At 47.5% G+C, this 144,179-nt stretch overlaps 2 protein-coding genes across 6 annotated transcripts; one reads left to right on the top strand and one right to left on the bottom strand.

Moving 5' to 3' along the window:
- The first annotated feature begins 30,825 nt into the window (after positions 1-30,825).
- On the top strand, positions 30,826-78,991 carry STKLD1 (serine/threonine kinase like domain containing 1). 2 transcript variants are annotated; one of them, XM_088461417.1, is made up of 20 exons: positions 30,826-30,900; positions 37,107-37,205; positions 39,900-39,944; positions 43,170-43,244; positions 51,677-51,781; positions 53,105-53,175; positions 54,405-54,520; positions 55,985-56,097; positions 56,183-56,343; positions 58,395-58,525; positions 62,843-62,920; positions 63,712-63,828; positions 65,852-65,992; positions 67,174-67,302; positions 68,015-68,137; positions 68,909-69,037; positions 69,267-69,407; positions 69,957-70,036; positions 72,314-72,362; positions 77,399-78,991. In XM_088461417.1, exons 1-20 carry the CDS (start codon positions 30,886-30,888, stop codon positions 77,482-77,484), a joined length of 2,004 nt encoding a protein of 667 aa, XP_088317543.1. In that variant the 5' UTR covers positions 30,826-30,885; the 3' UTR covers positions 77,485-78,991. The 2 variants fall into 2 exon arrangements, with proteins under 2 accessions (XP_088317543.1, XP_088317544.1); XM_088461418.1 differs by lacking the exon at positions 43,170-43,244.
- On the bottom strand, positions 77,602-120,354 carry REXO4 (RNA exonuclease 4). Of its 4 annotated transcripts, none has more exons than XM_088461421.1 (9): positions 120,264-120,354; positions 119,093-119,344; positions 115,165-115,535; positions 113,557-113,709; positions 113,220-113,413; positions 88,779-88,867; positions 85,316-85,390; positions 78,629-78,703; positions 77,602-78,305 (listed from the first exon to the last, which is right to left on the bottom strand). In XM_088461421.1, exons 2-9 carry the CDS (start codon positions 119,303-119,305, stop codon positions 78,165-78,167), a joined length of 1,311 nt encoding a protein of 436 aa, XP_088317547.1. In that variant the 5' UTR covers positions 119,306-119,344; positions 120,264-120,354; the 3' UTR covers positions 77,602-78,164. The 4 variants fall into 4 exon arrangements, with proteins under 4 accessions (XP_088317547.1, XP_088317545.1, XP_088317549.1 ...); XM_088461419.1 differs by lacking the exon at positions 120,264-120,354 and adding an exon at positions 120,180-120,261; XM_088461423.1 differs by lacking the exon at positions 120,264-120,354 and adding an exon at positions 120,192-120,223.
- Between the last annotated feature and the right edge of the window lie 23,825 nt (positions 120,355-144,179).

The following is a 144,179-nucleotide window of genomic DNA, read 5'->3' as shown; positions in this document are numbered from 1 at the left end:
ACTTCATCTCTCCAGCACGGGGCCCATATTATACATGTCTGAGCATTATACTGGTAATATATCTGATGGAGGTAACATACCAGTCCTGTCAGTGTAGGAAATAGACGTCTACTGAGCGTCGTTCTAGGGAAGAAATAAAATCCCCAGAAAATATTATTCCCCTTCCAGTTCTAGATAAACCATTTTCACCTGTCTCGACTTTATTAATGTGAGAGAAGAGAACCTGGGTTGCCAGTAAATTTCGGTTACGTACAGACAAGAATCTACTTTACAGCTGACGAGACAGATATTCACTTAGCTATGCAGATGAGACTACTGGTAATCTAGCACTCACTTCTCGGAGCCATTACAGAACTAGAAGTCTCAGCATTTTCCCAGCATCACAGAGACATAAGTATGGCCCCACTGACACCCTCTCCTATTATACTGTATATTAGCTCCTGAAACTAGTAAACTATTAGCAGCACACACAGAGGTGGTGACTGTAATACAGGGGGAAGAAACACATTTCCCGGAGGTCACCAGGACATGGCGGCCACTGTTACACTTCCTAGTATTGTAGCCGGCATAACAGCTCTATAGAATATATCACTGTGTATCTGTCAGGGGGTAGATGGGACAGAGCAATGTTCTGCAGGTCTCTAGAGAGGTCAGTAATGTAATAATCTGCAGAATATATCACTGTGTATCTGTCAGGGGGTAGATGGGACAGAGCAATGTTCTGCAGATCACTAGAGAGGTCAGTAATGTAATAATCTGCAGAATATATCACTGTGTACCTGTCAGGGGGTAGGTGGGACAGAGCAATGTTCTGCAGATCACTAGAGAGGTTATATCACTATGCATTGGTCAGGGGGAGATGAGACAGAGCAATGTTCTGCAGATCACTAAAGAGGTCAGTAGTGTAATAATCTGCAGAATATATCACTGTGTATCTGTCAGGGGGTAGATGAAACAGAGCAGTGTTCTGCATATCACTAGAGAGGTCAGTAATGTAATAATCTGCAGAATATATCACTGTGTACCTGTCAGGGGGCAGATGGGACAGAGCAATGTTCTGCAGATCACTAGAGAGGTTATATCACTATGTACCTGTTGGGGGGGAGATGAGACAGAGCAATGTTCTGCAGATCACTAAAGAGGTCAGTAGTGTAATAATCTGCAGAATATATCACTGTGTACCTGTCAGGGGCATATGAGACAGAGCAATGTTCTGCAGATCACTAAAGAGGTCAGTAGTGTAATAATCTGCAGAATATATTACTGTGTATCTGTCAGGGGGTAGATGGAACAGAGCAATGTTCTGCAGATCACTAGAGAGGTCAGAAATGTAATAATCTGCAGAATATATCACTGTGGACCTGTCAGGGGCAGATTGGACAGAGCAATGTTCTGCAGGTCTCTAGAGAGGTTATATCACTATGCATTGGTCAGGGGGTAGATGGAACAGAGCAAAGTGCTGCAGATCACTAGAGAGGTCAGTAATGTAATAATCTGCAGAATATATTACTGTGGACCTGTCAGGGGGCAGATGGGACAGAGCAATGTTCTGCAGAGAGTTCTAAAGTACTTTACACAAGGTAAACTGAGGGAATGAAATATGTGGATAAACGGACTCTGGTCTCTTCCTGAGGAGATTGTGTAACTATATGAGAGGTTCTACGTGTCTGAATTATTGATAGTCAGGAATGATTTCATAGTTAATCGTCAGACTATTATTTACACCGTGGAAGAACCGCACAATTACCACTTGTCTCGCCAGCTCCATAATTTAGCGATGTACCGTATGTTATCAGAATGTCAGAAAGGCGACAGTAACACGACCATCCCGCAATAAGTAAAGAGAGAAATGTCATTAGTTTTGCAGATATGAAATGTTTGGACTGATCGCGGTTCTGTCGGAAATGTAAGGGATTCGCTCGCACAGCGCCAGCGTAGCCATCCCACCTACTGGAGGCATCACATTCTGCACCTCAGGCTTATAATAAGAGATGGGACAGATACAGGTGTAGGGGTGGGCAATAAGCTGCCCCCAGCTGTTGTTGAACTACACATTCCAGCATGCCTTGCAAGTTTTAGCATGATCAACTAGCAAAACTGTGGCAGGGCATTCTGGGATGTGTAGTACTACAAGAACTGGGGGGCCACTTATTGCCCACCCCTAGATTAGCACCTCCCGTTGTGGCCCCGATGGTGGTAATTATGGTGGTGGGGCAATTGGGTTATGGTTGGGGTAAGGTGACTGCCCGGACCAATTACTTTCTAGGCCCCTCTCTGTGCACCCAGAACTAGCTCTTACTAAGGCAGCGTCATCAGCCAAGGGACCACCAATAATCGCGCACACACACATATTATATATATATATATATATATATATACACACACTCATACAGTCAGGTGCATAAATATTGGGACATTGACAGAATTTTCAGATTTTGGCCTCTAGTCAACACCACAATGGTTTTGAAATGAAACAAACAAGATGTGCTTTACCTGCAGACTTTCTGATTTTATTTGAGGGTAATTACATCCAAATTAGGTGAACGGTGTAGGAATTACAACGGCTTCTATATGTGCCTCCCACTTTTTAAGGGGCCAAAAGTAATCAACTCAAAAGCTATTTCATGGACAGGTGTGGGCTATTCCCTCGTTATTTCATTATCAATTAAGCAGGTAAAAGGTCTGGAGTTGATTCTAGGTGTGACATTTGCATTTGGAATCAGTTGATGTCGACTCTCAATATGAGATCCAAAGAGCTGTCACTATCAGTGAAGCAAGCCATCATTAGGTTGAAAAATCAAAACAACCCATCAGAGAGATAACAACAACATTAGGTGTGGCCAAATCATCTGTTTGGAACATTCTTAAAAAGAAAGAACGCACCGGAGAGCTCAGCAACACCAAAAGACCCGGAAGACCACGGAAAACAACTGTGGTGGATGACAGAAGAATTATTTCCCTGGTGAAGAAAACCCCTTCACAACAGTTGACCAAATCAAGAACACTCTCCAGGAGGTAGGTGTATATGTGTCAAAGTCAACTATCAAGAGAAGACTTCACAAGAGTGAATATAGAGGGTTCACCACAAGATGTAAACCATTGGTGAGCCACAAAAACAGGAAGACCAGATTAGAGTTTGCCAAACAACATCTAAAAAAGCCATTACAGTTCTGGAACAACATTCTATGGACAGATGAGACAAAGATCAACTTGTACCAGAGTGATGGGAAGAGAAGAGTATGGAGGACAGGAACTGCTCATGATCCAAAACATACCACCTCATCAGTGAAGCATGGTGGTGGTAGTGTCATGGTGTGGGCATGTATGGCTGCCAATGGAACTGGTTACCTTGTATTTATTGATGATGTGACTGCTGACAAAAGCAGCAGAATGAATTCTGAAGTGTTTCGGGCAATATTATATGCTCATATTCAGTCAAATGCTTCAGAACTCATTGGACGGCGCTTCACAGTGCAGATGGACAATGACCCCAGCGCTACTGCAAAAGCAACCAAATACTTTTTTAAGGCTAAAAAGTGGAATGTTATGCAATGGCCAAGTCAATCCCCTGACCTGAATCCGATTGAGCATGCATTTCACTTGATGAAGACAACACTGAAGGGAAAATGCCCCAAGAACAAGCAGGAACTGAAGACATTAGCAGTAGAGGCCTGGCAGAGCATCACCAGGGATGAAACCCAGCGTCTGGTGATGTCTATGCGTTCCAGACTTCAGCCTGTAATTACCTGCAAAGAATTTGCAACAGAGTTTTAAAAAGTGAAAGTTAGATTTAGGATTGTTTAGTTTGTCCCATTACTTTTGGCCCCTTAAAAAGTGGGAGGCACATATAGAAACCGTTGTAATTCCTACACCGTTCACCTGATTTGGATGTAATTACCCTCAAATTAAATCTGAAAGTCTGCAGTTAAATCACATCTTGTTTGTTTCATTTCAAAGCTATTGTGGTGGTGAATAGAGGCCACAAAATGAAAATTCTGTCAATGTCCCAATATTTATGCACCTGACTGTGTGTGTGTATGTATATATATATATATACACATATATACACACACATGCACTCACACTCATATATATATATATATATATATATATGTATATATGTACACACACGCGCACACACACACATATATATACACACACAGCAGAGTCTCATCATAAATTACATTTTTCCCAATTTACTAATGATCTCACACTAGCGCTTTAGGTATCATTAGGTGACTTACAGGAATCACAGTGTGACCTTGCGGTGCTGGGTGCCCTCCTGCTGGGGCACAATGCCATAGAGGAGTTAGGGGGGGTGTCTCATAGCAATGAAACAGCTATTGGCTATAATTTGTCTATAAAATGAGAACTAGGAGCTGATTGGTTGCTGTAGGTGACTTTTCTACCCTTCTTTATAAGTTTGGATACATCATCCCTCTTACGCTGCATACAACGTTATCAGCGTTTTAGATTATATATAATATTTATTATAGACATCCCACAGTCAGAGGAGTCCATAGTGGTTACTCCCTAGCCCATTACTTTCACTGCTACCACATGAACAATCTTCTTTGGATAGATGGGCCCCAGAAGAGAGAATGGTCACAGTGCCCCCTGGTGGTCGCTGTGTGAGCAGCCCATTTGGCAATGAAGGGGTGGAGCACTCATCATTCCTCCTGCTTATATATCTCTGCGCTATATTATACTGTACGGCTACATAAATACATACGCGCATTGGAGAGCTAGAAATAGTATCGCTGTACAATAGAAGCAATGTGACCATTTGGCATTCTGCTATAGACCAATTCATTTCACAAGCTAAATTAAAATCCTATTGTGCTGTGTTGTTAATATTTTATGCCCTTGTTTTCCAACAGTTATTGCATGGCACGGTGCCCAATCTTCACAGCCATCTGCGGAGGTCCAGAAATAGCACAACCGGCTTCACTTCCCCTTCAGCTCACCTTCTGGCCCGTACCGGCAGGAGGAGGTGGGAGCTGGGGTAATCGTTTAACCTGACTGTACATGTACAGCTTCTCCCCTGACCTCACATTACAGAGCCCGACGTGTACAGGACGGGCGCCTGCGGGCATAGGCCCTGGCTCAGGGATGGTTGCAGCCGCTCTCACAATAGCGGTTACGGGAATATGCAAATGCTAATCTCAGCCTTCCTATTGTGCTGGACACTGCGACAGGGTGTTCGATCGCTGAGACGCCCACTTTCAGGCGCCATGGTCTGTGCATTTGCAGTGGAGTTTGTAGATACTACAATATCGATGCAACATCAATTGCACCATAGACATTTGTGGTAGCCTAGGGTCTATTCTAGCTACCCATCGCAAACCCACCTAACCAGGCTTCAGCCTAGGGTCTATTCTAGCTACCCACCGCAAACCCACCTAACCAGGCCTCAGCCTAGGGTCTACTCTAGCTACCCACTGCAAACCCACCTAGCCAGGCTTCAGCCTAGGGTCTATTCTAGCTACCCACCGCAAACCCACCTAAACAGGCCTTAGCCTAGGGTCTACTCTAGCTACCCACCGCAAACCCACCTAACCAGGCTTCAGCCTAGGGTCTATTCTAGCTACCCACCGAGCCTAGGGTCTACTCTAGCTACCCACCGCAAACCCACCTAACCAGGCTTCAGCCTAGGGTCTATTCTAGCTACCCACCGCAAACCCACCTAACCAGGCCTCAGCCTAGGATCTATTCTAGCTACCCACCGCAAACCCACCTAACCAGGCTTCAGCCTAGGGTCTATTCTAGCTACCCACCGCAAACCCACCTAACCAGGCCTCAGCCTAGGGTCTATTCTAGCTACCCACCGCAAACCCACCTAACCAGGCCTCAGCCTAGGGTCTATTCTAGCACCCACCGCAAACCCACCTAACCAGGCCTCAGCCTAGGGTCTATTCTAGCACCCACCGCAAACCCACCTAACCAGGCCTCAGCCTAGGGTCTATTCTAGCTACCCACCGCAAACCCACCTAACCAGGCCTCAGCCTAGGGTCTATTCTTGCTACCCACCGCAAACCCACCTAACCAGGCCTCAGCCTAGGGTCTATTCTACCTACCCACCACAAACCCACCTAACCAGGCCTCAGCCTAGGGTCTATTCTAGCTACCCATTGCAAACCCACCTAACCAGGCCTCAGCCTAGGGTCTATTCTAGCTACCCACCGCAAACCCACCTAACCAGGCCTCAGCCTAGGGTCTATTCTAGCTACCTACCGCAAACCCACCTAACCAGGCCTCAGCCTAGGGTCTATTCTAGCTACCCACCGCAAACCCACCTAACCAGGCCTCAGCCTAGGGTCTATTCTAGCTACCCATCGCAAACCCACCTAACCAGGCCTCAGCCTAGGGTCTATTCTAGCTACCTACCGCAAACCCACCTAACCAGGCCTCTGCAGCATTGGAATTGCAATTGGGATGCAGCAACACTCCCAGACACGCCCATGACTCCACCCAGATGCTCCCGTGACACACCCATAACTCCACACAGACACTCCCGTGACACACCCATAACTCTACATAGACACGCACGTATGTGATAAAATATGTGTAAGAAATGAAAGTCTAGAACCCCAGCTTCCGCCTGTCACTGCTACCAGGGTCTGGTCTAGTTTAGGGGAGACATAACGATGATGAGACATGGAGGATATAATACAGTCATTATAGCAGCTATCATCCTGCACGTGCTAATCTTACCTTCTGCGACAAAGCCGCCATCACTGGTTTCATGCAGGACATCCCTCAGCGCCTGGGAAGGAAATGCGTCAGACGGGAGATTGCTGGGACGCCATAATGACGCAGATAGGAGCATGAAATGTAACGTTATCTCTGACAAAGTAATTAAACGTTGACATGTCTCCGATATCCAAAATAGCAAAAAAAGTGACAGAACACAGCTACACACCCCAGTCACACAGAGCACAGCTACACACCCCAGTCATACAGAGCACAGCTACACACCCCAGTCACACAGAGCACAGCTACACACCCCAGTCATACAGAACACAGCCACACACCCCAGTCATACAGAGCACAGCTACACACCCCAGTCACACAGAGCACAGCCACACACCCCAGTCACACAGAACACAGCCACACACCCCAGTCACACAGAGCACAGCTATACACCCCAGTCACACAGAACACAGCCACACACCCCAGTCACACAGAGCACAGCCACACACCCCAGTCACACAGAGCACAGCCACACACCCCAGTCACACAGAACACAGCCACACACCCCAGTCACACAGAACACAGCCACACACCCCAGTCACACAGAACACAGCCACACACCCCAGTCACACAGAGAACAGCCACACACCCCAGTCAAACAGAGCACAGCCACACACCCCAGTCACACAGAACACAGCTACACACCCCAGTCATACAGAGCACAGCTACACACCCCAGTCACACAGAGCACCGCTACACACCCCAATACAGAGCACAGCCACACACCCCAGTCACACAGAGCACAGCCACACACCCCAGGCATACAGAGCACAGCCACACACCCCACATACAGAGCACAGCTACATACCCCAGTCATACAGAGCACAGCTACATACCCCAGTCATACAGAACACAGCTACACACCCCAGTCATACAGAACACAGCTACACACCCCAGTCGCACAGAGCACAGCTACACACCCCACATACAGAGCACAGTTACATACCCCAGTCATACAGAACACAGCCACACACCCCAGTCACACAGAGCACAGCTAAACACCCCAGTCATACATAACACAGCTACACACCCCAGTCACACAGAGCACTGCTACACACCCCACATACAGAGCACAGCTACACACCCCAGTCACACAGAGCACAGCTACACACCCCAGTCACACAGAGCACAGCTACACACCCCAGTCACACAGAGCACAGCCACACACCCCAGTCATACAGAGCACAGCTACATAGCCCCCATACAGAGCACAGCTACACACCCCAGTCATACAGAACACAGCCACACACCCTAGAAACAGCCACACACCCCAGTCACACAGAGCACAGCCACACACCCCAGTCATACAGGGCACAGTCACACACCCCAGTCACACAGAGCACAGCCACACACCCCAGTCACACAGAGCACAGCCACACACCCCAGTCAAACAGAGCACAGCCACACACCCCAGTCACACAGAACACAGCCACACACCCCAGTCACACAGAACACAGCCACACACCCCAGTCACACAGAGCACAGCCACACACCCCAGTCACACAGAACACAGCCACACACCCCAGTCACACAGAGCACAGCCACACACCCCAGTCACACAGAGCACAGCCACACACCAGTCACACAGAGCACAGCCACACACCCCAGTCACACAGAGCACAGCCACACACCCCGGTCACACAGAGCACAGCCACACACCCCAGTCACACAGAACACAGCCACACACCCCAGTCACACAGAGCACAGCCACACACCCCGGTCACACAGAGCACAGCCACACACCCCGGTCACACAGAACACAGCCACGCACCCCAGTCACACAGAACACAGCCACGCACCCGTCATACAGAATACAGGTACACACCCCAGTCATACAGGGCACAGTCACACACCCCAATACAGAACACAGCCACACACCCCAGTCACACAGAACACAGCCACACACCCCAGTCACACAGAGCACAGCCACACACCCCAGTCATACAGAGCACAGCCACACACCAGTCACACAGAGCACAGCCACACACCCCAGTCACACAGAGCACAGCTACACACTCCCATACAGAACACAGCCACACACCCCAGTCATACACAACACAGCTACACACCCCAGTCACACAGAACACAGCCACACACCCCAGTCACACAGAGCACAGCTACACACCCCAGTCATACAGAGCACAGCCACACACCAGTCACACAGAGCACAGCCACACACCCCAGTCACACAGAGCACAGCCACACACCCCAATACAGAACACAGCCACACACCCCAGTCACACAGAACACAGCCACACACCCCAGTCACACAGAACACAGCCACACACCCCAGTCATACAGAGCACAGCCACACACCCCAGTCATACAGAGCACAGCCACACACCCCAGTCATACAGAACACAGCTACACACCCCAGTCATACAGAGCACAGCTACACACCCTGGTCATAGAGAACACAGCCACACACTCCCGGTCATACAGAGCACAGCTACACACTCCAATACAGAACACAGCCACACACCCCAGTCATACAGAACACAGCTACACACCCCAGTCATACAGTACACAGCTACACACCCCAATACAGAACACAGCCACACACCCCAGTCACACAGAACACAGCCACACACCCCAGTCACACAGAGCACAGCCACACACCCCGGTCACACAGAGCAGAGCCACACACCCCGGTCACACAGAACACAGCTACGCACCCCAGTCACACAGAACACAGCCACGCACCCCAGTCATACAGAATACAGCTACACACCCCAGTCATACAGGGCACAGTCACACACCCCAATACAGAACACAGCCACACACCCCTGTCACACAGAGCACAGCCACACACCCCAGTCATACAGGGCACAGTCACACACCCCAATACAGAACACAGCCACACACCCCAGTAATACAGAGCACAGCTACACACTCCCATACAGAACACAGCCACACACCCCAGTCATACACAACACAGCTACACACCCCAGTCACACAGAACACAGCCACACACCCGTCACACAGAGCACAGCTACACACCCCAGTCATACAGAGCACAGCCACACACCAGTCACACAGAGCACAGCCACACACCCCAGTCACACAGAGCACAGCCACACACCCCAGTCACACAGAGCACAGCCACACACCCCAATACAGAACACAGCCACACACCCCAGTCACACAGAACACAGCCACACACCCCAGTCACACAGAACACAGCCACACACCCCAGTCATACAGAGCACAGCCACACACCCCAGTCATACAGAGCACAGCCACACACCCCAGTCATACAGAACACAGCTACACACCCCAGTCATACAGAGCACAGCTACACACCCTGGTCATACAGAACACAGCCACACACTCCCGGTCATACAGAGCACAGCTACACACTCCAATACAGAACACAGCCACACACCCCAGTCATACAGAACACAGCTACACACCCCAGTCATACAGTACACAGCTACACACCCCAGTCACACAGAGCACAGCCACACACCCCAGTCACACAGAGCACAGCCACACACCCCAGTCACACAGAGCACAGCCACACACCCCAGTCACACAGAGCACAGCCACACACCCCAGTCATACAGAGCACAGCCACACACCCCAGTCATACAGAGCACAGCTACACACCCCAGTCACACAGAACACAGCCACACACCCCAGTCACACAGAACACAGCCACACACCCCAGTCATACAGAGCACAGCCACACACCCCAGTCATACAGGGCACAGTCACATACCCCAATACAGAACACAGCCACACACCCCAGTCACACAGAGCACAGCCACACACCCCAGTCATACAGGGCACAGTCACACACCCCAATACAGAACACAGCCACACACCCCAGTCACACAGAGCACAGCCACACACCCCAGTCATACAGAGCACAGCCACACACCCCAGTCACACAGAACACAGCCACACACCCCAGTCACACAGAGCACAGCCACACACCCCAGTCACACAGAGCACAGCCACACACCCCAGTCACACAGAGCACAGCCACACACCCCAGTCATACAGGGCACAGTCACACACCCCAATACAGAACACAGCCACACACGCCTGTCACACAGAGCACAGCTACACACCCCAGTCATACAGGGCACAGTCACACACCCCAATACAGAACACAGCCACACACCCCAGTCACACAGAACACAGCCACACACCCCAGTCACACAGAGCACAGCCACACACCCCAGTCACACAGAGCACAGCCACACACCCCAGTCACACAGAGCACAGCCACACACCCCAGTCATACAGAACACAGCCACACACCCCAGTCATATAGAGCACAGCCACACACCCCAGTCACACAGAACACAGCCACACACCCGTCATATAGAGCACAGCCACACACCCGTCATACAGAGCACAGCCACACACCCCAGTCACACAGAACACAGCCACACACCTCAGTCACACAGAGCACAGCCACACACCTCAGTCACACAGAGCACAGCCACACACCCCAGTCACACAGAGCACAGCCACACACCCCAGTCACACAGAGCACAGCCACACACCCCAGTCACACAGAACACAGCCACACACCCCAGTCATACAGGGTACAGTCACACACCCCAGTACAGAACACAACCACACACCCCAGTCACACAGAGCACAGCCACACACCCCGGTCACACAGAGCACAGCCAGGGGCAGAACTATGGGAGACAATGGAGGCGCCTGCCGCCGGGCTCCGTACCTGAAGGGGCACCTCCTCCATTGTTCAAAACATATTCACCCCACTTAGGCCTGTAACTATGTTCCCAGAGAGTACCATCACGGCCACCCAATACATGGCACCCCTACCCGGCACCTGAGAAGCCACCATGCACTAGTGGAGAGCTCCGTGTCAGACCATCAGATGCTGCCTTTGTCTGTCTATAGCCTGTCTGCATGCAGATTGTTACATTACACATTACAGTGTCAGCGACTGCGACGGGGTGGGGGAGGCACCAAATTATAAGTTGCCTCCAGGCGTCTGGGATGAATTTACGCCACTGAGCACAGCCACACACCCCAGTCATACAGGGCACAGTCACACACCCCAGTCTTACAGAACACAGCCACACACCCCAGTCACACAGAGCACAGCCACACACCCCAGTCACACAGAGCACAGCTACACACCCCAGTCACACAGAGCACAGCCACACACCCCAGTCACACAGAGCACAGTCACACACCCCAGTCACACAGAGCACAGTCACACACCCCAGTCACACAGAACACAGCCACACACCCCAGTCACACAGAGCCCAGCCACACACCCCAGTCACACAGAGCCCAGCCACACACCCGTCACACAGAGCACAGCCACACACCCCAGTCACACAGAGCACAGCCACACACCCCAGTCACACAGAGCACAGCCACACACCCCAGTCACACAGGGCACAGCCACACACCCCAGTCACACAGAACACAGCCACACACCCCAGTCACACAGAGCACAGCCACACACCCTGGTCACACAGAGCACAGCCACACACCCCGGTCACACAGACCACAGCCACACACCCCGGTCACAAAGGGCAGAGCCACACACCCCGGTCACACAGGGCAGAGCCACACACCCCGGTCACACAGGGCAGAGCCACACACCCCGGTCACACAGAACACAGCCACACACCCCGGTCACACAGAACACAGCCACACACCCCGGTCACACAGAGCACAGCCACACACCCCGGTCACACAGAGCACAGCCACACACCCCGGTCACACAGAACACAGCCACACACCCCGGTCACACAGAGCACAGCCACACACCCCGGTCACACAGAGCACAGCCACACACCCCAGTCACACAGAGCACAGCCACACACCAGTCACACAGAGCACAGCCACACACCCCAGTCACACAGAGCACAGCCACACACCCCAGTCACACAGAGCACAGCTACACACCCCAGTCACACAGAGCACAGCTACACACCCCAGTCACACAGAGCACAGCTACTCACCCCAGTCACACAGAACACAGCCACACACCCGTCATACAGAGCACAGCTACACACCCCAGTCACAAAGAGCACAGCTACACACCCCAGTCATACAGAGCACAGCCACACACCCCAGTCACACACAGCCCAGCCACACACCCCAGTCACACAGAGCACAGCTACACACCCCAGTCACACAGAGCACAGCCACACACCCCAGGCATACAGAGCACCGCTACACACCCCAGTCACACAGAGCACCGCTACACACCCCAATACAGAGCACAGCCACACACCCCAGTCACACAGAACACAGCCACACACCCCAGTCATACAGAGCACAGCTACACACCCCAGTCACACAGAGCACAGCCACACACCCCAGGCATACAGAGCACAGCTACACACCCCAGTCACACAGAGCACCGCTACACACCCCAATACAGAGCACAGCCACACACCCCAGTCACACAGAACACAGCCACACACCCCAGTCATACAGAACACAGCTACACACCCCAGTCACACAGAGCACAGCTACACACCCCAGTCATACAGAGCACAGCTACACACCCCAGTCATACAGAGCACGATGTACAGTATCAAACACATTATAACTTACTAGGAGGATTTTATTATGTTTGTAGGATAAAGAGACAAAGGAACTGCTTTGCCCATACAGGTTTATTTCAGTACTGTTTTATGTATTCAAAGGTCACAGGTAAGAAATAAGAAGCCAAAAAGTATATAAAGGATCTGCGCTATACCAATCATAATATGTATACACACAAATGCAATGTAAAAATATGTCATTTATTAAAACATATTATTTATAATAACATTAATGCATGGGTCCCAGCATCGTATTAAACCTAATAAAAAATAATAAGTATGTCAAACATTAATATATAAGCAAGACCCTTCCTATATAGGAAAAACAGTAATACTAAATGTCCCAATGACACAGATTAAATGATCCAAAAATCCAATAGTATAGATTATAGTGTCACAAAGTTCCAAACTTGTTGCAAAGAAGGAAGATAATGTAACATCCGCTTTGTTGAAGTATTAAGAAACAACTTTCATTCAATTAGCAACAATCTCTCCACTAGTCTTTGGCTGTAGTGATCACATCAGTTCCATTAGAGCAGGGGTTCCAGTGGCGCAACTATAAATTTTGCTCCCCCATGCCAAAAAAGTTTCAGGCGCCCCCCTCCCGCCCAACTCCCCCCCCCCCCGCCCACAGATCAAACACACCCAAAGACGACGTTTAAGGTGTGTGGTTACATGATATAGCAACGTGCCTTACACATTATGACACACTAAGTAATGCCACTTACAACACATTATGCCACACAGCAATGCCCCTTACACATGCCACCCTGTAATAGTGCCCCTTATGCAATGCCCCCTGTAGTAGTGCCCATTATGCAGGGCCTCCTGTAATTCTGCCCATATGCAGTGCCCCTTGTAGTTGTGCCCCTTCAAGTAGTGCCCCCTGTAGTTGTGCCCCTTCTAGTAGTGCCCCCTGTAGTTGTGCCCCTTCTAGTAGTGCCCCCTGTAGTTGTGCCCAGTAGTTGCCCCCTGTAGTGAGCCCCCTGTAGTTGCCCCAGTAGTTGCCCCCAGTAGTGAGCCCCCTGTAGTTGCAACCAGTAGTCAGCCCACTGTAGTTGCACCTAGTTGATCCCAATAGTGAGCCCCCTGTAGTTGCCCCTAGTGAGCCCCCTGGAGTTGTCCCCAGTAGTGAGCCCCCTGTATTTGCCCCCAGTAGTGAGCCCCCTGTAGTTGCCCCCAGTAATTACTCTCCCCCCCCGCACACACACAAACACACAAAAAAAACAAAACAAAAAAAAACACTTACCTTTATCCCCGCTCCAGTGCTGCTGCCGCCCATACCCCGGCGTCCATTCCTCGGCACTATGGGAGTGATGTCATGACGTCACTCCCATAGTGCTCTCTGGGACCCGGAAGACGGAGGGAGCTCCGTCCTCCGGCTGCCGCTGGGGGTTTCAATAGGAGCCGGGCGCCCGCTGGTAACACACTCAGCGGGCGCCCGGCAGATGGAGGGAGTCACGGGAGTTCCTCCACTGAGTGGCGTAACTACTGCCCCCGTCGCCCCCAAGCTATCCAGCGCCTCCAACCACCGCGGGGGCTGCGGGGGCAGTAGTTACGCCACTGAGGGATTCCCAAACTTTTTAGAATCACGGTGCCCTAGAGCATCAGCATTGTTTTCACGGCACCCCTGGGCCAAAAGTTTCTCATTGGGAAATTTAGCAAAAACTTTAATCAAGTAAATTGGGAAATATTCAATTAGAGCCGAAAAGCCATATTCGCCCGTTTTTTTTTTAAATTTAGCCTAAAAGTCGGACAGGCGAAAATGTCTCGACTTTTGGTATCTTTTGGTATGTAATTTATACCTCTCATCGTGCTTATATTTTACCCTTAGGGTCAGTTATGTGATGGGTGACAGGGCTATGCTTATTTTTGTCCACTTATTGTTTGATTGACAGCTATTAGCACTGGTTTTGCCTATCACACTGACTAAAAATAATTTGATTTGGTACTGGACCACCAACCTGAGGAACCCCAGCGTACCACGGCACACAGTCTGGGAACCACTGCATTAGAGTCATTGCCAAAGCCGGCTACATAGTATAAAGCTGCTTACCAATGCAGCGTGTGTGTGTGTGTATATGTGCGTGTATATATATATATATATATGAGACACACAGCACACATGCATACACACACCATACATACACACATAACATACCCACATGGAATACTTACAAACCCCCCCACAGCATACATACACACACACGGCATACACACATACACACATACACACACACAGCATACATAGACAGCATAGACACACGGAATACTTACAACCCCCCCCACAGCATACATACACACACACGGCATACACACATACACACACGACATACATACATAGACAGCATAGACACACGGAATACTTACAACCCCCCCCACAGCATACACACACCATACATACACACACCATACATACACACATAACATACCCACATGGAATACTTACAAACCCCCCCCACAGCATACATACACACACACGGCATACACACATACACACACACAGCATACATACATACACAGCATAGACACACGGAATACTTACAACCCCCCCACAACATACATACACACACAGCATACATACATACACAGCATACATACATACATACACAGCATACATACACACATACACACACACAGCATACTTGCATACATACACAGCATAGACACACAGAATACTTACAACCCCCCCCCCCCACAGCATACATACACACACAGCATACATACATACTTACATACACAGCATAGACACACGGAATACTTACAACCCCCCCACAGCATACATACACACACGGCATACACACATACACACACACACAGCATACATACACACACATACAGCATACATACACAGCATAGACACACGGAATACTTACAACCCCCCCCCACAGCATACATACACACACAGCATACATACATACATACACAGCATAGACACACGGAATACTTACAACCCCCCCACAGCATACATACACACACACGGCATACACACATACACACACACAGCATACATACATACATACACAGCATAGACACACGGAATACTTACAACCCCCCCACACAGCATACATACACACACGACATACATACATAGACAGCATAGACACACGGAATACTTACAACCCCCCCCACAGCATACACACACCATACATACACACACCATACATACACACATAACATACCCACATGGAATACTTACAAACCCCCCCACAGCATACATACACACACACGGCATACACACATACACACACACAGCATACATACATACATACACAGCATAGACACACGGAATACTTACAACCCCCCCACAGCATATATACACACATACAGACACACAGCATACATACATACATACACAGCATAGACACACGGAATACTTACAACCCCCCCGACAACATACATACACACACAGCATACATACATGCACAGCATACATACATACATACACAGCATACATACACACATACACACACACAGCATACTTGCATACATACACAGCATAGACACACGGAATACTTACAACCCCCCCCACAGCATACATACACACACAGCATACATACATACATACACAGCATAGACACACGGAATACTTACAACCCCCCCCACAGCATACATACACACATACACACACAGCATACATACATACATACACAGCATAGACACACAGAATACTTACAACCCCCCCCCACAGCATATATACACACATACAGACACACAGCATACATACATACATACACAGCATAGACACACGGAATACTTACAACCCCCCCCCACAGCATACATACACACACGGCATACACACATACACACACACACAGCATACATACACACACATACAGCATACATACATACACAGCATAGACACACTGAATACTTACAACCCCCCCCCCACAGCATACATACACACACAGCATACTTACATACATACACAGCATAGACACACGGAATACTTACAACCCCCCCACAGCATACATACACACACAGCATACATACATACACAGCATAGACACACGGAATACTTACAACCCCCCCACAGCATACATACACACACAGCATACATACATACATACACAGCATAGACACACAGAATACTTACAACCCCCCCCACAGCATACATACATACATACACACATACACACACACAGCATACATACATACATACACAGCATAGACACACGGAATACTTACAACCCCCCCCACAACATACATACACACACAGCATACATACATACACAGCATACATACATACATACACAGCATACATACACACATACACACACACAGCATACTTGCATACATACACAGCATAGATACACGGAATACTTACAACCCCTCCCCACAGCATACATACACACACAGCATACATACATACATACACAGCATAGACACACGGAATACTTACAACCCCCCCACAGCATACATACACACATACACACACAGCATACATACATACATACACAGCATAGACACACGGAATACTTACAACCCCCCCACAGCATACATACACACATACACACACACAGCATACATACATACATACACAGCATAGACACACGGAATACTTACAACCCCCCCCCACAGCATACATACACACACGGCATACACACATACACACACACAGCATAGACACACACAGCATACTTACATACATACACAGCATAGACACACGGAATACTTACAACCCCCCCCCACAGCATACATACACACATACACACACACAGCATACATACATACATACACAGCATAGACACACGGAATACTTACAACCCCCCCACAGCATACATACACACACACAGCATAGACACACACAGCATACTTACATACATACACAGCATAGACACACGGAATACTTTAAAAAAAAAACCCACAGCATACATACACACACAGCATACATACATACATACATACACAGCATAGACACACGGAATACTTACAACCCCCCCCCACAGCATACATACACACACAGCATACATACATACATACACAGCATAGACACACAGAATACTTACAACCCCCCCCACAGCATACATACACACATACACACACACAGCATACATACATACATACACAGCATAGACACACGGAATACTTACAACCCCGCCCCCCACAGCATACATACACACACGGCATACATACATACATACACACACGGCATACATACACACACAGCATAGACACATGGAATACTTACAACCCCGCCCCCCACAGCATACATACACCCACGGCGGAGCAGGAGTCCGGTAACCGGGGGAGACCCTGGATAACGCCACCTCCAGGTGACGTTATTATCACAGGGCTTTCCCCGATATTTTTTCACAATTTATTTTTAGTAACTTTGGTCAGATCACATTTCCTATTACAGTTATGGGAAATACGATCTGATTACTAAAAATAAGTGATAATTAGTGGTTGGAGTAGAATTTTACGATTCTACTCCAAATGCCCTATAGTAACTACAGGTGATACTAATATAATGTGACAAGGGTGTGAACACAAAACAGACTTTATCACTTTATATTAGTAAAAATAATGTTAATAAATAGAGCCCATAGTGTTCGCCTTCTGCACCAGACAATTTTACCCAGAGAGCAGCTGTGTGTCAGCTGCGCTATAAAAAGCTGACATTCGGAATGTTGACACCACTTTCGGAATGCTGGCATGTCGACAATGCATTTTTTTATTGATTTGACCTTTGCATCATACCCCAGGGCAAGAACTGGGAAATATTTCTGGGGACCAATAAGCACTAATGGGGGTGCTATTAAATCACAACAGTTTGTCCAACAGTAGACAGAGCTTTTGTATTTATTACTAGTTATGTATATAGCGCACACATATTCCACAGCTCTGTACAGAGAGTATTTGGCCATTCATCATTCCCTGTCCCAGTGGAGCTTACACTCTATCTTCCCGTACACACACATACACTTGGGGTCATTTTTGTCAGGAGCCCATTTATAGATGCTCAGATAATTTATTAACAGGACCGGTCGCACCATCACCGTCATTACGCATACAGGCTCTGATGTATAGAGAAGAGCGCTAGATCTGTGCCGAAGGGTAATGGAAGATTGGGGTGTGCTAAGTCCTTGCCTCAGGCATAGCCCCAGTCCTGATATTAGCAGGACAGCCCAGGTTTACAAAGGGGCAGAGGTTTGGGTGGGGCTCATTCTGTCAGGAGTTTCGGAGGTACGCCTTTGGGTGGGGCTCATTCTGTCAGGAGGCTGGGAGGTACGCCTTTGGGTGGGGCTCATTCTGTCAGGAGGTTGGGAAGTACGCCTTTGGGTGGGGCTCATTCTGTCAGGAGGTTGGGAGGTACGCCTTTGGGTGGGGCTCATTCTGTCAGGAGGTTGGGAAGTACGCCTTTGGGTGGGGCTCATTCTGTCAGGAGGCTGGGAGGTACGCCTTTGGATGGGGCTCATTCTGTCAGGTTGGGAGGTACGCCTTTGGGTGGGGCTCATTCTGTCAGGAGGTTGGGAGGTACGCTTTTGGGTGGGGCTCATTCTGTCAGGAGGTTGGGAGGTATGCCTTTGGGTGGGGCTCATTCTGTCAGGAGGCTGGGAGGTACGCCTTTGGATGGGGCTCATTCTGTCAGGAGGCTGGGAGGCATGCCTTTGGGTGGGGCTCATTCTGTCAGGAGGTTGAAAGGTACGCCTTTGGGTGGGGCTCATTCTGTCAGGAGGTTGGGAGGTACGCCTTTGGGTGGGGCTCATTCTGTCAGGAGGTTGGGAGGTATGCCTTTGGGTGGGGCTCATTCTGTCAGAAGGTTGAGAGGTACGCCTTTAGGTGGGGCTCATTCTGTCAGGAGGTTGGGAGGTACGCCTTTGGGTGGGGCTCATTCTGTCAGGAGGTTGAAAGGTACGCCTTTGGGTGGGGCTCATTCTGTCAGGAGGCTGGGAGGTACGCCTTTGGGTGGGGCTCATTCTGTCAGGAGGTTGAAAGGTACACCTTTGGGTGGGGCTCATTCTGTCAGGAGGTTGGGAGGTACGCCTTTGGGTGAGGCTCATTCTGTCAGGAGGTTTATGAGGTACGTCTTTGGGTGGGGCTCATTCTGTCAGAAGGTTGAGAGGTACGCCTTTGGGTGGGGCTCATTCTGTCAGGAGGTTGGGAGGTACGCCTTTGGGTGGGGCTAATTCTGTCAGGAGGTTGGGAGGTACATCTTTGGGGGGGGTCATTCTGTCAGGAGGTTGGGAGGTACATCTTTGGGGGGGGGTCATTCTGTCAGGAGGTTGGGAGGTACATCTTTGGGGGGGGGGTCATTCTGTCAGGAGGTTGGGAGGTACATCTTTGGGGGGGGGTCATTCTGTCAGGAGGTTGGGAGGTACATCTTTGGGGGGGGTCATTCTGTCAGGAGGTACATCTTTGGGGGGGGGTCATTCTGTCAGGAGGTTGGGAGGTACACCTTTGGGGGGGGCTCATTCTGTCAAGAGGTTGGGAGGTACGCCTTTGGGGGGTTCAGTCTATGAAAGTGGAGAATTTGGAAATGTGTAACGCGTATTCTATAAAAGTGTATTATCATGCTTGTGACATGTCAGAGGACATATATGTAACACACAACCGCCCGTCAATCACCCATATTTATTGCGTCAGGACCACGAGGTCACCTACATGTTGAGCAATTGGGGGAGGGGGAACCTGTAATGGGGAAAATGGAGACAGCTGACTCAGGCAAATCATTTATTACAGGGTATAAAAACGCGCTGCTGCAAATTGCCTACATTGCAGATAAAACGAATGTATCCCCGGCAGGCTGAGATCTGGATACAAGTTCAGCACTGAATATACAAAGTACATATTGCCCCAATTTCCCATGATGCAATAGAACATAAAACTATATATCTATCTATTACTGGACCTAAAGCTTGCACTCTAGAAATAACCCTCGGCACATACTGTGTCTGTAAGCTGTGTATACAGTACAGGGACAGACCGCGCAGGAACCGGGCGCTGTGCTCGCTGTGTGCCTCAGTTTATAGTTTGTTGATGCAGAAATGCGCTGAGCACGTTGGAAGCCGCCGCCTGGAGCAGCCTTGGGGGACACTTTTTAAATATGTAACATGCATAAAATTTTTACAATATGCACTTTTACAGAATTTAAATAGCTAATAATTGTAGGAACAATATGCCCAAACTGAAGGCGATACACATCCCATGGCTTCTCATTTCCATACAGAACGGCAGGCGAGGAGCCGCGCGTCTCTGGCATAAAACGCTTTCCATTCAGCCTGGTAGAAAATGAGATTATTTTGGGATGTATAAACCCCTTAATCAAGACAAAAATAAAAACAAAAACTAACCTTATTTACAGGTATACAAATAAATGTGACGTTTACAAGGTGAGATGTGTTTGTACGCGCAGCATCAATCACATGGAAAATAAAAGTCGCATTCAGCAATAAACCTGTGTATGTAAATGGAGAATAAAGATCCCGTCCTTCCACGCTGCTACAGGCCATAAACGTACTCAGGACTAGACCCGAAGCCTGGAAATAACTATTCCTATTCCATTTGGAATACCCAGGGGCGCGCCTGGAGACCGGGGTGCAGCTGAACAAATGCATTTTTACAGACACAAATCTGATTTATAACTAAATGAATACAGTTACGTCACATTAACAAATCAGGCCCAAAGTGTGGTATAAACACCGGCGGTTATTTGACATATTACGTTGTGTGATCTGGTAAATGGTCGCTGTCACCTTATGCGCCGGAGCTTGTTATAGACAATATGGGGGAAACGATTTCTGAGCGCCAGGCAAGCGCAGTACAGATACTTTTCTTTACATTTTGTATCATAGTCGCAACGCAGAGAAAAGTCACTCACAGTGCGCCAGAGAGGTTCCGCTGAGAGCGTAAGCGCACAGGATTTTGTTGTACACACGTACAAAGGCGCAGATGAAGCACAAGGTAACATGGCGTGAGGAACAGCGGCGGGCGCTGCATCAGAGCCCTTCTTACATATAGTCAGACTCAGTCGCACACAGATGCACACGTCGCGCAATGGTCAGTGTACGCCCGCAAAGCAAGTTTTGTCGCTTCTATGTGTTTTAATTATACAAACAGGATACACATTTGGAGCGGTAAAGAAGTTTAGCGCGGCTGAGGCGCATTGATAGCGGCTATTTGGTGTGGCTGAAGCAACAGTAAGAAATGACACATCTGTATGTTATATGTAGAGCTTAAATTATTATTTAAAATGAAGAATGAGCGACTTAAATCCCAGACGTTACGGATTGCGGTCACACTCACACTGCGGATCTCTGCGTTCAGGAATTATTTCTCGCTCTGCTTTTACTAATTGGTCCCAATTTCCTTTTTTTACCTAAATTCTTTGTCAGTGGCAACTGCAAAATGTTGGAGCTGACAGACAGCAACCGGCTGCCAGAGAAGACGTGATCGGGTTCTAAGTCTGCCAGGCTTAGGCTGGGTACACACTTACCGATGTGTGTACCCAGCAGTGCAACGGCCGACGGGCCAGCATATCGGGTGGCCGCTACAGATTACACGATCCAGAGCCTAACCGCCCAATATGTCAGGCACGGACTCCATTCACCTGTCTGGCGATGGCAGCTGGGTCGTTCCGTCGGCCCTACATGCAGGCTGATGGAATGACGCTGATGGAGAATCTGCGGGAGCGCGCATGGTTGTCCATAGTGGGTACACGTTTGCCGATGTAGACGATATGTTGGTCCGATCCGCCAGATCAGGTGACACAGAGTATTGTCTAATGTGTACCCACCTTTAGTCTTCCACCCATTATAAGCAATCTGCACAAATACAGGTATCACACTGTACAATTGTCATTTCGTGACACGTTCACTTCAGCACCACGGACAGAGGAGCTGCTTAGAGATGGTAAACTCGTATCTAAAGCCGTGTACACACTAGAAGCTTTATTACATGATTTATCACTTCCATGTTATATCTCCCTCTACCCTGATATATCTCCCTCTACCATGATATATATCCCTCTACCGTTATATCTCCCTCTACCCTGATATATCTCCCTCTACCCTGATATATCTCCCTCTACCCTGATATATCTCCCTCTACCCTGTTATATCTCCCTCTACCCTGTTATATCTCCCTCTACCCTGTTATATCTCCCTCTTCCCTGATATATCTCCCTCTACCCTGTTATATCTCCCTCTACCCTGTTATATCTCCCTCTACCCTGTTATATGTCCCTCTTATATCTCCCTCTTCCCTGTTATATGTCCCTCTTATATCTCCCTCTTCCCTGTTATATCTCCCTCTTCCCTGATATATCTCCCTCTTCCCTGATATATCTCCCTCTACCCTGTTATATCTCCCTCTACCCTGTTAAATCTCCCTCTACCCTGTTAAATCTCCCTCTACCCTGTTATATCTCCCTCTACCCTGTTATATCTCCCTCTACCCTGTTATATCTCCCTCTACACTGTTATATCTCCCTCTTCCCTGTTATATCTCCCTCTACCCTGTTATATCTCCCTCTTCCCTGTTATATCTCTCTCTACCCTGATATATCTCCCTCTACCCTGTTATATCTCTCTCTACCCTGATAAATCTCCCTCTACCCTGTTATATCTCCCTCTTCCCTGTTATATCTCTCTCTACCCTGTTATATCTCCCTCTTTCCTGTTATATCTCTCTCTACCCTGTTATATCTCCCTCTTATATCTTCCTCTACCCTGTTATATCTCTCTCTACCCTGATATATCTCCCTCTTTCCTGTTATATCTCCCTCTTGCCTCCCCCATTATCTCTCTCCTCCCCATTCTCGCTCTCTCTACGCCTCACTTGTTCCCTCTCCGTCTTCTTATACCAGTTTTTTCTCTTTCTTTCCACCTAATCAGTTCTCTCTCTCTCTCCCCATTCTCCTCCATGTTTTATCTCCCCCTCACTGTTCTTTCTTTTCCTCTTACCCTGTTCTCCCTTTTCCACCCCCAAACTATCTTTCACCTACCTCCATTGTATTTTGCCCACTTCCCCCGTTCTCTATCTCTTCCCCTCCTCCACTCTCTCCCTTTTCCACTCCCATCATATCTCACACCCTGTCGCCCATAGTCCCCCCATCCCTCATTCTCCCCCCTACACTCTCTCCCCCATTCCCTGACCTCCCTATTTCCCCCTCTCTCTCCCCTCATTCTCTGTCCTCCCCCACCCACCCACTTATGCACTCCCCCACCATTGCTCTCACTCTGCACCGCTCCCCGGATGGGTTCTCCCAATGTGCCGATTGTCTAATATCCCGCCAGAAGCTGCCATCAGTGTGTTTCTCTGTCCTCATCATGGCGCCTTCCGTTACTGCCAATGAGAGGGCACTGGTGTACTCTAACATGCCTCCAGCCATCTGCCCTTCCCCCGGCGCTCCCTGCGCAGGCAGCAGTATTATGTAACGCATACTGTATATATATTATATATTACTTATCCACAACACATGGACCGGTGTACGGCGCGGTGACCTGAATGTAATACAGACGTGTCCTGTTTTGCATGTTGCGGGAGTTTCCGTTCCACAATCTCAACCACTAACTTTTAACCATTTACATAGCCAGACGCCCGAAAGCGAAGATTTCCATCATTACCCAGAATTCTCTGCTCTCACTCTTGGGCAGATGTACGAAGCCTCGGAGAGAGGGGAAGTGGAGAAGTTGCCTGAACAACCAATCAGTTTCTGTCTTTTATCTAGCACAGTCTATGAAATGACAGCTAGAAGCTGATTGGTTGCTTTGGGTAACGTCTCCACTTTATCTCTCTCTGAGGATTGATACATCTCCCCCTCTATGAGAAACGGCAGCAGTATACCTCAGACCGGCTTGTACAATACACAGCAGGTAACTATGGCATAAGTACATTGCTCTATCTCATGTTTTCTGCAGTTCTCACGACTGACTGTGATGTTATTGCACTCTCACAAAACGCGCATCGCACCCCTGTGAAACGCGCACCGCACCCCTGTGAAACGAGCATCGCACCCCTGTGAAAGGCGCATCGCACCCCTGTGAAAGGCGCATCGCACCCCTGTGAAAGGCGCACCGCACCCCTGTGAAAGGCGCACCGCACCCCTGTGAAACGGGCATCGCACCCTTGTGAAACGGGCACCGCACCCCTGTGAAACGCGCATCTAGTGTTCTTTGCATTCCCTGCTATTTTGCCAATTTGTGCAAAGTTGTTTTTACTGACTTTAGGTAGCAGAGTCTGCCAAGAAGAACTGACTGGGTGCATCCCACCTGCCCTTATGGGATTCTAAAGTGCCAGGGTTTTGAGGAAAGGGTTAACCTCCTGGAGCCAGGGAGGAACCACACCCCTACCTCAATTAAGACCAGCTAAGGTATAAAAGCCTGGTAAGTTTAGTTAGTCAGTGGAAATGTGAGGGAGAGGTTACACCTTCAGCAGCTCTCTCTATGCTGGACAATCTGAACCATGACTGTGCTGTGAATACTCTGCTCATTTGAACTGCTGCCTCATATAAGCTGAATTATTGTTCCTGATCTTTGTTTGCCTTATATAAGAAACCATTGCACTGACTCTGTCTCTTCAAGATTACATGTTGTGCAACACCTCAGTCTCCCATTGGTCATCTGAACTTACCTGTTACAGTGAGGTAGCACTTATAACACTCAGGATAGTCCTGGATGGTTACACTCCCCTTCCTCTGGTCCTACCTGTGCCCTATGGATTTGCAGCTGCACCCCAAGGCCTGTTGTAGAGATTATACCAACTTGCTAAGTGAAGAACGGCAGAATAGGAGGCTTATAGGTCCCCGTCATGTTCACTGTACAGTTTCCTGCGCAGAAAACTGAAAGCACACGTTATTCCTGCATCCCTCATGGCACAGCGCCACTAAACCACTGGTCACACAACTAGCGGTAGATTAAACGGTGAAAACATTTGACCACAATTTCTGAGATAGAGGCGGATGTTTGATATTTCGTGTCTAATGTGACAGGGTTATGGGAAATGGGCTCAGTGTCTGACAGGGACATGAAAGGCCGCAGTGGTAGTGGCCTATACTTACCAGCCACCACCGTAAGCAGAGAGGACATAGCCGGCAGACAACATGGATACTACAGTGCATGGTCTGCTCCCCATAGCTCATAGTTCATACAGATAATACATGAAGTATAATGTGCTAGATTGATAACAGCACTGCACTTTAGTCCTAGGATAGCAGTATAACGTATATAATAAGCGAGAAAGTGTATGTGTCTATTTGTCCTTTGTGCACGGTCAGAGTTTTGTACCTAGCTCTACCAAATTTGGCATGGTGGTGTAGTTTGACCAGGATTAGGTTTTGGCTATGTGTGAAGTGCGCCAGGCCATGGAGGTCTGCACGGTGTCCAACAAGTCCCTGATTTGACATTTTGGTGTAAGCAAGTTTGCTCAGGAGGTCTTCCAGTGCCTAAAACTGCACTGATCTGAAGGCACAGGCTGATATGTGCCGGTAGGGGGCAGGCAGAGCTCTAACGGAAGAGCAGTGAGTCAGAGGATCAACTGTCACACTGCACCTGCACTGACCGTTACTCATTTCCTCCAAGTAGTGTTCATTCTAGCACCCTGTACCTGTCACAACCTGTGCAGTTCCTTTTTCCTGCCTGGGGCGTCTCTGCTCTGCTTCTAGCACACTCAGCTGATACAGACCAGAGTAGAGAATGCCAGAGTGAACACTATCCAAGCACATATAAATGGATGGATAGGTCATTTTCAGGGCTAACACCATTTTATCAAACAGCGGGGTCCTTTTCAGGATCAATGGAATGGGGGGTTATAGACGAGGACAATGTAAAGGCTGCAGATGTATTTTAACGTCCATTCTTCAGCCTGGGTAATGCCTAGTATAACATATGTATAACAATAAAGCACATGATGGTGACCCTGTCTGTATATACGTTATTGAACTACACATGAGATTTTAACAACTACCTTCATAGTTTGCAATATGCTGTATTTTAAATGTTATTGTCACACAAAAAAACGTAAGATCTGTAATCTAACCCCTAACTTTGATTGTAGTTTCCATAGAAACAATTCAAGCACCCATGTCCATCAATGGTCCTGCTTCACCAGGTAACCTAGAAGAGTGGGTGGGACCCCCCGGCATTGGGGCCCCCCTGGGATTTCCCCTGTACCGCTGTGGGCCAGTCTGACCCTGAATGGGCTAATCTCACCCTGGAATATCACGTCTTCTGCAGATCCACACATCAGGGGCCTGAGTTACAGCTGGACGTACAGTACGTCTAAAATGTGACCAGCATAGAATTTGTTGCTCTGCGCAGGAGACAAACGCCTGACTGAATTAAAGGTGTATGTTATACTTACCATAGATTGCGCTTGTAGCAGCGTGTCTTGGGCGTGCACCTGTATGGTCTGTACAATAGGGACATGAAGAAACAATTCAGCCACAACCCTTAAACATGCATCCGATTCTGACATACATATATCATTAATATACATGTAGGAGACATCTCTCTGCACGTCCTATACGCCTGCTGTGTAGCTGACAATGGCGGAGGCCCCATTTCCTTCCCAGATGTATCTATACGTTAGACTTAGAATTGCACGTGTCTGTCTAGGAGCGGGAGCAGAAATATAATACCGTAGAGCCAGCTGATGAGCAGGAGCAATGAGGCATCATTTATACAAGGTGAGTATGGCCTGAAATACTGAATAAGACACTACTGAGCTCTCTTACAACACATCAGCAGGGAGAATTGCAAAGTGCACAGTAGAGACCATCAGTGCATTTCCCATAGCTTTTTGCTGCACGGTTCTTCACACATTAAGGGGTAAATTTACTAAAGTGAGAGTGTTTAGAAGTGAGTTTTAAAAGTGATGTTGCCCATAGCAACCATTCAGATTCTAGTTATTATTTTCTAGAAGGTACTAGTGAAATGTTAAGTAGAATCTGATTGGTTGCTATGGGCAACATCACTTTTAAAACTCACTTCTCAAAAGTCTCACTTTAGTAAATTTACCCCTAACTTTGCACCAAGTCAAGTAAATGTTATTTTTGCATTTAGCTAAACTACAGTTCTGCAAAACAGCCACAAGATGTCACTGCAGTTCCATGTTTCACCAGTATGACTCAGTCACCTATCAGTGGGCCTTACCCGTAGATGGTCTGCGTACATCTCCGATGGTGGGGCGCCTGTGCATGTGCAGAAGGGATCCTGCGTCAGTGCATGCAGTACCCCCTGAGCTGCAGCCTCAGTGTGTTTTCATCAACACATAGATCTTACTAACTGCTTTGGGGCTCATTTACATGTGGATGTAAATCAGGTTTATGACACGCCCCTCAGATGTAGCTGTACACGTCTATCACATGTATGACATGCCTCTCAGATGTACCAGTACACGTCTATCACATGTATGACACGCCGCTCAGATGAAGCAGTACACACCTATCACATGTATGACACGCTCCTCAGATGAAGCAGTACACACCTATCACATGTATGACATGCTCCGCAGATGTAGCAGTACACACCTATCACATGTATGACACACCTTTCAGATGTAGCAGTACACGCCTATCACATGTATGACACGCCCTTCAGATGTAGCAGTACACGCGTATCACATGCCTCTCAGATGTAGCAGTACACACCTATCACATGTATGACACACCTCTCAGATGCAGTAGTACATGCCTATCACATGTATGACACGCCTCTCAGATGTAGCAGTACATGCCTATCACATGTATGACATGCCTCTCAGATGTAGCAGTACACACCTATCACATGTATGACACGCCTCTCAGATGTAGCAGTACATGCCTCTCAGATGCAGTAGTACATGCCTATCACATGTATGACACACCTCTCAGATGTAGCAGTACATGCCTATCACATGTATGACACTCCTCTCAGATACAGCAGTACATGCCTATCACATGTATGACATGCCTCTCAGATGTAGCAGTACACACCTATCACATGTATGACACGCCTCTCAGATGCAGAAGTACATGCCTATCACATGTATGACATGCCTCTCAGATGTAGCAGTACATGCCTATCACATGTATGACATGCCTCTCAGATGTAGCAGTACATGCCTATCACATGTATGACACACCTCTCAGATGTAGAAGTACATGCCTCTCAGATGCAGTAGTACATGCCTATCACATGTATGACACATCTCAGATGTAGTAGTACATGCCTCTCAGATGCAGTAGTACATTCCTATCACATGTAAGACACACCTCTCAGATGTAGCAGTACATGCCTATCACATGTATGACATGCATCTCAGATGTAGCAGTACACGCCTATCACATGTATGACACGCCTCTCAGATGTAGCAGTACACGCCTATCACATGTATGACATGCCTCTCAGATGTAGCAGTACACACCTATCACATGTATGACATGCCTCTCAGATGTAGCAGTACACACCTATCACATGTATGACACACCTCTCAGATGTAGTAGTACATGCCTCTCAGATGCAGTAGTACATGCCTATCACATGTATGACACGCCTCTCAGATGTAGCAGTGTTCATTCTCGGGAAAGTGGCTGCCTTAATACCGACAGCCGGCTCCCCGGCTGCTTTATCCCAGCGTGGGATAAATGACCGGCATCTATATCTAGATGCCTGTCATTTACCCGACGCCAGGAGACCAGCGCCCGGCATCCCAATCGAAGGGATGCCGGGCGCCACGAGCGGACAGCCGCGGGGGGAAGAGAGTTAGGTTTAGGGCACCTGGGGGGGACTTAGGGTTAGGCACCCCCGGGAGGGTTAGGGTCAGGCTAGGGGGAGGGAGGGTTAGGGTAGGCACCACCGGGGGGAGGTTAGGGTTAGGCACCCCCCCGGGGGACTTAGGTTTAGGCAGCGGGGAAGGGGGGGGGGTTAGGGTTAGGCACTTGGGGGGAGGTTAGGGTTAGGTTAGTTTATACTTACCTTAGGGACGATCAGGATTTCCAGCGCTGTCGGGCTTCCGCTGCCGGGAATTGAACTGCCGGCCATGCGGCAGCCGGAATTCCATACCGATTCAGGGGAAACACCTGTCTCATTTATTACCTAGTTCCACACAGGTAACTGCAATCATAAAGAAGGTGGGAAGTGCAGGAGCAGAGCATTGTGTACCGGATGGGAGGAGTCATGGAAGGTAGTGTGTGTGTATGTGTGTATATATATATATATATATATATATATATATTTATATATATATACTATATACATACATACTGGATGGGAGGAGTCATGGAGGGTATATATATATTAGTAGACACAGAAGTATATGTGTGTGTGTGTATATATATATCTATATACACACACACACATATACTCCTATATATATATATATATATACTGGATGGTAGGGGATTATATATAATGAAGTGTCACCTGCAGTCAGTGCGCATGCCCACACATTGCCCAGCAGCAGCCCCTGAGACCACGCCCCGCCAGATTTACCATCCCGGTTATTGGTTATGTCGGCACAGAAGGGGCGTGGTCAGCCATGGCGATCTGATGCTAGTGACCTGTCTCTATGGTAACGATAGAACGCTGTAAGGGGACGGAAGCCGCTGCGGGTCTAATCTCCTTGGAGCGTGCAGAGCGCTGATCAGTGCCCGGGGATGGACAGATACCAGGTAACTGACTCACGTCACCTAATGCTATATATATATATATATACACACCAGTCCCAGCATGCCCTGCCAGGGACAGACACAAGGGGAATCTTCCATCTAGGTCTGGTCACAGACATTGTGTATTTGCTGGGCTTTGTAGTCCCCCCATCATGCTGGCACAGTAGTCTGGTAGTGGGAGTGTGTCAGGGCTGAGGAGGGGGCATGAGGGCCTCCTATAGTAGCTGCAGTATACATTATATATACCATGGTGACACTTCTAAGCATCTAATAACTGCACAATAACATTGCTGTAATCCCTGCATGTTACACGTAATCCCTGCATGCTACACGTAATCCCTGCATGCTACACGTAATCCCTGCATGCTACATGGAATCGTAATCCCTGTATGTTACAGGTAATCCCTGCATGTTACACGTAATCCCTGCATGTTACACGGAATCGTAATCCCTGCATGTTACACGGAATCCCTGCATGTTACACGGAATCGTAATCCCTGTATGTTACAGGTAATCCCTGCATGTTACACGTAATCCCTGCATGTTACACGGAATCGTAATCCCTGTATGTTACAGGTAATCCCTGCATGTTACACGTAATCCCTGCATGTTGCACGTAATCCCTGCATGCTACACGTAATCCCTGCATGCTACATGGAATCGTAATCCCTGTATGTTACAGGTAATCCCTGCATGTTACACGTAATCCCTGCATGTTGCACGTAATCCCTGTATGTTACATGGAATCCCTGCATGGTACTTGGAATCCTTGCATGTTACATGGAATCCCTGCATGTTGCATGCAATCGTAATCCCTGTATGTTACACGGAATCCCTGCATGTTACGTGTAATCCCTGCCACCTACTCCTCCTGCATGTTACACGGAATCCCTGCAACCTACTCCTCCTTCATGTTACATGGAATCCCTGCAACCTACTCCTCCTTCATATTACATGGAATCCCTACCACCTACTCCTCCTGCATGTTACATGGAATCCCTGCATGTTACATGGAATCACTGCCATCTACTCCACCTGCATGTTACATGGAATCCCTGCCACCTACTCCTCCTGCATGTTACATATAATCCCTGCCACCTACTCCTCCTGCATGTTACATGGAATCCCTGTCACCTACTCCTCCTGCATGTTACATGGAATCCCTGTCACCTACTCTTCCTGCATGTTACATATAATCCCTGTCACCTACTCCTCCTGCATGGTACATGGAATCCCTGCCACCTACTCCACCTGCATGTTACATGGAATCCCTGTCACCTACTCCTCCTGCATGTTACATGGAATCCCTGCCACCTACTCCACCTGCATGTTACATGGAATCCCTGTCACCTACTCCTCCTGCATGTTACATGGAATCCCTGCCACCTACTCCTCCTTCATGTTACATGGAATCCATGCCACCTACTCCTCCTGCATGTTACATGGAATCCCTGCCACCTACTCCTCCTGCATGTTACATGGAATCCCTGCCACCTACTCCTCCTGCATGTTACATGGAATCCCTGCCACCTACTCCTCCTGCATGTTACATGGAATCCCTGCCACCTACTCCTCCTGCATGTTACATGGAATCCCTGCCACCTACTCCTCCTGCATGTTACATGGCATCCCTGTCACCTACTCCTCTTGCATGTTACATGTAAATTGCCACCTACTCCTCCTGCATGTTACATGGAATCCCTGCATGTTACATGGAATCACTGCCACCTACTCTCTAGTTGTATTCTTATACTAACCCCTGCATGTTACATGGAATCCCTGTCACCTACTCCTCCTGCATGTTACATGGAATCCCTGTCACCTACTCCTCCTGTATGTTACATGGAATTCCTGCATGGTACATGGAATCCCTGCATGTTACATGGAATCACTGCCACCTACTCCACCTGCATGTTACATGGCATCCCTGTCACCTACTCCTTCTGCATGTTACATGGAATCCCTGCTACCTACTCCTCCTGCATGTTACATATAATCCCTGCCACCTACTCCTCCTGCATGTTACATGGAATCCCTGTCACCTACTCGTCCTGCATGTTACATGGAATCCCTGTCACCTACTCCTCCTGCATGTTACATGGAATCCCTGTCACCTACTCCTCCTGCATGGTACATATAATCCCTGTCACCTACTCTTCCTGCATGTTACATGGAATCCCTGCCACCTACTCCACCTGCATGTTACATGGAATCCCTGTCGCCTACTCCTCCTGCATGTTACATGGAATCCCTGCCACCTACTCCACCTGCATGTTACATGGAATCCCTGTCACCTACTCGTCCTGCATGTTACATGGAATCCCTGTCACCTACTCCTCTTGCATGTTACATGTAAATTGCCACCTACTCCTCCTGCATGTTACATGGAATCCCTGCATGGTACATGGAATCACGGCCACCTACTCCACCTGCATGTTACATGGAATCCCTGTCACCTACTCCTCCTGCATGTTACATGGAATCCCTGCCACCTACTGCACCTGCATGTTACATGGAATCCCTGTCACCTACTCCTCCTGCATATTACATGGAATCCCTGCCACCTACTCCTCCTGCATGTTACATGGAATCCATGCCACCTACTCCTCCTGCATGTTACATGGAATCCCTGCCACTTACTCTTCCTGCATGTTACATATAATCCCTGCCACCTACTCCCCCTGCATGTTACATGGAATCCCTGTCACCTACTCCTCCTGCATGTTACATGGAATTCCTGTCACCTACTCCTCCTGCATGTTACATGGAATCCCTGCATGGTACATGGAATCACTGCCACCTACTCCACCTGCATGTTACATGGAATCCCTGTCACCTACTCCTTCTGCATGTTACATGGAATCCCAATCACCTACTCCTCCTGCATGTTACATGGAATCCCTGCCACCTACTCCACCTGCATGTTACATGGAATCCCTGCCACCTACTCCTCCTGCATGTTACATGGAATCCATGCCACCTACTCCTCCTGCATGTTACATGGAATCCCTGCCACTTACTCTTCCTGCATGTTACATATAATCCCTGCCACCTACTCCTCCTGCATGTTACATGGAATCCCTGTCACCTACTCCTCCTGCATGTTACATGGAATTCCTGTCACCTACTCCTCCTGCATGTTACATGGAATCCCTGCATGGTACATGGAATCCCTGCATGTTACATGGAATCACTGCCACCTACTCCACCTGCATGTTACATGGAATCCCTGCCACCTACTCCTCCTGCATGTTAAATATAATCCCTACCACCTACTCCTCCTGCATGTTACATGGAATCCCTGCCACCTACTCCTCCTGCATGTTACAAGGAATCCCTGCCACCTACTCCTCCTGCATGTTACATGGAATCCCTGCCACCTACTCCTCCTGCATGTTACATGGAATCCCTGTCACCTACTCCTCCTGCATGTTACATGGAATCCCTGTCACCTACTCCTCCTGCATGGGTACATATAATCCCTGTCACCTACTCCTGCATGGTACATGGAATCCCTGCCACCTACTCCACCTGCATTTTACATGGAATCCCTGTCACCTACTCCTCCTGCATGTTACATGGAATCCCTGCCACCTACTCAACCTGCATGTTACATGGAATCCCTGTCACCTACTCCTCCTGCATGTTACATGGAATCCCTGCCACCTACTCATCCTGCATGTTACATGAAATCCATGCCACCTACTCCTCCTGCATGTTACATGGAATCCCTGCCACCTACTCCTCCTGCATGTTACATGGAATCCCTGCCACCTACTCCTCCTGCATGTTACATGGCATCCCTGTCACCTACTCCTCTTGCATGTTACATGTAAATTGCCACCTACTCCTCCTGCATGTTACATGGAATCCCTGCATGGTACATGGAATCCCTGCATGTTACATGGAATCACTGCCACCTACTCTCTAGTTGTATTCTTATACTAATCCCTGCATGTTACATGGAATCCCTGTCACCTACTCCTCCTGCATGTTACATGGAATCCCTGTCAGCTACTCCTCCTGCATGTTACATGGAATCCCTGTCAGCTACTCCTCCTGCATGTTACATGGAATTCCTGTCACCTACTCCTCCTGCATGTTACATGGAATCCCTGCATGGTACATGGAATCCCTGCATGTTACATGGAATCACTGCCACCTACTCCACCTGCATGTTACATAGAATCCCTGTCACCTACTCCTCCTGCATGTTACATGGAATCCCTGCCACCTACTCATCCTGCATGTTACGTGGAATCCATGCCACCTACTCCTCCTGCTTGTTACATGGAATCCCTGCCACCTACTCCACCTGCATGTTACATGGAATCCATGCCACCTACTCCTCCTGCATGTTACATGGAATCCCTGCCACCTACTCTTCCTGCATGTTACATATAATCCCTGCCACCTACTCCCCCTGCATGTTACATGGAATCCCTGTCACCTACTCCTCCTGCATGTTACATGGAATCCATGCCACCTACTCCTCTTGCATGTTACATGGAATCCCTGTCACCTACTCCTCCTGCATGTTACATGGAATCCCTGCCACCTACTCCTCTTGCATGTTGCATGTAAATTGCCACCTACTCCTCCTGCATGTTACATGGAATCCCTGCATGTTACATGGAATCACTGCCACTTACTCCTCCTGCATGTTACATGTAATCCCTGCCACCTACTCTCTAGTTGTATTCTTATACTAATATGAAAATGGGCAGCACAGATGGTGTAGTGGTTAGCATTTCTGCCTCACAGCCTGAGGTCATGGGGTCGACTCCCACTATGACCCTAACTGTGTGGAGTTATTATGTTCTCCAGGTGTTTGCGTCGGTTTCCTCTGGGTGCTCCGGTTTCCTCTCACACACCACAAATATACTGGTAGGTTATTTGGCTTCGGACAAAATAATGAACCCTAGTGTGTCTGTTTATGTGGTAGGTAATTTAGATTGTGAGCTCTGCGGGGGCAGGGACTGATATACTGTCTGTAAGCGCTGTGGAATATGTGTGCACTGTATAAATAACTGGTAATAAATCAAAGGATTGTGTGACAGGCAACAAATAGTGGTATTGTCAGTATCTGTACATGACATGATGAGAGTTGTAGTTCTCCGCTGCCGTATGTAACATACAGAGAAGCATCAGGTCAGCAACCAGAGATCCCTGTGGGAAATATTAGAATATGTCTGCAGTTACATGTTCTAGATGTCACGTGATCTGCAGCTACATGTTCTAGATGTCACGTGATCTGCAGTTGCATGTTCTAGATGTCACGTGATCTGCTGCTACATGTTCTAGAGGTCACGTGATCTGCAGCTGCATGTTCTAGATGTCACGTGATCTGCAGTTGCATGTTCTAGATGTCATGTGATCTGCAGCTGCATGTTCTAGATGTCACGTGATCTGCAGCTGCATGTTCTAAATGTCATGCGATCTGCAGCTGCATGTTCTAAATGTCATGCGATCTGCAGCTGCATGTTCTAGAGGTCACTTGATTTGCAGCTGCATGTTTTAGAGGTCACGTGATCTGCAGCTGCATGTTTTAGAGGTCACGTGATCTGCAGCTGCATGTTTTAGAGGTCACGTGATCTGCAGCTGCATGTTCTAGAGGTCACGTGATCTGCAGCTGCATGTTCTAGAGGTCACGTGATCTGCAGCTGCATGTTCTAGAGGTCACTTGATTTGCAGCTGCATGTTCTAGAGGTCACGTGATCTGCAGCTGCATGTTTTAGAGGTCACGTGATCTGCAGCTGCATGTTCTAGAGGTCACTTGATTTGCAGCTGCATGTTCTAGAGGTCACGTGATCTGCAGCTGCATGTTCTAGAGGTCACTTGATCTGCAGTTGCATGTTTTAGAGGGCACGTGATCTGTAGCTACATGTTCTAGAGGGCACGTGATCTGTAGCTACATGTTCTAAATGGCACGCGATCTGCAGCTGTCACACTCTCTGTATGATATGGGTTAGATTTGCCGGTAGCTGAGCTGATTGAATGAACGCACCCTGTGTCTTTATACCTTCTGGTCATGTTACTGGGCCAGGTGCATGGCAACGCCCTACTGGGGCAGAACACAATTACCCTGCTACCTCTATGCTAAATACTACAGGGGCATGGCCGTTACTCAGAATGCCTGATGCTGATCATCGCTATATCCTGTGTGTTACACAACCTGTACAGGGCTCCACAGTCTCTTGTCCCTGCAGGTGCTGGAAGGATGGGGGGCTGGAGCCTTTGGGGTGACCTGTCTTGTGGAGGAGCTGGGAGGAGGAGGAGGAGGAGGAAGACGAATTGTTGTAAAGAAGGTGAGAAAAGTGGCAGGAACACAACCTCCTATTTATCTGTACTATTAGTGACTGCATCACACCCATATAGTGCTTGTCAGAGGGTGTAATAATGAGGCCCCCTCCTCTGACTTCACCACCATGCTAGGGGTACACGTATGGGTATATTTCTATAAATACTACATCTGGCCCTGTTCTGGGAGGAAACAAAGTGTGTGGTCTTCTATAAATGGTTATATCACTGCACGTGTGTGCGGAGAGGCTGAGTAGGGGTGTGATGTGGGTGGATAGGGGTGTGGCATGGGGTAAATAGGGATGTGATGTGGGTGGATAGGGGTCTGGCATGGGGTAAATAGGGGTGTGATGTGGGTGGATAGGGGTGTGGCATGGGGTAAATAGGGATGGGATGTGGGTGCATTGGGGTGTGGCATGGGGTAAATAGGGGTGTGATGTGGGTGCATAGGGGTGTGGCATGGGGTAAATAGGGGTGTGATGTGGGTGGATAGGGGTGTGGCATGGGGTAAATAGGGATGGGATGTTGGTGCATAGGGGTGTGGCATGGGGTAAATAGGGGTGTGATGTGGGTGCATAGGGGTGTGGCATGTGGTAAATAGGGGTGTGATGTGGGTGGATAGGGGTGTGGCATGGGGTAAATAGGGATGGGATGTGGGTGCATAGGGGTGTGGCATGGGGTAAATAGGGGTGTGATGTGGGTGGATAGGGGTGTGGCATGGGGTAAATAGGGGTGTGATGTGGGTGGATAGGGGTGTGGCATGGGGTAAATAGGGATGGGATGTGGGTGGATAGAGGTGTGGCATGGGGTAAATAGGGGTGTGATGTGGGTGCATGGGGGTGTGGCATGGGGTAAATAGGGGTGTGATGTGGGTGGATAGGGGTGTGGCATGGGGTAAATAGGGATGGGATGTTGGTGCATAGGGGTGTGGCATGGGGTAAATAGGGATGGGATGTGGGTGCATTGGGGTGTGGCATGGGGTAAATAGGGGTGTGATGTGGGTGCATAGGGGTGTGGCATGGGGTAAATAGGGGTGTGATGTGGGTGGATAGGGGTGTGGCATGGGGTAAATAGGGATGGGATGTTGGTGCATAGGGGTGTGGCATGGGGTAAATAGGGGTGTGATGTGGGTGCATAGGGGTGTGGCATGTGGTAAATAGGGGTGTGATGTGGGTGGATAGGGGTGTGGCATGGGGTAAATAGGGATGGGATGTGGGTGCATAGGGGTGTGGCATGGGGTAAATAGGGGTGTGATGTGGGTGGATAGGGGTGTGGCATGAGGTAAATAGGGGTGTGATGTGGGTGGATAGGGGTGTGGCATGGGGTAAATAGGGATGGGATGTGGGTGGATAGAGGTGTGGCATGGGGTAAATAGGGGTGTGATGTGGGTGCATGGGGGTGTGGCATGGGGTAAATAGGGGTGTGATGTGGGTGGATAGGGGTGTGGCATGGGGTAAATAGGGATGGGATGTTGGTGCATAGGGGTGTGGCATGGGGTAAATAGGGGTGTGATGTGGGTGCATAGGGGTGTGGCATGAGGTAAATAGGGATGGGATGTGGGTGGATAGGGGTGTGGCATGGGGTAAATAAGGATGGGATGTGGGTGGATAGGGGTGTGGCATGGGGTAAATAGGGATGCGATGTGGGTGGATAGGGGTGTGGCATGGGGTAAATAGGGATGGGATGTGGGTGCATAGGGGTGTGACATGGGGCAAATAGGGATGGGATGTGGATAGGGATGGGATGTGGGTGGATAGGGGTGTGGCATGAGGTAAATAGGGTTGGGATGTGGGTGGATAGGGGTGTGGCATGGGGTAAATAGGGATGGGATGTGGGTGGATAGGGGTGTGGCATGGGGTAAATAAGGATGGGATGTGGGTGGATAGGGGTGTGGCATGGGGTAAATAGGGATGGGATGTGGGTGGATAGGGGTGTGGCATGGGGTAAATAGGGATGGGATGTGGGTGGATAGGGGTGTGGCATGGGGTAAATAGGGGTGTGATGTGGGTGGATAGGGGTGTGGCATGGGGTAAATAGGGATGGGATGTGGGTGGATAGGGGTGTGGCATGAGGTAAATAGGGATGGGATTTGGGAGCATAGGGGTGTGGCATTGGGCAAATAGGGATGTGATGTGGGTGGATAGGGGTGTGGCATGGGGGTAAATAGGGATGGGATGGGGGTGTGGAATGGGTGGATAGGGGTGTGGCATGGGTGGATAGGGATGGGATGTGGGTGAAGAGGGCGTGTCATAGATGAACAGGGGCTTAGTGTGGATGAATAGAGGTGTGGCATGGGTGGAAGGGGGTGTGGCATGGGTGGATGGGGGTGTGGCATGGGTGGAAGGGGTGTGGCATGGGTGGATGGGGGTGTGGCATGGGTGGATAGGGATGGGATGTGGGTGAAGAGGGCGTGTCATAGATGAACAGGGGCTTAGTGTGGATGAATAGAGGTGTGGCATGGGTGGATGGGGGTGTGGCATGGGTGGAAGGGGGTGTGACATGGGTGGAAGGGGGTGTGACATGGGTGGAAGGGGGTGTGGCATGGGTGGATAGGGATGGGATGTGGGTGAATATATTAGTACTTTTATATTCCCACCTCTGTATTTATCATGATATGATCAGATATCTGATCGCACATATAAATCTTCTCTACCCCTTCTGGGCTTGGTGTGAGAGTAACCTGCGCGATGTGCGTTTTCCAGGTGGAGTGTGCTGATGAGCGGGAGGGAAATCTCGCCCTGGAGGAGGTAAGTGGCCATCGCAGACTATAATGTATCTATTATATATTGGAAGAGGTGAGTGGATGAAGGTGTTATGTAACAATTCTCTTACAAATGACTTTTATTAATGGATGAAGGTTTTATGACCTAGGGGGTCTTAGTAACAATGTTATTGGTCGTCTATTTACTGATATATTTTCTGGAGAAATGTATCTTTAACTGCAAATATCTCAGTTACACACATATATATATATATATATATACATACATACATACATAGCACCTTCATCCGCTGCCTCTTCAATTAGCTAATGTGTCCGCTGTCTGTCTAGCAAGGTCTCTCTGCACCCTAGGTAAAGCTTCACCCTAGCCCCCTCCCCAATAGGGGGATGCAGGTGGCCCCTGGATGGGCTACAACGAATTGAGCTGGGGTCCAGGCCGCTGGAGGAGGTGCATCGGAGCTCTGAGGCCGTAGTGGTGCCCCTTGGGAGCCCTGGATACAGCTGTCTATGTGCTGTTACGTGACGTGATGTTACATGTGCCAGCCGGGTGAAGTGCTGACGCTAGGGCACTATGCAGCCGCTGTAGCTGATAATACCGGCAAACTCCGCCAGTGCAACATGAAGGAGGACGTATCGTACAGAGACACCCTTCAATTTTGTTGTTTGAAGGGTTCAGTGCCGCCCCCAGGGGCCTGCACCCCTAGCAGCTGCCTAAATCTGCCCAATGGTAGCTCCGGCCCTTGTGTCTAGCACCAGCGCAGTCAGACCTGGAGGGAACCCCCCCCCCAAATAGCAGTAGGAGGGAGAGAGGGGGAAAGGGAGAGAGAGAGAGACAGGGAGATGCTGGGGGAAGATAGATGGGAATAGGACAGAGAGAGAGAGATGGGAGAGGGACAGAGAGAGAGATGGGAGAGGGACAGAGAGAGAGATGGGAGAGGGACAGAGAGAGAGATGTGAATAGGACAGAGAGAGAGTTGGGAGAGAGACAGAGAGAGAGATGAGAATGGGACAGAGAGAGAGAGATGGGAATAGGACAGAGAGAGAGACGGGAATAGGACAGAGAGAGAGACGGGAGAGGGACAGAGAGAGAGACGGGAGAGGGACAGAGAGAGAGACGGGAGAGGGACAGAGAGAGAGATGGGAATAGGACAGAGAGAGATGGGAATAGGACAGAGAGAGAGAGAGCCAGAGAGATGGGAATGGGACAGAGAGAGAGAGATGGGAGAGGGACAGAGAGAGAGAGAGATGGGAGAGGGACAGAGAGAGATGGGAGAGGGACAGAGAGAGATGGGAGAGGGACAGAGAGAGATGGGAGAGGGACTGAGAGATGGGAGAGGGACAGAGAGATGGGAGAGGGACAGAGAGAGAGACGGGAGAGGGACAGAGAGAGAGACGGGAGAGGGACAGAGAGAGAGACGGGAGAGGGACAGAGAGAGAGATGGGAGAGGGACAGAGAGAGAGAGATGGGAGAGGAACAGAGAGAGAGAGATGGGAGAGGGACAGAGAGAGAGAGATGGGAGAGGGACAGAGAGAGAGATGGGAGAGGGACAGAGAGAGAGAGACGAGAGGGACAGAGAGAGAGAGACGGGAGAGGGACAGAGAGAGAGAGACGGGAGAGGGACAGAGAGAGAGAGAGACGGGAGAGGGACAGAGAGAGAGATGGGAGAGGGACAGAGAGAGAGATGGGAGAGGGACAGAGAGAGATGGGAGAGGGACAGAGAGAGAGAGATGGGAGAGGGACAGAGAGAGAGAGATGGGAGAGGGACAGAGAGAGATGGGAATAGGACAGAGAGAGATGGGAGAGGGACAGAGAGAGAGATGGGAGAGGGACAGAGAGAGAGATGGGAGAGGGACAGAGAGAGAGATGGGAGAGGGACAGAGAGAGAGAGATGGGAGAGGGACAGAGAGAGAGATGGGAGAGGGACAGAGAGATGGGAGAGGGACAGAGAGAGAGATGGGAGAGGGACAGAGAGATGGGAGAGGGACAGAGAGAGAGACGGGAGAGGGACAGAGAGAGAGAGATGGGAGAGGGACAGAGAGAGACGGGAGAGGGACAGAGAGAGAGATGGGAGAGGGACAGAGAGAGAGATGGGAGAGGGACAGAGAGAGAGAGACGGGAGAGGGACAGAGAGAGAGAGACGGGAGAGGGACACAGAGAGAGATGGGAGAGGGACAGAGAGAGATGGGAGAGGGACAGAGAGAGAGATGGGAGAGGGACAGAGAGAGAGATGGGAGAGGGACAGAGAGATATGGCTGCGGCAGTCAGATTTATCACCTTATGTTAATGTGAGTTACAGCCCATCGCACTCTGTCCACACCCACCACCATTAGCGCTTACACCCACCCCATGCTATCAGAAACGGGCGTCCCTTCATCATGCGCACACGACTCATAACAGCACGCAAATCTGGCCACACGCTCCTGGCGCTCCCATGAGACGGAACTCTTGCGTGCGTTTGAATTGTAGCCGCCAAATTGACACCATTAAATGCCCCTTTTTCTGACAGAGAACACCACCCGTACATGGAGGCTCCGAGAAGCTGCGAATGCGGGCGTATTCATATTGCTGCACATGCGCAGCGTGCTAGGAATTGCGCGTGCTCAGAATCAGGCCTTTCCTTGGAGTCAAGTAAGGGGCTCATAGCGCTATTCAGACCCAAAACAATGGGTCATCTAATACGGCCCGCGATCGTTCTGTTCTTTACTGATCTCCGCGTTTTCTTACTGACCGGCACATTTTATCTATTTATAATAAGTCTTGTCAGTAAAATCTCTGACAGTCGGTCATCATGGCTGCCGGACGTTTGGCGGTGACGTGCCTGGTACACCTACACTGGGGCAGATAGAGGAACGAGGTGCAGGATTTCCCTGCTGAGAAGCCCGAACCTAGCTCCCAATACTACACAGCAGCCCCAATATCTACAGGGACCATCCTGGGTCTCCCCCAGTAACACTTCTTCCACTACTACCTGATGTGAAGGGTGACCATAGCTAAAAGCTGGGTGCAGATCAGGGTGGTGCCCGGGTGCCCCGGCGGGGGTCTATATATAGGATTTATGCCCACATAGATTTTATGACAACTTGTGGACAGACCCCTACATCAGTCACCTGCAGTATATCCCTTTATTTCCCCTCATATACATGTATAGCATTCTCATTGTATCTTGTCTTTAGTTTTGCTTTTGTTTGGGAAGATCTTTGTACACTCATTTTATTGCTGTATTTTCTCTCTATTCTTTACACTGTGAAGGTGAAGTCATTGCTGGGGCTCAATCACCCCAACATCTGTGCGTATAAGGAGTGTTTCATGCTCTGGGATAGCGAGGTACGTGATCCAGGACTATTACACACCAGTGATGTCATTACGTAGTATGTGTAACACTATGGCCAGTCTGTATTACACACCAGTGATGTCATTACCTAGTATGTGTAACACTATGACCAGTCTGTATTACACACCAGTGATGTCATTACGTAGTATGTATAACACTATGGCCAGTCTGTATTACACACCAGTGATGTCATTACGTAGTATGTGTAACACTATGACCAGTCTGTATTACACACCAGTGATGTCATTACGTAGTATGTGTAACACTATGACCAGTCTGTATTACACACCAGTGATGTCATTACCTAGTATGTGTAACACTATGACCAGTCTGTATTACACACCAGTGATGTCATTACGTAGTATGTGTAACACTATGACCAGTCTGTATTACACACCAGTGATGTCATTACCTAGTATGTGTAACACTATGACCAGTCTGTATTACACACCAGTGATGTCATTACGTAGTATGTATAACACTATGGCCAGTCTGTATTACACACCAGTGATGTCATTACGTAGTATGTGTAACACTATGACCAGTCTGTATTACACACCAGTGATGTCATTACGTAATATGTGTAACACTATGACCAGTCTGTATTACACACCAGTGATCATTACGTAGTATGTGTAACACTATGACCAGTCTGTATTACACACCAGTGATGTCATTACGTAGTATGTGTAACACTATGGCCAGTCTGTATTACACACCAGTGATGTCATTACGTAGTATGTGTAACACTATGACCAGTCTGTATTACACACCAGTGATGTCATTACGTAGTATGTGTAACACTATGACCAGTCTGTATTACACACCAGTGATGTCATTACGTAGTATGTATAACACTATGGCCAGTCTGTATTACACACCAGTGATCATTACGTAGTATGTGTAACACTATGGCCAGTCTGTATTACACACCAGTGATGTCATTACGTAGTATGTGTAACACTATGACCAGTCTGTATTACACACCAGTGATGTCATTCCGTAGTATGTGTAACACTATGACCAGTCTGTATTACACACCAGTGATGTCATTACGTAGTATGTGTAACACTATGACCAGTCTGTATTACACAGCAGTGATGTCATTACGTAGTATGTATAACACTATGGCCAGTCTGTATTACACACCAGTGATCATTACGTAGTATGTGTAACACTATGGCCAGTCTGTATTACACACCAGTGATGTCATTACGTAGTATGTATAACACTATGGCCAGTCTGTATTACACACCAGTCATGTCATTACCTAGTATGTGTAACACTATGACCAGTCTGTATTACACACCAGTGATGTCATTACCTAGTATGTGTAACACTATGACCAGTCTGTATTACACACTAGTGCTGTCATTACCTAGTATGTGTAACACTATGACCAGTCTGTATTACACACCAGTGATGTCATTACCTAGTATGTGTAACACTATGACCAGTCTGTATTACACAGCAGTGATGTCATTACGTAGTATGTATAACACTATGGCCAGTCTGTATTACACACCAGTGATCATTACGTAGTATGTGTAACACTATGGCCAGTCTGTATTACACACCAGTGATGTCATTACGTAGTATGTATAACACTATGGCCAGTCTGTATTACACACCAGTGATGTCATTACGTAGTATGTGTAACACTATGGCCAGTCTGTATTACACACCAGTGATGTCATTACGTAGTATGTATAACACTATGACCAGTCTGTATTACACACCAGTGATGTCATTACGTAGTATGTATAACACTATGGCCAGTCTGTATTACACACCAGTGATGTCATTACGTAGTATGTGTAACACTATGGCCAGTCTGTATTACACACCAGTGATGTCATTACGTAGTATGTGTAACACTATGACCAGTCTGTATTACACACCAGTCATGTCATTACCTAGTATGTGTAACACTCTGACCAGTCTGTATTACACACCAGTGATGTCATTACCTAGTATGTGTAACACTATGACCAGTCTGTATTACACACCAGTGATGTCATTACCTAGTATGTGTAACACTATGACCAGTCTGTATTACACACCAGTGATCATTACGTAGTATGTGTAACACTATGACCAGTCTGTATTACACACCAGTGATGTTATTACGTAGTATGTGTAACACTATGACCAGTCTGTATTACACACCAGTGATGTCATTACGTTATATGTGTAACACTATGGCCAGTCTGTATTACACACCAGTGATGTCATTACGTAGTATGTATAACACTATGGCCAGTCTGTATTACACACCAGTGATGTCATTACGTTATATGTGTAACACTATGACCAGTCTGTATTACACACCAGTGATGTCATTACCTAGTATGTGTAACACTATGACCAGTCTGTATTACACACCAGTGATGTCATTACCTAGTATGTGTAACACTATGACCAGTCTGTATTACACACCAGTGATGTCATTACCTAGTATGTGTAACACTATGACCAGTCTGTATTACACACCAGTGATGTCATTACGTAGTATGTGTAACACTATGACCAGTCTGTATTACACACCAGTGATGTCATTACGTAGTATGTGTAACACTATGGCCAGTCTGTATTACACACCAGTGATGTCATTACGTAGTATGTGTAACACTATGGCCAGTCTGTATTACACACCAGTGATGTCATTACCTAGTATGTGTAACACTATGACCAGTCTGTATTACACACCAGTGATGTCATTACCTAGTATGTGTAACACTCTGACCAGTCTGTATTACACACCAGTGATGTCATTACCTAGTATGTGTAACACTATGACCAGTCTGTATTACACACCAGTGATGTCATTACCTAGTATGTGTAACACTATGACCAGTCTGTATTACACACCAGTGATGTCATTACCTAGTATGTGTAACACTATGACCAGTCTGTATTACACACCAGTGATGTTATTACGTAGTATGTGTAACACTATGACCAGTCTGTATTACACACCAGTGATGTCATTACGTAGTATGTGTAACACTATGACCAGTCTGTATTACACACCAGTGATGTCATTACGTTATATGTGTAACACTATGGCCAGTCTGTATTACACACCAGTGATGTCATTACCTAGTATGTGTAACACTACGACCAGTCTGTATTACACACCAGTGATGTCATTACCTAGTATGTGTAACACTACGACCAGTCTGTATTACACACCAGTGATGTCATTACCTAGTATGTGTAACACTATGGCCAGTCTGTATTACACACCAGTGATGTCATTACCTAGTATGTGTAACACTATGACCAGTCTGTATTACACACCAGTGATGTTATTACGTAGTATGTGTAACACTATGACCAGTCTGTATTTACACACCAGTGATGTCATTACGTAGTATGTATAACACTATGGCCAGTCTGTATTACACACCAGTGATATCATTACGTAGTATGTGTAACACTATGGCCAGTCTGTATTACACACCAGTTATGTATAACACTATGACCAGTCTGTATTACACACCAGTGATGTCATTACGTAGTATGTGTAACACTATGGCCAGTCTGTATTACACACCAGTGATGTCATTACGTAGTATGTGTAACACTATGGCCAGTCTGTATTACACACCAGTGATGTCATTACGTAGTATGTGTAACACTACGACCAGTCTGTATTACACACCAGTGATGTCATTACGTAGTATGTGTAACACTACGACCAGTCTGTATTACACACCAGTGATGTCATTACGTAGTATGTGTAACACTACGGCCAGTCTTGTCATTACGTAGTATGTATAACACTATGGCCAGTCTGTATTACACACCAGTGATGTCATTACCTAGTATGTGTAACACTACGGCCAGTCTGTATTATACTAGGTAATGACATCACTGGTGTGTAATGCAGACTGGTCATAGTGTTACACATACTAGGTAATGACATCACTGGTGTGTGTGTAACACTATGACCAGTCTGTATTACACACCAGTGATGTCATTACCTAGTATGTGTAACACTATGACCAGTCTGTATTACACACCAGTGATGTCATTACCTAGTATGTGTAACACTATGACCAGTCTGTATTACACACCAGTGATGTCATTACCTAGTATGTGTAACACTATGGCCTGTCTGTATTACACACCAGTGATGTCATTACGTAGTATGTGTAACACTATGGCCAGTCTGTATTACACACCAGTGATGTCATTACGTAGTATGTGTAACACTATGACCAGTCTGTATTACACACCAGTGATGTCATTACCTAGTATGTGTAACACTACGGCCAGTCTGTATTACACACCAGTGATGTCATTACCTAGTATGTATAACACTATGGCCAGTCTGTATTACACACCAGTGATGTCATTACCTAGTATGTATAACACTATGACCAGTCTGTATTACACACCAGTGATGTCATTACCTAGTATGTGTAACACTGTGGCCAGTCTGTATTACACACCAGTGATGTCATTACCTAGTATGTGTAACACTATGGCCAGTCTGTATTACACACCAGTGATGTCATTACCTAGTATGTGTAACACTATGACCAGTCTGTATTACACACCAGTGATGTCATTACGTAGTATGTGTAACACTACGACCAGTCTGTATTACACACCAGTGATGTCATTACGTAGTATGTGTAACACTACGGCCAGTCTTGTCATTACGTAGTATGTATAACACTATGGCCAGTCTGTATTACACACCAGTGATGTCATTACCTAGTATGTGTAACACTACAGCCAGTCTGTATTATACTAGGTAATGACATCACTGGTGTGTAATACAGACTGGTCATAGTGTTACACATACTAGGTAATGACATCACTGGTGTGTGTGTAACACTATGACCAGTCTGTATTACACACCAGTGATGTCATTACCTAGTATGTGTAACACTATGGCCTGTCTGTATTACACACCAGTGATGTCATTACGTAGTATGTGTAACACTATGGCCAGTCTGTATTACACACCAGTGATGTCATTACGTAGTATGTGTAACACTATGACCAGTCTGTATTACACACCAGTGATGTCATTACCTAGTATGTGTAACACTACGGCCAGTCTGTATTACACACCAGTGATGTAATTACCTAGTATGTATAACACTATGGCCAGTCTGTATTACACACCAGTGATGTCATTACCTAGTATGTGTAACACTACGGCCAGTCTGTATTACACACCAGTGATGTAATTACCTAGTATGTATAACACTATGGCCAGTCTGTATTACACACCAGTGATGTCATTACCTAGTATGTGTAACACTGTGGCCAGTCTGTATTACACACCAGTGATGTCATTACCTAGTATGTGTAACACTATGGCCAGTCTGTATTACACACCAGTGATGTCATTACCTAGTATGTGTAACACTACGGCCAGTCTGTATTATACTAGGTAATGACATCACTGGTGTGTAATGCAGACTGGTCATAGTGTTACACATACTAGGTAATGACATCACTGGTGTGTGTGTAACACTATGACCAGTCTGTATTACACACCAGTGATGTCATTACCTAGTATGTGTAACACTATGACCAGTCTGTATTACACACCAGTGATGTCATTACCTAGTATGTGTAACACTATGACCAGTCTGTATTACACACCAGTGATGTCATTACCTAGTATGTGTAACACTATGGCCTGTCTGTATTACACACCAGTGATGTCATTACGTAGTATGTGTAACACTATGGCCAGTCTGTATTACACACCAGTGATGTCATTACGTAGTATGTGTAACACTATGACCAGTCTGTATTACACACCAGTGATGTCATTACCTAGTATGTGTAACACTACGGCCAGTCTGTATTACACACCAGTGATGTCATTACCTAGTATGTATAACACTATGGCCAGTCTGTATTACACACCAGTGATGTCATTACCTAGTATGTATAACACTATGACCAGTCTGTATTACACACCAGTGATGTCATTACCTAGTATGTGTAACACTGTGGCCAGTCTGTATTACACACCAGTGATGTCATTACCTAGTATGTGTAACACTATGGCCAGTCTGTATTACACACCAGTGATGTCATTACCTAGTATGTGTAACACTATGACCAGTCTGTATTACACACCAGTGATGTCATTACGTAGTATGTGTAACACTACGACCAGTCTGTATTACACACCAGTGATGTCATTACGTAGTATGTGTAACACTACGGCCAGTCTTGTCATTACGTAGTATGTATAACACTATGGCCAGTCTGTATTACACACCAGTGATGTCATTACCTAGTATGTGTAACACTACAGCCAGTCTGTATTATACTAGGTAATGACATCACTGGTGTGTAATACAGACTGGTCATAGTGTTACACATACTAGGTAATGACATCACTGGTGTGTGTGTAACACTATGACCAGTCTGTATTACACACCAGTGATGTCATTACCTAGTATGTGTAACACTATGGCCTGTCTGTATTACACACCAGTGATGTCATTACGTAGTATGTGTAACACTATGGCCAGTCTGTATTACACACCAGTGATGTCATTACGTAGTATGTGTAACACTATGACCAGTCTGTATTACACACCAGTGATGTCATTACCTAGTATGTGTAACACTACGGCCAGTCTGTATTACACACCAGTGATGTAATTACCTAGTATGTATAACACTATGGCCAGTCTGTATTACACACCAGTGATGTCATTACCTAGTATGTGTAACACTGTGGCCAGTCTGTATTACACACCAGTGATGTCATTACCTAGTATGTGTAACACTATGGCCAGTCTGTATTACACACCAGTGATGTCATTCCGTAGTATGTGTAACACTATGACCAGTCTGTATTACACACCAGTGATGTCATTACGTAGTATGTATAACACTGTGGCCAGTCTGTATTACACACCAGTGATGTCATTACCTAGTATGTGTAACACTATGACCAGTCTGTATTACACACCAGTGATGTCATTACCTAGTATGTGTAACACTATGACCAGTCTGTATTACACACCAGTGATGTCATTACGTAATATGTATTACACACCAGTGATGTCATTACGTTATATGTGTAACACTATGACCAGTCTGTATTACACACCAGTGATGTCATTACCTAGTATGTGTAACACTATGACCAGTCTGTATTACACACCAGTGATGTCATTACCTAGTATGTGTAACACTATGACCAGTCTGTATTACACACCAGTGATGTCATTACGTAGTATGTGTAACACTATGACCAGTCTGTATTACACACCAGTGATGTCATTACGTAGTATGTGTAACACTATGACCAGTCTGTATTACACACCAGTGATGTCATTACATAGTATGTGTAACACTATGGCCAGTCTGTATTACACACCAGTGATGTCATTACGTAGTATGTATAACACTATGGCCAGTCTGTATTACACACCAGTGATGTCATTACGTTATATGTGTAACACTATGACCAGTCTGTATTACACACCAGTGATGTCATTACCTAGTATGTGTAACACTATGACCAGTCTGTATTACACACCAGTGATGTCATTACCTAGTATGTGTAACACTATGACCAGTCTGTATTACACACCAGTGATGTCATTACGTAGTATGTGTAACACTATGACCAGTCTGTATTACACACCAGTGATGTCATTACGTAGTATGTGTAACACTATGACCAGTCTGTATTACACACCAGTGATGTCATTACGTAGTATGTGTAACACTATGGACAGTCTGTATTACACACCAGTGATGTCATTACCTAGTATGTATAACACTATGGCCAGTCTGTATTACACACCAGTGATGTCATTACGTAGTATGTGTAACACTATGACCAGTCTGTATTACACACCAGTGATGTCATTACCTAGTATGTATAACACTATGGCCAGTCTGTATTACACACCAGTGATGTCATTACGTAATATGTATTACACACCAGTGATGTCATTACGTTATATGTGTAACACTATGACCAGTCTGTATTACACACCAGTGATGTCATTACCTAGTATGTGTAACACTATGACCAGTCTGTATTACACACCAGTGATGTCATTACCTAGTATGTGTAACACTATGACCAGTCTGTATTACACACCAGTGATGTCATTACGTAGTATGTGTAACACAATGGCTGGCACTATACCAATTCTGACACACATGGATCAAGCAAATATTCCCCATACTTCCCAGTCAGAGGTCATTGGCCTTATAGATGGTCTGCGCATGGCGGTCATATCCATGTGGATAGTAGTTGGTACATTTGAGGTGGGTTCTTTATAAGGTAACGTGTGTTTCATGTTTGGCAATATTTCTGTAATATACAGTATTTTATTTATTTATACACTATGTAACAATGATAAGAGCGATGATCGGTTATGGAGAGTAGATCACATTGTACGTCTCTCTATAGATCTCCTCGCTGTTTTGTTGCCTGGTGATGGATTACTATGATCGGGGGAATCTGGCGGGAATTGTACAAATGAACAGACAGCAGGAGACAATAATAGATGAGAAGGTAACTTATTATATCTCCTGCCCAGAACCTGCGTAATATTTATATCTGTCGGTGGCGCTATATAGACACACAGTCACAAATACGCAAGTGAAATTGCATCAAAATGTTGCGCAAATCTCGTCTTATGACGGACAGTCCGGTAATCCACTCTTCAAGCTCTGCTATTACGTCGCCATTTCTCGTTGTATTTGTAGATCCACATTTCATTGAATTTTCTATAGAACAGACCTGGCGCACAGCGCAGTACAGTCCGCAGTTCCGTGTGGTGGAATGGGAATACCTAACGCCATAACGTGATAAATGCAGCACCCAAATGGCGAATGCGGTGAATAATTTGCTAAACCATTTTGAAAACGTGTCTCATCTCTATTCACTTATTGTTCTGTGGCGCCGGTTTTATAGACTGTAAACTGCGTAATTGCTGCCTACATTCTGCCCAATCAGGTGACAATAAACATAAATGGCCTCATTTTCCGCGCCTGACTGGGCAGGATGGGGCGATGTCACATCCAGCAGACTATTTGCAGAATGCACTTTATCCAATCACAACCATGGTGCAAATATCTTATTCTGTAACCCATAGCAACCACTTCACGCTCTATATCCATCAGAGTACGGCAGGGCAGACTAATAAAATCTGATATGAAATCAGTCAGTCCACTCCATGAAACGCGCCAAAATCAGGAGTCTCTATGATCTGGCAGACACTCTGGCCCAGCAGATATCCCGATAACCTGTCCTGCATATACTGTAGTTGTTGAAGTTACTTCTAATTTATTCATTTGTAGCCGATATCAGAGGATGCTGTGAGTTATAGATCATTGTAAAAGCCAGAGATAGTAGTGTTAGCGAGCTGGTAAATCCTGTGCGGCATGCACATACGTGTAGGGGAAGGCATGCACATACGTGTAGGGAAAGGCTTGCACATACGTGTAGGGGAAGGCATGCACATACGTGTTGGGGAAGGCATGCACATACGTGTTGGGGAAGGCATGCACATACGTGTAGGGAAAGGCATGCACATACGTGTAGGGAAAGGCATGCACATACGTGTAGGGAAAGGCACGCACATTCGTGTTGGGGAAGGCACGCACATTCGTGTTGGGGAAGGCACGCACATTCATGTAGGGGAAGGCACGCACATTTGTGTTGGGGAAGGCACGCACATTCGTGTAGGGGAAGGCACGTACATACGTGTTGGGGAAGGCACGCACATACGTGTTGGGGAAGGCACGCACATACGTGTTGGGGAAGGCACGCACATACGTGTTGAGCTTATGGTCCTGGTGATGTTTTTCATGCTTTTCACACCTTCTTAAACAGATTGTTCAGCATTTTCTCGGCCATGTGATGAGCGCGTTAGTTTATATCCACAAAAAGAACATCACCCACAGGTACGTCTCATTTTCCCAGCCCAGCGTATCCCTTACTCAGTGCCTGGACCCCGGTGATGGAGACCTCCAGGTGTCCTTACACTGCTCCTCCTGGTGTGCGGTGGCGCAGACATGCCCTTGCTCTGCTAATGATAACTGCTAGGGTTGACCATTGACGACTTCGCCATCAGTTGCTCATTGACGTCTCTGCCATGGATGGTCGATGGTGTTAAACCATTTGTAAGAAATAATTGGTGGCTGAGCCATTGATGGATTAACTGTGTGTATGTGCAGCTGGTGCCCACGCACGCCCAGACCGTGGCTGGCACTAACCACTGGGGCTCAGCCACCAGTGTTCACTATAGATGGGGAATCGATGGGTGCTAACCTTTAATGATCAATGACCCCTCTCACTGACCAGGGAAAACGTTATCCCCCAACCTAGGTAGTGGCATGTAACTACAGCCGGAGTCGCCAGGTGGGAAAATGCCAACGTGGAAAACGATGTGCACTGGAGCTCTCATGCCTGGCGGCACCAGCTGTATGATGGGGTGAGGTCCCGCACTACTAGCGCCCAGCATAGGGTAGACGGGTAGGCATCATATGACCCAGGCAGCGGACATCATTGTCAGAGCCTCTGTATCACCCAAACTCTTCCCGTTGGGTAGGACTTTCAATTTGGGACTAGAAATAAATGACTTTATTTGTACACACACAGGACTGGACTTACTGTATATGTACAATCTCTGTCATCCAGAACGCACTTTAGAAATAGCTGCATTAATTGCGTCAGTAACCTGAATCTCTGACCTCTTCGGTGTCCGCATTGGAACTAGTGACAAAGCTTAGAGCCAAGGTTCCCAAACGGTCCTCAAGAAACCCTAACGGTCCAGGCTTCAAGGATAAAGGATAAACCATGCTTGGACACAGGTGACTTAATTAGTGCCTCAGTCTTTTGATTTATCCATCTGTGCTCAACCATGGATATCCTTAAAACCTGGGCAGTTAGGACACAGTTTGGGAACCTCTGTATTAGAGCAAGGGGTCTCTGTTAAAAAGGGGGGTTTCTATCTGGGACAGTCTGGTGGTTAATGACTGTTATGGAATCCATCATGGAACAGGATGATAATGAGTCATGTGACACAAGTGGGCAGGGCCTGGTTATAGAGTGCGTGTGAAGGACGCAGGGATCGGAAGGCGCAGGTACCTGCAACATACACCTGATACGTCATCGATGTCTCTTACTACAGGAACCTCAAGCCCAGCAATATCTTACTGAGAAATGAAGATGTATTTGTGATAAGTGATTTTCTCCCTGAAGTGCTGGCGACAGATGACAGGAAGATGGACGTTAGAGTGGCTGCCGGTGAGCTGGAGCATCGCTCAGTGCTGTCACCTTCTGCTTACGTGTATTTATGGCTTGTGTGCGCCTTCCTGCAGTATTTACTAAGTACATTTAATTATTTTCTTTTTTTTATATAGTTCTCAGTTATGTTTTTTATGAGCACACAGAGCTGTTTTTTTGCTGCCCATGGTTATGACACAGATCAGCTCTACTCAGTGTATTCACTATATTGTATCCACACAGCCAGTTTGTGTCATAGCCAAGGACAGCAAACTAAGCTGCTCTACCTGATGATATAAAGGCTTTGGTGAAAAGCACAGATGGAGACCAGAATGCCAAAACAAACTACCTACATTAAGCTGTCAGAAGGAGGAGAGCACATACGTGACAGAATTTTAAATAAACTTAATTAACCATATTGTATTCTTTACATGACCTCCACATGCCCCTTATAATGCCCATCAGACCCAACCCACATGCCTTTCATATGGCATCAAGCCTCCTAAGCCCACAAGCACTTACAGTTGCTGCAATTATAGACCCTGCAAAGCAGAGAGGAGGGCAGGAGAACACAGCAACCTTAATATCTTCCTCCCCTGCATTTGCAGCATCAGATTGGTAGCTGCGGACAGCGCTACTGATCGGTTGCTGAGCGAATCCTGCTGCATGCGGGACCAGGTGTTCCTCCTATAAAGCCCTCTGTGATCACTGCTGTATTTCACGTGACAGCAGAGAGATACTCGAGACACCCAGTGTGAGAAGCGCTGTACTAGAGTATGGGCCTTGATGGTAGACAATCAGCCAAATGCAACTCCCTTATATAGAATTCCCCTGATAACTGATACCAAGATGTGTTGCACTGTGTACGTCTCGCTCTGTGTAAGTGACTGATACCTGGATGGGCTGTACTGTGTACGTCTCGCTCTGTGTAGATGACTGGTACCTGGATGGGCTGCACTGTGTACGTCTCGCTCTGTGTAGATGACTGATACCTGGATGTGCTGTACTGTGTACGTCTCGCTCTGTGTAGATGACTGGTACCTGGATGTGCTGCACGGTGTACCTCTCGCTCTGTGTAGATGACTGATACCTGGATGTGCTGTACTGTGTACGTCTCGCTCTGTGTAGATGACTGATACCTGGATGGGCTGCACTGCGTACGTCTCGCTCTGTGTAGATGACTGGTACCTGGATGAGCTGTACTGTGTACGTCTCGCTCTGTGTAGATGATTGATACCTGGATGGGCTGCACTGTGTACGTCTCGCTCTGTGTAGATGGCTGATACCTGTTTGGGCTGCACTGTGTACGTCTCGCTCTGTGTAGATGACTGATACCTGGATGTGCTGCACTGTGTACGTCTCGCTCTGTGTAGATGACTCTATCTGCAATATGACGTGAGCTGGACTCTCTCAGCGCTATACAAGTCTATACAGGACGGGGTTATACATTCACAGTTAATATATGTTTATGTCAATCATTTACAGAGAGGAGAATATTCATGGCTCCGGAATCGCTGCAGATTACGTACAGCGAGAGATCGGATGTCTGGTCTGTGGGGTGTATTTTGCTGGAGCTGATGACCACCTCTGTATACAGCGTACGTTACGTCGGAGCCTGGCGCTTCATGCTGTCTGTTATGGCAGTAAGCCCAGTAACCTGAGACCCTCTCTATCCCTGTGTAGGAAGCAGAGATTGTCGCCATCCTGCAGCTGATCAGGACGGATCCATCGGGCTTAGATGGAACGTTACAGACCATTCAGGACAGAGCTGGTTACTCAGAAGATCTCTATCAGGTGCTGCCAAAAATGATGATAATTCCCCCTGCAGAGAGACCCAGATCAATGTGAGTTTAATCTGACTGAGATAAGATAAGATGGGGAGGGGGTAAATCTACTAAAAAGCAAATCCATCGCGGTTTTCACCTCCAAACTAGTTTTACTATTAATCAGTTAGGAGAGTGATTCTCACACTGCAGCGATGTGAAGTGGTTTTTAATTGGAAAAACCACCAGCGGGTTAGTCGCAATTGGAGAAACCTCCAAAACAAACCACCATCGCTATCTGGCCAGGTCTGTCCCACCCACTGCTCAGCCCCGCCCCCTCCCTCCCCGCAGTTGTATACTTACTCCATTCCTAGTGGCTCCTCTCCAGCTAAGGTCTGTCCCGCCCACTGCTCAGCCCCACCCCCTCCCTCCCCGCAGCTGTATAGTTACTCCGTTCCTAGCGGCTCCTTTCCAGCTAAGGTCTGACCCGCCCACTGCTCAGCCCCACCCCCTCTCTCCCCGCAGCTGTATACTTACTCCATTCCTAATGGCTCCTCCAGCTAAGGTCTGTCCCGCCCACTGCTCAGCCCCACCCCCTCCCTCCCCGCAGCTGTATAGTTACTCCGTTCCTAGCGGCTCCTTTCCAGCTAAGGTCTGACCCGCCCACTGCTCAGCCCCACCCCCTCTCTCCCCGCAGCTGTATACTTACTCCATTCCTAATGGCTCCTCTCCAGCTAAGGTCTGTCCCGCCCACTGCTCAGCCCCACCCCCTCCCTCCCCGCAGCTGTATAGTTACTCCGTTCCTAGCGGCTCCTTTCCAGCTAAGGTCTGACCCGCCCACTGCTCAGCCCCACCCCCTCTCTCCCCGCAGCTGTATACTTACTCCATTCCTAATGGCTCCTCTCCAGCTAAGGTCTGTCCCGCCCACTGCTCAGCCCCACCCCCTCCCTCCCTGCAGCTGTATACTTACTCCATTCCTAATGGCTCCTCTCCAGCTAAGGTCTGTCCCGCCCACTGCTCAGCCCCACCCCCTCCCTTCCCGCAGCTGTGTTGGTAGGATGTTGGTAGGCTGTTGGTAATGTGTTAGTAGGGTGTGGGTGTTGGTAATGTGTTAGTAGGGTGTGGGTGTTGGTAATGTGCTAGTAGGGTGTGGGTGTTAGTAGGGTGTTGGTAGGGTGTTAGTAGGGTGTTAGTAGGGTGTTAGTAGGGTGTTAGTAGGGTGTTAGTAGGGTGTTAGTAGGGTGTTGGTAGGGTGTTGGTAGGGTGTTGGTAGGGTGTTAGTAGTGTGTTGCTTGGGTGTTAGTAGGGTGTTGGTAGGGTGTTAGTAGTGTGTTGGTAGGATGTTAGTAGTGTGTTGGTAGGATGTTAGTAGGGTGTTAGTAGGGTGTTAGTAGGGTGTTAGTAGGGTGTTAGTAGGGTGTTAGTAGGGTGTTAGTAGGGTGTTAGTAGGGTGTTGGTAGGGTGTTGGTAGGGTGTTGGTAGGGTGTTGGTAGGGTGTTAGTAGTGTGTTGCTTGGGTGTTAGTAGGGTGTTGGTAGGGTGTTGGTAGGGTGTTGGTAGGGTGTTGGTAGGGTGTTGGTAGTGTGTTGGTAGGATGTTAGTAGGGTGTTAGTAGGGTGTTGGTATGGTGTTAACAAGGTGTGGGTGTTTGTAGGGTGTTGGTAATGTGTTGGTAGGGTGTGGGTGTTGGTAGGGTGTTGGTAGGGTGTTGGTAGGGTGTTGGTAGGTTGTTGGTAGGGTGTTGGTAGGGTGTTGGTAATGTGTTGGTAATGTGTTGGTAATGTGTTAGTAAGGTGTTAGAAGTGTGTTGGTAGGATGTTAGTAGGGTGTTGGTATGGTGATAGCAAGGTGTGGGTGTTAGTAGGGTGTTGGTAATGTGTTGGTAGGGTGTGTGTGTTGGTAGGGTGTTGTGTTTGTAATGTGTTGGTAAGGTGTTAGTAGGTGTTAGTAAGGTGTTTGTTGGTAATGTGTTGGTAATGTGTTTGTAATGTGTTTCTAATGTGTTTGTAATGTGTTGGTAAGGTGTTTGTTGGTAATGTGTTGGTAGAGTGTTGATAAGGTGTTCGTATTTTATTTAGATTTGTATTGTATGTAACAATAAATAAGCAGATGTCTCTCTCATGCTGCCCCCAGTGACTTGGTGCATGAGCCCTATATCAGGAAATGCTTGGCTGTGATTGGATCTCCTCTGGCCGGGGTGAAGAAGACACTGCCTCCAGGTGCCACATGTGATCTTAGAGATGGCGGCGTAGAAAAAGCGCTAGGTAAGAGGGGTCTCATATGGACATATGTGGAAGTGGAAATTGAAGACAGACAATCATCTTTGACAACGTCTCCTTTCCATAAATATAAAATGGCCTCCTGGGGGTAGATTTGCTAATGACAGCCCGGAGCTGATTGGTTGGAGCAGCAGCTGAGATTAGTAACAAGTGATAACAAGAATCTCACTCGCTGATAAATTTGGGCCTCAGAGGAAAGGATGAAAAGGAAACATCAGAGCCCCTCATATTCCATACACGTAATCAGTGGCGTCTCTCCCCGCGGTGTCATCTGGTGCGGGACGGATGCTGTGCAAGCCGTGCACTGCCGAAAAAGGAGGCGTGGCCTCACGGGCAGGAGCGTGGCTGCACCCCTGTTGGCCCGTTACTGTGCTTATTACTGGGGGGCAGGGTGGGTGCCGAAATTGCCTTCTGCCCTGTGTGCAATGCCGGCTGGCTCCCTCACAGTGTCAGGAGCCGAGTGTTGCACTTACTTATACAGTGCAGCACCCGGCTCCTATCACTGGGAGGGGAGGGGGGAAGTCTGCACCTTGGTGTCACACCTCAGCGGCCCACACCCCCCTTGTGACGCCACTGCACGTAATACAATTCTCATGCTGATTAAAAACGTACAATGTGTAAATAACAATAAGGTGATAACACGCCGGCCAACTGATTATCGCCTTAATATATGTTATGTCCATATTTCTGTCATTTGGAAATATTGCACAAGGAGGCGCCTATTATATATAAATTAAATATATACATATGTGGTATAAGGATTAAATACAGTAACAAAGAATTATGGAATGATACAATGATAATGAATACAGTAATAATGAAAGGGTGATATTGAAGACTGTAATAATGAATGATGGAATGATACAGTGTTATTCAATACAGTAGTAATGAATGATACAGTGATATTGAAGACTGTAATAATGAATGATGGAATGATACAGTGTTATTGAATACAGTAGTAATGAACGATGGAATGATAATGAATACAGTAGTAGTTAATGATGGAATGATAGTGATATTGAAGATGGTAATGAATGATGGAATGATACAGTGATAATGAATACAGTAGTAATGAATGATGAAATTATACAGTGATATTGAAGACAATAATAATGAATGATGGACTGATACAGTGTTATTGAATACAGTAGTAATGAATGATGGAATTATAGGGTGATATTGAATACAGTAGTAATGATGGAATGATACAGTGATATTAAAGACTGTAATAATGAAAGATAGGGTGATATTGAATACAGTAATAATGAATTATGGAATGCTAGGGTGATATTGATTACAGTAGTAATGAATGATATGGTGATAATGAATACAGTAATAATGAAAGGGTGATATTGAAGACGGTAATGAATGTTCGAAAGATGGGGTGAAAAATTAATACAGTAGTAATGAATGATGGAATGATACAGTGATATTGAATACAGTAATAATGAATGATGGACTGATAGGGTGATATTTAATACAGTAGTAAAGAATGATGGAATGACACAGTGATATTGAATACAGTAATGAATGATGGAATGATACAGTGATAATGAATAAAGTAATAATGAATGATAGGGTGATAATGAATACAGTAATAAAGAATGATGGAATGATATGGTGATAATGAATACAGTAATAAAGAATGATGGAATGATATGGTGATAATGAATTATGTAATTATATGGTGATCATGAATCCGGTAATAATGAATGATAAGGTTATATTGAATACAGTAATAATTGTTGAATGATAGTGTTATTGAATACAGTAATAATGAATGATGGAATGATAGGGTGATAATTAATACAGTAATGAATGATGGAATTATAGGGTGATAATGAATGATGGAATGATAGGGTGATAATGAATACAGTAGTAATGAATGATAGGGTGATAATGAATACAGTAATGAATGATGGAATGATAGGGTGATAATGAATACAGTAATGAATGATGGAATTATAGGGTGATATTGAATACAGTAGTAATGAATGATGGAATGGTACAGTAATAATGAATGATGGAATGATAGGGTGATAATTAATACAGTAATGAATGATAGGGTGATATTGATTACAGTAGTAATGAATGATGGAATGATAGGGTGATATTGAATACAGTAATGAATGATGGAATGATACAGTGATATTGAAGACGGTAATAATGAATGATAGTGCTAATGAATACAGTAATAATGAATGATGGAATGATATGGTGATCATGAATACGGTGATAATGAATGATAAGGTTATATTGAATACAGTAATAATTGTTGAATGATAGTGTTATTGAATACAGTTATAATGAATGATGCAATGATACAGTGATAATGAATACAGTTGTAATGAATGATGGAATGATACGGTGATAATGAATACAGTTATAATGAAAGATGGAATTTTATATTGTGATACTGAATACGGTAATAAAGAAAGATGGAATGATAAGGTGATACTGAATACAGTTATAATGAATGATGAAGTTCTATTGTGATAATGAATACAGTTATAATGAATGATGGAATTATATTGTGATAATGAATATGATAATAAAGAAAGATTGAATGATAGGGTGATAATGAATACAGTTATAATGAATGATGGAATTATATTGTGATAATGAATATGGTAATAAAGATGGAATGATAGGGTGATAATGAATACAGTTATAATGAATGATGGAATTATATTGTGATAATGAATATGGTAATAAAGAAAGATAGAATGATAGGGTGATAATGAATACAGTTATAATGAATGATGGAATTATATTGTGATAATGAATATGGTAATAAAGAAAGATGGAATGATAGGGTGATATTGAAACAACATTGGTCGATTAGGGGCATGCAGATGCTTATAATGAAATGTTGGGGGCATGCAGATGTTTATAATGAAATGTTGGGGGCATGCAGATGCTTATAATGAAATGTTGGGGGCATGCAGATGCTTATAATGAAATGTTGGGGGCATGCAGATGTTTATAATGAAATGTTGGGGGCATGCAGATGCTTATAATGAAATGTTGGGGGCATGCAGATGCTTATAATGAAATGTTGGGGGCATGCAGATGTTTATAATGAAATGTTGGGGGCATGCAGATGCTTATAATGAAATGTTGGGGGCATGCAAATGTTTATAATGAAATGTTGGGGGCATGCAGATGCTTACAATGAAATGTTGGGGGCATGCAGATGCTTATAATGAAATGTTGGGGGCATGCAGATGCTTATAATGAAATGTTGGGGGCATGCAGATACTTACAATGAAATCTTGGGGGCATGCAGATGCTTATAATCAAATGTTGGGGCATGCAGATGCTTATAATGAAATCTTGGGGGCATGCAGATGCTTACAATGAAATGTTGGGGGTATGCAGATGCTTACAATGAAATGTTGGGGGCATGCAGATGCTTACAATGAAATGTTGGGGGTATGCAGATGCTTACAATGAAATGTTGGGGGTATGCAGATACTTACAATGAAATGTTGGGGGTATGCAGATGCTTACAAAGAAATGTTGGGGGCATGCAGATGCTTACAATGAAATGTTGGGGGCATGCAGATGCTTATAATGAAATGTTGGGGGCATGCAGATGCTTATAATGAAATGTTGGGGGCATGCAGATGCTTATAATGAAATGTTGGGGGTATGCAGATGCTTATAATGAGATGTTGGGGGCATGCAGATGCTTATAATGAAATGTTGGGGGCATGCAGATGCTTATAATGAGATGTTGGGGGTATGCAGATGCTTATAATGAAATGTTGGGGGCATGCAGATGCTTATAATGAAATGTTGGGGGCATGCAGATGCTTATAATGAAATGTTGGGGGCATGCAGATGCTTATAATGAAATGTTGGGGGCATGCAGATGCTTATAATGAGATGTTGGGGGTATGCAGATGCTTATAATGAAATGTTGGGGGTATGCAGATGCTTATAATGAGATGTTGGGGGCATGCAGATGCTTATAATGAAATGTTGGGGGTATGCAGATGCTTATAATGAAATGTTGGGGGCATGCAGATGCTTATAATGAGATGTTGGGGGTATGCAGATGCTTATAATGAAATGTTGGGGGCATGCAGATGCTTATAATGAAATGTTAGGGGCATGCAGATGCTTATAATGAAATGTTGGGGGCATGCAGATGCTTATAAGTGAGATGTTTGGAATGAATGGAGTGAGTATGAATGAAAAGATGAGACCTAAATGAAGGAGGTTATGATGAAACCACATGTGAATTATTCCCTCACTGTATGTAAGAATAACAGGACATTGTGTTTCATCTTTCAGAATTCATGGAGACTTATACAGAGTATGAGGACGCTCAGTTATTGGCGCTGCGGCACCTGGCCAGCTACACGGGAGACGGTAAATACGAGTATAGGGTTATCCCGCTGACTCGCTAATTCTGCTATTAATGAGAAATGAGACCTCACAGGGATTCATTTACTTCTGTCATTCAGCTTATTTTGGTTCTGCTGACATTTTAGTTAAGGTCTTAATTAGTCACCTATTCCCTGAAAATCAGCGGCCTATGAACTTCGTGTGTGCGCCTGTATATGAAGATGTATTAGTGAGTATTACAGGATTCTAGGGGTATCATTCCATCTATTTACCCCCATGGCTGGGAGTATATTATTCCTTCTTGGCCAATTAGTGCAGCCTCAGAAAGGCCCCATGTGAGAATAAAAGTACTTTACGTAAAATATATACGGTATGACGTAGCTATAAGGCCGTGAAACAGGAGGGGGAGGGGGGCTTGCTAATGATTCTGATGACGTTACTTAGTGTCAGCTGGTTGTAAAGACCACCATAATAATACAGGCAGTGGTCAGGAGCATGATACAGAAGCCGGGGTTATCCGGTTATTACTGGGTCATATGCCCCCTACATAATAAATTATAGCTCCCTCTCGTCATATACTGTATCCTCATGCTCAGTCTTGTAATGTAAATATGAAGCAATTAGTCACAATTAAAACGTTTCTTTATATTGCAAATATCAACCATTTGTCATAAAGATGGGACAGTGCCATTATGGTCTGCGGCTGATCCTTTCTTCCTCTGTGAGCCCCAGCGAGGAGTGTTCCGCTATGTCTGGGTCACGGCCGCGCTATGATAAGTATTGTCCTGCAGGTATTATGTGTTGTACTGTTGCAGATTCCCTGTACACGGGAGAGATAATACGGCTTGTACGGCAGGCTGTGGTGACACACCGAGATTCCCTCAGTATACAGCGGGAAGGCAACCGAATGCTACATCGTCTGTTATCACAAGGTGAGGAGATGAGGGTGTCTCATTGTACATACCGAGACGGCAATAAATCCGTTATTAATAACACAGAGGCCTAGCGATCAGTGATTCCTAACCCGGCAGCTTTTATCACAGCCTTACGCCCATGCTACAGTGTCTGCAAATACACAGTCTAAGACACAATGTAATAAAAACCACAAAATGGAATTTAACTGAGCCCAAATAATTTCAGTTGGTCAAGTTTTCATTTTTTCCCAATTCCTCAGATGTGTCCAAAGACATCTATCCTCCGTGCACTACACAACGCGGTAGCTCCGTGTGCCTCGGTAGCGCCGAGCCTCTCTTCATGAGACTTATTGATACAGTGATGTGAATAGATACAGTAGCACAGGCAGCTTCTGCTGAGTAAAATGATATTCAGCATGCCTGTGTCCTGTGTGTGACTGCGGGTGTATCTGCATGCCTATGTCCTGTGTGTGACTGCGGCTGTATCTGCATACCTATGTCCTGTGTGTGACTGCGGCTGTATCTTCATACCTATGTTCTGTGTGTGACTGCGGGTGTATCTGCATGCCTATGTCCTGTGTGTGACTGCGGATGTATCTGCATACCTGTATTCTGTGTGTGTGACTGCGGGTGTATCTGCATGCCTATATTCTGTGTGTGTGACTGCGGCTGTATCTGCATGCCTATATTCTGTGTGTGTGACTGCGGCTGTATCTGCATGCCTATATTCTGTGTGTGTGACTGCGGGTGTATCTGCATGCCTATATTCTGTGTGTGACTGCGGGTGTATCTGCATGCCTATATTCTGTGTGTGACTGCGGGTGTATCTGCATGCCTATATTCTGTGTGTGTGACTGCGGGTGTATCTGCATGCCTATGTCCTGTGTGTGACTGCGGCTGTATCTGCATGCCTATATTCTGTGTGTGTGACTGCGGCTGTATCTGCATGCCTATATTCTGTGTGTGTGACTGCGGGTGTATCTGCATGCCTATATTCTGTGTGTGTGTGTGTGTGTGTGTGTGTGACTGCGGCTGTATCTGCATGCCTATATTCTGTGTGTGTGACTGCGGCTGTATCTGCATGCCTATATTCTGTGTGTGACTGCGGCTGTATCTGCATGCCTGTATTCAGTGTGTGACTGCGGGTGTATCTGCATGCCTATATTCTGTGTGTGACTGAGGCTGTATCTGCATGCCTATATTATGTGTGTGACTGCGGGTGTATCTGCATGCCTGTATTGTGTGTGTGTGACTGCGGGTGTATCTGCATGCCTATATTCTGTGTGTGTGTGTGACTGCGGGTGTATCTGCATGCCTATATTCTGTGTGTGTGACTGCGGGTGTATCTGCATGCCTATATTCTGTGTGTGTGACTGAGGCTGTATCTGCATGCCTATATTCTGTGTGTGACTGCGGGTGTATCTGCATGCCTATATTCTGTGTGTGACTGCAGGTGTATCTGCAAGCCTATATTCTGTGTGTGTGTGTGTGTGTGACTGCGGGTGTATGTGCATGTCTATGTTCTGTGTGTGACTGCGGGTGTATCTGCATGCCTATATTCTGTGTGTGACTGCGGGTGTATCTGCATGCCTATATTCTGTGTGTGTGACTGCGGGTGTATCTGCATGCCTATATTCTGTGTGTGTGACTGCGGGTGTATGTGCATGCCTATATTCTGTGTGTGACTGCGGGTGTATCTGCATGCCTATATTCTGTGTGTGTGACTGCGGGTGTATCTGCATGCCTATATTCTGTGTGTGACTGCGGGTGTATCTGCATGCCTATACACATTTATATAATTTATCGCTGAGTCCAAACAATTATTTCTGAGCAGCTGACAAAGATCGTCCTCGCGGATATATCCCAGGCCGCTCCAATGTATATAACTCCTGCAGATTATATGCCAGATAATGCTCTGTGAATAGTATGGATATTAGAGGTCACTGAGACCATATAAAAGCCTGCGGCTGTACACAGGGTACAGACATACATAACAGTGATAGGGTGCCTTATACTACACAACTGTCCCCCATGGTTCTAGTGCTGGAGCGAGGGGACGGTGAGGAGTGTTTGACCAGTCAGGACCTGATCATCAGTCTGCTGGACACTGTCAGGACTTTCCCCGAAGACCCGGGACTGATTTCTGTGACGCTTCGTATGGCGATGATGCTGTCGGTGAGCGGTGAGTCAGCTGTCTAATCGCCGCTATACTCTCAGGTGTTGTACATAAGTTCTGCCTTCTCTTCCCACGCACCAGGTACAGGTGTTGTACATAAGGTCTGCCTTCTCTTCCCACGCACCAGGTACAGGTGTTGTACATAAGGTCTGCCTTCTCTTCCCACGCACCAGGTACAGGTGTTGTACATAAGGTCTGCCTTCTCTTCCCACGCACCAGGTACAGGTGTTGTACACAAGGTCTGCCTTCTCTTCCCACGCACCAGGTACAGGTGTTGTACACAAGGTCTGCCTTCTCTTCCCACGCACCAGGTACAGGTGTTGTACACAAGGTCTGCCTTCTCTTCCCACGCACCAGGTACAGGTGTTGTACACAAGGTCTGCCTTCTCTTCCCACGCACCAGGTACAGGTGTTGTACACAAGGTCTGCCTTCTCTTCCCACGCACCAGGTGCAGGTGTTGTACATAAGGTCTGCCTTCTCTTCCCACGCACCAGGTACAGGTGTTGTACATAAGATCTGCCTTCTCTTCCCACGCACCAGGTGCAGGTGTTGTACACAAGATCTGCCTTCTCTTCCCACGCACCAGGTGCAGGTGTTGTACACAAGGTCTGCCTTCTCTTCCCACGCACCAGGTGCAGGTGTTGTACACAAGGTCTGCCTTCTCTTCCCACGCACCAGGTACAGGTGTTGTACACAAGGTCTGCCTTCTCTTCCCACGCACCAGGTACAGGTGTTGTACACAAGGTCTGCCTTCTCTTCCCACGCACCAGGTACAGGTGTTGTACACAAGGTCTGCCTTCTCTTCCCACGCACCAGGTACAGGTGTTGTACACAAGGTCTGCCTTCTCTTCCCACGCACCAGGTACAGGTGTTGTACACAAGGTCTGCCTTGTCTTCTACACCAGTGGTTCTCAAACTTGGTCCTCGGGACCTCACACAGGTCATGTTTTCCAGGTCACCCAGCAGGTGCACAGGTGTACTCATTACTCACTGACACATTTTAAAAGATTCACTTGTGATTCTGTGAGATCTGGAAAACATGCACTGTGTGGCGTCCTGAGGAATGAGTTTGAGAACCTGTTTTCTCCACTCACCAGAGACCCTCGGGAGGTGCCTCACTTCTCTCGCAGTCTTCTTCTGGCTCCATGTACATGACCCATATAATGATTGTCTTCGGGTTTCTTAGAGGTGGCAGCAGAGGTGCTGGTGAGAGCCGGGTTCCTCTCGGATCTAGTGAGGCTCCTGGAGGGGCCCCTGGAGGATAGAGAGACGTGGATGTCTTGCTGTGCTCTGCTGTGGAGCTTATCTATGATTGGTGAGTACAGAAGCCAAACAGTCCACGGATCCGTTTATATCCACCTATAACTCTGTGGGAAGGGAGGCGTGGGCAGAAAACCTGCCCTGCTGATGGGTGCTATCAGTGCAATAACTGGAGGGTTATGTCTACCACGCTGTCACACCAGGTCAGAAGGGAGGTGCGTCTCTATCTGAGCAGGGACAGTGTGACTGACAGCTTCCTAAACTTGCTCTGCACAAAGCGAGGACCAGTGACATCCCAGCAGCTCCAGTGACTGCAGTCTCAGCTTTGTGACCTTGGTTAGATGGCACTTGGACCTGTGTAACAGAGCTGCAGTGTTGCTGTAATACTGTACTATAACATTATGCTTTGTATATGAGCATTTCAGTTGTGAGGTTTAGTTTTCAGTTACTTAGATTTGAGGACCATCATTCTTCCAGGGGTTTTGGCTCAGTCGTGGTCTCCGCTCAGTTAATGTATCACAAGGTCTTTGCTCTCAGATTGGGTTAGTTTGCACCCCGATACTTCATGGAAAGGTGCAGTTATTCCGCATGGTCCCCATTGCACACAGCTGGGCTAATTACTGCACCAGAAGAAATGTATATTGTAGTGGTCCCTGAGGGCCCGGGTGGGGACATACCGCTCTAAATGACATGTTGGAATACTCTGCAGTTTACTACCTTGTATGAGATCCTGGCTATATCATATATTATATCCTGGTTTGTCACAGAGAACCAGGGAGAGAGTCTGCAACGAGCCGTACCCGTCATCTCCACCCTTATCCAGACACACCTCAGTGACGGAGAGCTGGTGGAGTCGGCCTGCACTGCCCTCTGGACGCTCAGCGCGAAGGGTGGGTCACTCAGTATTCAAATAACAAAACTTGTCAGCTGACCAATGAGCATTTCTTTTAAGTTATGGTGAAACGAAACCAAAAACAGCACCTATAGCACATTGAGGCCCAATCGTAACAGCTCATTCTGTAGATATAACCGCTAGATCAGTGGTTCTCAAACTCTGTCCTCAGGACCCCACACAGGTCACGTTTCCCAGGTCACCCAGCAGGTGCACAGGTGTACTCATTACTGACTGACACATTTTAAAAGATCCACAGGTGGAGCTGATTATTTCACTTGCGATTCTGTGAGGAGACCTGGAAAACATGCCCTGTTTGGGGTTCTCAGGACAGAGTTTGAGAACCTGTGCGCTAGACTCAAAGCAGCAATTAGGTTTTTATTTAACTTAACCTAATTGCCGCTTTAAATCTGATTCTAAATCCGGGTAAACGAGCAAATCGGTGCCTCTTACATTTATGTGTCAGATCCGTCTATTTGTACGTGTGAGCGCGGTACGTGAGATACCGCGCTCCCTACTGTAAGTTATACCTTTTGTAAAAGTATGTAGCAAATGTAAAACTTTATTTAATGGCTCCTAATTAACGTAATCAAATATTTTCTTGCCTAAAAGGGTGAGCAGGGACCAGAATCCGTACTTACGGTGCAACGTCATACACTCAGCCAATCAAATACTGAGGCTATTCTGATAAGGTCCAATAGGCAGATGCAGCAGTTTTTATACGTCCTGACGGAGCGACAATTGCGACTTACCAGCTTGTCATTCGCAGGTCACGTGACAGAGGAACAAGTTGAAAATATAACTTTGTTGCTTCTGGAATCCCTACGAACACACAAGGAGCGTCCGCTTCTGGCTAAGAATGTTTGTTTGGCACTGACGAGCCTGGTGCTGAAGTCAGGTATTGCTGCCACCATCATCATCATACTTTCCATCCCAGGGGCAAAGGCAGCATTTCTAGAGGGGGGATCCTGACTGCTTGATTTTAGACCAAGTGTTGATGATTGTTTGAGCTTTCTGGTGTACTGGAAACCCCCCCCATGTCTACCCATTAAGAGGGTCTATGATAAACTGGGCGACTCGCTAACAATCCTGGATATTTTAATTGCTGTAAATGTTTTGTTTGGCAGAGTTGTGTGTGTACCGGCTGCTGGTGCCCATCGCAGGGAAAAGCGCTCTTTCCGTGATGAAAGATCTCTACAAGCTACACGCGGAGGACCCAGACGTCGTGGAGAATATCTGTCTGCTGCTCAGCGAGATGGCTCATTACGGTACAAAGATGAGTTATTAATGTGATTCCAGGCATAAAAGCACAGCCGAGTATCCTGGCTCTATAGAAACTAATACTGAATAATAACATATACCCTGTAGCCTGAGGCAAAACACCTGGGGCTGTATTTACTAAGCGGTGGGTTTCCAAAGCTGATAATCTGCAGGATTTAAAGACGGCAATAGTATTATATGTATTATTATTATTGCTGGGTTAAAGCCGCCAGCTTTGAGTCCGTCCATTTGTCACAGGTTAATGTCCCCAACTTGGAATATAGTGTATCTAGTACAACAGCTGCCGTTCATTTTACTTCTCAATTCAGCCCCCCACCCCAAATGAAGACCCAGGTGACTCTCTATAAAGCCCAATTTATGGCGTCTATGGATCTGTAACAATGTGCTGCTGGTAGCTATGGATGGACATAATCTGCCATTGCCCAGAGTCGCTCTCCGCCTTCGGTAACACAGAAGGTGGGGGGAAATGTTATGTACATCCCGCTGTTGTTTTGTGCTATACTGTGCAGTCAGCTGTGACAATGTATCTTCTGCAGGAAGTATATGTCCTGAGTTACAGTCACACCAAGTGGGTCAGCTGATGCATGAAATCAAAGAGCGCTACGAGTCTCTGGAGGTACGGAACATTTATCAGAGTATTCTCCAATACTAAATGCGCTCACATATGGCGCCATTGTTACTCGCTGTATCCTCTATGAAACATTACAATTTTTTTTTTTTTTGAAAATAAAGTTATAATTGTGTCTACAGGTGTCCAATGTCCAATAACAATGATATTAGGACAGATTCACTGAAATACATTCAGTTGGGGGCTCTAGGGCACATAACATAACCCACTGACAAGCCCAACCGTTTGCACAGAACCGATTAAGTGACACAAATAGATAGTCAGGTCCATAAATATTGGGACATTGACAGAATTTTCATATTTTGGCCTCTATTCACCACCACAATGGCTTTGAAATGAAACAAACAAGATGTGATTTACCTGCAGACTTTCAGATTTTATTTGAGGGTAATTACATCCAAATCAGGTGATCGGTGTAGGAATTACAACGGTTTCTATATGTGCCTCCCACTTTTTAAGGGGCCAAAAGTAATGGGACAAACTAAACAATCCTAAATCTAACTTTCACTTTTTAATACTTTGTTGCAAATCCTTTGCAGTCAATTACAGCCTGAAGTCTGGAACGCATAGACATCACCAGACGCTGGGTTTCATCCCTGGTGATGCTCTGCCAGGCCTCTACTGCAAATGTCTTCAGTTCCTGCTTGTTCTTGGGGCATTTTCCCTTCAGTTTTGTCTTCATAAAGTGAAATGCATGCTCAATCGGATTCAGGTGAGGGGATTGACTTGACCATCGCATAACATTCCACTTTTTAGCCTTAAAAAACTCTTTGGTTGCTTTTGCAGTATGCTTCGGGTCATTGTCCATCTGCACTGTGAAGCGCCATCCAATGAGTTCTGAAGCATTTGACTGAATATGAGCATATAATATTGCCCGAAACACTTCAGAATTCATTCTGCTGCTTTTGTCAGCAGTCACATCATCAATAAATACAAGGGAACCAGTTCCATTGGCAGCAATACATGCCCACGCCATGACACTACCACCACCATGCTTCACTGATGAGGTGGTATGTTTTGGATCATGAGCAGTTCCTTTCCTTCTCCATACTCTTCTCTTCCCATCACTCTGGTACAAGTTGATCTTTGTCTCATCTGTCCATAGAATGTTGTTCCAGAACTGTAATGGCTTTTTTAGATGTTGTTTGGCAAACTCTAATCTAGTCTTTCTGTTTTTGTGGCTCACCAATGGTTTACATCTTGTGGTGAACCCTCTATATTCACTCTTGTGAAGTCTTCTCTTGATTGTTGACTTTGACACATATACACCTTCCCCCTGGAGAGTGTTATTGATTAGGCCAACTGTTGTGAAGGGGTTTTTCTTCACCGGGGAAATAATTCTTCTGTCATCCACCACAGTTGTTTTCCGTGGTCTTCCGGGTCTTTTGGTGTTGCTGAGCTCTCCGGTGCGTTCTTTCTTTTTAAGAATGTTCCAAATAGTTGATTTGGCCACACCTAATGTTTTTGCTATCTCTCTGATGGGTTTGTTATGATTTTTCAGCCTAATGATGGCTTCACTGATAGTGACAGCTCTTTGGATCTCATATTGAGAGTCGACAGCAACTGATTCCAAATGCAAATGTCACACCTAGAATCAACTCCCGACCTTTTACCTGCTTAATTGATAATGAAATAACGAGGGAATAGCCCACACCTGTCCATGAAATAGCTTTTGAGTTGATAGTCCCATTACTTTTGGCCCCTTAAAAAGTGGGAGGCACATATAGAAACCGTTGTAATTCCTACAACGTTCACCTGATTTGGATGTAATTACCCTCAAATTATATCTGAAAGTCTGCAGGTAAAGCACATCTTGTTTGTTTCATTTCAAAGCCATTGTGGTGGTGACTAGAGGCCAAAATATGAAAATATGTCCCAATATTTATGCACCTGACTGTATACACACATATATATTTATATAGGTTTACATATGGGGGGAGCGGTGTTCTAAAAGAATTGTAGTGTTACATATGGAGGTCAGATACCTTTATTGTAAGAGTAGGCAGTATTTCCCTGTGTGCATTGCAGCGTTGTCTGTCCAGCTGCTAATATGCTCCCTCGATCTGGATGCGCCAAACCGTAAGTGGGAACCATAACCTTCAGCGTGAAAGTCCCAGTCACTGAGTCCTTAGCACATGACCTACTTGTATTGTTATACTGTGTCCCCCAGCAAAATGCTATCATCTATTTGGCAAATGGTGACGGTATGGTCAGGAAATGACCCGCCTCCTGCGCTATAAACCTGACTCTTGTTTCTATTGTTAGGAAATAATTACCCTCGCAGACTGCACTCTCTCCCGGCTGGGCAATGAAGGTAATAATCAGCCTATAGCAAAATGTAATGCTTACCGTGCCCTGTACAGGGGGGAACTGTTGTATATGACGATTCATTTGCTGGAGTTCTCTATAAGGATTTTGCATTTCATTTAATAAGTAAAATGGCTCAAACATTGACCTGACCAGCAGCACTGATACACACGTGTCCGCATACATCTATCCTCCGTGTGCTAGACATAACGCGGGAGCGCCGTGTGACTCTGTAGCACTTAGCGTCTTTTCGTGTGACTTTCTACCTTCAAATGCGTCTTTTTCGCACATGCAGCTCCTGCTAATTACCTGATGTGCAGCGTGCCTACCCCATATTACTCAGCAGGGCGCTGCTTGTGCTACCTAGTCACATCGCTGTGAATAAAAAGTCGCACGAAAAGACGCTCAGTGCTACAGAGTCATGGCATAGGGCGACTGGAAGGGCTGTTCAGCGCACATTAGGAGGTTAGATGTAGGAGAACACATCTGTAAGTCATTAGCAGAGCTGCTGAGGTTCTGGCCCCTGACTATACTTTTATTGTAGCCCATATTGTACCTTCATGATGCACCTTAGTGAGCGAAATAGAGTCGTTCAGGTTTTTCCCATCTTCCTGCAGATGTAGCTCCTCCTGTAGTGTGTGGCGCTGGCTCCCATGGGCACAGCTGGTGGTGCGCTGGGAGGACAATCTGGGCACATGGCTGCAGAACTGAAGCATTTGCAGTACACATGGAAAGCGCTGTGTGAATTAGGCCCATAGACAGCAATTTAGAGTAGATTACACTTTGCACCTGTCCTCAGATGGCAGCCATTTTGTGTCCTGGCCCAAACCAATATTGATCATTTTACTAGGAACATACTGTGGTACAGCACACAAAATGGCTGCCTCCGCTTATATTTTACACCAGATTCTCAAACTTAATCCTTAAGGACAGGTTCAGGTTTTAGAGACATCCATGCTTGACCACAGGTGACTTAATTAGTAACTCAGTCAATTTTATTTGACCACCTGTGCTCAACCATGGATCTCTCTACAACTTGTATTGTTAAGCTGCCACACACTAGACCAACTTGCATCCAACCAGCCAACTAGGTGATTGGTTGGAATGAGAATCTGGTAATGTATGAAAGTAAATGACAATCAGCAATTTGCTCACAAACGCCGGAAAATGAACAAAAACTGTTGTTTGAACAAATTGTTTAGATCAAACATTTAACAAACTTGTCTGACGCCATTTTCATCTGTTTTCTGGCATTTAGGAGCAAATTGCTGATCATCAGTTACTCCCATACATTACCAGATTCTCATTCCAACCAATCAACAAGTTGGCTGGTTGGATGCAAGTTGGTCTAGTGTGTGGCCAGCTTTTAGGATGCCTTGAGGAGCTCTGTTTTATACCCCATCATTTAATAAAACGGTGACATATACATCCTATAAACAGCGCTCGGTGTGGGTAACAAGCCCATAACTAAGTTTTGGTAATAACTCCTATACATTAGAATACTGGGTGATGTGTATAGCGTGTTTAATCATTCTTTAGTCACCAGCAGCGACCGTGAGAAACAGATTTGCTCCCATTATACAGGACAGTATTACCCTATGGCACCATGTGTCATTATCTCACCATTACTTATAGAGAATGATATTATATATATCTCATACTGTATACAGGCACAATAGGACAGTATTACCCTATAGCACCATGTATCATTATCTCACCATTACTTATAGAGAATGATATTATATCTCTCATACTGTATACAGGCACAATAGGACAGCATTACCCTATAGCACCATGTATCATTATCTCACCATTACTTATAATATCATTCTCTATATATCTCATACTGTATACAGGCACAATAGGACAGCATTACCCTATGGCACCATGTATCATTATCTCACCATTACTTATAGAGAATGATATTATATCTCATACTGTATACAGGCACAATAGGACAGCATTACCCTATGGCACCATGTATCATTATCTCACCATTACTTATAATATCATTCTCTATATATCTCATACTGTATACAGGCACAATAGGACAGCATTACCCTATGGCACCATGTATCATTATCTCACCATTACTTATAGAGAATGATATTATATCTCATACTGTATACAGGCACAATAGGACAGCATTACCCTATGGCACCATGTATCATTATCTCACCATTACTTATAGAGAATGATATTATATCTCATACTGTATACAGGCACAATAGGACAGCATTACCCTATGGCACCATGTATCATTATCTCACCATTACTTATAATATCATTCTCTATATATCTCATACTGTATACAGGCACAATAGGACAGCATTACCCTATGGCACCATGTATCATTATCTCACCATTACTTATAGAGAATGATATTATATATCTCATACTGTATACAGGCACAATAGGACAGCATTACCCTATGGCACCATGTATCATTATCTCACCATTACTTATAGAGAATGATATTATATATCTCATACTGTATACAGGCACAATAGGACAGTATTACCCTATAGCACCATGTGTCATTATCTCACCATTACTTATAGAGAATGATATTATATATCTCATACTGTATACAGGCACAATAGGACAGCATTACCCTATGGCACCATGTGTCATTATCTCACCATTACTTATAGAGAATGATATTATATCTCATACTGTATACAGGCACAATAGGACAGTATTACCCTATGGCACCATGTATCATTATCTCACCATTACTTATAGAGAATGATATTATATCTCATACTGTATACAGGCACAATAGGACAGCATTACCCTATGGCACCATGTATCATTATCTCACCATTACTTATAATATCATTCTCTATATATCTCATACTGTATACAGGCACAATAGGACAGCATTACCCTATGGCACCATGTATCATTATCTCACCATTACTTATAGAGAATGATATTATATATCTCATACTGTATACAGGCACAATAGGACAGCATTACCCTATGGCACCATGTATCATTATCTCACCATTACTTATAGAGAATGATATTATATATCTCATACTGTATACAGGCACAATAGGACAGTATTACCCTATAGCACCATGTGTCATTATCTCACCATTACTTATAGAGAATGATATTATATATCTCATACTGTATACAGGCACAATAGGACAGCATTACCCTATGGCACCATGTGTCATTATCTCACCATTACTTATAGAGAATGATATTATATCTCATACTGTATACAGGCACAATAGGACAGCATTACCCTATGGCACCATGTATCATTATCTCACCATTACTTATAGAGAATGATATTATATATCTCATACTGTATACAGGCACAATAGGACAGTATTACCCTATAGCACCATGTGTCATTATCTCACCATTACTTATAGAGAATGATATTATATATCTCATACTGTATACAGGCACAATAGGACAGCATTACCCTATGGCACCATGTGTCATTATCTCACCATTACTTATAGAGAATGATATTATATCTCATACTGTATACAGGCACAATAGGACAGCATTACCCTATGGCACCATGTATCATTATCTCACCATTACTTATAGAGAATGATATTATATATCTCATACTGTATACAGGCACAATAGGACAGCATTACCCTATGGCACCATGTATCATTATCTCACCATTACTTATAGAGAATGATATTATATATCTCATACTGTATACAGGCACAATAGGACAGTATTACCCTATAGCACCATGTGTCATTATCTCACCATTACTTATAGAGAATGATATTATATATCTCATACTGTATACAGGCACAATAGGACAGCATTACCCTATGGCACCATGTGTCATTATCTCACCATTACTTATAGAGAATGATATTATATCTCATACTGTATACAGGCACAATAGGACAGTATTACCCTATGGCACCATGTATCATTATCTCACCATTACTTATAGAGAATGATATTATATCTCTCATACTGTATACAGGCACAATAGGACAGTATTACCCTATGGCACCATGTATCATTATCTCACCATTACTTATAGAGAATGATATTATATCTCTCATACTGTATACAGGCACAATAGGACAGTATTACCCTATGGCACCATGTATCATTATCTCACCATTACTTATAGAGAATGATATTATATCTCTCATACTGTATACAGGCACAATAGGACAGTATTACCCTATAGCACCATGTGTCATTATCTCACCATTACTTATAGAGAATGATATTATATCTCATACTGTATACAGGCACAATAGGACAGTATTACCCTATGGCACCATGTATCATTATCTCACCATTACTTATAGAGAATGATATTATATCTCATACTGTATACAGGCACAATAGGACAGTATTACCCTATGGCACCATGTATCATTATCTCACCATTACTTATAGAGAATGATATTATATCTCATACTGTATACAGGCACAATAGGACAGTATTACCCTATGGCACCATGTATCATTATCTCACCATTACTTATAGAGAATGATATTATATCTCTCATACTGTATACAGGCACAATAGGACAGTATTACCCTATGGCACCATGTATCATTATCTCACCATTACTTATAGAGAATGATATTATATCTCATACTGTATACAGGCACAATAGGACAGCATTACCCTATGGCACCATGTATCATTATCTCACCATTACTTATAGAGAATGATATTATATATCTCATACTGTATACAGGCACAATAGGACAGTATTACCCTATGGCACCATGTATCATTATCTCACCATTACTTATAGAGAATGATATTATATCTCTCATACTGTATACAGGCACAATAGGACAGCATTACCCTATGGCACCATGTATCATTATCTCACCATTACTTATAGAGAATGATATTATATATATCTCATACTGTATACAGGCACAATAGGACAGTATTACCCTATAGCACCATGTATCATTATCTCACCATTACTTATAGAGAATGATATTATATCTCTCATACTGTATACAGGCACAGTAGGACAGAACAATTCTCTCATGGTATATTTCATCTTTAAGGTCAGCAACAGCCGTGCGGAGGACAGACGCTTCCGGCAAAGATTCCGTCTGGCGTTCAGGATAATTCCTTACAATCAGCAGAATAAAAGGGAGACTCGGTCCCGTTCTCTTCCTTACACAGGATCTTCTGACACATTATGGCCGCTCTCACGCACACAAACCTGCTGCTGCGTAATTCTGGCAGCCATTCCATATTGGCCGTGTAATTAAACATTTCACATTTATTTTTTTTTAACATTATTTTTGATGCTATAAAAAGTTTTTATATATTTTTCAATTAAAAATCAAATATTGCATTTCTGTTCAGACCAAACCTGTATCTACGGGTGAGTAGGGGATAAGGCACAGGAGAACAGCCAGACCCCAGCATTTGTAAAACGCAGTATAGCAAATGACAGCTAGAATTCTATTGGCTGCCATTGGTACATCAGTTCATTGATTCCCACGAGTATTGGCTCCGCTCACACAATGGCAGCCTCCATGGAACCTCAAGAAAAGATCTAAAAACGAAGTTAACAATTCACCGCGGGGAGTAGATTATTTCCCCCTCCAGTAAATATTTCATATAATACAGAATTGTAATCCTGCCAATGTATCTAGATGCTGGCAATAACCAATACAGGTCACAATCATTCCAGATCTCCACCACCCCCAGGAGGACAGAATTGGCGCACACTTAGCGGGCCAGAAACCGCCCACGGATCTGCTACAAGGAACATAAATGTCACAGACAGGCAGCACATCCATCACTGCGCCCGGGAATAAGTCATTGCGCAGATGTACTGGGCGCTGTGGGTTTCCTCCTGGTGGATTCAGTTTTTGTACTGGTATATTTTGCTTTGATGGCAGCCTCCCAGTTCTTCTTCTCCATCGTGTATAAACGCATTGCGGCCTGTGCGTCCTGGATCTACAAAAAACCGCAGACAGGAATATTTATAGAGAATATATCAGACGCCCCACAGCGGCTCCTCTTCCTTACAGGGTTGCGATTACTGTCCCAGCTGAGTGAACCCAACAAAGGTGCAGGACGGAGCACCCGGGCAAGGCGCATATTCCTGCATTACTGACAGCGCACAAAATGGCCGCCAAGTACATCATCCAGCACTAGACTAACGCACTGTAATACGACTGAACTGCTATTACCACACAAGGCTTATGGAAAGCACTAAACACAGACTGACGCAGAGGACATATACACCAACAAATAGCACGATGGGGCGCCATACTCACCGAGCAATGCTCGCCCGTCTGCACCCTCACATGCAGGATCTTCTCACACAGCAGTTTTAGCGATGGACGCCCGCTCTAAGAGGAAGTGACATGGGAAACCAATAAAGATGAGCTCTGGGAGTAATGCTACTAACTGCGGATTTCAGGTGCTTTGAGCCCTTATTGGTTACACACCGTGCGCTGGTGAGCGCCAGTGACTCAGCGATTACGGTGTGTATATACGTACGAGTAGTGTGGGTCACTGGCATTTGTTTCAGTGCGGCAGAGGATGGACTTTTTATATTATTATTAATAATATAAAGTGTTTGCTAACTAACAGGCAAAAATGGCATTGTGCAGTGCTTCCCCACCCCCTAAATAAAAACCTGCATCATATATTTGTATTTACTTGCTGTGTGGATTATAGTTTGTTACGTCAAATGTAAGTATTCCTAACAACGGGAGTTACGCTTTCTTTAGACAACTATAGTACAGTCAGCATATAAACGTAACAGAAATACTGCCACCTCCTGGCTGATGGAGGCAGTGCACCGATAGCCGGATTTCTACTTCAGGGTCCATAGGGGGTCCACAGGGTTGACCTTGGGGTATAGGTTGGGAACCAAATCTGGGCACCACGCAGTTAAAGCTTTTAGCTCCCAGGATGCACTTGGGTCCACTCTCCCTATAACCCCGCCCCCCAAGCCAGAGGCACCTCAGTTTAAGTTGGTGCCCGGCCGGAATCGGGTCACAGTTTAGTGCAGTGGGGAGCTGATTAGCAGCCCCTAAGCTTTATTTTTTCTGAAGGACAGAGTTTTTTATTTTTCCTTTGGATTCTTCAGAGCGGCAGCGTCAGACTGTCCATAGGACGTCTAAGCTGCCGCTCCGTCACCCCGCTGGCGCTGAGACGCCAGTACAGATCTGGGGATCTCAGCGGGACCCCAGAGTCTGTACTAGCCAGACTCTGCGGGCGCCCAGGACTGCTGCCGGATCCACGGGGAGCAGGTAAGGCGCGGGTCACCGCTTGCGGTGATCCGCGCATTTGAAATGCAGTCCTGTGCCTCCGGTCTCTGGGGACAGACCGGAGGCGCCGGCAGTGGCGGCGGGCCCCCCATACCCCGTGTGTCCACTAGACCACCAGGGACTTAGTGTTCGGTGCAGGGAGCCGGCGTCCCGGGGGTTAATAGCCGGCCAGGGGAGACAGCCTTCCCTGTTACAGCGGCTCCTCCCCTCAGCTCAGCGCGCCTTTCAGTATCCATAGTCTGGCGTCGCTGAGCTGCTTCCTCCGCGGGCCACGCTTCTTCTGAGGTCTCCAGCGGCCATTTTATCTCTGTGGTGCAGCAGAAATCTCTGGAGATGGCAGTGAGTCCAGTCCCCCTGCGTACCTCACAGTCAGGTCAGTGTACACAGCGCTGTAGCCTTCCCAGACACTGAATCTGGGTAAGTTGCATGCAGTGTAATAGTGCAGTATATTATATGACATGTTTATGTATATATGTATATATCTGCATTGTATGTGACTTATGCTAGTGCTGACTGTACTTTATTCTCTCACCTGTCAGTGTATATCTATCCCTTTTCTTATCTGCCCTAATACAGCTGTACTTGGGGTGGTTCTGAGACCTCACATTTATATACTTGTTAATATTTGTGAGGTTTGTCACATACTGTTGCGTGCTGCACGTTGCCATATTTTGAGTGGAACTGTGTGTTGCATACGCTGAAAATGGGTCCCTGCAGCTAATTTTTAGTTTCAGTCAGGACCAGTATAGCGCTGCTTGATGGCAAGGCTTGGTCAGATATGTCTGACCAGGAGATAGAGCGTTATACTGCACCCATTTTTACTATCCTGCAAGCCATGTGCTGCAGGTGTTAGTGCGGAGGATTTAACTCTTAAAGGGTTCTGTATGTGGCGTCATCGGGTGCCGGTCCCTTTCACGACCCCCTTGGGCGGTTTGTTTTCTCGGGATCCTCTTAATTGCGGATCGCCGGGCGGGCCCCATTGTTGTACCTCACTTGGGGTTACTTCACCATACTGCCCTTTTCATCTCAGGGTATCTCGCAGCTTCTTGCACTCTTCCCCCTGTGACACAGACTACCGCTCCCTACAGGGTTTTTTTCGAGTATATGAATTCCCCCTGGTGCCACCATAGTCTGTCATGCCCCTTGCAGGGATTACCACAACAGCCACCCTGGGTGGATGTCGTTTTTCTATGAAACGCAAATTGGCGTGGTGGACGCCCTGTGGTTACTTCCCACTTGGCTCTACCGTGAACTGGATACTGTTTTGGGCTCTTTCCCTCTTACACGGGGGGAAGCCTATCTCAAGTATTTTTATCCCTGTTTTAGGGCTGGTAGCAGGTCCATTCTGGTTAGAGTGAATGTTGACCTGCACCTGTATCATACACCCTCAGTCTTACGTGCCTTCTGGGTCCCTGTTGCTGACTAGCGGGTGGATCGCATAGCGGGACTCTGGCTGTTGCCAGATATGAGGTATTACAACAGTGTTTGGTCTCCTGTCCCAAATTCCCTGAGGGTCATCACGAGCTCCTCCTGGGGTGGATGGGCGTGTTACTCGTCTGATTAGACGTTACTACGCATCCCATTCCTGCGTGGTCGGATTCTTCTGATCCGTAGGTGGTAACTCTGCCTGAAATCAGTATACTCGCTTTCAGGGGTTGTTACCCATCCTACCATGGCTATAGCATGGTTGGTTAATACTATTACATACTGAGCTGATGCATTTGTAATGTTTTTCCCCTCCAACACGTCTGGGGTTCAAGTGTATTTGGTCGCTCACGTAATATATGCAGTTGTCATAGGTGGACATGCCTATATTGGATACCAGTCTCCTAACTTTCAGAGTTCCGGCTGCGACGGTATCCTCCGTAATACCCTATGGCTGCGCTCTGGGAATGCAGAGGTGCAGATACCATCTATAGGGTATATCTTGTTGGGTCCTGACCTTGACAGTGGCAGTACAAATTTCCCGCCGTCAGCTATGCTCACTACGGGGCCTCAGACTATTAAGTCTTTTTGTCCTCTGGGTCAGCCTAAAGGTCTGTTTCTTCATAGACTGTCGGCCTTTACAAGGGCCGACATATCCAGTTCCGAGCAGACCTGGACTGCCAGCCGATCCTGCTTCTGAACCTACGGATATATCGTCAGCCTGACGAGACAGGCCTACCACTGGGAGATGGCGATTTCTCAGTTTGCCCGGTACTAGTGTCTAGTTGCCGCGGCTACGTGGGTAGGAGGGTACGCACTCTCTTTGCTCAGGCGGCCTATTTCCATGTGATGGTACGCAGGCCCTTATTCGGAACAGGGCCTTACAAATCCAGAAAGCTATACAGTTGTTGCGGTAAGCGGAGCTAATTGGGCCATCCCCACTTTCTCAGCGAGGGACTGGTTGTTCTGCTTTCTTTCTGGTGCGGTGGCTGAATGGTCCTCTTTGGCCTATTCTCTGTCTCAATTCCCCGAACCAGTTCCTAAAGCTACCTGGGTTCAGGAAGCAATCCCTATGCTCCATCATACTATGTTTGGAACCCGGGGACTTTATGGTATCACTGGATATACAGGACACGTGCCTACGGGTACTTACAGAGACCTTACCTCAGCATGGACTGAGGTTTGCTGTATCACAGCACTTACGATTTTTCGGGCTCTGCCTGTTGGGACTGATCTCAGCCCCACAGGGGTTTACCAGCGTTTTGGATTTTCTGACAGTTCTTCTGTTCAGTATATCCCAATGCTCCTGTACCTGGATGGCCTCCTGCTCTTAGCAGGATCACCGGGGTACTTTACAGCCGGGTCTGGTTGACTGTGGGTTCTTCAGGGTGCAGACGTTTAATCAAGGGGAAAAAAGTCCTCCCTGCATCCCTCTCTGGGTATTCTTCACCTAGGAGCCCTGCTGGATTCTCAAAATCTGAGAATTCTTCTGGCATAAGACGGCATCTCCACTCTTCCATTAGGAGTACATGGATGTCTGCGCAGTCGCCATATGTCTTTACACTCTGGGATGCATGGTCCACTATTCAGTGTCTGCCTTTGGAAGGGTGGAATGGGCTCAGTTCCATTCCAGGCCTTTCCATAATTGGCTTATCTCCAGATGGAACGAGTTTTTTCTGTCGGATCACTGTTCAAACGATGATGCCCCTCCCCCCCCCCCCCCCCCCCGAGGCAAGACGGTCCCTTTTCGGGTGACTATGGCCATCTCGTCCAGGGTATTCTTTGCTAAGGACAGTGTCTGGTTCGCATCCATTTCAGTGCAATTGGATGTCTGTCGATTCCACCCTGTCAATTAACTGGTTGGAACTTTAGCCTGTCTTGGGCTTCACTCTGGCATAGCCCTTGTTTCCAGGTGAACCTGAAAAAGTTCAGTCCGACAGGGTCAGAACAGTGGCTTCCTTTTTAGCAATACTGTTCGTTGGGTGGCAATGTCAGGTATGTCATACATTCGGGCATTGTCTGAGGGTCTCCTCCCGACCATCTCGACAGTGTTCATTTCGGGTGCTCTCCATTGGGAAGCGGGAGTCCTCAGCCGTCACAACGTGCATCCAGGGGACTAGTCTCTTCCCCAAGAGAGGTTTCATCTCCTGGTGAGCAGGGGGGGGGGGGCCCTCCTGAGGTGACACTCATGGCCTTCTGATTCTATCACACTATGGTGTTACAGTCCAACTCTGGGGATTCTGAAGCAACCTTCAGTGACTCTTTGTCGGTGAAGGGGTTCTTCCAATTTGCGTACCTGTGTTCTCCAGTCTCCATTCTTCCTCGAGGGAAGTGTTTCAATAGAGACAGAGATGCTTTCCTGCTGGTGGCTCCTGATTGCCCCAGATGTCAGGGGTACTTGGTTTTTCGGAGTCTCTCCATCGATACTCCATTCCTGATGCTTCGCTACCCAGACCTGTTGTCTCAGGGTCCTGGGGTTTGCCTTGGACCTGGGTCGTTTGTCTTTGACTACGTCCCTATAGTGGTCTTACGGCTTCCCTGGCTTTGTCATCGTTGGAATGATTGGAGCACATGGATCAGCTTTTGCTGGGACCTACCACAATCTGTGGCAGCCATAATTCTTATGGTATTATACCTATCAATACGATCCTCTGGTGTCCAGGATTTCTGGCATTCCTTCCGGCTGGCTTGGGTTTCTCCCTCGGCCTGGCCTTCCTGACAGTGCAGATCTCTACACTGTCAGTATGATTAGGTTATGGAATTGCTCCGCTCTGATATCCAGTTCATCCTTTGGAGTGTTTTCTGGATTATGCCTCCATTTGTCCTCCCTAGGGTCTCCTTGGGAGTTAGGAGTGGTTCTTCGTTAACTCCGGGGAAAGTTAATGGAACCGCTGGTTGTAATAGCCATTACATGGTCTATTGCTTTGGCTTTCTCTCTTTCTATCAGGGAGTTTATGTCAACCAGGTGAGTGTCGGAATTGGGAGCGTTCTCATGTGGCTCCCTCTTCTGGAGGGCATCTTGTTAGGGTGTGAGTTGCTCTCACCCTGTGTTTCTTCTTAGTGATTTTCAGGTTCCATATTATTATGGAACTTATGGTGCGGCCATTCAGTCCCCAGTCCTCTCGGCTGGTGTGGCCTCATTGACTGTGGTCCGGCCTCTGTGGATTTATGTGATCCATTCAAGTTCCTGACGGAAATCGGACTCCTTATTGGTGGTCTGAGATTTCTGGTTTTAACAGGAAAGGATGGCCGGCCTATGGCCATATGTTGGCTGGACGGCCTCGTATGTCTTCTTCAGGGGCCTACCCATGGGTAGGCCTTTCTGTTGTTGCTGCTTGTTTTTTCTCGGGCCATGTAACCCTCGTGGGTGGCTCGCGGTGGCGCCTTGGCTGGTTTGCCTTGCTAGGTGGCCACCTGGTCTTCTGTCTACACCTTTTTAAGGTTCTAGGCATTGTTTTCCTTTGCCTCTCAGGATGCTTCCTTTTTGGCGGCGGATTCTCCTCTCAGCACAGGAGCGTCCCCTCCCTTGGTTGAACTACTTTGGGACATCCCCAAGGTCAACCCTGTGGACCCCCTATGGACCCTGAAGTAGAAAACAAGAGATATGGTAAGAACTTACCTTTGTTATCTCTGTTTCTACGAAGTCCATAGGGTCCACAGGGCGCCCGCCCTGACGCACCTGGCTTCAAATGGGCTGTGTGACTGGTCACCGGTTTTCCGTCTCCCATTTCTGTGAGTATGGTTATCGAGTGTTCCAGTTTTCTCCTCCTCCGGCCTTTGGCTACTTACAAACTGAGGTGCCTCTGGCTGGGGGGAGGGGTTATAGGGAGAGTGGACCCAAGTGCATCCTGGGAGCTAAAAGCTTTAACTGCGTGGTGCCCGGATTTGGTTCCCAACCTATACCCCAAGGTCAACCCTGTGGACCCTATGGACTTCGTAGAAACAGAGATAACAAAGGTAAGTTCTTACCATATCTCTTGTTTTTAATGTAAGATGACAGATCGGGCCCGGCCTGCTTTTACTAGAACATCCACCAATGTGTGTGTAGTAATTATACAGCAATATAACAGGGCAGAAGTATATAAATGTCTGTATAGAAGCTCTAATGGCTGAGGCACAGGTAGAAGCTGCTTTGTGGTGTAAGCATCCTGTATCACAGCCATAATATATTCTCATATATCCCTGAGTAAGAGACACTTCTCAGACACAGCGGTGAATCCCTAAGGACCAGACAGGACCCTGTACGAGGACTGAACTTACCTTCACCTGCTGTTTGAACGGTTTATATCTCTGGGTGTCTCTGACGGACTTTTTAGGATGATCCAAGAAGAGAATCTGAGCAGAGTTGGTGGAAAAATATCACAAGTTTAAAACTTCCCTGAAGGAACAATCAGTGTTTAGTGTTATATCGGCTCAATAGCGTAATAATACAATGCCCCCTCCCCTATACACAGGCAGTATGTGTCACATGTAACGTGTCATTATACCGGCCAGACACCATGCTAATACAGTGCCCCCCTCCCCTATACACAGGCAGTATGTGTAGTGTTACATGTAACGTGTCATTATACCGGCCAGACACCATGCTAATACAGTACCCCCCCTCCCCTATACACAGGCAGTATGTGTCACATGTAACGGGTAATTATACCGGCCAGACACCATGCTAATACAGTGCCCCCCTCCCCTATACACAGGCAGTATGTGTAGTGTCACATGTAACGTGTCATTATACCGGCCAGACACCATGCTAATACAGTGCCCCCCTCCCCTATACACAGGCAGTATGTGTAGTGTCACATGTAACGTGTCATTATACCGGCCTCACGCCATGCTAATACAGTGCCCCCCTCCACTATACACAGGCAGTATGTGTCACATGTAACGTGTCATTATACCGGCCAGACACCATGCTAATACAGTGCCCCCCTCCCCTATACACAGGCAGTATGTGTCACATGTAACGGGTAATTATACCAGCCAGACACCATGCTAATACAGTGCCCCCCTCCCCTATACACAGGCAGTATGTGTAGTGTCACATGTAACGTGTCATTATACCGGCCAGACACCATGCTAATACAGTGCCCCCCTCCCCTATACACAGGCAGTATGTGTAGTGTCACATGTAACGTGTCATTATACCGGCCTCACACCATGCTAATACAGTGCCTCCCTCCCCTATACACAGGCAGTATGTGTCACATGTAACGTGTTATTATACCGGCCTCACACCATGATAATAAAGTGCCCCCCTCCCCTATACACAGGCAGTATGTGTAGTGTCACATGTAACGTGTTATTATACCGGCCCCAAACCATGATAATACAGTGCCCCCTCCCCTATACACAGGCAGTATGTGTAGTGTCACATGTAACGTGTCATTATACCGGCCTCACACCATGATAATACAGTGCCCCCCTCCCCTATACACAGGCAGTATGTGTCACATGTAACGTGTCATTATACCGGCCTCACACCATGCTAATACAGTACCCCCCTCCCCTATACACAGGCAGTATGTGTCACATGTAACGTGTCATTATACCGGCCAGACACCATGCTAATACAGTACCCCCCTCCCCTATACACAGGCAGTATGTGTAGTGTTACATGTAACGTGGTATTATACCGGCCCCAAACCATGATAATACAGTGCCCCCCTCCCCTATACACAGGCAGTATGTGTAGTGTTACATGTAACGTGTTATTATACCGGCCTCACACCAAGCTAACACAGTACCCCCCTCCCCTATACACAGGCAGTATGTGTAGTGTTACATGTAACGTGTTATTATACCGGCCCCAAACCATGATAATACAGTGCGCCCCTCCCCTATACATAGGCAGTATGTGTAGTGTCACATGTAACGTGTTATTATACCGGCCTCACACCATGATAATACAGTGCCCCCCTCCCCTATACACAGGCAGTATGTGTCACATGTAACGTGTCATTATACCGGCCAGACACCATGCTAATACTGCCTGTGTATAGGGGAGGGGGGAACTGTATTAGCATGGTGTCTGGCCGGTATAATGACACGTTACATGTGACACATACTGCCTGTGTATAGGGGAGGGGGGAACTGTATTAGCATGGTGTCTGGCCGGTATAATGACACGTTACATGTGACACATACTGCCTGTGTATAGGGGAGGGGGGAACTGTATGTGTAGTGTTACATGTAACGTGTTATTATACCGGCCAGACACCATGCAAATACAGTGCCCCCCTCCTCTATACACAGGCAGTATGTGTAGTGTTACATGTAACGTGTTATTATACCGACCTCACACCATGATAATACAGTGCCCCCCTCCCCTATGCACAGGCAGTATGTGTAGTGTCACATGTAACGTGTGATTATACCGGCCTCACACCATGCTAATACAGTGGCCCCCTCCCCTATACACAGGCAGTATGTGTAGTGTCACATGTAACGTGTTATTATACCGGCCTCACACCATGCTAATACAGTGCCCCCCTCCCCTATACACAGGCAGTATGTGTCACATGTAACGTGTCATTATACCGGCCAGACACCATGCTAATACAGTACCCCCCTCCCCTATACACAGGCAGTATGTGTAGTGTTACATGTAACGTGGTATTATACCGGCCCCAAACCATGATAATACAGTGCCCCCCTCCCCTATACACAGGCAGTATGTGTAGTGTTACATGTAACGTGTTATTATACCGGCCTCACACCAAGCTAACACAGTACCCCCCTCCCCTATACACAGGCAGTATGTGTAGTGTTACATGTAACGTGTTATTATACCGGCCCCAAACCATGATAATACAGTGCGCCCCTCCCCTATACATAGGCAGTATGTGTAGTGTCACATGTAACGTGTTATTATACCGGCCTCACACCATGATAATACAGTGCCCCCCTCCCCTATACACAGGCAGTATGTGTCACATGTAACGTGTCATTATACCGGCCAGACACCATGCTAATACTGCCTGTGTATAGGGGAGGGGGGAACTGTATTAGCATGGTGTCTGGCCGGTATAATGACACGTTACATGTGACACATACTGCCTGTGTATAGGGGAGGGGGGAACTGTATTAGCATGGTGTCTGGCCGGTATAATGACACGTTACATGTGACACATACTGCCTGTGTATAGGGGAGGGGGGAACTGTATGTGTAGTGTTACATGTAACGTGTTATTATACCGGCCAGACACCATGCAAATACAGTGCCCCCCTCCTCTATACACAGGCAGTATGTGTAGTGTTACATGTAACGTGTTATTATACCGACCTCACACCATGATAATACAGTGCCCCCCTCCCCTATGCACAGGCAGTATGTGTAGTGTCACATGTAACGTGTGATTATACCGGCCTCACACCATGCTAATACAGTGGCCCCCTCCCCTATACACAGGCAGTATGTGTAGTGTCACATGTAACGTGTTATTATACCGGCCTCACACCATGCTAATACAGTGCCCCCCTCCCCTATACACAGGCAGTATGTGTCACATGTAACGTGTTATTATACCGGCCAGACACCATGATAATACAGTGCCCCCCTCCCCTATACACAGGCAGTATGTGTAGTGTCACATGTAACGTGTTATTATACCGGCCTCACACCATGATAATACAGTGCCCCCCTCCCCTATACACAGGCAGTATGTGTAGTGTCACATGTAAAGTGTCATTATACCACAGGACTGCTAGAAGACACGTCCGTTACCTTCAGGTCATTGTGCACGGCGTGGCCGACCAGGATCCGTCCTTTGAGTATGTCCGACACCTCTTTCTGCACAACCTTGAAGTCTTCACCTGCAACACAGATAATCGGCTTTTACACCGAGATCCTCGTAGCGTGGCACATTGTACATCCATGTAACTACAGGTGGCAGTGACCAGTGTACACGCAAACAACAAACTTTATAATCTAGATTAGTGACTCATAGAAGAAACCTGTAAGAAATATTATACAGATTGTTCAAATACAGCTTACGTCCGTGCGCTCCATTTCCTGTTAAAACATGACACGTGAGTATCGTCCGACTCGATAGCGCCAAGCGTTTTTTCTGTGCAACTTATTACTTTCAAATGTGTCTTATTCGCACAGCGATTCACAAGCAGCTTCTGCTGATTAAAATGGTATGGAGCATGCCTGTATTCTGTGACTGACTGCTACGGTATCTGCATGTGATACGCTACGTTACAGTGTTACAGCCGCTGCTACAGTCACAGACACTAACATAGCGCTTCACATGCAGATACACCCACAGTCACTATAACGTAGCATTTCACATACAGATACACCCACAGTCACTGACACTAACGTAGCGCTTCACATACAGATACACCCACATTCACTGACACTGTAACGTAGCGCTTCACATGCAGATACACCCACAGTCACTGACACTGTAACGTAGCGCTTCACATGCAGATACACCCGCAGTCACTGGCACTGTAACGTAGCGCTTCACATGCAGATACACCCGCAGACACTGACACTAACGTAGCGCTTCACAGGCAGATACACCCACAGTCACTGACACTGTAACGTAGCGCTTCACATGCAGATACACCCACAGTCACTGACACTAACTTAGCGCTTCACATGCAGATACACCCACAGTCACTGACACTGTAACGTAGCATTTCACATAGACACCCACAGTCACTGACACTATAACGTAGCGCTTCACATGCAGATACACACACAGTCACTGACACTGTAACGTAGCATTTCACATGCAGATACACCCACAGTCACTGACACTGTAACGTAGCATTTCACATACAGATACACCCGCAGTCACTGACACTGTAACGTAGCGCTTCACATGCAGATACACCCCCAGTCACAGACACTATAACGTAGAGCTTCACAGAGAGAGACACCCACAGTCACTGACACTGTAACGTAGCATTTCACAGACAGATACATCCGCAGTCACTGACACTGTAACGTAGCATTTCACATACAGATACACCCGCAGTCACTGACACTGTAACGTAGCGCTTCACATGCAGATACACCCGAAGTCACTGACACTGTAACGTAGCATTTCACATACAAATACACCCACAGTCACTGACACTGTAACGTAGCGCTTCACATACAGATACACCCACATTCACTGACACTGTAACGTAGCGCTTCACATGCAGATACACCCACAGTCACTGACACTGTAACGTAGCGCTTCACATGCAGATACACCCGCAGTCACTGACACTGTAACGTAGCGCTTCACAGGCAGATACACCCACAGTCACTGACACTAACGTAGCGCTTCACATGCAGATACACCCACAGTCACTGACACTAACGTAGCGCTTCACATGCAGATACACCCACAGTCACTGACACTGACACTGTAACGTAGCGCTTCACATGCAGATACACCCGCAGTCACTGACACTGTAACGTAGCATTTCACATGCAGATACACCCACAGTCACTGACACTGTAACGTAGCATTTCACATACAAATACACCCACAGTCACTGACACTGTAACGTAGCGCTTCACATGCAGATACACCCCCAGTCACAGACACTATAACGTAGAGCTTCACAGAGAGAGACACCCACAGTCACTGACACTGTAACGTAGCATTTCACATACAGATACACCCGCAGTCACTGACACTGTAACGTAGCGCTTCACATGCAGATACACCCACAGTCACTGACACTGTAACGTAGCATTTCACATGCAGATACACCCAGAGTCACTGACACAAACGTAGAGCTTCACATGCAGATACACCCGCAGTCACTGACACTGTAACGTAGCGCTTCACATACAGATACACGCTCAGTCACTGACTCTGTAACGTAGTGCTTCACATGCAGATACACCCACAGTCACTGACACTACCTAGCGCTTCACATGCAGATACACCCACAGTCACTGACACTACCTAGCGCTTCACATACAGATACACCCGCAGTCACTGACACTGTAACGTAGCGCTTCACATGCAGATACACCCGAAGTCACTGACACTGTAACGTAGCATTTCACATAGACACCCACAGTCACTGACACTGTAACGTAGTTTTTCACATGCAGATACACCCACAGTCACAGACACTAACGTAGCGCTTCACATGCAGATACACCCCCAGTCACAGCCACTGACACTGTAACGTAGCGCTTCACATGCAGATACACCCGCAGTCACTGACACTGTAACGTAGCATTTCACATGCAGATACACCCACAGTCACTGACACTGTAACGTAGCATTTCACATACAAATACACCCACAGTCACTGACACTGTAACGTAGCGCTTCACATGCAGATACACCCCCAGTCACAGACACTATAACGTAGAGCTTCACAGAGAGAGACACCCACAGTCACTGACACTGTAACGTAGCATTTCACATACAGATACACCCGCAGTCACTGACACTGTAACGTAGCGCTTCACATGCAGATACACCCACAGTCACTGACACTGTAACGTAGCATTTCACATGCAGATACACCCAGAGTCACTGACACAAACGTAGAGCTTCACATGCAGATACACCCGCAGTCACTGACACTGTAACGTAGCGCTTCACATACAGATACACGCTCAGTCACTGACTCTGTAACGTAGTGCTTCACATGCAGATACACCCACAGTCACTGACACTACCTAGCGCTTCACATGCAGATACACCCACAGTCACTGACACTACCTAGCGCTTCACATACAGATACACCCGCAGTCACTGACACTGTAACGTAGCGCTTCACATGCAGATACACCCGAAGTCACTGACACTATAACGTAGCGCTTCACATACAGATACACCCGCAGTCACTGACACTAACGTAGCGCTTCACATGCAGATACACCCACAGTCACAGCCACTGTAACGTAGCGCTTCACATGCAGATACACCCCCAGTCAGACACTGTAACGTAGCGCTTCACATGCAGATACACCCGAAGTCACTGACACAGTAACGAAGCGCTTCACATGCAGATACACCCGCAGTCACTGACACTGTAACGTAGCGCTTCACATGCAGATACACCCACAGTCACAGCCACTGTAACGTAGCGCTTCACATGCAGATACACCCCCAGTCAGACACTGTAACGTAGCGCTTCACATGCAGATACACCCACAGTCACTGACACTGTAACGTAGCGCTTCACATGCAGATACACCCAGTCACAGCCACTGTAACGTAGCGCTTCACATGCAGATACACCCACAGTCGCTGACACTATAACGTAGCGCTTCACATGCAGATACACCCCAAGTCACTGACACTGTAACGTAGCGCTTCACATGCAGATACACCCGCAGTCACAGCCACTGACACTGTAACGTAGCGCTTCACATGCAGATACACCCGCAGTCACTGACACTGTAACGTAGCGCTTCACATGCAGATACACCCGCAGTCACAGCCACTGACACTGTAACGTAGAGCTTCACATGCAGATACACCCACAGTCACTGACACTGTAACATAGCGCTTCACATGCAGATACACCCCCAGTCACTGACACTGTAACGTAGCGCTTCACATGCAGATACACCCCCAGTCACTGACACTGTAACGTAGAGCTTCACATGCAGATACACCCGCAGCCACTGACACTAACGTAGCGCTTCACATGCAGATACACCCGCAGTCACTGACACTGTACCATAGCGCTTCACATGCAAATACACCCCCAGTCACTGACACTGTAACGTAGCGCTTCACATGCAGATACACCCCCAGTCACTGACACTGTAACGTAGCGCTTCACATGCAGATACACCCGCAGTCACTGACACTGTAACGTAGCGCTTCACATGCAGATACACCCGCAGTCACTGACACTGTAACGTAGCGCTTCACATGCAGATACACCCGCAGTCACTGACACTGTAACGTAGCATTTCACATGCAGATACACCCACAGTCACTGACACTGTAACGTAGCGCTTCACATGCAGATACACACGCAGTCACTGACACTGTAACGTAGCACTTCACATGCAGATACACCCGCAGTCACTGACACTGTAACGTAGCGCTTCACATGCAGATACACCCACAGTCACTGTAACGTAGCGCTTCACATGCAGATACACCCGCAGTCACAGCCACTGACACTGTAACGTAGCGCTTCACATGCAGATACACCCGCAGTCACTGACACTGTAACGTAGCGCTTCACATGCAGATACACCCACAGTCACAGCCACTGTAACGTAGCGCTTCACATGCAGATAAACCCACAGTCACAGCCACTGTAACGTAGCGCTTCACATGCAGATACACCCACAGTCACAGCCACTGTAACGTAGCACTTCACATGCAGATACACCCACAGTCGCTGACACTATAACGTATCGCTTCACATGCAGAAACACCCCAAGTCACTGACACTGAAACGTAGCGCTTCACATACAGATACACCCGCAGTCACAGCCACTGACACTGTAACGTAGCGTTCACATGCAGATACCTCAGCAGTCACAGCCACTGACACTAACGTAGCGCTTCACACGCAGATACCCCCGCAGTCAGTCACTGACACTAACGTAGCGCTTCACATGCAGATACACCCGCAGTCACTGACACTGTAACATAGCGTTTCACATGCAGATATACCCGCAGTTACTGACACTATAACGTAGCGCTTCACATGCAGATACACCCGCAGTCACTGACACTATAACGTAGCGCTTCACATACAGATACACCCGCAGTCACTGACACTGTAACGTAGCGCTTCACATGCAGATACACCCGCAGTCACTGGCACTGTAACGTAGCGCTTCACATGCAGATACCTCCGCAGTCACAGCCACTGACACTAACATAGCGCTTCACATGCAGATACACCCCCAGTCACTGACACTGTAACGTAGCGCTTCACATGCAGATACACCCGCAGTCACAGCCACTGACACTGTAACATAGCGTTTCACATGCAGATATACCCGCAGTTACTGACACTATAACGTAGCGCTTCACATGCAGATACACCCGCAGTCACTGACACTATAACGTAGCGCTTCACATACAGATACACCCGCAGTCACTGACACGGTAACGTAGCGCTTCACATGCAGATACACCCGCAGTCACTGACACTAACGTAGCGCTTCACATGCAGATACACCCCCAGTCACTGACACTGTAACGTAGCGCTTCACATGCAGATACACCCGCAGTCACTGACACTGTAACGTAGCGCTTCACATGCAGATACACCCGCAGTCACTGACACTGTAACGTAGCGCTTCACATGCAGATACACCCCCAGTCACTGACACTGTAACGTAGCGCTTCACATGCAGATACACCCCCAGTCACTGACACTGTAACGTAGCATTTCACATGCAGATACACCCGCAGTCACTGACACTGTAACGTAGCATTTCACATGCAGATACACCCACAGTCACTGACACTGTAACGTAGCGCTTCACATGCAGATACACACGCAGTCACTGACACTGTAACGTAGCGCTTCACATGCAGATACACCCGCAGTCACTGACACTGTAACGTAGCGCTTCACATGCAGATACACCCACAGTCACTGTAACGTAGCGCTTCACATGCAGATACACCCGCAGTCACAGCCACTGACACTGTAACGTAGCGCTTCACATGCAGATACACCCGCAGTCACTGACACTGTAACGTAGCGCTTCACATGCAGATACACCCAACAGTCACAGCCACTGTAACGTAGCGCTTCACATGCAGATAAACCCACAGTCACAGCCACTGTAACGTAGCGCTTCACATGCAGATACACCCACAGTCACAGCCACTGTAACGTAGCACTTCACATGCAGATACACCCACAGTCGCTGACACTATAACGTATCGCTTCACATGCAGATACACCCCAAGTCACTGACACTGAAACGTAGCGCTTCACATACAGATACACCCGCAGTCACAGCCACTGACACTGTAACGTAGCGTTCACATGCAGATACCTCAGCAGTCACAGCCACTGACACTAACGTAGCGCTTCACACGCAGATACCCCCGCAGTCAGTCACTGACACTAACGTAGCGCTTCACATGCAGATACACCCGCAGTCACTGACACTGTAACATAGCGTTTCACATGCAGATATACCCGCAGTTACTGACACTATAACGTAGCGCTTCACATACAGATACACCCGCAGTCACTGACACTGTAACGTAGCGCTTCACATGCAGATACACCCGCAGTCACTGGCACTGTAACGTAGCGCTTCACATGCAGATACCTCCGCAGTCACAGCCACTGACACTAACATAGCGCTTCACATGCAGATACACCCCCAGTCACTGACACTGTAACGTAGCGCTTCACATGCAGATACACCCGCAGTCACAGCCACTGACACTGTAACGTAGCATTTCACATGCAGAGACACCCACAGTCACTGTCACTGACACTGTAACATAGCGCTTCACATGCAGATACACCCGCAGTCACTGACACTGTAACGTAGCACTTCACATGCAGATACAACCCCAGTCACTGACACTGTAACGTAGCGCTTCACATGCAGATACACCCCCAGTCACTGACACTGTAACGTAGCGCTTCACATGCAGATACACCCCAAGTCACTGACACTGTAAAGTAGCGCTTCACATGCAGATACACCCCCAGTCACAGCCACTGACACTGAAACGTAGCGCTTCACATGCCGATACACCCGCAGTCACTGACACTGTAACGTAGCGCTTCACATGCAGATACACCCGCAGTCACTGACACTGTAACGTAGCGCTTCACATGCAGATACACCCAGTCACTGACACTGTAACGTAGCGCTTCACATGCAGATACACCCCCAGTCACTGACACTGTAACGTAGCGCTTCACATGCAGATACACCCCCAGTCACTGACACTGTAACGTAGCACTTCACATGCAGATACAACCCCAGTCACTGACACTGTAACGTAGCGCTTCACATGCAGATACACCCCCAGTCACTGACACTAACGTAGCGCTTCACATGCAGATAACAAGAGGTATGGTAAGAACTTACCTTTGTTATCTCTGTTTCTACGAAGTCCATAGGGTCCACAGGGTTGACCTTGGGGTATAGCTGGATCTGGATCCACGGGCACCACGCAGTTAAAGCTTTGCTGTTCCCAGGATGCACTTGGGTCCGTCCTCCTCTATACCCCGCCCCGGCCACAGGCACCTCAGTTGGTAAGCAGCTAAGGCCGGAGGAGGAGACTAAACAGAGAGAAGGAAGACTGGAACACACAAGAAACCATACTCACAGAAATGGGAGACGGAAAACCGGTGACCAGCCACACAGCCCATTTGAAGCCAGGTGCGTCAGGGCGGGCGCCCTGTGGACCCTATGGACTTCGTAGAAACAGAGATAACAAAGGTAAGTTCTTACCATATCTCTTGTTTTCTACTTCAGGGTCCATAGGGGGTCCACAGGGTTGACCTTGGGGATGTCCCAAAGCAGTTCAACTAAGGGCGGGGACGCTCCTGTGCTGAAAGGAGTACCCGGCGCCCAAAGGATGCATCCTGAGAGGCGAAGGTGTCAAACGCATAAAACCTCAAAAACGTCTGAATTGAAGACCAAGTAGCCGCCTTACACAGCTGAACAGCGGAGGCGCCACGTCTAGCAGCCCAAGAGGGACCCACAGAACGAGTGGAATGAGCCTTAACAGAGGCTGGCACAGGTAAACCCTCCTGCGCATAAGCCTCACAAATAACTGAACGAAGCCAACGGGCTAACGTTTGCTTGTTGGCAGGCCAACCCCTCTTGTGAAAACCGAAGAGGACAAACAAAGAATCCGACTTCCTAACCGAAGCAGTCCGGTCCACATAGATTCTAAGTGCCCGGACCACATCCAAGGAAGCCTCACCAGCAGAAAGATCAGGTGACTGAAAAGCTGGCACAACAAGTTCCTGATTAATGTGGAACTTTGAAACCACTTTGGGCAAAAACTCAGGACGCGTGCGGAGCACTGCCCTGTCCTGGTGAAAAATCAGAAAAGGAGGGCGACAGGAAAGCGCCCCCAATTCTGAAACCCTCCTGGCCGAAGCAATTGCCAGAAGAAAAATGGTCTTAAACGTCAGCCACTTGAGCTCCACCGACTCAAGCGGCTCAAAAGGAGGACCCTGCAAGACCCTCAGTACCACCGTCAAGTACCACGGAGCCACCGGAGGCACGAAGGGAGGCTGGATCCTGAGAACACCTTGGAAAAAGGTGTAAACATCTGGCAGTGTAGCAATCCGTCGCTGAAACCACACGGACAAAGCAGACACATGAACCTTCAGAGAGGCCAGGCGTAAGCCGAGGTCCAAACCCGATTGAAGAAATTCCAAGATTCTGGAAACCCGGAACACCTGCGGATCATAGTTTCTGGATTCACACCACTGAAAATAAGTGCGCCACACCCTGTGGTAAATACGCGCGGAAGCAGGCTTGCGTGCCCTAAGCATGGTACCAATCACTGAACTGGAGAAACCCCTAGACCTCAAGACGGTTGTCTCAAGAGCCACGCCGTCAAAGACAGCCGACCCAGATCCGGGTAAAGGCAGGGCCCCTGAGACAACAGGTCCCGACGCTGAGGAAGAAGGTACGGAGCGTCGATGGAGAGGCACCTCAGATCGGAGTACCAAGGACGTCTGGGCCACGCCGGAGCCACCAGCACGAGCGTGCCGCCGTCCTGCTTGAATTTCCGCAGAACCCGAGGAAGTAAGGATATCGGAGGAAACAGATACGCCAGGTGAAACGTCCATTTCACCGACAGAGCGTCTACCAGACAGGCGCCTGCGTCTCTTGTCCTTGACCCGTAAACGGGCAACTTGTGATTGTGACGGGAGGCCATCAAGTCCAGCTCCGGCAGCCCCCACCTGTCCACGAGTAGCTGAAACACCTCTGGGTGAAGCGACCATTCCCCGGGATGCACATCGTGACGGCTGAGGAAGTCCGCCTCCCAATTGAGGACTCCGGGAATGAAGACTGCCGAGATCGCTGGAACGTGACACTCCGCCCAAGCAAGAATGCGAGACACCTCCGACATTGCTGCCCAACTGCGAGTTCCCCCTTGGTGGTTGATGTACGCCACCGTGGTGGCGTTGTCGGACTGCACCTGAACCGCCCTTCAGTGAAGAGCGGGGCCGGACGACTGCAGGGCCCTGTACACAGCCCGCAGTTCCAGGATGTTGATGGGGAGAAGTGCTTCTTCCGCGGACCAACGACCCTGAAGCGATAATGAGCCGGTCACTGCCCCCCAACCCCGAAGACTGGCATCCGTCGTGAGCAGGACCCAGTCCGGGATCCAAAAGGGGCACCCCTCGACCAGATGCACCGTCTGAAGCCACCAAGCCAAAGACTGCCGAACCTCCGCGGACAACACCAGCATCTGAGAGCGGATCCGGTGAGGTAACCCGTTCCATTCCGATAGAATCAGCCCCTGCAGGGGCCAGGAATGGAACTGGGCAAATTCCACCATGTCGAATGTCGACACCATGGACCCCAGAACTCTCATAGCTGAATGGACCGACAGGCGGCAACTGCTCAGGCAACTGTGTATCCGCAGCTGCAGGGAGGAGACCTTCTCTGGAGTCAGGAAAATCCGCTGCTGACGAGAATCCAGCAGGGCTCCCAAATGAACCATCCGCTGTGATGGAATCAGGGAGGACTTCTTCCAGTTTATCAACCACCCGTGTGCTTGAAGACAAGCAATGGTCAGGTGGAGATGTCGAAGAAGCACCTCCGGGGAGCTCGCCAGCAGCAGAAGATCGTCCAGGTACGGCAACAGACGTAGACCCTGACCCCGAAGGTGGGCAGCCATAACCGCCATCACCTTGGTGAACACCCTCGGAGCCGTGGAAAGGCCAAAAGGCAACGCCCGAAATTGGTAGTGATGGTTCAGGATAGCAAACCTCAGATACCGCTGATGTGCCGGTGCTATGGGCACATGGAGATAGGCGTCCTGGATATCGAGGGAGACCATATAATCCCCGGGTTCCATCGCCAGAATGACGGAACGTAACGTTTCCATCCTGAACCTGGGAACTCTGAGGTATCTGTTCAGAGACTTCAAAATCAGGATAGGGCGATGAGAACCATTGGGTTTCTGTACCAGAAACAGAGTAGAATAGTACCCCGTCCCGCGCTGAGACTGCGGAACGGGAACAATGACCCCTGCTTGTAGCAAGGATTCTATAGCTACCTGAATCTGACCAGCTTTGGTCTTGTCCAGAGAAGGACTCGTACAGAAAAACTGGTGGGGCGGCCTGAACCGAAAAGACAGGGCGTACCCGAGAGACTACTTCTCGAACCCAGGCATCCGTGGTGGTATTGTGCCAACACTGGGCGAATTGGAGAAGTCGGCCTCCCACTCTGGGGTCCCCCAGAGAGAGGCCCGTCCCATCAGGCAGCAGGCTTATCCTCCTGCTTGGAAGAAGGGCGCCGAGCACTCCATGCCTGCTTCTTGGGCTTGGGTGCGGCCTTGGTCGCCGAATGTCTCGGGAAGGACTGGCCCTTGGCCTTACCCTGAACCCGAAAGGACCGAAAGGCAGAGCTCCTCACTTTAGCCGGCGCAGAGGCCGAAGGGAGAAAAGCCGACTTGGACTTAGCCAAAGTATCCACTATTCTGTCCAAATCCGGACCAAATAGTAAATCACCATTAAAAGGCAAGGCCTCCAGACCCTTTTTTGAATCTGCATCAGCCCTCCAGGACCTCAGCCACAGGGATCGCCGAGCAGACACCGCTGCAGCCGACACCCTAGAAGTGAGCAGGCTGGCATCCAAAGACGCTTCCCCAATATAGGAAGCTGCATCCCGCATCTGTCCCACTAACGCTCTCTGGATATCCGGAGCCTCATCAGGAAAGGTATCCTCCAAGGCATTGGCCCATGCCTCAATGGCTTTAGCCACCCAGGAGATAGCCATGGACGGGCGAGCCACCGCCCCGGAAAGAGAATAAATGGACTTTAAACAAGTCTCCACCTTCCTGTCCGTGGGATCCTTCAAAGAGGAGATAGACGGCAATGGCAACGTCGCGCTTTTGATCAAGCGGGTAACGTGGGAATCCACCGCCGGCGGAGTTTCCCATTTCCTGCAATGAGCTTCAGGAAAAGGATAGTTCGCCGCCAACCTCTTCTGTGGATGGAACCTCTTACTAGGTAATTGCCAGGCCGCCGCCATATGATCCGATAATTGATCAGACAGGGGGAACACAGTTGAGGTCACCTTGGCCTTTTTAAAATTAGGAAACTTCGACCTAGGAGCCGGCGCATCATCCTCAACATGTAGGATAGCCCGCACCGCCCTAACTAAGGCTGGAACATTAATGGAGGACTTAGCTTCCACCTCCTGCCCCATGACATCAGAGTCAGAGTCCTCATGGATTTCTCCATCATCTGAGGACACTTCCGAGTCCGACAACTGCGCAGCTAGTGAACTCACAACCGGACGTTTAGACACCCTTGGTGGCACATCACCTTGCAACATGGACTGAAACGCCGAGGATGAAGCCGCCAGACTCTGTACGGAGCTGGATAGAACATCCACCCAAGGCGGAGGAGTCGTCGGAGCAAAACTCTGCAAAGGCACTACAGACTGACGCGTCCCTGGGGAAGACTGCACATACACAGGCAGTCCCGAGTAAGGACCCACAGTCTGGGCCCCGGCGGAAGACCGCAACATTTGTGGAACCCTCGGGGAATGGGGGATGGTGGGCTGCGGTAACGCCCTAGAAGGGACCGCTGATGGGACCGATAACCGGTCCGCAATAGACGCCAGCACCTGTGAAAACATCGCCCAAGGAGGGTCCTGTGATACAGGGGGGTTGGAGGGGCCCGGTACCAGCTGGCACCGCCCGCACAGACCATCCTGAGATAAGTCCTCCCCATCAACTCCAGCAGCACAGCGTCTGCAGGAAAATAGCACAGGAGCCACAGAGCGCTCAGTCTCCTCATCAGACATGATACCGTAAATCACAAGAAACAGGTATCACCAGAGGAATTACGGTTTTAACACCCGCGCACTCACCAGTATGCGACACAACAGCCCAGATATGGTACTGTGTAGCACACAACAGTATGTGACTGACCCCACAAATACGTGTTTTATATAAGTGAGGGTCTCAGAAAAACGCCCTTCCCCCACACACCTGCGGGCCGTAGGAGAAGGAAAGGGATAGTTATAAGCTGACAGCAAGGAGAATAAGTCACAGACAGGCAGCACTAGCAATAGTCACATACAATGCAGAAAAGTTATACTCACTGCACCTTCCGCTACAATCAACCGCCCAGATTCAGTGTCTGGGAGGGCTATAGCGCTGTGTACACTGTCCTTTAGCAGGGGAGAGGTACACAGGGGGACCGGTCCACTTGATACCGCCTGGGAGTCTGCGATGTGCCAGTAAAGATGGCCGCCGGAGACCTCAGAGGAGGAGTGGCCGAGAGATAAGAGCAGCTCAGCGACGCCAGACTCCTAGTTGAAAGGCGCGCTGAGCTGAGGGGAGGAGCCGCTAGACAGGGAAGGCTGCCTCCCCTGGCTAGCAATTAACCCCCGGGTTGCCGGTCCCGCTACCAGCCTGATACCCTGGTGGTCTAGCGGACACGCGGGGTATTCCTCAATTTAGGGGGAGCCCGCCGCCGCCGCTAGCGCCTCCGGTCTGTCCCCAGAGACCGGAGGCTCCTGACTGCATTGAAGTATCCGCGGGCCGCCGCACGCGGCGACCCGCGGCTTACCTGATCCCCGTCGCGTCCGGCAGCAGTCAAGGGAGTCCCCAGAGCCCGGCTAGTACAGGCTCTGGGGTCCCGCCGCGATCCCCAGAGCTGTACTGGCGTCGCGGCGCCAGCGGGGAGAAGGAGCGGCAGCGTGGACGTCCTAAAGGACAGTCTGATGCTGCCGCTCTAACAGTGTAAAAAAAGTAGAAAAAAAAATAAAAAATTTCTCTTTTAAAATAAAGCTTAGGGGCTGCTCCTGCAGCCCCACTGCGACAGGGTGACCCGACTCCGGCCGGGCACCAACTAAAACTGAGGTGCCTGTGGCCGGGGCGGGGTATAGAGGAGGACGGACCCAAGTGCATCCTGGGAGCAGCAAAGCTTTAACTGCGTGGTGCCCGTGGATACAGATCCAGCTATACCCCAAGGTCAACCCTGTGGACCCCCTATGGACCCTGAAGTAGAAACACCCGCAGTCACAGCCACTGACACTGTAACGTAGCATTTCACATGCAGATACACCCGCAGTCACTGACACTGTAACGTAGCGCTTCACATGCAGATACACCCACAGTCACTGACACTGTAACATAGCGCTTCACATGCAGATACACCCGCAGTCACTGACACTGTAACGTAGCGCTTCACATGCAGATACACCCGCAGTCACTGACACTGTAACGTAGCGCTTCACATGCAGATACACCCACAGTCACTGACACTAACATAGCGCTTCACATGCAGATACACCCGCAGTCACTGACACTGTAACGTAGCGCTTCACATGCAGATACACCCGCAGCCACTGACACTGTAACGTAGCGCTTCACATGCAGATACACCCGCAGTCACAGCCACTGTAACGTAGGGCTTCACATGCAGATACACCCAGTCACTGACACTGTAACATAGCGCTTCACATGCAGATACACCCGCAGTCACCGACACTAACATAGCGCTTCACATGCAGATACACCCGCAGTCACTGACACTAACATAGCGCTTCACATGCAGATACACCCGCAGTCACTGACACTGTAACGTAGCGCTTCACATGCAGATACACCCGCAGCCACTGACACTGTAACGTAGCGCTTCACATGCAGATACACCCGCAGTCACAGCCACTGTAACGTAGGGCTTCACATGCAGATACACCCAGTCACTGACACTGTAACATAGCGCTTCACATGCAGATACACCCGCAGTCACCGACACTAACATAGCGCTTCACATGCAGATACACCCGCAGTCACAGCCACTGACACTGTAACGTAGCGCTTCACATGCAGATACACCCGCAGTCACTGTAACGTAGCGCTTCACATGCAGATACACCAGCAGTCACAGTCACTGACACTGTAACGTAGCGCTTCACATGCAGATATACCCGCAGTCACAGACACTAACGTAGCGCTTCATATACATATACACCCCCAGTCACTGACACTGTAACATAGCGCTTCACATACAGATACACCCGCAGTCACTGACACTATAACGTAGCGCTTCACATACAGATACACCCGCAGTCACTGACACTGTAACGTAGCGCTTCACATGCAGATACACCCACAGTCACTGACACTAACGTAGCGCTTCACATGCAGCTACACCCACAGTCACTGTAACGTAGCGCTTCACATGCAGATACACCCCCAGTCACTGACACTGTAACGTAGCGCTTCACATGCAGATACACCCCCAGTCACTGACACTGTAACGCAGCGCTTCACATGCAGATACACCCAGTCACTGACACTGTAACATAGCGCTTCACATGCAGATACACCCGCAGTCACTGACACTAACATAGCGATTCACATGCAGATACACCCGCAGTCACAGCCACTGACACTAACGTAGCGCTTCACATGCAGATACGCCCGCAGTCACTGTAACGTAGCGCTTCACATGCAGATACACCCGCAGTCACAGTCACTGACACTAACGCAGCGCTTCACATGCAGATACACCCGCAGTCACAGCCACTGACACTGTAAAGTAGCGCTTCACATGCAGATATACCCGAAGTCACAGACACTAACGTAGCGCTTCACATACAGATACACCCACAGTCACTGACACTGTAACATAGCGCTTCACATACAGATACACCTGCAGTCACTGACACTATAACGTAGCGCTTCACATGCAGATACACCCGCAGTCACTGACACTGTAACGTAGCGCTTCACATGCAGTTACACCCACAGTCACTGACACTGTAACGTAGCATTTCACATGCAGATACCTCCGCAGTCACAGCCACTGACACTAACATAGCGCTTCACATGCAGATACACCCGCAGTCACAGCCACTGTAACTTAGCGCTTCACATGCAGATACACCCCCAGTCACTGACACTGTAACGTAGCATTTCACATGCAGATACACCCACAGTAACTGACACTGTAACATAGCGCTTCACATGCAGATACACCCACAGTCACTGACACTGTAACGTAGCACTTCACATGCAGATACACCCACAGTCACTGACACTGTAACGTAGCGCTTCACATGCAGATACACCCCCAGTCACTGACACTGTAACGTAGCATTTCACATACAGATACACCCCCAGTCACTGACACTAACGTAGCATTTCACATGCAGATACACCCACAGTCACTGACACTGTAACGTAGCACTTCACATGCAGATACACCCACAGTCACTGAAACTGTAACGTAGCGCTTCACATGCAGATACACCCGCAGTCACTGACACTGTAACGTAGCATTTCACATAGATACACCCACAGTCACTGACACTGTAACGTAGCGCTTCACATACAGATACACCCACAGTCACTGATACTGTAAAGTAGAATTTCACATGCAGATACACCCACAGTCGCTGACACTGTAACGTAGCACTTCACATGCAGATACACCCACAGTCGCTGACACTATAACGTAGCGCTTCACATACAGATACACCCGCAGTCACTGATACTGTAAAGTAGAATTTCACATGCAGATACACCCACAGTCGCTGACACTGTAACGTAGCACTTCACATGCAGATACACCCGCAGTCACTGACACTGTAACGTAGCGCTTCACATGCAGATACACCCACAGTCACTGACACTGTAACGTAGCGCTTCACATGCAGATACACCCGCAGTCACTGACACTGTAACGTAGCATTTCACATAGATACACCCACAGTCACTGACACTGTAACGTAGCGCTTCACATACAGATACAACCACAGTCACAGCTACTGACACTATAGACACTATAACGTAGCGCTTCACATACAGATACACCCGCAGTCACTGATACTGTAAAGTAGAATTTCACATGCAGATACACCCACAGTCACTGACACTGTAACGTAGCGCTTCACATGCAGATACACCCGCAGTCACTGACACTGTAACGTAGCATTTCACATAGATACACCCACAGTCACTGACACTGTAACGTAGCGCTTCACATACAGATACAACCACAGTCACAGCTACTGACACTATAGACACTATAACGTAGCGCTTCACATACAGATACACCCGCAGTCACTGACACTGTAACGTAGCATTTCACATGCAGATACACCCACAGTCACTGACACTGTAACGTAGCATTTCACATAGATACACCCACAGTCGCTGACACTGTAACGTAGCACTTCACATGCAGATACACCCGCAGTCACTGACACTGTAACGTAGCACTTCACATGCAGATACACCCGCAGTCACTGACACTGTAACGTAGCGCTTCACATGCAGATACACCCGCAGTCACTGACACTGTAACATAGCGCTTCACATGCAGATACACCCGCAGTCACTGACACTATAACGTAGCGCTTCACATGCAGATACACCCGCAGTCACTGACACTGTAACGTAGCGCTTCACATGCAGATACACCCAGTCACTGACACTGTAACATAGAGCTTCACATGCAGATACACCCAGTCACTGACACTGTAACGTAGCACTTCACATGCAGATACACCCGCAGTCACTGACACTGTATCGTAGAGCTTCACATGCAGATACACCCACAGTCACTGACACTGTAACGTAGCGCTTCACATACAGATACACCCGCAGTCACTGACACTGTAACGTAGCATTTCACATGCAGATACACCCGCAGTCAGACACTGTAACGTAGCGCTTCACATGCAGATACACCCGCAGTCACTGACACTATAACGTAGCGCTTCACATGCAGATACACCCCCAGTCATTGACACTAACGTAGCGCTTCACATGCAGATACACCCACAGTCGCTGACACTATAACGTACCGCTTCACATGCAGATACATCCACAGTCACAGCCACTGTAACATAGCGCTTCACATGCAGATACACCCGCAGTCGCTGACACTATAACGTAGCGCTTCACATGCAGATACACCCACAGTCACAGCCACTGTAACATAGCGCTTCACATGCAGATACACCCGCAGTCACAGCCACTGACACTAACGTAGCGCTTCACATGCAGATACGCCCGCAGTCACTGTAACGTAGGCTTCACATGCAGATACACCCGCAGTCACAGTCACTGACACTAACGCAGCGCTTCACATGCAGATACACCCGCAGTCACAGCCACTGACACTGTAAAGTAGCGCTTCACATGCAGATATACCCGAAGTCACAGACACTAACGTAGCGCTTCACATACAGATACACCCACAGTCACTGACACTGTAACATAGCGCTTCACATACAGATACACCTGCAGTCACTGACACTATAACGTAGCGCTTCACATGCAGATACACCCGCAGTCACTGACACTGTAACGTAGCGCTTCACATGCAGTTACACCCACAGTCACTGACACTGTAACGTAGCATTTCACATGCAGATACCTCCGCAGTCACAGCCACTGACACTAACATAGCGCTTCACATGCAGATACACCCGCAGTCACTGACACTGTAACGTAGCGCTTCACATGCAGATACACTCCCAGTCACTGACACTGTAACGTAGCATTTCACATGCAGATACACCCCCAGTCACTGACACTGTAACGTAGCATTTCACATACAGATACACCCCCAGTCACTGACACTAACGTAGCATTTCACATGCAGATACACCCACAGTAACTGACACTAACATAGCGCTTCACATGCAGATACACCCACAGTCACTGACACTGTAACGTAGCACTTCACATGCAGATACACCCACAGTCACTGACACTGTAACGTAGCGCTTCACATGCAGATACACCCGCAGTCACTGACACTGTAACGTAGCATTTCACATAGATACACCCACAGTCACTGACACTGTAACGTAGCATTTCACATAGATACACCCACAGTCACTGACACTGTAACGTAGCGCTTCACATACAGATACACCCACAGTCACAGCTACTGACACTATAGACACTATAACGTAGCGCTTCACATACAGATACACCCGCAGTCACTGATACTGTAAAGTAGAATTTCACATGCAGATACACCCACAGTCACTGACACTGTAACGTAGCACTTCACATGCAGATACACCCGCAGTCACTGACACTGTAACGTAGCACTTCACATGCAGATACACCCGCAGTCACTGACACTGTAACGTAGCGCTTCACATGCAGATACACCCGCAGTCACTGACACTGTAACATAGCGCTTCACATGCAGATACACCCGCAGTCACTGACACTATAACGTAGCGCTTCACATGCATACACCCGCAGTCACTGACACTGTAACGTAGCGCTTCACATGCAGATACACCCAGTCACTGACACTGTAACATAGAGCTTCACATGCAGATACACCCGCAGTCACTGACACTGTAACGTAGCGCTTCACATGCAGATACACCCACAGTCACTGACACTAACGTATCGCTTCACATGCAGATACACCCACAGTCACTGACACTGTAACGTAGCGCTTCACATACAGATACACCCGCAGTCACTGACTCTAACGTAGCATTTCACATGCAGATACACCCGCAGTCACTGACACTGTAACGTAGCGCTTCACATACAGATACACCCGCAGTCACTGACACTGTAACGTAGCATTTCACATGCAGATACACCCGCAGTCAGACACTGTAACGTAGCGCTTCACATGCAGATACACCCGCAGTCACTGACACTATAACGTAGCGCTTCACATGCAGATACACCCCCAGTCATTGACACTGTAACGTAGCGCTTCACATGCAGATACACCCACAGTCGCTGACACTATAACGTAGCGCTTCACATGCAGATACATCCACAGTCACAGCCACTGTAACATAGCGCTTCACATGCAGATACACCCGCAGTCGCTGACACTATAACGTAGCGCTTCACATGCAGATACACCCACAGTCACAGCCACTGTAACATAGCGCTTCACATGCATACACCCGCAGTCACAGCCACTGACACTAACGTAGCGCTTCACATGCAGATACGCCCGCAGTCACTGTAACGTAGCGCTTCACATGCAGATACACCCGCAGTCACAGTCACTGACACTAACGCAGCGCTTCACATGCAGATACACCCGCAGTCACAGCCACTAACGTAGCGCTTCACATACAGATACACCCACAGTCACTGACACTGTAACATAGCGCTTCACATACAGATACACCTGCAGTCACTGACACTATAACGTAGCGCTTCACATGCAGATACACCCGCAGTCACTGACACTGTAACGTAGCGCTTCACATGCAGTTACACCCACAGTCACTGACACTGTAACGTAGCATTTCACATGCAGATACCTCCGCAGTCACAGCCACTGACACTAACATAGCGCTTCACATGCAGATACACCCGCAGTCACTGACACTGTAACGTAGCGCTTCACATGCAGATACACCCCCAGTCACTGACACTGTAACGTAGCATTTCACATGCAGATACACCCACAGTAACTGACACTGTAACATAGCGCTTCACATGCAGATACACCCACAGTCACTGACACTGTAACGTAGCACTTCACATGCAGATACACCCGCAGTCACTGACACTGTAACGTAGCGCTTCACATGCAGATACACCCCCAGTCACTGACACTGTAACGTAGCATTTCACATACAGATACACCCCCAGTCACTGACACTAACGTAGCATTTCACATGCAGATACACCCACAGTAACTGACACTAACATAGCGCTTCACATGCAGATACACCCACAGTCACTGACACTAACATAGCGCTTCACATGCAGATACACCCACAGTCACTGACACTGTAACGTAGCACTTCACATGCAGATACACCCACAGTCACTGACACTGTAACGTAGCGCTTCACATGCAGATACACCCGCAGTCACTGACACTGTAACGTAGCATTTCACATAGATACACCCACAGTCACTGACACTGTAACGTAGCATTTCACATAGATACACCCACAGTCACTGACACTGTAACGTAGCGCTTCACATACAGATACACCCACAGTCACAGCTACTGACACTATAACGTAGCGCTTCACATACAGATACACCCGCAGTCACTGATACTGTAAAGTAGAATTTCACATGCAGATACACCCACAGTCACTGACACTGTAACGTAGCACTTCACATGCAGATACACCCACAGTCGCTGACACTGTAACGTAGCACTTCACATGCAGATACACCCGCAGTCACTGACACTGTAACGTAGCACTTCACATGCAGATACACCCGCAGTCACTGACACTGTAACGTAGCGCTTCACATGCAGATACACCCGCAGTCACTGACACTGTAACATAGCGCTTCACATGCAGATACACCCGCAGTCACTGACACTATAACGTAGCGCTTCACATGCAGATACACCCGCAGTCACCGACACTGTAACGTAGCGCTTCACATGCAGATACACCCAGTCACTGACACTGTAACATAGAGCTTCACATGCAGATACACCCACAGTCACTGACACTGTAACGTAGCGCTTCACATGCAGATACACCCACAGTCACTGACACTAACGTATCGCTTCACATACAGATACACCCGCAGTCACTGACTCTAACGTAGCATTTCACATGCAGATACACCCGCAGTCACTGACACTGTAACGAGGCGCTTCACATACAGATACACCCGCAGTCACTGACACTGTAACGTAGCATTTCACATGCAGATACACCCGCAGTCAGACACTGTAACGTAGCGCTTCACATGCAGATACACCCGCAGTCACTGACACTATAACGTAGCGCTTCACATGCAGATACACCCCCAGTCATTGACACTGTAACGTAGCGCTTCACATGCAGATACACCCACAGTCGCTGACACTATAACGTAGCGCTTCACATGCAGATACACCCACAGTCACAGCCACTGTAACGTAGCGCTTCACATGCAGATACACCCGCAGTGACTGACACTGTAACGTAGCGCTTCACATGCAGATACACCCGCAGTGACTGACACTGTAACGTAGCGCTTCACATGCAGATACACCCGCAGTCACAGCCACTGTAACGTAGCATTTCACATGCAGATACACCCGCAGTCACTGACACTAACGTAGCATTTCACATACAGATACACTCACAGTCACTGACACTGTAACGTAGCGCTTCACATGCAGATACACCCGCAGTCACTGACACTATAACGTAGCGCTTCACATGCAGATACACCCCCAGTCATTGACACTGTAACGTAGCGCTTCACATGCAGATACACCCACAGTCGCTGACACTATAACGTAGCGCTTCACATGCAGATACACCCAAAGTCACAGCCACTGTAACGTAGCGCTTCACATGCAGATACACCCGCAGTGACTGACACTGTAACGTAGCGCTTCACATGCGGATACACCCGCAGTGACTGACACTGTAACGTAGCATTTCACATGCAGATACACCCACAGTCACTGACACTGTAACGTAGCATTTCACATGCAGATACACCCGCAGTCACTGACACTGTAACGTAGCGCTTCACATGCAGATACACCCGCAGTCACTGACACTGTAACATAGCGCTTCACATGCAGATACACCCGCAGTCACTGACACTGTAACGTAGCGCTTCACATGCAGATACACCCGCAGTCACTGACACTATAACGTAGCGCTTCACATGCAGATACACCCCCAGTCATTGACACTGTAACGTAGCGCTTCACATGCAGATACACCCAGTCACTGACACTGTAATGTAGCGCTTCACATGCAGATACACCCACAGTCACTGACACTAACGTAGCATTTCACATGCAGATACACCCACAGTCACTGACACTGTAACGTAGCCCTTCACATACAGATACACTCACAGTCACTGACACTAACGTAGCGCTTCACATGCAGATACACCCGCAGTCACTGACACTATAACGTAGCGCTTCACATGCAGATACACCCCCAGTCATTGACACTGTAACGTAACGCTTCACATGCAGATACACCCAGTCATTGACACTGTAACGTAGCGCTTCACATGCAGATACACCCGCAGTGACTGACACTGTAACGTAGCGCTTCACATACAGATACACCCGCAGTCACAGCCACTGACACTGTAACGTAGTATTTCACATGCAGATACACCCGCAGTCACTGACACTGTAACGTAGCGCTTCACATGCAGATACACCCACAGTCACTGACACTATAACGTAGCGCTTCACATGCAGATACACCCACAGTCATTGACACTGTAACGTAGCGCTTCACATGCAGATACACCCACAGTCACTGACACTAACATAGCGCTTCACATGCAGATACACCCGCAGTCACTGACACTGTAACATAGCGCTTCACATGCAGATACACCCGCAGTCACTGACACTGTAACGTAGCGCTTCACATGCAGATACACCCACAGTCACTGACATTGTAACGTAGCGCTTCACATAGATACACCTGCAGTCACTGACACTGTAACATAGCGCTTCACATGCAGAAACACCCACAGTCACTGACATTAACGTAGCATTTCACATGCAGATACACCCGCAGTCACTGACACTGTAACGTAGCATTTCACATACAGATACACCCGCAGTCACTGACACTGTAACGTAGCATTTCACATGCAGATACACCCGCAGTCACAGCCACTGACACTAACGTAGCGCTTCACATGCAGATACACCCACAGTCACTGACACTGTAACGTAGCGCTTCACATGCAGATACACCCACAGTCACTGACACTGTAACGTAGCATTTCACATGCAGATACACCCGCAGTGACTGACACTAACGTAGCGCTTCACATGCAGATACACCCGCAGTGACTGACACTAACGTAGCGCTTCACATGCAGATACACCCGCAGTGACTGACACTGTAACGTAGCGCTTCACATGCAGATACACCCGCAGTCACTGACACTGTAACGTAGCATTTCACATACAGATACACCCGCAGTCACTGACACTAACGTAGAGCTTCACATGCAGATACACCCGCAGTCACTGACACTGTAACGTAGCGCTTCACATGCAGATACACCCACAGTCACAGACACTGTAACGTAGCATTTCACATACAGATACACCCGCAGTCACTGACACTGTAACGTAGCGCTTCACATGCAGATACACCCCCAGTCACTGACACTAACGTAGAGCTTCACATGCAGATACACCCACAGTCACTGACACTGTAACGTAGCGCTTCACATGCAGATACACCCGCAGTCACTGACACTGTAACGTAGAGCTTCACATGTAGATACACCCGCAGTCACAGCCACTGTAACGTAGAGCTTCACATACAGATACACCCCCAGTCACAGCCACTGTAACGTAGAGCTTCACATGCAGATACATCCGCAGTCACAGTCACTGACACTGTAACGTAGCGCTTCACATGCAGATACACCCGCAATCGAAGGTAAAAAGTCACACACAACGGCATGGCGCTACTAGAAGTGCTGTTTAACGCGCGAGAAAGTAAGATGCATGTGGACACAGCTGTGTATCTTCACCTTACAGCACTAATCTCAGGCACACCAATCACTTTGGAGTGGAATGCCACAAACAGAATGCAGGATAATAGTCGCCTGGGTTCCAGCCTGCCGGTTTGGTTGGAATGCTGGATAGCAGCTCGGTAATATTAAAGAGGACACGTCAACAAGTCGGACAATATCATATTTTTCCCATTACTACATACTGCCTGGCGTGTTTGCTGGGGCGAGCGCTTTTGGTCCCGTTCTTGGTCAGGTGTCCTCCAGGCCACAGCAGCACTAGATGTCCAGATTTGGGCACAGAGCAATCAACCAGGAAAGCAAATCCGGCACTTACAGAGCAGGTATCTGGCTCCTAGGCCTGGGGCAGAAGGCGTAGCGTATACACCGTGCATACTGCACAGGTCAATAGCAAGTGAATAAGAAGGAACATCCGAGGACTGGTGACCTGACAAGACACCGTGATCCCTAAATAATATTTTCAAGCAGCAAAAGTTGCATTAACCATCATAAAAACTAAGGAAGGATTGTCAATTGTTTTACGCCATTGTGATGGTCCCGCCCAGAACCTTTACCATTCTTAATGTCCGATGGCCGGATGCCGCTGACGTCTGTTCTGTAGTCAGTGACTCGTTCCGTGGGCTTGACATATTTATCATACACGCACTTCCCAAACTGATTGACGATGGATACCCGAGCCAATATACTTTCTTCTCCGTCCAGGCCCACTCCCACCATCTCACAGTCCATGGCAACCGTCCTCGTGAGCCTGCAAAAGACACAAAAAACTCAGCCGAACCCAGAGCTAAGTCTGGGGCAGGGCAAAGGGGCAGGGCAATGAGTGTCCTGACTGACAGCTCTGGTCTCGGTGTGACATGTTCTCAGGGGGTACATAGTGATTGCAGCACTTACCCTTCAAATGCCCTGTCCTTCACCAGGACCATGTCCAATATCTCAGACTTCTTCCCCGGCAAACCTTGCATCTTGCGGGCAATCTGTCCTGCTTCAGGCCCCAGAGCAGTCTCTATGTCATCTGGATCCACATCATCAAACCAGATGTCTATTCTGAAAGGTAACAAACAAAAAATGGCAGCTGCTCAATCAATCTGATAGTACTTTTCAGGTGCATGAAAGGGAGGGGTCATACTAAGTAGAAAAGGGAGGGAGTTTAACCCCCTATTGTTCCTCAGCACAATGAATTATACTTGCAACAATATATGAACACTATATGGTAATAGATCATCAGAGATATTAGTTGCATGCATTTGTAAATACATGGGAAGCTGCTAGGCCACGTCACAGCTTCTCTGTCACTAGCAGTCCCTAACACTAAGGGGTTCACATCCGGGGCGCAGTGCACCCCAAAAAACGTCCAGCCCAGGACCCCCCAGGGCATCACACGAAAAATGGAAAAAGAGTGACAGTGCAGTGTATAGTATAGATGTGTGCGAGTAGTTATTAAGTGTTGAAAAAGGGGTTAAAATATATGTGAAAAAAATTACAAACATAAAAGGTGATGTGAAAAGTAACTGTGTATTATGTGGTGATGCCCTGAGGAGGCCCAGCCAGAGCAGCCTGGGTGCCCTACGCCCCTTTTTCAACACTTAACTACTCGCACACATCTATACTTTACACTGCACTGTCACTCTTTTTCCATTTTTCGTGTGATGCCCTGGGGGGGTCCTGGGCTGGACGTTTTTTAGGAGTGCTCTGCGCCCCGGATGTGAACCCCTTAGTGTTAGGGACTGCTAGTGACAGAGAAGCCGTGACGTGGCCTAGCAGCTTCCCATGTATTTGCAAATGCATGCAACTAATATCTCTGATGATCTATTACCATATAGTGTTCATATTTTGTTGCAAGTATAATTCAGTGTGCTGAGGAACAATTGGGGGTTAAACCCCCTCCCTTTTCTATTCTGAAAGGTAATCATGTGCAGACAGGGATGAATAGCACTGCAGGGAGCGGCGCAGAGGTTACTGTATTTCTAGGGACCCATTCTAACCATTCCCAACAAACGTGCTGGAACTAGAGCTGCCATGATGGATGAAACACGTTACAAGAGGTCATTATAAATATAGTTCAATGTATTGTCAATTATAGAAATATACATTACCGGCACTTTGCAACAGTCATATTATTAATCTTTTTTAATATTATACATGTTTTGATCGAGAACAAAATCTTAAATGGACTGGCCACTTTCATGAACCTGTTCTGATATTGGCATGTATGGCATGTATGTGTATGGTGGGGAAAACGCCCAAACCTCCCCCCCTCCATTTACTTGGAGCCCTTTCCATGCCTATGAACGGACAGACGGTATGAACGTTCCAGCTCTGATTGCTATAGCATGAATCTGCTCTCCCCTGCAGGTAACCATGGGCCCATGGGGAAAGACCCGCACCCTGGGGGGTGTATAAGGTTACACAAACTTTATGTGGCACAACATGGCCAAATCTGCCAACAGTAATACGGACACCTGGCATTGCCATACTGTGTATATAGAAAACTGGACGTACTTGGAAGTTTCTCCCACGACGTCCTCACTGGTTTTCCTTTTCTGTTCCAGAACGTTTTTTTTATCAAACCAGTTTAATTTCCTCTTATTCTTCTTCTCCTTCCTCTTGTCTATGGAACCCGTCTCCTTTACAGCGTTATTGGCCTTTCCAGGAACAGATGGAGCCTCTCCCACTGCACCGTTGATTTTTGGGGCTTTGCTTTTAGTTTTGCTGTCAGACGACTCCCTCTTGGAGACCCTGTCCTCCTTCTTGGGGACCCTGTCCTCCTTCTTGGGGACCCTGTCCTCCTTCTTGGGGACCCTGTCCTCCTTCTTGGGGACCCTTGTTGGGGCGACGTCTGTCACAGAACTGCTGGTCTCTGGTTTCAGCAACTAATAAATACAAATATGTAAGATACATAAAACAACACACTAACCCCGAATAGGTATAAAACAGTAATCTGTATTTGTGATAGTAAAGAGCCAGCGTCCAGCACATACAGACGGCTCCTAACACATCTGTGCTGCAGTCGCTCTACAAAGCCCCTCTCGGTGCGCCAGGTCCAATGAGATGCTGCTAGCACCAGGCATCGTCTTTTGCTGAAATTGTGTCTAAGTCAGAATGTGATCCGATAATTTATTATGTGACACTTGTATATCTGTGTGCGGGGTACAATGTAACAACTGCAGCTTTTTTAATTTACAGGTTCTATTGCGGTTCATATACAGACTCAATCGCACAAACAGATATACAGGTGTCACATATCACATTACTCAGCGCAGTCTCCTATATACAGACTCAGGAGCACACAGATATACAGGTGTCACCTATCACATTACTCAGCGCAGTCTCCTATATACAGACGCAGGAGCACACAGATATACAGGTGTCACATATCACATTACTCAGCGCAGTCTCCCATATACAGACTCAGGAGCACACAGATATACAGGTGTCACATATCACATTACTTAGCACAGTCTCCCATATACAGACTCAGGAGCACACAGGTATACAGGTGTCACCTATCACATTACTCAGCGCAGTCTCCTATATACAGACGCAGGAGCACACAGATATACAGGTGTCACATATCACATTACTCAGCGCAGTCTCCCATATACAGACTCAGGAGCACACAGATATACAGCTGTCACATATCACATTACTCAGCGCAGTCTCCTATATACAGACTCAGGAGCACACAGATATACAGGTGTCACATATCACATTACTCAGCGCAGTCTCCTATATACAGACTCAGGAGCACACAGATATACAGGTGTCACATATCACATTACTCAGCACAGTCTCCTATATACAGACTCAGGAGCACACAGATATACAGGTGTCACATATCACATTACTCAGCGCAGTCTCCTATATACAGACTCAGGAGCACACAGATATACAGGTGTCACACATCACATTACTCAGCGCAGTCTCCTATATACAGACTCAGGAGCACACAGATATACAGGTGTCACATGTCACATTACTCAGCACAGTCTCCATATACAGACTCAGGGGCACACAGATATACAGGTGTCACATATCACATTACTCAGCGCAGTCTCCTATATACAGACTTAGGAGCACACAGATATACAGGTGTCACATATCACATTACTCAGCGCAGTCTCCCATTTACAGACTCAGGAGCACACAGATATACAGGTGTCACATATCACATTACACAGCACAGTCTCCTATATACAGACTCAGGAGCACACAGATATACAGGTGTCACATATCACATTACTCAGCGCAGTCTCCCATTTACAGACTCAGGAGCACACAGATATACAGGTGTCACATATCACATTACTCAGCACAGTCTCCTATATACAGACTCAGGGGCACACAGATATACAGGTGTCACATATCACATTACTCAGCGCAGTCTCCTATATACAGACTCAGGAGCACACAGATATACAGGTGTCACATATCACATTACTCAGCGCAGTCTCCTATATACAGACTCAGGAGCACACAGATATACAGGTGTCACATATCACATTACTCAGCGCAGTCTCCTATACACAGACTCAGGAGCACACAGATATACAGGTGTCACATGTCACATTACTCAGCGCTGTCTCCTATACACAGACTCAGGAGCACACATATATACAGGTGTCACATGTCACATTACTCAGCGCTGTCTCCTATATACAGACTCAGGAGCACACAGATATACAGGTGTCACATATCACATTACTCAGCGCAGTCTCCTATATACAGACTCAGGAGCACACATATATACAGGTGTCACATATCACATTACTCAGCGCAGTCTCCTATATACAGACTCAGGAGCACACAGATATACAGGTGTCACATATCACATTACTCAGCGCAGTCTCCTTTATACAGACTCAGGAGCACACCGATATACAGGTGTCACATGTCACATTACTCAGCGCTGTCTCCTATATACAGACTCAGGAGCACACATATATACAGGTGTCACATGTCACATTACTCAGCGCTGTCTCCTATATACAGACTCAGGAGCACACAGATATACAGGTGTCACATCACATTATTCGGCGCAGTCTGCTATATACAGACTCAGGAGCACACAGATATACAGGTGTCACACATCACATTACTCAGCGCAGTCTCCCATATACAGACTCAGGAGCACACAGATATACAGGTGTCACATATCACATTACTCAGCGCAGTCTCCCATATACAGACTCAGGAGCACACAGATATACAGGTGTCACATATCACATTACTCAGCACAGTCTCCTATATACAGACTCAGGAGCACACAGATATACAGGTGTCACATATCACATTACTCAGCGCAGTCTCCTATATACAGACTCAGGAGCACACAGATATACAGGTGTCACATATCACATTACTCAGCGCAGTCTCCTATATACAGACTCAGGAGCACACAGATATACAGGTGTCACATATCACATTACTCAGCGCAGTCTCCTATATACAGACTCAGGAGCACACAGATATACAGGTGTCACATCACATTATTCGGCGCAGTCTGCTATATACAGACTCAGGAGCACACAGATATACAGGTGTCACATGTCACATTACTCAGCGCAGTCTCCATATACAGACTCAGGAGCACACAGATATACAGGTGTCACATCACATTATTCGGCGCAGTCTGCTACAGCGTCCTAGTTGCATCACAACTTAGATACATTTTCGGCACAAAAAGACCCCCGGCGCTAGCAGAATAGCACGGGGGGACCTGGCGGCTCACTCATGTCAGGGAAGTCGCGCTGCATGTCGTATTAAGGCTAGATGTATGAGGACATATCTGTAACAGCTTGAGTAACATACATATAAGGTTACCTTATAAGCGATTCTTATACTGTGTACGTCACTAGGATCAGTCACTACAATCCTATATTACATTGTGTATCTTGTCTCAGTCATGTTACTGTTATTTAGAGAACTGATATTCTACAAACTATTAGATCTTGGTTTAGCCTAAAAATCTGCCTCCACTGAGTAACTGATCAGGACACCTTAGGTTTTCTTGTGATAGGAGATGTCAGATCCATGTTACAAGGTATCCGTCCTCCCACAAGGGGCTCAATTCAATTGGCCGCGAATTAAATAGCACCAGGAGGGAGCTATTCAACTCTGTGCGCAGTAAGGTCAGGGAATGCCCGTTCTGCAGCCCATTAAACAGGGTGTTTAGTCGCGAGAACGGGCATTCTCCGACTAAACTTCCCGAGGCGATTATGTCTTCCCGCCGCTAAGTGCGGAAAACAGCATTGCGTCTGTACTTCTGTCGGATTTCTCTAACAGCGCGATGAATTGAATAGCTCTGGAAGCTTCCTCCCGGCACTATTTCATTTGCAGTCAATTGAATGGAGCCCATGGAATCAATCTGTGTTTTATATTTAGAGCCTGACATATATAACAGATCCTCCTCTAGCTGGACAATACTCACCACCTGTAACACCTTCCAGTTAGAGGAGAAGTCCTGGGGGGTTTTGGGGGGAAGCGGCAGGGACGGCCTCTTAGCCTTTACTTCCTTTGTGGCTATTTTAGGATGATTTTTCCAGAATTTCTTCTTCTTCTGATTTTTGGTCTGTTTTCTGACGCTGTTTTTCTCCTTCTCCCCTGAAGAGGCCTCGTCCTTCGTTACTGCAATCTTCACCATGGCCACCCCTCATTAGTGAATATGGGGGAATATCAAGGTCTGTAAATAGAATCACAGGGTAAGTGACAGCATCCGTTACATAAACTACTTAAGTACGTTACCCTACAGACAGATTACTTAGCGCCTCAAAATTATCACTCCCATTCACCCAAAGCTACATATATACCATCCGTGTATTAGTATTCTCATGTATAATATACTCACTGCCCTACCCCACTGCCCAGCCCAGGGGACTCACTGCCCATACCCCACTGCCCAGCCCAGGGGACTCACTGCCCTACCCCACTGCCCAGCCCAGGGGACTCACTGCCCATACCCCACTGCCCAGCCCAGGGGACTCACTGCCCATACCCCACTGCCCAGCCCAGGGGACTCACTGCCCTACCCCACTGCCCAGCCCGGGGGTCTCACTGCCCATACCCCACTGCCCAGCCCAGGGGACTCACTGCCCATACCCCACTGCCCAGCCCAGGGGACTCACTGCCCTACCCCACTGCCCAGCCCAGGGGACTCACTGCCCTACCCCACTGCCCAGCCCGGGGGTCTCACTGCCCATACCCCACTGCCCAGCCCAGGGGACTCACTGCCCATACCCCACTGCCCAGCCCAGGGGACTCACTGCCCTACCCCACTGCCCAGCCGCCCGGGGGTCTCACTGCCCATACCCCACTGCCCAGCCGCCCGGGGGTCTCACTGCCCATACCCCACTGCCCAGCCGCCCGGGGGTCTCACTGCCCATACCCCACTGCCCAGCCGCCCGGGGGTCTCACTGCCCATACCCCACTGCCCAGTGAAGGAGCCACTCTGCTATTACCCCACTGCCCACACACTGCATTACCACATTGCCCATCTCAGGGGCCACACGCCCCCGTACCATGTAACATACGAGTGGCCCCTGCCTGCCCCGGTGTCACGCTTCCTCTCAGAGCCCCAGTCAAACACGAAGACGCATGCTTACCGGAAGCCGCCACTGACTACATTAACCCGCTCCGTGCGGAAACCCGGCAGCATCTCTATGGTTCCTGTGCAGTAATCGGGGCGCATGCGCGGCAGCGGCTCTGGCTGTTTCTCTGCGCATGCGTGATAATATTCCGCACTCGGCCCACGCCCCCTACTGGACACCGCGGTGACTGCGACTCCTCCACATCATCAGGCACAATGCCGCTCTGGGCGCGACGGGGTGAGCTGAGACTTGTAGTGCCAGTGCTACAACTGCTTCTTATTGGCCTGTCCCGCAGTACATGTACTCTGCAACTGTGCCAGGTGTCTGTAGCTGTGCTCCTGCATCTTATTCTGCCCCCTGAAGAGTCACTATTTGTATTACCTCACTCTCACACCCCACTCACACACCACTCACTAACTCACTCACTCTCACACACTCACATCCCATTCACTAACTCACTATCACACCCCACTCACACACCACTCACTATCACACCCCACTCACTAACTCACTCACTCACACCCCACACACTCACATCCCATTCACTAACTCACTATCACACCCCACTCACACACCACTCACTATCACACACCACTCACTAACTCACTCACTCTCACACACTCACATCCCATTCACTAACTCACTATCACACCCCACTCACACACCACTCACTATCACACCCCACTCACTAACTCACTCACTCACACCCCACACACTCACATCCCATTCACTAACTCACTCACTCTCACACACTCACATCCCATTCACTAACTCACTATCACACACCACTCACACACCACTCACTAACTCACTATCACACACCACTCACTAACTCACTCACTCTCACACACTCACATCCCATTCACTAACTCACTATCACACCCCACTCACACACCACTCACTATCACACCCCACTCACTAACTCACTCACTCACACCCCACACACTCACATCCCATTCACTAACTCACTCACTCTCACACACTCACATCCCATTCACTAACTCACTATCACACCCCACTCACACACCACTCACTATCACACCCCACTCACTAACTCACTCTCACACACACACATCCCATTCACTAACTCACTCACTCTCACACACTCACATCCCATTCACTAACTCACTATCACACCCCACTCACACACCACTCACTAACTCACTATCACACCCCACTCACTAACTCACTCTCACACCCCACACACTCACATCCCATTCACTAACTCACTATCACACCCCACTCACTAACTCACTATCACACCCCACTCACTAACTCACTCACTCTCACACCCCACACACTCACATCCCATTCACTAACTCACTATCACACCCCACTCACTATCACACCCCACTCACTAACTCACTCACATCCCACACACTAACTCACTCTCACATCCCACACACTAACGCACACACTAACTCACTCACATCCCACTCACTCTTATATCTCACACACTAACTCACTAACTCACTCACATCCCACACACTAACTCACTCACTCTCACATCCCACTCACTAACTCACTATCACACCCCACTCACTAACTCACTCACTCACACCCCACACACTCACATCCCATTCACTAACTCACTCACTCTCACACACTCACATCCCATTCACTAACTCACTATCACACCCCACTCACACACCACTCACTAACTCACTATCACACCCCACTCACTAACTCACTCACTCTCACACCCCACACACTCACATCCCATTCACTAACTCACTATCACACCCCACTCACTAACTCACTATCACACCCCACTCACTAACTCACTCACTCACACCCCACACACTCACATCCCATTCACTAACTCACTATCACACCCCACTCACTAACTCACTATCACACCCCACTCACTAACTCACTCACATCCCACACACTAACTCACACACTAACTCACTCACATCCCACTCACTCTTATATCTCACACACTAACTCACTAACTCACTCACATCCCACACACTAACTCACTCACTCTCACATCCCACTCACTAACTCACATCCCACTCACTCATATCTCACACACTAACTCACTTTCACATCCCACTCACTCACTGTCACAGCCCACTCACTGTCACAGCCCACTCACTCACTGTCACAGCCCACTCACTCACTAACTCTCACACCCCACACACTAACTCTCACACTCAGGGGCAGAAGTATGGAAGACAATGGAGGCGCCTGACCGGGCGCCAGCACTGTAGGGGCACTTCTTCCATCACCTACAATATATTCACCCCACTTAGGGCTGTAAATATGGGGGATAGGGGGCACTAAATGATAACTTGCCTCTTGGCGTCTGGGATGAACTTATGACACTCATTCTCACATCCCACTCACATACTAACTCACTCACACACACTAACTCTCACACCTCACACACTAACTCACTCTTACATCCCATTCACACACTAACTCACTCACTCTCACTCTACACACTAACTCACTCACACCCCACACACTCTTGCATCCTACACACTAACTCACTCTTATATCTCACACACTAACTCTTACATCCCACTCACAGACACTAATTCACTCTTACATCTCAGATACACTCACTCTTATCTCACGCACACTAACTCACTCTTACATCTCACACACTAACTCTTACATCCCACTCACAGACACTAATTCACTCTTACATCTCAGATACACTCACACACTAACTCACTCTTATCTCACGCACACTAACTCACTCTTACATCCCACACACTAATTCACTCTTATCTCACAAAAAACTAACTCACTTACATCCCACTCTCACACACACCTCACTTATATCTTGTACACACTAACGCTTACATCCCACACACACTAACACGCTCACATCCCACACACACTAACTCACATCCCACTCACTCTTATTTCTCAGACACTAACACTCTCACATCCCACTCACTCACACAAACTCACTTATTTCTCACACACTAACTCATTCTCACATCCCACTAACACACTCTTACATCCCACACACACTAATTCACTCTTATCTCACAAAAAACTAACTCACTTACATCCCACTCTCACACCTCTCTTATATCTCACACACTCTAACTCACTCTCACATCACACTATCTCACACCCCACACTCTCACACCAACTCTTATATCTCATACACTAACTCACACTCACATCCCACTCACACACACTAACTCACATCCCACTCACACTAACTCACTCACATCCCACTCACACACACTCTTATATCTTGCACACACTAACGCTTACATCCCACACACACTAACACTCTCACATCCCACACACACTAACACTCTCACATCCCACACACACTAACACTCTCACATCCCACACACACTAACACTCTCATATCCCACACACACTCACTCTTATTTCTCACACACTAACACTCTCACATCCCACACACACTAACACTCACATGCCACACACACTAACTCACTCTTATTTCTCACACACACTCACTCCTTTTTTTTAATTCTTTTTATTGAAATATAAAAAACATTACAAAGAAAATGTCACGTGGTAGCGATAGAAAATACACTGCAACATTATACAGACTGAGAAATGACATAAAGAAAGAAAGCATAGGCTTGTCACTATCATAGTAATTCTAAGAAATCTGAATACACAGGTGTAAAGGCAGATTTAGATGAATAGCCACATATGAAAGCAGACATTGATGGGCACTCAGAGGGTCAGTATGATGGGGTTTAGAATAAAGAGAGGAGAAAGGGGGGAGGGGGGGAGAGCCAGTCAGCGCTAGGTAGTGGTATCATCGGTTCCTGCTATGGGAAGAGCGAGGCTATATAGTAGTTAGGGGAGGTTCAGCCCCAAAATGACTTGTCCAAAAAGGACCAAGTTTTGACAAATTGCTCTGGAGTGTCCTGAATAACTGAGGCGATATGTTCTAATCTATATGTGGACCAGACAGAAGAGTTCCAGCAAAGCTGCCATTTGGCATTTGGCGTGTTTAAAATATGTTTGATCAGTTTTTGCTGTGGGCACAAAACATTAGGAATGGATCAGGATAGCAGGGTGTAAGAAGGAGATGTGGGAATTTCTACATGGACTATAGTTCTCATTTATTTATGAACTTCAGCCCAGAACTGCTGAATAAGAGGACATGTCCACTAAATATACAGCAGGGTTCCCCGTTGACCACATGATCTCCAACATAGGTCAGAAGACGTAGGGTAAATTAAATGTTGACGGGAGAGCACTAAGGGCCTGATTCAGACCCGCTCGCGGGCACATAACGCTTGCAAGCGGGTCGATGGCCGGGCAGTGTGCACGCGAACCCCAGCGCAAGTGAGAACGTCACTCGCTCGGGGCTTGCAGCAAATCGGGGCGGCTGTCGATGTTGATCAACAGCTCGCTCCGTATTGTAGGCGGGTCAGGGGGTGGCTGGCCAAACGGAGGCGTTCCCAAAGGTACGCCTACCGTTTGGGGGCGGCCCTACTGACATCACACATGATGTCAGTAGCGAACTTCCTGTTCTATTAGAGCAGGAAGCTCACTGGGGCATGCCGTGGTTGAGACCCCATCACAAGGGTCTCATCACAAGCCCAATGGTCGCTACCATCACCTGGCCGCCCACTAAAGCTGTGGGTGGTCACCCACAGCTTAGCGAGCTGCCTGGAGGCCGGCCAAAAAAAACAACAAAAACAGGCCACCCTGATTCAGAGCGAGCGTTTGCTATTTGCGAGCGCATCTGAATCAGCCCCTGAGTACCAACGGTAGTAATGTTTGTAGGACTTTTCTTTTATACGGGTACGAGATCGAGCTCTTAGCAATTGCCAGCCTAATTTCAGACCATTCCTCAGGGGTCAGGGTCTCACCCGCATCTCTTTCCCACGCTATCTCATGTATTTCTTTGTGGGGTTGATTATGGGAAAGCAATCGGTGGTATAAGGGTGAAATAACCTCTCTAATAGAATGATGTTGACATATTGATTCTATAGGGGCCTTATTCTATAGGGGTCTTATTAATGAGGGTGGATGATTTGTGGAGGGAGTTATGAAAGTGACATAATTGTAAAAGTTGGTAAAACACTTTGAGGTAAAGAAAAACGAGACTGAAGGTCACAAAATCAGGGAACGTTCGGAGAGGTGCAAGGTCGAGAGGAAAAAGAATATTATGACAGGTCCAGTGTTTAAAAGCTATGTGATCCATAACCGGGGGAAATGCCGGATTATTCCAAAGTGGGACCAAAAGAGGGTGGGACGAACGCAACTCATAATGTGGAACAAAGAAATCCCATGTAGACAATGTGAAGCGCACAGCCGGTAAGAGTGTGACAGTGCGTGGGCGATTATGAGGAGCGCACCAAAGAAGACTAGACGGTGAGTACAACTGTAAGGTATCCGCCTCAATAGTTGTCCAAATCCTTTGAGTGGGAGGAGCATGCCATAAACACATGACGTAAGTTGTGTTGTACGGAAATATTTAATAAGATCGGAACCACCCATACCTCCAGAGTCGCGGTGCTTTTGAACACTAACGCACTCTTATCACCACACCACACATACACACACACTGATATGTAAGATATTACACCATGCCGGGGCATTCTATACAGCTACACACACTATGTAAGATATTACACCATACCGGGGCATTCTATACAGCTACACACACTGATATGTAAGATATTACACCATGCCGGGGCATTCTATACAGCTACACACACTATGTAAGATATTACACCATACCGGGGCATTCTATACAGCTACACACATACACATACTGATATGTAAGAGATTACACTATACCGGGGCATTCTATACAGCTACACACATACACACACTGATATGTAAGATATTACACCATACAGGACATTCTATACAGCTACACACATGCACACACTGTTATGTAAGATATTACACCATACCGGGGCATTCTATACAGCTACACACATACATACACTGTTATGTAAGATATTACACCATACCGGGGCATTCTATACAGCTACACACATGCACACACTGATATGTAAGATATTACACCATACAGGACATTCTATACAGCTACACACATGCACACACTGATATGTAAGATATTACACCATACCGGGGCATTCTATACAGCTACACACATGCACACACTGATATGTAAGATATTACACTATACCGGGACATTCTATACAGCTACACACATACACACACTGATATGTAAGATATTACACCATACCGGGACATTCTATACAGCTACACACATACACACACTGATATGTAGGATATTACACTATACCGGGACATTCTATACAGCTATACACATGCACACACTGATATGTAAGATATAACACTATACCGGGACATTCTATACAGCTACACACATGTACACACTGATATGTAAGATATTACACTATACCGGGACATTCTATACAGCTACACACATGTACACACTGTTATGTAAGATATTACACCATACCGGGGCATTCTATACAGCTACACACATGCACACACTGATATGTAAGATATTACACTATACCGGGGCATTCTATACAGCTACACACATGCACACACTGATATGTAAGATATTACACCATACCGGGGCATTCTATACAGCTACGCACATGCACACACTGATATGTAAGATATTACACCATACCGGGGCATTCTATACAGCTACACACATGCACACACTGATATGTAAGACATTACACCATACCGGGGCATTCTATACAGCTACACACATACACACACTGATATGTAAGATATTACACTATACCGGGACATTCTATACAGCTACACACACTATGTAAGATATTACACTATACCGGGGCATTCTATACAGCTACACACATGCACACACTGATATGTAAGATATTACACCATACCGGGACATTCTATACAGCTACACACATACACACACTGATATGTAAGATATTACACCATACCGGGACATTCTATACAGCTACACACATACACACACTGATATGTAAGATATTACACCATACCGGGGCATTCTATACAGCTACACACATGCACACACTGTTATGTAAGATATTACACCATACCGGGACATTCTATACAGCTACACACATGCACACACTGTTATGTAAGATATTACACCATACCGGGGCATTCTATACAGCTACACACATGCACACACTGATATGTAAGATTTCTACTTCAGGGTCCATAGGGGGTCCACAGGGTTGACCTTGGGGTTATAGCTGGAACAGGATCCATGGGCACCACACAGTTAAGCTTTTAGCTCCCAGGATGCACTTGGGTCCTCCTCTATACCCCGCCCCCGAGCCACAGGCACCTCAGTGTAAGCTGGTGCCCGGCCGGAGTCGGTCACCGCGCAGGGGGGCTGCAGGAGTAGCCCCCAGAAGCTTTTTATTTTAAGTTAGATTTTATTTATTTTTAATCTCTTTTTACTACAGACGGCAGCGAAGGGCTGTCTGTACAGACGCCCACGCTGCCGCTCTGATCCCCGACTGGCGCCGCGACGCCAGTACTGATCTGGGGATCGCGGCGGGAGGACAGAGTCCGTACTAGCCGGACTCTGTCTACCTCCCAGGACTGCTGCCGGAGTCGCCGGGGATTCAGGTAAGCCGCGCGTCGCTGGCTAGCGGCGGCGCGTGGAATGCCTTAAATGCAGTCCTTTAGCCTCCGGTCCGGGGGACAGACCGGAGGCTGCTGGCAGTGGCGGCGGGCCCCCCCCATAACCCGTGGGACCACTAGACCACCAGGGATAACCGGCAAGCGGGAAGCCAGCATCCCTGGGGTTATGGCCAGCCAGGGGAGAAAGCCTTCCCTGTCAGCGGCTCCTCCCCTCAGCTCAGCGCGCCTTTCAGCACGCAGTCTGGCGTCGCTGAGCTGCAGTTACACGGCCACTCCTCCTCTGAGGTCTCCAGCGGCCATTTTCCCAGTGGCAGCGCAGATCTCAGGGAGCACGCGGACCGGTCCCCCTGTGTACCTCTCCCCTGATTAAGGACAGCGTACACAGCACTATAGCCCTCCCAGACACTGAATCTGGGCAGGTTGATTGTAGTGTAAAGGTGCAGTGAGTATATCTTCCTGCATGGTATGTGACTTTTTGCTAGTGCTGCCTGTCTGTGCTTATTTTCCGCTTACTGTCAGCTTATACCTATCCCTTTACTTCTCCTACAAGCCCTGCAGGTGTGTGGGGGAGGGGCGTTTCTACTGACCTCACTTATATAGATCACATATTTGTGAGGTCCGTCACATACAGTAGTGTGCTACTCAGTGCCATATTGTGGGCTGTTGTTCAGCACACCGGTGAGTGCGTTTCACTTCTACCCTGGTGCCAGATATATAATATATTCTGTCATGTCAGACGAGGAGGTTGAGCGCTCAGTGGCTCCGGTGCTGGCCTCCTGCGGACGCTGTTCTGCAGGAGTAGATAGGGAGGATTTGTCACAGGATGGCCTGTGTAGTCGATGCCAGGTGGCTCCTGGCCCATCCAGACCTTCTCTGGCGCAGGAACCACCGTGGGCGATGTTTTCTCAAGTGCTGGTGTCTATTGCGGACCGTCTGTCGGTCCCGACTGCTCTCCCTACTAGGGCGGTGCCCCAGCCGACCATCCCCCATTCCCCGGGTGTCCCGCAGTTATTGCGGAGTCCTCCTGGGTCTCAATCAGTTGGTCCCTATGTGGGGTTGCCTATGTATATACAGGCTTCCCCTGTGCCGCAGCAGCCTGTGGTACCTTTTCAGGCCCCTATGGCGACGCCTCCACCATGGGTGGATGTGCTCTCCAACTCCGTGCAAAATTTGGCGGCCGCTTCCTCGGCTTTTCAGTCAATGTTGCAGACTGACATGCCTTCTAGGATTTCTAAATGCCCACTCATGACACGGGCTGCTCAGGTATCGGACTCAGAGGGTTCCTCAGATGATGGGGAGGTCCCTGATGACACTGACTCGGACGCCTCGGTCCAGGAAATGGATACCAAGTCGTCCATTAATGTGCGAGCACTAGTTAGGGCGGTGCGAGCTATTCTTCTTATAGAGGATGAGGCACCGGTTCCTAGGTCGAAGTTTCCTAGTTTCAAAAAAACTAAGGTGGCTTCTGCGGTGTTTCCCCTGTCGGATCAGTTGACGGATCATATGGCGGTAGCTTGGCAGGCGCCCAGTAAGAGATTCCTTCCTCAGAAGCGGTTGGCTTCTAATTACCCCTTCCCTGAGGCACATTGTAAAAAATGGGAAACTCCACCGGCGGTGGATTCCCATGTCACCCGTTTAACTCGGGGCACCACCTTACCATTACCGTCGATATCCTCGCTGAAGGATCCCACGGACAGGAAAGTTGAGACTTGCTTAAAGTCTATTTACTCCCTCTCCGGGGCGGTGGCCCGACCGTCCATGGCCATTTCCTGGGTGGCCAAGGCCATTGAGGGGTGGGCCAATGCATTGGAAGATACCTTCCCGGACGACGCTCCGGATGTCCAGCGGGCGTTGTTGGGACAAATGAGGGACGCCGCTTCTTACATTGGAGAAGCTTCTTTAGATGCTAGTCTGCTGACCTCGCGGGTATCGGCTGCAGCGGTGTCTGCCCGCCGATCCTTATGGTTGCAGTCCTGGAGAGCGGACTCTGATTCAAAGAAAGGTCTGGAGGCCTTACCTTTCAATGGGGAATTACTATTTGGTCCGGACTTGGACAAAATAGTGGTCACCCTGGCTAAATCCAAGTCGGCCTTCCTCCCTTCGGCGGCACTGCCTGCTAAGGTTCGGAGTTCGGCTTTTCGTTCCTTTCGGGTTCAGGGTAAGGCGAAAGGTCAGTCCTTCCCGAGACAGTCTGCGAGTAAGACGGCCTCTAAACCCAAGAAGCAAGCCTGGAGTGCTCGGCGCCCTTCTTCCAAGCAGGAAGATAAACCTGCGGCCTGATGGGACGGGCCTCCCTCTGGGGGACCTCAGAGTGGGAGGCCGACTTCTTCTATTTGCCCAGTGCTGGCACAATACCACCACGGATGCCTGGGTTCGAGAAGTGGTCTCCCAGAGGTACGCCCTGTTTTTTCGGCACAGACCACCCCACCAGTTTTTCTGCACAAGTCCTTCTCAGAACAAGACCAAGGCGTTACAGGTTCAGGAGGCTATAGAGTCCTTGCTGAAAGCAGGGGTCATTGTTCCCGTTCCTCTATCACAACGAGGGACGGGGTATTATTCGTCTCTGTTTCTGGTGCAGAAACCCAATGGTTCTCATCGCCCTATCCTCAACTTGAAGTCTCTGAACAAATTCCTCAGAGTTCCCAAGTTCAGGATGGAAACGTTACGTTCCATCATTCTGGCGATGGAACCGGGGGATTACAGGGTGTCCCTGGACATCCAGGACGCCTACCTCCATGTTCCGATAGCATCTTCACACCAGCGGTATCTGAGGTTCGCTATCCTTCAACACCACTATCAGTTCCAGGCGCTACCCTTTGGTCTCTCCACGGCACCGAGGGTGTTCACGAAGATTATGGCGGTCATGGCCGCACATCTTCGGAACCAGAATGTACGGCTGCTGCCGTACCTGGACGACCTCCTGTTGCTGGCGAGCTCCCCGGAGGTACTGCTTCAACATCTCCACCTGACGATCGCTTGCCTGCAAGCGCACGGGTGGTTGATAAATTGGAAAAAGTCCTCTCTGATTCCATCACAGCGGATGGTTCATTTGGGAGCCCTGCTGGATTCGCGTCAGCAAAGGATCTTCCTGACTCCGGAGAAGGTCGCCTCACTACAGCTGCGGATACGCAGTTGCCTGAGCCGTTGCCGCCTGTCGGTCCATTCGGCTATGAGAGTTCTGGGGTCCATGGTGTCGACATTCGACATGGTGGAATTTGCCCAGTTCCATTCCCGGCCCCTGCAGGGGCTGATTCTATCAGAATGGAACGGGTTACCTCACCGGATCCGCTCTCAGGTGCTGGTGTTGTCTCCGGACGTTCGGCTATCTTTGGCTTGGTGGCTTCAGACAGCTCATCTGGTCGAGGGGCGCCCATTTTGGATCCCGGACTGGGTCCTGCTCACGACGGATGCCAGTCTCCGGGGTTGGGGGGCAGTGACCGGCTCTTTGTCGCTTCAGGGTCGTTGGTCAGCGGAAGAAGCACTTCTCCCCATCAACATCCTGGAACTGCGGGCAGTATACAAGGCCCTGCAGTCGTCCGGCCCCGCTCTTCACGGAAGGGCGGTACAGGTGCAGTCCGACAACGCCACCACGGTGGCGTATATCAATCACCAAGGCGGAACTCGCAGTCAGGCAGCGATGTCGGAGGTGTCTCGTATCCTGTCTTGGGCGGAGGGTCACATTCCAGCGATCTCGGCGGTCTTCATCCCCGGAGTCCTCAATTGGGAGGCGGACTTCCTCAGCCGTCACGACGTGCATCCCGGGGAATGGTCGCTTCACCCAGAGGTGTTTCAGCTACTCGTGGACAGGTGGGGACTGCCGGAGCTGGACTTGATGGCCTCCCGTCACAATCACAAGTTGCCCGTTTACGGGTCAAGGACAAGAGACGCAGGTGCAAGTCTGGTGGACGCGCTGTCGGTGACATGGACGTTTCACCTGGCGTATCTGTTTCCTCTGATATCCCTGCTTCCTCGGGTTCTGCGGAAATTCAAGCAGGACGGCGGCATGCTCGTGCTGGTAGCTCCGGCGTGGCCCAGACGTCCTTGGTACTCCGATCTGAGGAGCCTCTCCATCGACGCTCCGTACCTTCTTCCTCAACGTCGGGACCTGTTGTCTCAGGGGCCCTGCCTTTACCCGGATCTGGGTCGGCTGTCTTTGACGGCGTGGCTCTTGAGACAGCCGTCTTGAGGTCTCGGGGCTTCTCCAGTTCGATTATTGGTACGATGCTCAGGGCACGCAAGCCTGCTTCAGCACGGATTTATCACAGAGTGTGGCACACTTACTTTCAGTGGTGTGAGTCCAGACTTTATGATCCTCAGGTGTTCCGAGTTTCTAGGATCTTGGAATTTCTTCAGTCAGGATTGGATCTCGGCTTACGCCTTGCATCTCTGAAGGTTCATGTGTCCGCCTTGTCCGTGTGGTTTCAACGGCGGATTGCAATACTACCAGACGTTCACACCTTTTTCCAAGGTGTTCTCAGGATCCAGCCTCCCTTTGTGCCTCCTGTGGCTCCTTGGGACTTGGCGGTGGTGCTACGGGTCCTGCAGGGTCCTCCGTTTGAGCCTCTTGAGGCGGTGGAGCTCAAGTGGCTGACATTTAAGACAGTTTTTCTCCTGGCAATTGCTTCGGCCAGGAGGGTGTCTGAATTGGGGGCGCTTTCCTGTCGCCCTCCTTTCCTGATTTTTCACCAGGACAGAGCGGTGCTCCGCACTCGTCCTGAGTTTTTGCCCAAAGTGGTCTCGAAGTTCCATATTAATCAGGAACTTGTTGTGCCAGCTTTTCAGTCCCCTGATCTTTCAGCTGGTGAGACTTCCTTAGATGTGGTCCGGGCGCTTAGAATTTATGTAGACCGGACGGCTTCGGTTAGGAAGTCTGATTCCTTGTTTATCCTCTTTGGTTTTCACAAGAGGGGTTGGCCTGCCAACAAACAAACGTTAGCCCGTTGGCTTCGTTCCGTTATTTGTGAGGCTTATGCACAGGAGGGCTTACCTGTGCCAGCCTCTGTTAATGCTCATTCCACTCGTTCTGTGGGTCCCTCTTGGGCTGCTAGACGTGGCGCTTCTGCTGTTCAGCTGTGTAAGGCGGCCACTTGGTCTTCAATTCAAACGTTTTTGAGGTTCTATGCGTTTTACACCTTTGCCTCTCAGGATGCATCCTTTGGGCGCCGGGTACTCCTTTCAGCACAGGAGCATCCCCGCCCTTAGTTGTACTGCTTTGGGACATCCCCAAGGTCAACCCTGTGGACCCCCTATGGACCCTGAAGTAGAAAACAAGAGATATGGTAAGAACTTACCTTTGTTATCTCTGTTTCTACGAAGTCCATAGGGTCCACAGAGCGCCCGCCCTGACGCACCTGGCTTCAAATGGGCTGTGTGGCTGGTCACCGGTTTTCCGTCTCCTATTGCTGTGAGTATGGTTTCTTGTGTGTTCCAGTCTTCCTTCTCTCTGTTCCATATTCTCCTCCGGCCTAGGCTGCTTACCAACTGAGGTGCCTGTGGCTCGGGGGCGGGGTATAGAGGAGGACCCAAGTGCATCCTGGGAGCTAAAAGCTTAACTGTGTGGTGCCCATGGATCCTGTTCCAGCTATAACCCCAAGGTCAACCCTGTGGACCCTATGGACTTCGTAGAAACAGAGATAACAAAGGTAAGTTCTTACCATATCTCTTGTTATTACACCATACAGGACATTCTATACAGCTACACACATGCACACACTGATATGTAAGATATTACACCATACAGGACATTCTATACAGCTACACACATGCACACACTGATATGTAAGATATTACACTATACCGGGGCATTCTATACAGCTACACACATGCACACACTGATATGTAAGATATTACACCATACCAGGGCATTCTATACAGCTACACACACTGATATGTAAGAGATTACACCATACCGGGACATTCTATACAGCTACACACATACACACACCGATATGTAAGATATTACACTATACCGGGACATTCTATACAGCTACACACATGCACACACTGATATGTAAGATATTACACCATACCGGGGCATTCTATACAGCTACACACATGCACACACTGATATGTAAGAGATTACACCATACCGGGACATTCTATACAGCTACACACATACACACACGATATGTAAGATATTACACTTTACCGGGACATTCTATACAGCTACACACATGCACACACTGATATGTAAGATATTACACCATACCGGGGCATTCTATACAGCTACACACATGCACATACTGATATGTAAGATATTACACCATACCGGGGCATTCTATACAGCTACACACACTATGTAAGATATTACAATATACCGGGGCATTCTATACAGCTACGCACATGCACACACTGATATGTAAGATATTACACCATAGCGGGGCATTCTATACAGCTACACACATGCACACACTGATATGTAAGATATTACACCATACCGGGGCATTCTATACAGCCACACACATACACACACTGATATGTAAGATATTACACCATACCGGGACATTCTATACAGCCACACACATACACACACTGATATGTAAGATATTACACCATACCGGGACATTCTATACAGCTACACACATACACACACTGATATGTAAGAGATTACACCATACCGGGGTATTCTATACAGCTACACACATACACATACTGATATGTAAGAGATTACACCATACCGGGACATTCTATACAGCTACACACATGCACACACTGATATGTAAGATATTACACCATACCGGGACATTCTATACAGCTACACACATGCACACACTGATATGTAAGATATTACACCATACCGGGACATTCTATACAGCTACACACATGCACACACTGATATGTAAGATATTACACCATACCGGGACATTCTATACAGCTACACACATACACACACTGATATGTAAGATATTACACCATACCGGGACATTCCATACAGCTACACACATACACACACTGATATGTAAGATATTACACCATACCGGGGCATTCTATACAGCTACACACATGCACACACTGATATGTAAGATATTACACTATACCGGGGCATTCTATACAGCTACACACATACACACACTGATATGTAAGATATTACGCCATACCGGGGCATTCTATACAGCTACACACATGCACAGACTGATATGTAAGAGATTACACCATACCGGGACATTCTATACAGCTACACACATACACACACTGATATGTAAGATATTACACTGTACCGGGACATTCTTTACAGCTACACACATGCACACACTGATATGTAAGATATTACACCATACCGGGGCATTCTATACAGCTACACACATGCACATACTGATATGTAAGATATTACACCATACCGGGGCATTCTATACAGCTACACACACTATGTAAGATATTACAATATACCGGGGCATTCTATACAGCTACACACATGCACACACTGATATGTAAGATATTACACCATACCGGGACATTCTATACAGCTACACACATACACATACTGATATGTAAGAGATTACACCGTACCGGGACATTCTATACAGCTACACACATGCACACACTGATATGTAAGATATTACACTGTACCGGGGCATTCTATACAGCTACACACATGCACACACTGATATGTAAGATATTACACTATACCGGGACATTCTATACAGCTACACACATACACACACTGATATGTAAGATATTACACCATACCGGGGCATTCTATACAGCTATACACATACTGATATGTAAGATATTACACCATACCGGGACATTCTATACAGCTACACACATGCACACACTGATATGTAAGATATTACACCATACCGGGACATTCTATACAGCTACACACATACACACACTGATAGTATGTAAGAGATTACACTATACTGGGGCATTCTATACAGCTACACACATACACACACTGATATGTAAGAGATTACACCATACCGGGGCATTCTATACAGCTACACACATACACACACTGATATGTAAGATATTACACCATACCGGGACATTCTATACAGCTACACACATACACACACTGATATGTGAGATATTACACCATACCGGGGCATTCTATACAGCTATACACATACACACACTGATATGTAAGAGATTACACTATACCGGGGCATTCTATACAGCTACACACATACACATACTGATATGTAAGATATTACACCATACCGGGGCATTCTATACAGCTACACACATGCACACACTGATATGTAAGATATTACACTATACCGGGACATTCTATACAGCTACACACATGCACACACTGATATGTAAGATATTACACCATACCGGGGCATTCTATACAGCTACACACATACACATACTGATATGTAAGAGATTACACCATACCGGGGCATTCTATACAGCTACACACATACGCACACTGATATGTAAGATATTACACCATACCGGGACATTCTATACAGCTACACACATACACACACTGATATGTAAGATATTACACCATACCGGGGCATTCTATACAGCTATACACATACACACACTGATATGTAAGAGATTACTCTATACCGGGGCATTCTATACAGCTACACACATGCACACACTGATATGTAAGACATTACACCATACCGGGGCATTCTATACAGCTACACACATGCACACACTGATATGTAAGAGATTACACCATACCGGGGTATTCTATACAGCTACACACATGCACACACTGATATGTAAGATATTACACCATACCGGGACATTCTATACAGCTACACACATACACACACTGATATGTAAGAGATTACACCATACCGGGACATTCTATACAGCTACACACATGCACACACTGATATGTAAGAGATTACACCATACCGGGGCATTCTATACAGCTACACACATGCACACACTGATATGTAAGATATTACACCATACCGGGGTATTCTATACAGCTACACACATGCACACACTGATATGTAAGATATTACACCATACCGGGACATTCTATACAGCTACACACATACTGATATGTAAGATATTACACCATACCGAGACATTCTATACAGCTACACACATGCACACACTGATATGTAAGATATTACACCATACCGGGACATTCTATACAGCTACACACATACACACACTGATAGTATGTAAGAGATTACACTATACCGGGGCATTCTATACAGCTACACACATACACACACTGATATGTAAGAGATTACACCATACCGGGGCATTCTATACAGCTACACACACTGATATGTAAGATATTACACCATACCGGGACATTCTATACAGCTACACACAAACACACACTGATATGTAAGATATTACACCATACCGGGACATTCTATACAGCTACACACATACACACACTGATATGTAAGATATTACACCATACCGGGGCATTCTATACAGCTATACACATACACATACTGATATGTAAGAGATTACACCATACTGGGACATTCTATACAGCTACACACATACACACACTGATAGTATGTAAGAGATTACACTATACCGGGGCATTCTATACAGCTACACACATACACACACTGATATGTAAGAGATTACACCATACCGGGACATTCTATACAGCTACACACATACACACACTGATATGTAGGATATTACACCATACCGGGACATTCTTTACAGCTACACACATGCACACACTGATATGTAAGATATTACACTATACCGGGACATTCTATACAGCTACACACATACACACACTGATATGTAAGATATTACACCATACCGGGACATTCTATACAGCTACACACATACACACACTGATATGTAAGATATTACACCATACCGGGGCATTCTATACAGCTACACACATGCACACACTGATATGTAAGATATTACACCATACCGGGACATTCTATACAGCTACACACATACTGATATGTAAGATATTACACCATACCGGGACATTCTATACAGCTACACACATGCACACACTGATATGTAAGATATTACACCATACCGGGACATTCTATACAGCTACACACATACTGATATGTAAGATATTACACCATACCGGGACATTCTATACAGCTACACACATGCACACACTGATATGTAAGATATTACACCATACCGGGACATTCTATACAGCTACACACATACTGATATGTAAGATATTACACCATACCGGGACATTCTATACAGCTACACACATACACACACTGATATGTAAGATATTACACCATACCGGGACATTCTATACAGCTACACACATACACACACTGATAGTATGTAAGAGATTACACTATACCGGGGCATTCAATACAGCTACACACATACACACACTGATATGTAAGATATTACACTATACCGGGGCATTCTATACAGCTACCCACACTGATATGTAAGATATTACACCATACCGGGACATTCTATACAGCTACACACATACACACACTGATATGTAAGATATTACACCATACCGGGACATTCTATACAGCTATACACATACACATACTGATATGTAAGAGATTACACCATACCGGGACATTCTATACAGCTACACACATACACACACTGATATGTAAGAGATTACACCATACCGGGACATTCTATACAGCTACACACATACACACACTGATATGTAAGATATTACACCATACCGGGGCATTCTATACAGCTATACACATACACATACTGATATGTAAGAGATTACACCATACCGGGACATTCTATACAGCTACACACATACATACACTGATATGTAAGATATTACACCATACCGGGGCATTCTATACAGCTACGCACATGCACACACTGATATGTAAGATATTACACCATACCGGGACATTCTATACAGCTACACACATACACACACTGATATGTAGGATATTACACCATACCGGGACATTCTTTACAGCTACACACATGCACACACTGATATGTAAGATATTACACCATACCGGGGCATTCTATACAGCTACACACATGCACACACTGATATGTAAGATATTACACTATACTGGGACATTCTATACAGCTTCACACATACATACACTGATATGTAAGATATTACACCATACCGGGGCATTCTATACAGCTACGCACATGCACACACTGATATGTAAGATATTACACCATACCGGGACATTCTATACAGCTACACACATACACACACTGATAGTATGTAAGAGATTACACTATACCGGGGCATTCTATACAGCTACACACATACACACACTGATATGTAAGAGATTACACCATACCGGGACATTCTATACAGCTACACACAGGCCCACACTGATATGTAAGATATTACACCATACCGGGACATTCTATACAGCTACACACATACACACACTGATATGTAGGATATTACACCATACCGGGACATTCTTTACAGCTACACACATACACACACTGATATGTAAGATATTACACCATACCGGGGCATTCTATACAGCTACACACATGCACACACTGATATGTAAGATATTACACTATACCGGGACATTCTTTACAGCTACACACATACATACACTGATATGTAAGATATTACACCATACCGGGACATTCTATACAGCTACACACATGCACACACTGATATGTAAGATATTACACTATACCGGGACATTCTTTACAGCTACACACATACACACACTGATATGTAAGATATTACACCATACCGGGGCATTCTATACAGCTACACACATACACACACTGATAGTATGTAAGGTCTCACGAGCAGGGCCCTTTTCCCTCATGTGCTTCTCTTTACATTTTCTTCTACTCCTTACTCCCCATTAGGGCACCTAACACATGACTGCCAACTCCCTGCTGCGTATTGTGAGTGTCTAACTACTATTGCAGCAATGTATAGAAATTGTGTCCTTGTCCTGCACTGTAATGTACTGTAAGTTACTTGTTCACTTGCTGGTTCTATGTAAGGCGCTGCGGAACACTTGTGGCGCCATATAAATAAATAGTAATAATAATAATAATATGTAAGATATTAGACCATACTGGGGCATTCTATACAGCTAAAACAAATTGCAATTTTAAAAGTACATTATAAAATCATCATACTTTGCAGACAAATTAATTATCTTTTTTTGTTTAGCAGAAAATCACAGATAGGAGCAAATGGAGACTCTGATTATAAGCAGCATTGTTATTGTGTATCACATGGAGCAAGTTACATTGTAACTGCAGCAATAAATCCTCTTCCTGGTTATATATATTTACTACAGAATTGTTGCAATTCCCTGAAGTACTTTATGTCCCCTGAAATTGTCCTATTCTTTTGTAAAAGTGGATTTTAGAAACAATGTTGTTATATTCTGTCCTATATTGTGCCCAGGCATAGCAGAGTCCTGCACACGGACTGCACACAGCAGACAATGCACACGGACTGCACACAGCAGACAATGCACACGGACTGCACACAGCAGACAATGCACACGGACTGCACACAGCAGACAATGCACACGGACTGCACACAGCAGACAATGCACACGGACTGCACACAGCAGACAATGCACACGGACTGCACACAGCAGACAATGCACACAGACACAGCAGACATACACACAGCAGACATGCACACAGCAGACAATGCACACGGACTGCGCACAGCAGACAATGCACACGGACTGCGCACAGCAGACAATGCACACGGACTGCGCACAGCAGACAATGCACACGGACTGCGCACAGCAGACAATGCACACGGACTGCGCACAGCAGACAATGCACACGGACTGCGCACAGCAGACAATGCACACGGACTGCGCACAGCAGACAATGCACACGGACTGCGCACAGCAGACAATGCACACGGACTGCGCACAGCAGACAATGCACACGGACTGCGCACAGCAGACAATGCACACGGACTGCGCACAGCAGACAATGCACACGGACTGCGCACAGCAGACAATGCACACGGACTGCGCACAGCAGACAATGCACACGGACTGCGCACAGCAGACAATGCACACGGACTGCGCACAGCAGACAATGCACACGGACTGCGCACAGCAGACAATGCACACGGACTGCGCACAGCAGACAATGCACACGGACTGCGCACAGCAGACAATGCACACGGACTGCGCACAGCAGACAATGCACACGGACTGCGCACAGCAGACAATGCACACGGACTGCGCACAGCAGACAATGCACACGGACTGCGCACAGCAGACAATGCACACGGACTGCGCACAGCAGACAATGCACACGGACTGCGCACAGCAGACAATGCACACAGACTGCACACAGCAGACAATGCACACAGACTGCACACAGCAGACAATGCACACAGACTGCACACAGCAGACAATGCACACAGACACAGCACATACACACAGCAGACAATGCACACAGACACAGCACATACACACAGCAGACAATGCACACAGACACAGCACATACACACAGCAGACATGCACACAGCAGACAATGCACACAGACTGCACACAGCAGACAATGCACACAGCAGACAATGCACACAGCAGACAATGCACACGGACTGCGCACAGCAGACAATGCACACGGACTGCGCACAGCAGACAATGCACACGGACTGCACACAGCAGACAATGCACACGGACTGCACACAGCAGACAATGCACACGGACTGCACACAGCAGACAATGCACACGGACTGCACACAGCAGACAATGCACACAGACACAGCAGACATACATACAGCAGACATGCACACAGCAGACAATGCACACAGACTGCACACAGCAGACAATGCACACGGACTGCACATAGCAGACATGCACACAGCAGATAATGCACACGGACTGTACACAGCAGACATGCACACGGACTGCACACAGCAGACAATGCACACGGACTGCACACAGCAGACAATGCACACGGACTGCACACAGCAGACAATGCACACAGACACAGCAGACATACATACAGCAGACAGGCACACAGCAGACAGGCACACAGCAGACAGGCACACAGCAGACAATGCACACAGACTGCACACAGCAGACAATGCACACAGACACAGCAGACATACATACAGCAGACATGCACACAGCAGACAATGCACACAGACTGCACACAGCAGACAATGCACACAGACACAGCAGACATACATACAGCAGACATGCACACAGTAGACAATGCACACAGACTGCACACAGCAGACAATACATACATACAGCAGACATGCACACAGCAGACAATGCACACGGACTGCACACAGCAGACAATGCACACAGACACAGCAGACATACATACAGCAGACATGCACACAGCAGACAATGCACACAGCAGACAATGCACACAGACTGCACACAGCAGACAATGCACACAGACACAGCAGACATACATACAGCAGACATGCACACAGCAGACATACATACAGCAGACATGCACACAGCAGACAATGCACACAGACTGCACACAGCAGACAATGCACACAGACACAGCAGACATACATACAGCAGACATGCACACAGCAGACATGCACACAGCAGACATGCACACAGCAGACATGCACACAGCAGACATGCACACAGCAGACAATGCACACAGACTGCACACAGCAGATAATGCACACAGACACAGCAGACATACATACAGCAGACATGCACACAGCAGACAATGCACACAGACTGCACACAGCAGACAATGCACACAGACTGCACACAGCAGACAATGCACACAGACACAGCAGACATACATACAGCAGACATGCACACAGCAGACAATGCACACAGACTGCACACAGCAGACATGCACACGGACTGCACACAGCAGACAATGCACACAGACACAGCAGACATACATACAGCAGACATGCACACAGCAGACAATGCACACGGACTGCACACAGCAGACAATGCACACAGACTGCACACAGCAGACAATGCACACAGACTGCACACAGCAGACAATGCACACAGACTGCACACAGCAGACAATGCACACAGACTGCACACAGCAGACAATGCACACAGACTGCACACAGCAGACAATGCACACAGACACAGCAGACATACATACAGCAGACATGCACACAGCAGACATGCACACAGCAGACAATGCACACAGCAGACATGCACACAGCAGACAATGCACACAGACTGCAAACAGCAGACAATGCACACAGACTGCACACAGCAGACAATGCACACAGACACAGCAGACATACATACAGCAGACATGCACACGGACTGCACACAGCAGACATGCACACGGACTGCACACAGCAGACATGCACACGGACTGCACACAGCAGACAATGCACACAGACTGCACACAGCAGACAATGCACACAGACTGCACACAGCAGACAATGCACACAGACTGCACACAGCAGACAATGCACACAGACACAGCAGACATACATACAGCAGACATGCACACAGCAGACATGCACACAGCAGACAATGCACACAGCAGACATGCACACAGCAGACAATGCACACAGACTGCAAACAGCAGACAATGCACACAGACTGCACACAGCAGACAATGCACACAGACACAGCAGACATACATACAGCAGACATGCACACGGACTGCACACAGCAGACATGCACACGGACTGCACACAGCAGACATGCACACGGACTGCACACAGCAGACAATGCACACAGCAGACAATGCACACGGACTGCACACAGCAGACAATGCACACGGACTGCACACAGCAGACAATGCACACGGACTGCACACAGCAGACATGCACACGGACTGCACACAGCAGACAATGCACACGGACTGCACACAGCAGACAATGCACACGGACTGCACACAGCAGACAATGCACACGGACTGCACACAGCAGACAATGCACACGGACTGCACACAGCAGACATGCACACGGACTGCACACAGTAGACATGCACACGGACTGGCGCTGACCTGGACAGAAATCCCGTTACTTTTGCTTCCTATGATAGTCATCGGCTTACGCACCCGTCCAGCTCCGCATAGCCCATATATGTGCCACATTCTGTATTCTGTAGACCAGTGGTTCTCAAACTTGGTCCTCAGGACCCCACACAGTTCACTTTTTGCAGGTCACCCAGCAGGTGCACAGGTGTATTCATTACTCACTGACACATTTTAAAAGATCTACAGGTGCAGATAACTATTTCACTAGTAATTATGTGAGGAGACCTGCAAAACATGCCCTGTTTGGGGTCCTGAGGACCGAGATTGAGAACCTGTGGTGTAGACGTGAGAGCGCTCCGTTACAGCACAGTTACACCGTGACGATGCGATCCTAACGCATACAAATTTATGTCGCCCGTACTTGCGTACACTAGGTTCCGGAACATATGCAGTGCGAAGTCACGCCAGATTTCCTCCGCTAATAAGCGTATGTTCAACTCTGCATCTCTCCCTCTGTATAACACTACACCAGGGGTTCCCAAATTCTACCCAAAGTCC

This window comes from Taudactylus pleione, unplaced genomic scaffold, assembly GCF_031769625.1.
Source record: "Taudactylus pleione unplaced genomic scaffold, aTauple2 ptg001045l, whole genome shotgun sequence".
Classification (NCBI taxonomy): Eukaryota; Metazoa; Chordata; class Amphibia; order Anura; family Myobatrachidae; genus Taudactylus; species Taudactylus pleione.
The sequence above is the reverse complement of the archived record's forward strand: the minus strand, read 5'-3'. Positions and strand labels throughout refer to the sequence as shown.

Excerpts from the sequence above, each read along its gene's own strand:
- STKLD1 (XM_088461417.1), top strand. Across the intron at positions 56,344-58,394 it reads GCAGAGAGACCCAGATCAAT|TGACTTGGTGCATGAGCCCT; the intron begins GTGAGTTTAATC and ends TGCTGCCCCCAG. Across the intron at positions 58,526-62,842 it reads CGGCGTAGAAAAAGCGCTAG|AATTCATGGAGACTTATACA; the intron begins GTAAGAGGGGTC and ends TTCATCTTTCAG.
- REXO4 (XM_088461421.1), bottom strand. The coding sequence starts at position 119,305 with ATGGTGAAGATTGCAGTAACGAAGGACGAGGCCTCTTCAGGGGAGAAG. Across the intron at positions 115,536-119,092 it reads ACTGGAAGGTGTTACAGGTG|TTGCTGAAACCAGAGACCAG; the intron begins GTGAGTATTGTC and ends TGTATTTATTAG. Across the intron at positions 113,414-113,556 it reads AAGGACAGGGCATTTGAAGG|GCTCACGAGGACGGTTGCCA; the intron begins GTAAGTGCTGCA and ends TGTCTTTTGCAG.